The 144179-nt window shown below is 37.6% G+C and overlaps 5 protein-coding genes across 6 annotated transcripts in view; 3 read left to right on the top strand and 2 right to left on the bottom strand.

Moving 5' to 3' along the window:
- The first annotated feature begins 26840 nt into the window (after positions 1-26840).
- On the top strand, positions 26841-61390 carry lgr4 (leucine-rich repeat containing G protein-coupled receptor 4). The gene is made up of 18 exons (XM_062423437.1): positions 26841-27804; positions 37633-37704; positions 42444-42515; positions 43378-43449; positions 47140-47355; positions 49226-49297; positions 51027-51095; positions 53824-53895; positions 54151-54222; positions 54406-54474; positions 54558-54629; positions 55033-55098; positions 55235-55306; positions 55413-55484; positions 55615-55740; positions 56358-56455; positions 57144-57197; positions 57301-61390. The coding sequence occupies exons 1-18, from the start codon at positions 27620-27622 to the stop codon at positions 58707-58709; spliced, it is 2940 nt and encodes a 979-aa protein (XP_062279421.1). The 5' UTR covers positions 26841-27619; the 3' UTR covers positions 58710-61390.
- A 1800-nt stretch (positions 61391-63190) lies between these two features.
- Positions 63191-96482, bottom strand: mybpc3 (myosin binding protein C3). The gene is made up of 31 exons (XM_062430108.1): positions 96458-96482; positions 92044-92313; positions 90257-90391; positions 89447-89524; positions 88575-88723; positions 87949-88066; positions 87810-87861; positions 84370-84429; positions 83449-83472; positions 82311-82474; positions 82085-82217; positions 81896-81898; positions 81561-81685; positions 81361-81466; positions 80132-80298; positions 77848-78013; positions 77653-77759; positions 77518-77547; positions 77287-77426; positions 75347-75506; positions 75044-75148; positions 74729-74917; positions 69700-69834; positions 69032-69199; positions 68720-68808; positions 68020-68215; positions 67743-67882; positions 65640-65799; positions 65331-65467; positions 64357-64543; positions 63191-63704 (listed from the first exon to the last, which is right to left on the bottom strand). The coding sequence occupies exons 1-31, from the start codon at positions 96480-96482 to the stop codon at positions 63628-63630; spliced, it is 3795 nt and encodes a 1264-aa protein (XP_062286092.1). The 3' UTR covers positions 63191-63627.
- A 3087-nt stretch (positions 96483-99569) lies between these two features.
- Positions 99570-108403, bottom strand: spi1b (Spi-1 proto-oncogene b). Of its 2 annotated transcripts, none has more exons than XM_062423435.1 (5): positions 108040-108403; positions 107423-107513; positions 105544-105740; positions 103244-103400; positions 99570-101202 (listed from the first exon to the last, which is right to left on the bottom strand). In XM_062423435.1, exons 1-5 carry the CDS (start codon positions 108079-108081, stop codon positions 100889-100891), a joined length of 801 nt encoding a protein of 266 aa, XP_062279419.1. In that variant the 5' UTR covers positions 108082-108403; the 3' UTR covers positions 99570-100888. The 2 variants fall into 2 exon arrangements, with proteins under 2 accessions (XP_062279419.1, XP_062279420.1); XM_062423436.1 differs by having other exon boundaries at positions 103244-103394.
- A 15184-nt stretch (positions 108404-123587) lies between these two features.
- Positions 123588-137832, top strand: slc39a13 (solute carrier family 39 member 13). The gene is made up of 10 exons (XM_062423433.1): positions 123588-123768; positions 125255-125614; positions 129155-129262; positions 129646-129794; positions 132381-132500; positions 133773-133862; positions 135879-135929; positions 136093-136225; positions 136319-136418; positions 136561-137832. Exons 2-10 carry the CDS (start codon positions 125293-125295, stop codon positions 136634-136636), a joined length of 1149 nt encoding a protein of 382 aa, XP_062279417.1. The 5' UTR covers positions 123588-123768; positions 125255-125292; the 3' UTR covers positions 136637-137832.
- Positions 137833-140440: 2608 nt separating this feature from the next.
- Positions 140441-144179, top strand: part of tmem276b (transmembrane protein 276b) — a 7621-nt gene continuing 3882 nt past the window's right edge. Inside the window, exon 1 of the mRNA XM_062417864.1 lies at positions 140441-141063. Coding sequence (XP_062273848.1) covers positions 140667-141063 — 397 coding nt within the window. The 5' untranslated portion in view covers positions 140441-140666. The remainder of the gene's footprint in view (positions 141064-144179) is intronic.

Here is a 144179-nt window from a genome sequence, read left to right as displayed (position 1 = left end):
GCAAGGCCAGTGATGAGTCAGCCAGGCTGCAGTTTTGGGAGCTGGAGGTGAGAATAACACTGAGGGGAGGAGGAAGGCAGGGACAGAGAGAAATCACAAGCAGAGAGGAAGACAGGAAAAGAGGGATACCATTGTGAATAACACTTGATTTGGATTTTTTTCCTAGGTCTCATTTAAGAATTGTTGGAATGCAAAGGGGGCCGTTACCTCCGGAAACACCTCATTAACAGTCCTCGTTGAGATGTTTAACATCAGGATGACCACTAGCTTTTGAAATGAGTGGATTTGTTCCGTACATAGATCAAATTCCAGCCCCGTGGATGCCTTTCCTTACTCAGCAGTGTGTGTTGGACCATGTTCGCTGATTGTTATCAAAGCAACGCTGCTGTTACGATAACATGAATGTAAATGTTGTTGAAAATGTTTGATTCAGAGTGCATAACCATGTTAGACACACATATATACCTTCTTTCAACCTGATTGATGAGCCAGACTTGTAGCATTGGCCCAAACATTCCTTCCACTTCCCACCAAATACCATTATGACAGGAGTGCTTTCCATGCCTGAGTTTAGTCCGTCACCTGAGGTCTTTATTTTCAAACATTACAGTAAATGTATTGTCAATTATGGACCCATTTAATAGTTGACTGTATTTTCACTGCCAGAGGCATCCAGTGACATTGTTTGGGTATGACACACAGTTTATACAGTGTGGTATTTTCATTCATAACACTCAAAGCTATTCCTGTTCTTATTATTGAACAAAGAGACTAAATAATACATCCTTCAGCTGTTACTGTTCATCAAAACTTTTATTATTATTTCAATCTAAGCTGAAGGTTTTGCTGTGGAACAGAAGAAGGCCATATCGAACACTAATTTGTCAATCTGTAAACTCCCCGTTAAAATATCTACACTTTGTTATTTAGATAGACAGATACAGATAGAAAAAAGAAGGGCATTTTCCGCAGAGGACATTTTGACATGTCACAGTAGGAAAAGCACAGGTGTAAACAATAACACTGATAATGGCTGAACTCAGTTTCAGGGTCCTGGTGTTGTGCATGCTGACTCACTGTCACACTGTCATGGCTTACTGGGACACTTGAATGTTAGTTTAGCAGTTTACTAGTATTGCATAGCAACCACATCCAGCTGGGAACTACTTACTTGTAAATAACTCTTGTAATGTGATTGTTATTTAATAACTGTTTTTATACATTTTGTATAATTTCTATATTGTAATGTTTTGTAACCATTTATAAAAGCAATATCACAACTGGCTGTGGTATATTGTGATTAAATCACCAGCATGGTGGCTGTCAGAACACCCTTTATCATATTTAAATGTATTTTTATATTTTCCATATGTTGCTTTTATATCCTGTCCTGATGCATTTTGTGTTTTCTATAAAGCACTTTGAATTGCCTTGTTGTTGAAATGTGCTTTACAATAATATTTGCCTTGCCTTGCCTTTAGCTGTAATATAGCCTAATCACAATATACCATGGCCAGTCTTGAGATATTGCTTAATTATATTGCATGTTTAATCCATATTGTAACGGAAATTTCAAAACAACAGTCCAAGCGGTTTTACTGGGAGTTAGACATTGTAAATATTCCTTCAAATAGAAATGACTTCCTGTGGTTTTGTTGCTTGGCAACCTCAAGTTAATGAAAAAGACTTCAGGTTAGTGCTTGGATTTAAAAATGAGATATAATGTGCTAATTAGTGAGATTTAGAAGTGCTGGTGGGCAGATTTTGTCATAGCCAGGCTAGCTGTTGCAATTCTAACCTAACTGGCTCACTACACTCTAGCATAAAGTTTAGCCTACAGACATTAAAGTGATGCTGCTCTAATCTAACTCTAGTATATTGAATAAGCGTATTTTCCAACATGTCTAACTATTCCTTTAACTGTGTCATGTACGTTTCCCACTCAAACTGAAACTTTTTGGTCTGAAGCTGACATGTCTTTGTTTAAACTGCCGCCTGCCATAGAAAATCTGGTCTTTGCCAGACTTTTCACTGTGCATTTGCAGGACCTCTAAAGTTTTACTTTGTTATGGGGAAAAAAAGTCCATCAGAGTTATCTGCTGACCATGATGAGCCACACACATACAGAGTAATATGATAATATGATAACAAAGACATTTATTACATCAGAATTCATGTTCTTTCAACAATTTCAAAGGTGCAAATTACAAAACTAAGTCTGGCTGAAAAGGGCTGTGAAAATAACTCTATAATCATTATGAGGAAAATAACTCTTCTTCTGTTGTTCGCAGTGCAGGCAAGAGCCTGTTTCTCGCTCAACCTACACATATCAGGGTAAAAACTCAATGTTCTAGGAACTTCTTTTTCTTTTTACTTCTCAGTGGCCACCTTACCACCACCCCATAGGTTCAGATTCCTTGCACTTATTATGTGCATATTAAGGTGTGAACATAGTTTGAAAATATGTGAATTCTGATGAATTATGTATTCAAGATCTGGGTATGAAATGTCATCATGACACAGACTGCCTGTGAGCTGACTTTCAAAGAAGAAGAGGATGACACATGAGCTTAGGTGTTGAATGATGGACAAAAGTACCAAGAAATGAGGGTGAGAGAAAAGGCTGAGTATGTGAGAGGGAACTAAAGCATATCGGACCATTAGGAGAGGCACTGACGTCAGTCAATTATTCTGTAACTGTAACTGTAGCTTAAACAGACTAAGCTCTCAGAAATTACATTACTGCAAAACCCATCCACTTTAACAAGTTATTCTGTGACAGATTCAGACTTCAAGACAAAACAATTTAATATTCTCTCAAAACTCAAGATAAAGAGACATAAGCTAAATCGTCCTGTTTCAGACAGGCTGAACTGAGGAGCTGCATAAACAGCCAGTACAAGATAAATTGAACTGTAAATCATGCAAAGATATTCCAGTCGAGCCCCAGACATAAAAATATACCTGGAAAATGGTTGTCAATATCTTGAAACAAAGCATGATGAGCAGAATAGAATAGACCTTAATTGTAGACAAACACTTTACACCCATATACGATTTTGTTGGTCTTTTTGTGAAAATAAGAATGTAAGACTCCATCATAGAAAATTACCTGGGACCGACATTTCTTGCAGTGTATTATACTAACACAGCTGCAGGCCTTGCCAAAGGCTGAACGCATCAAAGGATGCAGTGCACAAAGATGTGTCCTTCAGAGGACACAAAAGAAAGGCTGGACAGGCTCATGATGTCAAACATTTCACATTCAAGTTCATTACTGGGATGTTGCCCTCAAACAGTCAGGATGAGTAGTGCTCAGCCAAGTTTCATGAACCAGGTAATTGAAATTCATTTATGATCTAATTTTAACTTTTTACATGCATTGTCTTCATATTGTGTGTTGGATATAAGGATGTGAATCGACTTCATGAGGGCTGGATAGTACAAATAATCCCTCTAGGATTCCCTTCAAGCTGGATGCAGGGAAGCATCCAAGAGGCATCCTGATTGAATGCCTGGATCACCTCATTTGGCTCTTTACAATGGGCAAAAGCAGCAGGTCCACCCCAGATAAGTAAACAATATCTCAATTTACCATCCAAACAAATTAATGTGTCATATACTATATATTTATAAAAGCAATATCACAACTGGCTGTGGTATATTGTGATTAAATCACCAGCATATCATATTTAAATGTATTTTTATATTTTCCATATGTTGCTTTTATATCCTGTCCTGATGCATTTTGTGTTTTCTATAAAGCACTTTGAATTGCCTTGTTGTTGAAATGTGCTTTACAATAATATTTGCCTTGCCTTGCCTTTAGCTGTAATATAGCCTAATCACAATATACCATGGCCAGTCTTGAGATATTGCTTAATTATATTGCATGTTTAATCCATATTGTAACGGAAATTTCAAAACAACAGTCCAAGCGGTTTTACTGGGAGTTAGACATTGTAAATATTCCTTCAAATAGAAATGACTTCCTGTGGTTTTGTTGCTTGGCAACCTCAAGTTAATGAAAAAGACTTCAGGTTAGTGCTTGGATTTAAAAATGAGATATAATGTGCTAATTAGTGAGATTTAGAAGTGCTGGTGGGCAGATTTTGTCAGAGCCAGGCTAGCTGTTGCAATTCTAACCTAACTGGCTCACTACACTCTAGCATAAAGTTTAGCCTACAGACATTAAAGTGATGCTGCTCTAATCTAACTCTAGTATATTGAATAAGCGTATTTTCCAACATGTCTAACTATTCCTTTAACTGTGTCATGTACGTTTCCCACTCAAACTGAAACTTTTTGGTCTGAAGCTGACATGTCTTTGTTTAAACTGCCGCCTGCCATAGAAAATCTGGTCTTTGCCAGACTTTTCACTGTGCACCTGTGTTGTGTTCCATAAAATAAAAATGTTACTTTCTGGGAAACTTTTTGGAAATTCTACCAGGCGCTGAATATTTGGCAGTGCAATATTTTATGTTATCAGTGTAGTTATCATTACTTGTCTAAGGGTTGGCTAATCTTGCCTTTTACCGTAATATCAATTCTAATGCAGAACATGAGTTTTACAATCTTGTTTTGTCGGTTTTTAAGTATAGATTTTTGTGTTTCCACAGAGCATCATTGAGGATCTTGTGTATCTGCAGTGAGCTCAAGAGATCCAAGTCTGAGAGCCGAGGAAAGTAGTTTTCAGCTTGTGCCACAGCCAGTACCTTTAGTATTAGTTCAAGACACCAGACTTTGACAGTGAAGTCTGCTTTTAGTTTCCCATGTTGCACCTATGGGGACTTACTGCTGATCTTTCACTGGCAATTCTTTGTTTATTCTTGGCAACTAACTCATTAACTAGCTAGAAGGCTAGCTTTATGAATCCACAAACCTATATCTATATTCCTACCTAAATCCTATAATTACATTCCAATATTGTTTTCACAGCTTCACTATTGCTTCCAATAAAAACATATGCTGGATCTTAAACACAATACCCTTAGTTCTTAAATATTAATTTTAGATATTTGGACTTGCATAATGCCCTTCACAACAAATCTAATGCATGTTCCATTAAGATAGTTTTCCTTTTTAAAATAGACTATTTAAAAAAAAAAAATTGTACAAAGTTGTACCCATGTCAAAGTTGTACCCATGTCATGGTGTGCACCTTAATTAATCCTTACATTAACCTCACAGCATATGATATGTTTCCTTACACAGAAATGAAATCACAGGTAGACTGATACAGGACTTTTTTATTTATATTTTCCTAATGTTTTGTGTGTAAGTGACTTCCAAGTTTTCCAGGACCTGAACTCTAAAGATCAAGAAGAAACATACCACATTAGCCAGCCAGATCTAGCTCACCAGCTGCGTATTGATGATGCCTGTTCATAGGGACACAGCAACTTGTTACATCTGTTGTCTAAGCGCTGACTTTAATGTTCGCACTTCTCATTGTTTGCTTCTTATAATGTCAGCCATGTGGGAATTTAAGCTTTTTTATATTTCCATAAACTCAATCTCTAGTTTAATGTGGATGAGTAATTTTAAATGGTTGGAGTTGCAGGATAACAGAAAATCTGCCCAGAAGCAAGAAAGAGCAGCCAATAATGTCTTTAGGTCTGTGTTTGTATATTTTTTCCCTTCCCTGTCAACTCTTTGTCAATGGCTCATGTGAGGATCATTCTTCTGTAAACCAATCTACTGTAAGCTTTCCTGTTTCACTTTTAAAACTAAGAAAACATGTTTTATTCTCACATTAATCCAAATGAAATGAGCTAATGTATTATTACTGACTAGCTTGTTTTGCAAGTTGCTTTCAGCAGTGTGTCGACAAACATCTTAAAGTGGCAATAACAATGGTTGAATGGATCACGACTACTTGAATATGAAAGAAATCATGTGTAGGGATGAACCCACAAATATTTATCACCTCACTCAGTTTTGCTTTTTTTCTATCATTCAGCTTATTGCTTCGACTTTCCGACATGTATGATTTCTGTTTTACTTCACTCTCACAGCTGCCATTGCTTCTCCAAATGAATGTTTCTCCACATCTGCTGGATGTGTCAACAGTCAAGTCCAGTCATTTTTTATTTATACAACCCAATACAACAAATCATAAATTTGCCTCAAAGGGCTTTACAATCTGTAGAGCATACAACACCCTTAGACCCTCAATACAAATAAATAAAACTCACACTTGCTTTTATTTGATTAGTGTTACAGTAACACGTGTAGAGAAACGTTTATATAGAGTGTGTTTATTAATGTGAGCACATAATGTGCATTGTTTTCTGGTTGATGTGTATAATTAAAGGTGGATTGAATCATGCACATTTCTAGGTCTATATTTACATTCTGGTCCACAACTGATATATCTTTGCATGATTTACAGCTAAAAGAAAATCCTTATTGAACCCATATTGACCTTTTATGCAGCCCCTCAGCTCAGCCTTTGTCTGAAACAGGCCATTTAAGCTCCTGTCAGTTTAAGGCCCTCCGAGGAGCTGACGGTTTTGATTGAACAGATTTCAGAAGTTGTGCCTCGGCAGCTCAGGAGGCCATATTGACAAACAAAGTACAGCAGTAGTAGGATTGAACTGATTTCTCTTGTACTTTACTCAAAATGTCAACTCTTCAAATACATCCATACTTGTTTGAGCTGAAATCCGATCCCAAATATGAGGGTGGAAAACAAAACACATGAAAAAACTAGCCACCACCTAGCCAGCAAAGGAAGAATTTTTTAGACTTGCCGGGAGCATTTCTACATACGTTCATCTCAAGTTTTAGACCTTTGACTATGTTTAACACAAACATCCAATATTGTAACACTATAAATAACAGAAAAACACAAAAAGTATAAAGTATGACCCCTTTAAGATAAATAACATAGAGTTTCTGTTGACATGAAAAAATAAGATCCTCTCCAAAACTGATGTTGAAATACAACAAAAAACTAGCTTCATGTAACACTGTGTAAAGCTGAACTCTGTGTGAGTTTCTGTATGTGTGTGCATCTGTTGTGGGTGGGTGGGATGTATTTATGTTGCAAGATGCAGATCATCAGTTGTGAGAGGCAACTTCAGGCAATCTTGTGGAGGAGCAGTCCTTCTTGTGGTTAATAGCTGCAGTTATGAAATATGACTGGTTGAAGCATGCAAAGCACTCTCTTATTGTAAATGTGCAGTTGATTAAGCTACTATGTCAAACAAGGAGCAGAAATGTTTTCAGACTGATGTATGCCACAGTGTTGCAAAAACAGATAAATGTTTGCCTCATCACTCCTCGTTATACAGGGCTCGTACACAGTTATTCCCTTTCAGCCTCTCTGCATTTCTTGGCTTCATGATTCCTTTATTAACAGCATCTCATCAAACACACAAACGCCCAGAGGTCTTTGGGAAAGCCTTGCTTAACTGCATTGGCAGAAATATGTGCACAAGAGAGATCCAGTGATGTGATTCAACCCTCTGATGTCTCTCATAGAGGACATAGGCTGAGAAATTATTAATTAGTTTCGCACAGGAGTGGTAGGCTGGAAATACTATCAGCTATACTTAGGGCTGTAAACTTTGGATCCTATAGACTTGTTATAGGGCTTGTTATAATTCTTACATTTAAATCGCATATTTATTTCCATTGTATCATTATAATGGCTAAATGTTCAGCTTGAACCACTCTCATTTAAGCTCAATAGACAGTATGATCCCTGCAGCCACTCTCATATCTTTAGTACAAAATGGATTTCCATGTGTTGAAAAAATAACATTAAACTTTGACATCGAGGTTTCAAAGTAGAATGAAGTGAACAGTCTCAAAACTCGTGACAGCATGAGCCAAATTTGGACGAACTGATCTGGTAATGGGGAGCAGCAGTGGCATATCAAAGCTCACCAATAGACATACAGACATTTTTATATGTATTAATAGGCATACATGTGAGTGTTTCATATCGTATCATTGTGCTTGGATGGTGGTGCAACCGTGAGCATCACAAAAGTGGCCATTAGTGAGATCTATCATGGTGATGTCTTGTTGCTAGAGGCAGAGAAACACACAGCTATCAGCTACTCAAGAAAATGCAATTTATAAATAAAATTCACTGGTTCATACCACAACTGCAATCCATCTACTAATTGTATTCTTCAATTAAAGGTTGCATACAGTACCATGTAGCTAATTGTGAAAGAATATTGATAATTCACCATTTCAGTAGTCCATTTCCCTTCTGCCTTGTCCTCTGTAGCCTGGCCTGCAGTTACAGTGCTGCTTGAAAGTTTGTGTACCCTTTAGGATTTGCTCTATTTCTGCACAAATATGACCTAAAATGTGATCAGATTTCCATCCAAATCCTAAAATTAGATAAAGAGCCATCAGTTAAACAAATGAGTACAACAATCTTGTTTGTTTAGTTATTGAGGAAAATTAATTGTACAGCAAATTCTACAGGAAAATGTCAAGATATCCATCCATGACCTCAACAGAAAGTGCGTAATGAAAAAAGATATCTACAACAAACACACAAGTTGTTCTACCAAAGGATGGTTACAGTAAAAGAAAGTTAATGTTTTGGAATGGCTGAGTCAAAGTCCTGACCTTAATTCTACAGAAATACTGTGGAAAGACCTGAAGAAGGCAGTTCATGCCAAAAAGCTCAACATCTGTTCTGAAAGGAGGAATAGGCTAAAATTCTTCCAAGCTGATGTGAAGGGCTGATAAACAGTTACCAAAAATGTTTTGTTGACGTTATTGCTGTGAAAGATGATCATGCCAGTTATTGAAAGCAAGGGTTCACATACTTTTGCCTCACACACATTGGATAAATGGAAGATGTAATCATTTTTCTCAATAAATAAATGAATACATTGAATGTTTTTGTTATATTTGTTAAATTGGGTTCCCTTTATCTAGTTTTAGGACGTGTAAAAATGAATCACGTTTCAGGTCATATTTATGCAGAAATAGAGAAAATGTTAAAGTGTTCACAAACTTTCAAGCAACAATGTATTTATTTTTGCCTGTACAAGGTGGAGATAAACAGGAGGACTGTAAGAGAAGAGGTCAGTTGATATGTGATTGGTCCTAACAAAAAAGTTGCTTAGGATCTTTAGTTTCCCCAAACTTGCCCACAAACTAATGTGATGTCTGACAGCAAAAGTGTGGCACACAATGTTTAACTTTTGACCACACCAGCTTAACCCTTCTAGGATATCCTCCTCACTGACTTCTTTAAGTGAATAGCTTACAATATTAGGAAGTTTCTGGTTCAGAGCCCACCCTGATTTCAGGTTGAAACCGGACCTCCCTAAATTTTTATTTGCAGGATACTCATGTCAAAGTTTGATCCATTTACAGCAACAAATATAGTTTGGCGGTGTGTGGCTCTGTTCATGTGATGCACTGGAACAAGTCAGAGTAAGCTGAAATCTCACAAACCCCCTTGGCAGAGCCTATGATACACAATATCTGATGAACATAAACAAAATATTCCAAATTCACAAACAACAGAATGCGAATACAGTATATATAAATGCGTTACATATTTATATGGACTGGCTAGGTTGTGAACATACATGATTGAAGGGTGTATGGAATATATGACTAAAATTACTTGAATGAATTGGGATTTAAATTAAAAAGAACTTAAAAGAAGACTCAGCTTTAGAATCTTCATTTCCTTTCTCTACCTACCAACATTTTTTCCCCATGAAATAGGTGCAGAATTCTTCTACCACTTTTCTCATTCACACTATGAAACTTCTCTGTCACTCTGGTGTAACCGTATTCACAGCTCAGAAGTGCACCTTTGCTTTGTGATGGCCCCCCAATGTTCAGAACTGGTGGCTTTTTCAGGCGGATTTAGTGGTGTGTAGGAGTCGGGGCAGACATCTTTCTGTCTTTCTTCATCTGGTGGTATAGAGAGGGACTTAAACTCCCACTCTCTTTTCAGTGGCATTGTAAAAATTGCCTCAGAGTCCTCCTCTGTTCTCTTTTGTTTACCAAAGTGTCTACAGAAATTCAGCAAATAGGCTTGGAAGATGTACCAAAGGCAGAGTGACCCACAGACACCTGTTGCTTCAGAATATAATGTATGTATGTGTATTTGTGTGTAGGGTGTATATGATTCCAGCCAGCATCAGCCAAATAAAGGCCTGGCCTGGCCTGGGGTTTAGGGACAAACATGAGTACCAGGTGCAACATTTGTTCATTGTATCCCATGTAGTGGAAGACAACTGATGGAGCTTCTTTCATATGTATCGGTTCAGCGTATATACTGCCAGGTCTCTCGGCCAAGTCGTCTGAATAATTTATAACTCTATAATCTCCTAATATAACACAGTGACCATCTTGACAGACAAAAACATAATCCCAGCAAAAAATAAAAGATGAATAAAATGTTGAAATATATGAATATTTGGACTTTTCAAAAAGTTGGACTTTCTGTAATTATTTGTAGACCTCCTGGGCACATCCCAAAGATCACACTGTGGGCTGTCATGCAGCCTCTCAGTTTGGCCTAGTCTGAAGCACGCTCCTGACTCCTGTCTTTTTAGACGCCAACACATTGAAGAGCGGTGAAGGGCGGCACGCCGGAAAAATATAATTTTTTTTTTTTTGGGGGGGGGGGTGCTTACCTTTCATTCCTGTCATTTTTTGTGCTGCAGTAATACATTGCTGGCGTAGCTGATGTTCTCTGAAGTGAGATAGGTTGCCAAAGATATGTCATCCTGCTAAACTTTATTTTTTCAGTGGACAATGAATCATAAATAATCTAAATCATTGATAAGAGAGTATTTGTGCCGTGGAGAGATACATCACCCTTGCTGGTGTATTTGAGGAGAAAAGCACCCCCCAGACCCGGGAGTGATCATGATGTCATGACGTGCCCGACATAAACAGCCTACTTCATCTCTTGTGTGCGAGGTGGGTATTGAACTTGAAGCAGAAAAATTATCCAAATACTGACCCACATGCAAATATAGCATCTCAGTTCAAAACACTAAACAAACTGGTAATCTCTGTCGATACAGTCTTGTTTTTTCTGCATCACTATCATTGTACAATGCGTTGTCGTATAGTACGTGGTGTGAGATTTGTGGGCATGTACAAACAATCTGACGTCAGTTTAAGGGCATATAGAGGTAACTTTGCAAATGGAGCATTCAGAACATGTTAAGGCCAGGGCTTTTGACTTGCTGGGAGCATTTTTACATACACTATATTGCCAAAAGTATTCCCTCACCCATCCAAATAATTGAAATCAAGTGTTCCAATCACTTCCATGGCCACAGGTGTATAAAATCAAGCACCAAGGCATGCAAAAAAAATAAATAAATAAATAATTGCCATTATTTAATGCAGTTTATTGCATTAATGGCTTTAGCGTAAAAGCTGTTTTGGAATCTATTAGTGCGTACTCGCTACAGGACATTGAGAGTACGCACTAATAGATTCCAAAACAGCTTTTACGCTAAAGCCATTAATGCACTAAACTGCATTAAATAATGGCAATTATTTATTTATTTATTTTTTGTTTCTGCACTTAAAGACAGCATCTCAATTTCGTTGTGCTTTGTACAATGACAATAAAGACTTTCTATTCTATTCTATTACAAACATTTGTGAAAGAATGGGTCGCTCTCAGGAGCTCAGTGAATTCCAGCATGGTACTGTGATAGGATGCCACCTGTGCAACAAGTCCAGTCGTGAAATTTCCTCGCTCCTAAATATTCCACAGTCAACTGTTAGTGGTTTTATAACAAAGTGGAAGCGATTGGGAACAACAGCAACTCAGCCATGAAGTGGTAGGCCACGTAAAATGACGTAGCGGGGTCAGCGGATGCTGAGGCGCATAGTGCGCAGAGGTCGCCAACTTTCTGCAGAGTCAATCTCTACAGACCTCCAAACTTCATGTGGCCTTCAGATTAGCTCAAGAACAGTGTGTAGAGAGCTTCAAGGAATGGGTTTTTATGGCCGAGCAGCTGCATCCGAGCCATACATCACCAAGTGCAATGCAAAGCGTCGGATGCAGTGGTGTAAAGCACGCCACCACTGGACTCTAGAGCAGTGGAGACGCGTTCTCCACTGCTCTAGAGTGTTTCGGGTGTTTAACATAAACACCCGAAATCATAACAGTATATAAATGACAGATCACGCTTCACCATCTGGCGATCTGATGGACGAATCTGGATTTGGCAGTTGCCAGGAGAACGGTACTTGTCTGACTGCATTGTGCCAAGTGTAAAATTTGGTGGATGGGGGATTATGGTGTGGGGTTGCTTTTCAGGAGCTGGGCATGGCCCCTTAGTTCCAGTGAAAGAAACTCTGAATGCTTCAGCATACAAAGAGATTTTGGACAATTGTGGGAACAGTTTGGGGATGGCCACTTCCTGTTCCAACATGACAAGGTCCATAAAGACATGGATGAGAGAGTTTGGTGTGCTGACCTCAACCCGATAGAACACCTTTGGGATGAATTAGAGACTGAGAGCCAGGCCTTCTCGTCCAACATCAGTGTGTGACCTCACAAATGTGCTTCTGGAAGAATGGTCAGCAATTCCCATAAACACACTCCTATACCTTGTGGAAAGCCTTCCCAGAAGAGTTTAAGCTGTTATAGCTGCAAAGGGTGGACCAATGTCATATTAAACCCTATGGATTAAGAATGGGATGTCACTTAAGTTCATATGCGAGTAAAGGCAGGTGAGCCAATACTTTTGGCAATATAGTGTATGTTAATCTCAAGTTTTAGAACTGTGACAATATTTAACATAAACAACCGAAATCATAACAGTATATAAATGACTATATAAATCACAAAAAAAAGTACATTATGTTAACTGACTAAAATCATTCCTCACCCTGCCCAAATGGTGACAGGGGAAAGTAACAGACTAATGCTTTCTTATCTCATTTACATCTAGTCCATACTTTGGTCACGTAGTTCTTATATGGCATCCAAAACAGCTTACAAAAATGGCTTTTAGCTTATTGTTCTTTTAAATCCATTCATCCATTTTCTAAGATGCGTTTCTGTTCAGCGTCACATGGAGCTGGAGCCTATTCCAGCATGTTTTGTTCAATTAAAAGACTTGCAGTCACTATATAGCTCTTTCAGAAACTTTAAACCAGGAAGTAATCATGGCTGAGCTGACAACAGTGCTATCAGTCACCACTGATATATACAATGACAATTATGATTCAGTCTAGTTAGTTCACTTTGTAGATTTCAGGGATTGAGATTTGTTTGTATTGGGTTCCACTATTGGGTAAGAGGTGGTGTTCACCCTGGACAAGTCACCAGTCTACCACAAGGCATCAACACACATAATTAAGAGTTTCCAATTCGCATCCTCGGTCTGCTGGTGGAAACTGGGGCACCCAGATGAAACTCGCACATCCAAGAGAGAGAAAGTGAAAACTCGACACAAAAAGGCCACAGTTCTTTCTGCTAGGCAATAAGGCTAACTGCTGAGCCACCATGCTACAGTACTTTAGCATAATGCATTTATCATAAAGGTTAAATTGCAACAAATTGCATTATGCAGGAAAGATGACACATTGTGCATACAGTACTTAGAACAATTTGCAAATTAAGTGAGATTCCAAGAATTGGAAGTGGCTACAGAAATGTTATTATACACTGACGGGCTAGTTATTAGCAGATGAATAATATCAAATTAGTCTAGTCAAACAATGTTTAATTATGATGATTATACTAAATTAAATTTGGCTGGACTGCCTCTTGCCTGTCAGACAAATATCAAGATAGATAGATAGACAGATGGACAGATACAGATAGATAGATAAATAGATAGATAGATAGATAGATAGATAGATAGATAGATAGATAGATAGATAGATAGATAGATAGATAGATAGATAGATAGACAGACAGACAGACAGACAGACAGACAGACAGACAGACAGACAGACAGACAGACAGACAGACAGACAGACAGACAGACAGACAGACAGAAATGGCATGTCTGTCACTACTTTAGCAAACATGAATCTGTTCCAGGCAGATACCGGACACGTAATGTATTTATGTAGCCAGGAAGTCTCTCTCTCTCTCTCTCTCTCTCTCTCTCTCTCTCTCTCTCTCTCTCTCTCTCTCTCTCTCTCTCTCTCTCTCTCTAACACTCACTCACACACACACACACACACACACACACACACACACACACACACACACACACACACACACACACACACACACACACACACACACACACACACACAAACAGATTGAGTCTCTATATTTTGTTTGCTAAAAGTGCTTTAACAGCAGCATATAAAAATAGGCTCAGAGGAGTCAGAATCTTTAAAAGGCTCCTTTACAAGGAAACGCTTACAGTGCGATGCTTTGTTCAAATGTTCATGTAGCTACTTTTATTCATCTTCACATCATTACGCCAGCTATTCAACTTGAGGACGCCTGATGCACAGTAGTGTGTTAGCAGCAACTGAATGGGTTGATTGCTTTATTAATAGTAACATGTTTTAGTGATTGTGTCCACGTTTTTGGAGGGTGTGGTGACTCATATCTTGTTGACATGGAGACCAAAATAGCAGCCAAATGGAAGAGGACATTCAGTCTACCCTTGAGACTTTGCATGATGGTGAAGAAAATGGAGAAAGAAAGATATAGAGGAGTGACAGAAGGAGAGAAGAGAGCTTAGAGAACTATGAAGGTTTGTGTTGTATAAGCCAATGGTGAGTCATACTCACCGTTTGAATCTTGAGAACTAATAGAAAATCGTTTGTTTTCTCTCACTAGGGAGTGGGTTAACTCTGCAAGGACAAAAAAGGAAATAGCATGAATTATAATGTTCTATCTGACATTTTTATCACAATTTAGTTATTTGACACATCATTTACATTTTATGTCAGTTTATGTTTTGTTTTCTGTATTATTGGCCCTAAAATTTGAGAAAATAAAATGTTCTTTCTCAAAAATCAATCTCAGACTTGTTGCTATATGTTTTCCATCTGCAAAGCACCGATCAGTGTTTGAAACACAGACTGGAGAACCAATCAGGTTCACCTCTTTATCATGTTACCTCACTGACCTCACTCTGTGGCTGTGGTTAAAGGAGCTGAAAAAATCATATTATCAAAACCATTATGAATAACTCAATACTATTTTTCTTGTTTGAACTTGTCTAAAAAACAGATTTTTACCTTTATCTACCATGCTACTCAGCTAGCTTGTTTATGTACACACTTAGCACAGTTGTTCGAAACAATTCTTTAGTCAAATCATTAGTGACTTAATGTACCCTAACTCCTTAAAAAATGACAGCAATGAAAGCCATATTGTTCATATATAGGACATATATGAGATATATCCATGCTACTATCTGCTAATATCAATGCCAACAGTACTTGCTGCTAACTTGGTTTGTGTCTGTTATAACTAATGAGGAAAATGAAACATTGGGAGCTCACTGACAGGGACCCCAGTTTGTCAAAAAAGAAGTTAAAGATAGTAACATAACAAGACAAGAAAGGCTCTGAGAAGATACATAATAGACAGAGACAGCAGCAAAGACAAAGAGGAAGAAGAATAAGGAGAGGAGTTAATTGTGCTGAATGTTGTTGTTGGTAAAACTTTATGAACTGTATTATTAGTTCAAATTTGTCAGTGGAAACCAAATGTAGTTGTGTCTAAATTTACAACATGCAGCTACATGGTGAAAAATATCTTATATCATAACTCCCTACTACTACTAGTTCTTGTAATTTATATTGTAATCACATTTTGTATTTCCTGCCTACTTATCTCAACAAAATCCTAATTTTCTGTGAAGCCATGGCAGATAGAAATTTATAATCACAAAGAGTGAGTTTGCAGACGTAGAGGGTTCAATATGAGATTCTCCTGATCTAGAACAACTCATACAAAAATGTGATTATATATCTAGAGTACATTAAAGCTGTCTGTTATTTTGACAAACAAAAGAACTGTTCTATACATCAGTTTTGCTAATGAGGATGTCAAAACATTGAACCTCAATAGCTCAAAACCTCTCTGAATGCAGACAAAATATCATAATGCTAAGGACACGATAGCGTGATTCAGGGAACAAGCAAAAGCTGTCTAATGCAATGCAGGTCAGGGTCATTGCAGAGTGACATGAGAATGTGGTTCACCAAGTGCAGTAAATGCTCTCGCAGTTAGGTCAGGTGAGGTTCTAAAATGTACTAACTGCACTGCTCAGAAGTGTCAAAACATAGCCTAGTGATGTGTTAACATTGCAGCTGATCTTTTTACCAGTAGGCCTATTAATTTATTATCATATTTTACCTTATTTTTACCTTATTTAAAAGTTATTCTATGTTAATCTATTTTTTGTGTGTGTATGTGAGTGTGTGTTTGAACAGAGTGAATGGAAACAGTTTTCTTTTATGAGAGACAACAAATCTCGTTGTATATGAACACGCAATGGCAATTAAGTCATTAATCAATCATCTTCATCATTCATCATGAACACATATTGTTTGTTATAGTTTACAGGTCAGAGGCAAAAACTTTTGACATTTCAGATTTTTCTGTGATTTCAGGATATGCTTAGTATATTACATATGAGTTTTGCATCCTCGTTTTGCTAAAAAAAGAACAAAAAAAAAAAGGAAAAAAAAGTTAATAATAATGTTAAAAATAATGCCAGTTCTAACATCATGGTTTGTGACTGGTTCCCAACCTGGGGGCTGAGAACTCCCTACTGGTCACAAAATGATTTTAAGGGGTTGTGAGATGATTACCAGAGAAGGAAATTTGAAATTCTGCTACGCATAACTGACTTTATGAACTTATCTTTTTTGTGTGTGTATAGTAAAAGTATTATATATTGAGGGCACTAAAAATTATTCAAAGTCATCCAGTATGAAAAAAATGATAAATACGATTGAATTGAGGATAAAAGTGTAACATTTGCCCTGAGTATGGTGAAAGAGTGAGAAGCCATGTCATCACCTACAATAAAAGAGTTTACTGTCAACACATTGCCATCAACTATTGGTAAACTTACAGCAGAGCAAGTATTATACAGGATACCAAGCAGAAAAGTTTGGGGACCACTGTGAATTCGATGGCATTGTAGTTTAAAGGTAGCCAGTGGAGCTTTTGACCACTAGTAGTGCTATAGAGCAGTAGTTTTATTAGTGGGTTCCCATTTTGTGTGTATTACATCAAGAAATGCAGTAATGCACCATCAAAAGTTGGGAAGAGGAGCGAAAGCAAGCTAGCAAACAAAAAGAATTCAAAATATATAAAAATATTAAATGAGGAAAGAAATACTTTTTGCATGTTTGTTAGGCCCCAAGAATACATACAATGCATTTTGGTGAGAAAATAATGAATGTACATTATATTGACCCTTATCTGAAGTCTTTAAAAGCTTTAGACAGTGAAGCCTAATGTGAAAGCTGTGATATTTCAAGGTCTTCCCTGAAGAACCAGGAGAACCTCAGCCTCAGCCTAAGAAAATATAACCTTTGATCACTTTATTAGACAGTTTTTGCTTCAATTAATTCCATCCATCGACAGTAAACAACAGACTTACATGGCATTTGCTTTGTCAATAATTCTGGGCCAAACATGTTACAAACTTGCAACCTTTTAACTGATTTTCATTCCCCACCCCCTACACACCGCACCATTCAAATTACACCACTGTTTCTTTTTATTGTCTACACCCAGTAGACTTTGTGGGCATACAAAAGGAAAGCAGCATGGTTTTCCGGTGCTCCATCAATTGCAAATGTAGTTTCACAATGAACAGGCAGGATAAGCCAAACCTTGCCATCAGCTGGACTTTCAGATTGAGAGGCTGAACATTAATCTGACAGCATGCTTTCAAAAGACAGCCTGGAGCTACAGGACACACACGGGCTAATATGTGTTTCTATGTTTCTCTAGCCTCTGTGGTTTTCAATTATTATGTTTTAGGACTGTTTGGGCAGAGTTTCACACTGGATGGCTTTGTGGCTAAAAGAGCCCACATTTAATTTACCATCAGCTGCGTGTTTGTCTTGTTAAATATATTCTCCTGATAACAGTTTGTAAATGACTTATTGCTGGAGAATGAGCCAGATATATTTTAAAGCAGAGATGCTTAGCAGTGAAGATAAAACCATCTGAAACAACAGCAAGTTGCCATAATAGTTTTTATGAAGACAACTTATTAATTAGTTGTCATAAGACCCTTATTATACTGTTAAGCATTTTCACACCTTTCAATATATATTTATTGTTTTGCATTGTATGATTTAATCCGATATTATGTATGCACACGTTATTAGTATAGCTTGAAGCAACTGTCATGATTTGCACTGATTCTTAAAAAAAATATTTTTGGTAAATTGGCGTTTCTTTTGGAAGATATTGGGAACTCATCTTCTGGAGCTACTGACAGTGAACTCCATAATGTATTTTACTGTCAGCTCTGAGCATTGACAGAAGTCAGTCTGAATAAGGCGCATCTTGTTCATCTGAGAGGATACGCTATATCAGACATTTGTCACCAAATCGTGACAAACAACAGTAAGCACTGTACTGATGCTAACATTCTCTGATACAAGAATATAGCTTGAGGGGACAGTATCACAATGAACAGTTATCAGACAAAAAGGATGACTGACAGGACCACATAGGCTGATCATGCAAGAATGCAGTTAGTGGACATGCCTTCTGAAAGATCTTACAGGGTAATTTGGGGATAAAACGACTTAACTTACCAAAAAAATTCCACAGTATTCTTTGGCGGAGAGAATTTCCACAAAAATGACAACGGAAACATCTGCACTAATTTATGAGAGTGTCTTCATTAACTTATAACAACCATTCTTTTATTAAAAAACCTGGAACAATTTGCCCTCTTTTGCTGGTACGGCATCATATCCATGAGTAACTTTTAATGAGAGAGGTAGCTTTAGGCCTGAAGACTGAGACGCTTCCTTAGAGCAATTTGTCCTTCATTGCTGCTGAAGAATTATATCCATGAGTAACCTTTAATATGAGAATGTTAGCTGTAGGCCTTAATAGTTAACATTTCTAGGTCACCATATCTGCAAGCCTCATCTATCTCAGTCAGTACAACACAATCCAGTTTCTATTTAGTTCCATGACCACAGTTTTATGGTAAATGTAGTAGCTATTGGTTGGGCAATATGAAATTGGTGTAAATGACACTCATGAGCAACAATTGCACATTGAGACTTGAATGGCAACAACTATGTATGCCCTCAAAGCCCCCTTTCATTGGCTCAAAAACAGCAACATCCCAAGGTTATTTGTATAATACTGTCTGAACAAAATGACAAGTGCTTCATTACCTTGAAACTCCAAAAAAGGCTTTATTTTCATTAGTTCACTTCACAGGCCTCTCTGTTTCTATGATCTTTTTGGCTGAGATGCTCCTTATTTGTGTCAGCTATGGTCATCAGACAAAGAAGCTTTATTATAGTCTGAGAATGACGATCATCGGACATCCAAACCGCTGTAGAAGAAGGTGATCATTGTGACCACTGACACTTATCTGAGGACAGAGAGATAGCGTCATCTGGCGTTACGGTCACACTATCCCCCACTCGCTAATAACTGTTCTAGCCTTATTGTCCCACAGGCTTGCCTTTCTTATTGAACATCAGAGCTAAAAAGAACATCCAAGCAGAGAGAGACAACAATTACATTTTTCACAGTATGCACTGGCGCTATATTGTATAATAACAGGACAAAGAATTCAAATTCAGTGGCAAGAGATGTAAAATAACCAAGGTTGTGTTCTGCATGAATAGGAATCAGAGCTGTATGAATGGACTGCCTGACTTGGGAATCTGTGTTAGTCATATCAAAGCAATTACATGGAATTAGTTGCGTATGCTGCATCATGTCTGCTCAGCTGCTAGTGAGGCTAAAAGTGTAAAATTTGCCCTGGGGTTGCTGAAAGAGCAAGAAGCCATGTTATCACCTACATTAAGAGGGTTTATTGAGTTTTTTATGTCCATCACTTATTTGACTTACAGTACAGATACGCTTCCATTTTAACAAACGCAAAAATCCACTTCTACTCCTAGAGACACAAGTCTCTCATTATCCAACCCCTGTTTTTTTACATTTCTTCAGAAAAATCTTACTAACCTTATGCTGACTCAATCATATGTGTTGAATGTGTCTTAATCTTTCTTTATTTGGCCACTGGAGGGGAGTGCAACAAGCTGTAAACCAAACAAACGAATGAACATGTTAGCAAAAGGTTGCCTATTTACACATCAAGCACACATGGAGCAACATTAGTGCCCACTTTGAGTCATGTTTCAGGAGATCTGATGAATGCAAGTCCAACATTAGCTTTCTTTTTTGTTCTGTTTTGGTCTCCACCAGCTCCTGAGGGAAATATCTGAGTCTTGAGCTGCTACATGCTCCACTAAATTCACCAGCTAGTCGCTTACATTGTCTGTCTGCTGTTTGGTGTTGAGAAGGTGGTATACAGTCAATTTTTAGAGCTATTTTTTAGTGCTGCATGCTGTGGAAAAGGTGCTGATGTTAGCAGTGTGAGTGAACCAAAACAGAAAAGTTGTAGACCATACAACCAAAACAATGTGCCCAAAGATGCTAAAAAGCTCCACAGAACTGAGGGGAACTGCAGTCCGGTGATATTTCTGTGTGGCAGCATGGTCTTTCACATTTCACCTCATCATCTAACTCACTATTAATATAAAAATGTTGATTAGAGCAGATTTATTGTTAAGATGTTGCAAGTTGGTCGAGGTGGATTCAAAATATCACTGGGTAGTTCAATCAAAATTCATCCTATGTTTTTTTATTTTTAAATTTTTTTCTAACCTTGTATGTAAAACCTAAAAAAAAGATAACAAACAACCAACACAGTTTCGTAACTGAATGCGATGCAGGCAAGCATCCGCGTCAAAATCAGTTTGATTGATTTGCTTTCTATTGGAATGTCCTTATTGGCCGCTTAACTATTGTCAGTCCCTGTTTCCATTTACTTCCTGTTGCTCACATTGAAAGTGCTGTAGGATACGGCTGATTCATTCATTCATTTAGTTGAAATGAGGAGTTATCTCGATGATACCTCTTCATTTCACTCATAAGGTGGGAACTGACTGCAAGAGATCGCTGGGAGTTGGAAGTTACTGGTTAAGTTGCTGTTGACTATATTGTACATCATAAGCAGTCAAATAAATAGTGAGTAATTACTTAGTGTTAAAGTAGAAGTATCTTACAATTGTTACTTTCCATCACTGGGATTACTTTATTCATTGACTGTGGCTATATGATCAACTGTTTTACTCTAATGTTTGCATTTATTTATGCTGTTCAAATTATTTTCCTCTTTTTCTTCTTCTTTTGTTTCTTTATAAAGACTCTGTGAAACCAGAGATGATATTTGATACAACACACTAACACACTAATGAACTTCTGGTGTCCATTCTTCTTCTATTACTGTAAGTGAAGTGCATGTGTTTTCACAGTTTTCATTTCACTGAACTCAGTATATGCACATTTTATATTATTACAGTATGGTGTAATCCTCCAAGGGTGGGGGGTGGGGAGGGGGGGGGGGGGGGGGGGTACATGACCATTGAGAGAAAGGAAAGTAGTTTGGAGCACTGAGAAATTCTAGCCACTGTGGGGTAGTGTTTCTCTTCATAAGAATTTGGCTACACCAACAACTGTGTTAAAAATGTAACTATTATTAAAATTAATCTGCACATCTGGCTGAGTATCTCTTCACTTTGGATGAAACAAAAAACACAGCACACTTTTCTGTAACTCTCCAGTGCAGACATACTGGGTTTAAAGACCAAAACTATAAATTAAGTTTGTTTGTCTTTCCTTACCGGTTTGTGACTTTTCTTTCATGTATGTCTCAGAATACTGTTTCATCATTACTTAAATAGTTTAAACAATGTGTAGTTAAGCTAAAAGTATTATTCTTGAGTTGTGAAATACATTCTCATATTCAGTAGTCTAAATACCTGACCCCTAATAGCCAGTGTCCCACCACAGATGATGCAATGCTGTTGAACAAACAAGGCATAGCAGTGTGTTTTTCTTTTTCAATGCTGGAAAGCAGGCTGAATGGAGGAATTAAAGAAAATACCCTATTTAAGCACTACAATTCTTGACCAAAATACACTTTGGAGATAATCTCATATTGTTTTCAAGTGTTTTTCACATCTACATAAGTTCTTATCTTTCACAAAAAATAAAACAGAATATAAGTAAATAAAAATGGTTTAGTGCTGGTATCTAATGAAGAAACATGTCACCTGTCCCTCAGAGCATGCTTACAACCACACCATTAGACATGAACATGATTTTACTCATAAAAAGTTATAAAGTGTTAAGAACCAAACTTAGCATAAAAAATGTTGTGTGTTTGCAGAAGTGCAACGAAAAAGGAGAGGTGCAAAGGCGCCCACTTTTTAACTTCAACAACAAATATTTACTTGGGTTCTGTTTTTATTACACTAGGTGGTACAGTACATACACACATACATGAAATAATACGTAGAAACATAAGCTACTACCATATTTTTTTGGTGAGATTTTGCACTTCAATATTAAGAACAGGTTTTAGTGCAGAGACCAGGCATAAAAACGTGATTATTGGTGATTAAAGGTCACCCACCTCTCTGCTCATTTCTGAACATATTTTACAGGAACAAAGGAAAAGTGGAAAGTTATGGTCAAATGAGACTGATATGAACTGTGGGCCCAGTACAGAGCTTCAAGATATATATTAGTTTGAGTAAGAAACTGTAAAAGTACGCTGTGCTAAAGGTGAAAGTGAGCTTTAGTTATAAGTGAAAAAAATATGCATTCCTACAAGTCCAGGGATGTCTTTATTGACAAATCGGATGTAGTTAGCAAACTAGTCTGCAACATGTGCAAAGCTCATACTGTCACTGTGAGGAGAGAACTTCTGAGCTGTGGGAACATTGAAACAATATAATTATTTAATCATTTTTGTTAATTGTTAATTGTTTTTGTTGTATGTGATGAAATAGTCATGTTTTATTCATATCAATGCATGAGTATGATTATTATTAATAATACTTTCATAAATATGAATCTGACTCTATACCATTTGGAAATACATTGAAAAGGTATATGCCAAACAGTACTACATTTATGAGGAATGAGTGGAGTTGATTCAACTGGAGATGATTGACGACACACTACAAATGCCCCACAGATAATGTATTGCTCGTAATCCAATCCATATGTGCAGCAGGTGCAGTGTGTGCCTTTGGCTACAAGAATACCAAACATAGTCACCCCACCCTGTGCACCTTGAGCCTTGTCTGGTTTACTGCCCTTTCCCACATGCACCATTGATCATCCCATAATGTGGAGGGTGGAGATGCTCTGAGCGTCAGGTGCTGTAAGACTGAATTTCAAAGTGGTGTGTTAAGGAGAGCGGTTTTATTCATGGTGGATATATTTATGCACAAAAGAAATGTGGAGACAGAAGCAAGTTCACTTGCTTAGTAAGAATGTATGAGAGGAGGAATTAGTGTGATGTTCACGCAAGAAAAATAAAGAATGTGAAGATCTACTGTAGGTGGTGGATAAATATAAGACACTGAGTCAGACATTATGGCATTAGGGTGATCATTTCAGTGTCCACTCTGTTGTTTATATGTACTGTAACCATTTTTTCTTAATCAATTATTCGATTCCTCACCTATAATAAAGCTACTTGATGATGTCTACCCTCTGATTTCAAAAAACATTTTAAAATGTCAACCCATATGCAAAGGTATCTTACACAAGTAACAGGGGGGGAAATTATTGAAAATTAAACTAAACTTAGTCTAAAATGAGACTAACATCTAACACTAACTCTTATAATACAATACTCTTGGCATAAAACTATCACTTAAAAAGTTGAACACAGTAAAATCACTACACAATTAATGCTGAATTAAATTATTGTATTGAAAGTACTATGGGTTTCTTCTTTCATATTATTTGCTCCCGTCTTGCCCTTGGTTTAGGCAATAAACCAACTTAATATTGTAAAGAAAATCCCCTGCACCACAAGGATCCTGCTGCAAAATGATGACTCCAATCAGAATTGAACAGCTTGAGAAAGGTCAGTACAGTTAGACGGATTAATAGCTGCAAAGAATATGATTTTTTCTTGGTGGTGGTGGTTGGCGCTCCACAATATAAATTTAGATGTAAGTGAATGCAGGTGCAGGGGTGTGTGTTGGCACAGCAGCAGTGCATGTGGAGTTGATGGTGGTTCAGTGGCTTTGATGGTAACTGTTGATTCATCCTGCTCTTCGTTATTATTTGTGTTTCTGAATGTTGCGATTTAAACAGACAAGTAGGTAATAGGTAACCCTAAAAACTACAATATGCAACCCCCTTGAGGCAGGAAGTTGGCTGTTTGTCTTTGCATTCTTCAGCTGTCCTTTACATTCTTAACCCTTCTGGGGTTTAAAAAAGCATGTGCACTTCACTAGTATAATTATGGCAAAACACCTGTGTAGACTTGTGTATATTAAGCTAAGATTCAAGATTCAAGAAGTCATATGCATGGTAAAAACACAGAGGTTCAGACAATGCAATGAAATTCTTACTTTGCTGCTCTCCTTACACACAACAATAACACATACACACAACAAACACATGACAAAAATTTGCATACAACAATAATATATTAAAGTTTAAAAAAGGTAAAAAGGCTAACCAGTATTTACTAGTGATTACCGCTCTAACACGTGTTATTACATTTATTTGTTTGGTATTTATATTGCTTAAAATTTCAGAAAATGCAAAACAACTGGTATCTGCACTACCGGTCAAAAGTTTTAGAACACCCCAATTTTCCCAGTTTTTTATGTTTTGGGTCATTATCTTGCTGTAGGATGAACCCCTGACCAACTACATGCATACCAGAGGGTAGTCCATGGTGCTACAGAAAGCTGTGGTAGCCGACCCTGGATCCAGAAAAACAGCCCCATATCATCATGCTTCCTCCTCCATATTTGACAGTTAATGTCACACACTGAAGAACCATCCTTTCGCCTACTCGACGGCGTACAAAAATCCTGCATGATGAACAGAATATTTTAAATTTTGATTCATCAGTCCATAACACCTTCTTCCATTCTTCAGTAGTCCATTGGTGGTGTTTCATGGCCCAGGCAAGCCTGTTCTTTTTATTCTGAAGTCTTAGCAATGGCTTTCTTGCTGCAACTCAACCTGTCAAACCTGCAACTTCTCTTCACAGTTGAAACACCTATCACGCAAGCTGTTGACTCTCAGAAACTTGTCTTCTGACTCTGTTGTGGCTTTGGGTCTGCCAGACCTCTTCCTTTCAGAGTTTCCCCCAGTTTCTGAGTGCTATTTGAAGGAAACTGTACTCACTGACACCTTGACTTTCTTCGCAATTTCTCTGTAGGAAAGACCTATACATTGTAAAAGTGTTTTTGTATAATTTTCAGTTTTTGGATAACCTTACCTTTTTTTTAACCTCTGGCAGTTCAACACACATTTCAAGCTATTAATTGGACTTGAACTGCTTGAATTTCAATAAAAAACTGGAAAAATTGGGGTGTTCTAAAACTTTTGACCAGTAGTGTAACTATATAATGAGAGGTGGGAAGTACTTTGGTTAAGAGCAGTTACTTGTACTTTACTGGCATATTTCTATTTTGTGCAACTTTTTAATTCCACCACATTTATTGTATAGTTTACTTGATACTTTTCAGATAAAGATTTTAAATCATAAAACACATGTCAACTTTATAAAATGTGATGTATTGCTGGGGGGGGGGGGGGGGGGGTCAAATCGGTTAAAGCACTCTGACATTTTAAAACATGAGAAATCTTAATCTTAATCTTTGCAGGGATACCTGCAAAGGTTTACTTTTTTAGTCTCACAGGTGCTTTATTCTATCATTTCAAACGTTCATGCCTTTGTCAATCAATGTGACTTCACATCATTGTTTTCTGTTTCTATTTTAGTGTTTTTTTAAAAATACCAATGTATTGTAAGTCAAAAGCACCCATCCACCCATACCGTTTGACTTGATTGAGGTATTTACTGAGTTCATGTTTGCCATGGGACCTAATTTAAAGTGTCACACACCATCAGGAGGGTGTTGGGGCACTCTGTCAGTCATTTTGAAGGTTTTATGGAAAGATTTTTGGGATTATGGTTGGGCAATATAACGATATTATATTGATATAGTGATATGAGACTAGATATTGTCTTAGATTTTGATTGAGGTGATCAAAAAGGTATTCCAGTACACACCAGGACATTATTGACACTATTTCAGCAAAAGATTACGTTAAATAAAAAAGAAGTATGTTTTGCTTAGAGCGAATCTGATGAAGCAATGCGCAAAACGCATAGTTTACTCCTTTTGTTTATTAATGTAATCCATAAATAAAATAGTGTCAGTCCTAGTATCCTGGTGGAGTACTTTTTTGATTACTGCAATTTGCCCTGCATCAGCTGACACCCTCTTCAGTTTCGTATTGATATCGAGGTATTTGGTCAAAAATATTGTGATATTTGATTTTGTCCATATCACCCGGCCCTAATTGGGATAAAAGCTGCAATTTGTATTAAAGAAAAGTAGCCTATTTTCGTTTGACACAATATGCAAATGATATGTTACTTTCCTAAAATAATAGTTATCATCTCTTTTTTCAGATGACATTAATTACGTAATGTTTAGAAAAGAAACATTTTGCTATGATGGTTGTTTCTTACAAAAAATTCTTGGGGCCCCCAGGGGCCTCAGTTGGTAGTCCTTGTATGTTAAATATGCTGGCAGGATGAGGGTTAAACAATCCTAACTGTGTGCAGCCTTGTGTGAGCAGCTTTACCTGACTTTTACAGAGTCCTATAGTAGCGGTGTGAGTGTGCGGCCGGTTGGCGCAGGTTTTCAGTGTTAGAGGCAGGCCGGGCTCAGTGCTGCAGGTTGTCCGGTAGGGTGCCTGCAGAGCTACAAGCATGCTGTTGATGTCAGGAGCAAAAGGAGGGGAACGTGAGGAATGGCTGAAAGCTGACGGTGATCTGTAGCAAACAAACCAGGACGTCAAACGATTATCCGGTAACGTTTAAGTGAACATATCCCCGCCGCCGGGATCAGCCTCTTTTAGCGACGCAGTAACAGACACCGCTCGGTTTTTTGGGGTTATTTAATGGGACAACGAAAACGCAAAAAACGCAAGGTAGGCTACCGCTGCTGTCGCCAGCATTGCTACTTTATTTTCATGGACTAATACGACACGGAGGGGTTTGGAGAAATGTTCACGGCAAGGTACACCGCTCGTCTTCGAGGGCAACGTCGGGGTTTTAACGCTAGCTAAACGTTTAATGTGCATTTCTTTTGGTTTATGTATGAAGTGTTTTATATAGTTTTTTTTGAAAAGCCTCGGTTAGGCTTCATCTCTTCATGCCTCTACCGACCAACCACATGAGAAGTCGACGTCCGGAATAGATTAAACCACAAACAAAGCCCCCCCTCTCCTCTCCGACCTCTTCCTCCCCTCCTCACTTTTTTTTCTTCTTTAAAATCGTTGTCACCTGAAACTTGAAGAGGAGGAAAAATGCGTGTGGATTTGTTTTGGGTATGTTTGTGGTGTTTCCTTCGCCCCGGTGCCGCCGGTCAAGGGCAGTCGACTCCGGCCGTCTGTTCGCCCTCATGCAGCTGCGATGAAGATGGGGGTGCAGACTGCTCCGGGAGAGGACTGACCACCGTCCCAACTGGGCTCAGTGCGTTCACTTATTACCTGTAAGTACTAAAAACGCAACCACTAAACTAAAACATGTCTGTACACTTCTTTAATGGCTCACCAGGAAAGGCCCCCACGTATGGGATGTTGTGTTTACAATTGATTGATGGACATTGAACATCACAGGGGTAAACTTTGCACAAATGTCTGGCCAGAGGAAATGCTCCAGTGAAGATGTAGGGATGAGTGCCCTGGTTTAGGTTTCTAGTCTGAGTCACTGCACATAGTTCCGTTTAAACATCACACAGTGAAAGCTTGACAAGTAGTCTCCAAACTTTCCGTTGCAGCCAAAAAGTTAACTGAAAAAGCATTATTTCAAGTCACTCTTGTTGTTTTTATATATGTTTTTGGACTGAAGTTCATTGTCAATCAAGGATTAAGTTTGTGAGATATCAGAAAGTGGTGAAAAAGGGCCCGCACAAGCTTCAAGGGTCAAGGTGATGGCTTCAGATTCAACAGTCCCAAAGATATTTCATTTAAAAAAACTGAGAAAAGCACCATAATACTCATATTTGAGATGCTGGAAGCCAGTGAAGTTTGATGTCATATACTTGATTAAAGACTTATTGCAGATTATGTGTCTGTTAACTAATTGTTTCAGCTCTAGGCATGTTTTTAAAAAAAAAGGATTTGTTTCCATTTCCATTGCAGCATGGGAGTTTATCCAAACAGCGCCTTGTTCCCAGTGTTTAATGTGTAATATAAAATAATTAGGAGTCAAGCTGGTGCCATTATCACATTCCCACCACAGGTCTGTCGCCACCACTACTTTAGATACTATTTTTTTATGAGAAGTACAGAAAATGGGCACCACAGGTTGGCTCTTCACACAGTGGTGCAGATACAGTTGATTGTTCCTGAAGAAACTTCTCGGTTTGTTTCACAACCTCTGGGTTAATCATAAACTAAAGTAACCACCTTGGAACCAGTATTGAAAACAGCAATTTTTTTGTGTGTGTGGCTTTTTGTAATTACTGTGCTGCCTCAGCAAACACATAGAAGAAATTATGAGTTGAAGTTTACACAGGCGCCTGTCTGTTTTAAAATGAGTTTTTTAGTGAAGTAAAATAACCTGTGTTTCACTGTCACCTAGCCTAAAATTGAAATCACTATTGTTAAGAAAGTGTTAGATAAAGTAAACAGAGGAAGTGTATTCATATACCAGTCTGTCAAGACATGTCACACAAGGCCTGCTGCTTGCAGCTGAAACTCACAGCATACTTTTTCCTCTGGGAAAAAAACCCTCCCAATTTATTACGGGCAGTCTGACATTTCAGTCTCTACGTGAAACAATGTTTTCCCAAAGTGATATCACAGTCCTGACTGCCACTCTGCTGCTGTACTTTGTGCCAAAATGGAGACCAATATGTTGTTTTCAAGATTGTGCTAACTTCTTGTCTCGCAGTGTGTGTGTGTGTGTGCGTGCTCATGGTTATCTAAATGCTCTGTGACAGGTTTTAAACACTGAACTGCCTAATATATTCAGTTCAACCTCTTAAAGTATGTGAAAGGTTGTTTGTCCCTGTCGCTGTCTTACTCTCATTTGTTCTCCTGGTCTCTTGAACTTTAGTTGTCCTCTCCCTCTCCCTCCGTCTTTTGTATGTGGAGCACTGGGGTTAGGGATCATGATGGATTAGTGAGACATATTGCAGCTGCAAGAGCTCCTTCTCTCAGGGCTAACACACCCACAATAGTGGGCTGATATGTAAAGAAAAAAAACTCCATATACAAGTATTTTGTTATTACAGTGTTTGAGCTGAACGCCAACAGAATTAGTTTGTAGCTGTCACGTCTGTAGTGTCAGCGTGATAGCGTGGAGAGACGCTGAGAAAAATCTCATCTGGTCTGTGCTAATGGGAGGGAAGGTGTGTACATTTAAAGATACAAACACATATAATGGAAGAAACAGGCAGATTAGAGGTAGTGTTTTGTAAGCCTTTAAATGTCTGGGAAATTCCTCATTACAGGATTAGTATTTAATTATTCTACATTTGTACGATTATTGTTTTGTTGATATACTTTAAAAACTAACTTGTAACAAAAAGACCACACATTTTTACAATAAATCATATGACAACACTGGAGTTGGCTCTTACCTACAGCCCACAGGGGCTTGAGTTTTGGCTTCTGTAATGGAAACAGCCTTGTCACAGAAAAGCAGATGAGAGAAAAGAGGAGGCCCCTCAGCCAGTAACAAAGCAAACACTCCTTTTGAAGGTATGTAGTTTACCTGCCACCGAATCTCTGCACAGGTTTCTTTTTCCCCCTGTGTTGGTATAGCGTCTGTGTGAACTCTTGTGCATTTTAAGGTACCAAAAGGGGGGTTACTACAACTTCTACCCTAGTTGTGCTGTGTCCTTTCATAGCGTGAACAAGGTTGAGACTTAGGGGAAAAAGGAGGGGTGGCGTCAGGGGTCTTGCACTCTGCTGGTGGAGCTCGCTGGCTTCACCATTGGTGCCCTCAATCCATTTTTAACTGAATGATACTTTTGTTCTTGGTCAGCAGAGGTGAAAGGAGCCAGTCAGTGGTTCCCGCTCCAAAACAGGATGACTTGTGGATGGGAGAATATTAACACTCTCTCCCCCTCTCTGACTCCCCAGTCCTCTCCTCCACTTGCACACCTATTTCCACCCCCCATGTTACACAGTTTCTAACAGCTAATGATTGTATGTTTTCTCAGGTCTTGTGCAGATTATCCAAAAACTAAACATCACCACTGAGTTAAGTTTGGTAGAAATTTAAGGTTTTATCCATGACAGTAGTTTACTTTGTGTTATGACTGAGTAAAACAGAGATTGATTGCTAAGAACGTAAGACTGAAGACCATTTGAGAGGGTACGAGGACAATGAAGAGGACATATTAAAGAGTAATGGTCGAATGTTTAGAAGTGAGTTTGGAAAATAATTAATTAGCAGAGCACATCAGGGACTTTTAACCACATTTTTAGATCATTTTAGGTAGTTGACATTTATGTAAGTGCACTATAAGGAGCCATGAAGCCCCCTTATTTGGCAGGCAAGCCAACAGTGCTAATTGCTGTGCTGAATCTGCTCTTGGTATTTGCAATTAATGTGGCGTAATAAAAGTAAGTTAGCTGGTGTCTTACGCAGTAAATGGTGGGCATATTTAGTATGCGTATGAACTGATTATATGAACTGTCTATAAATTTCATCCACTGTATTAGACAACCCTAATTAGATTTTGACAAAACTGTCCAGAGCAATGTCTGTCATTTGTTCCTGATTTTCAGTGTGACATTGATCGACAACAACATGCACTGCAGCATTTGTTTAATTGTACAGTTTATTGTGTTCAGTTACGTCTCTGTTTTTCGAAAGCAGTTTACCTTAGAGTCTCGCCACTTTAGTGGCTCAGTGAGCTGTTCTTACACTAATTGCTAATGCACAATGACAATGCTGACATGCTGATCTTAACCAGATAGGCTTTCCGTGTTCACTATCTTAGTTTAATGTGTCATGCTAACATTTTTAATTAGCGCTAAACACAAAGTACAACTGAAACTGATGGGAATGTCGGTTATGCAGTTATTTGATCGTAAACTAAAGTACAGACATTATTGAAATTTTAACTTGATGAAGTTGCTAGATGAAAAATGAATGTATAACCAAAGTTATCACAATTCATCCTGAGGGGGGAAGGTGCTGTTGATGTGTGTACCACATTTTGTGGCAGTCTATCCAGTAGTTGTTGAGTGAGCCTCATGGTGGCGCTAGAGGAAAAATGAGTGGATCACCAAAATCAGAAGGATTCATCCCCTGGGGAAAATGAATGTCAGGGAAAAACTGAATGGAAACCCATGTAATAGTTGTTGAGATATTTCAATCTGGACCAAAGTGGTGGACTGACTGACAGACTGACATTGCCATGCTGGTAACATCTAAAAATGTGTAAATTATTAAATCAGCAGGGAGACGTGGGGAGCTCTTCCACACCTGGAAGTCTGGTTTCACTTGTTGTGGAAAGGGATAAAGCCAGAAGAAAAAGCTGAAGGAAGTGAACATATGATTTGCATTCCAACATATGTAAATCCTAATATAGAGATGCAAAATCCTTGCTAGTACTATAAAAAAGGTTGGAAATGGAATCAAATGTATACCACTATTACATTTAGACTCTGTATCTGGTGCTTTAATGCAGCTGTAAATTAAAATAATTGACTTTATTTAAATCCTTTCTCTATTAAACTTTTGAATTGAGTGTGGTATCACACTGTGTTTGGAGGCCTTTTTTATACAGTTTAGAACAATTCATAATTATACGCAATGTTTCAATATGTTTCCTTATTAGTGAGATCTGAAATTAAAGTTATTCAATCGTACTTAATGAAAGGTTTACAGCTGCTTACTGTAACACTGACTGTGCAGTAAAAACAGCAGCTGCAGTCAACGTTGTCTGTGCTCGATCAACCCCAGTACTGAATGATGTGCACTCTGAAGTGTTTTGACAGAGCTCACAGCCCAAAACATAGTGATGTACTTCATCTGTAAGTTCAAAAAGAAGCTAAAACGACATTTAAGGTTGTAGTTGGGCACATAATGCAGCTAGTATTAAAACAGTAGTATTAAGTAAAATCAAAACATCTGTTTCATCACACAACTCGAAATCAGATGAAATGTAGAGGAGGTAAGTGTAGAGTCTATTAAAATACTTTTGGCTTTGAAGCTTCTGGTTTAAATAGCAGGTAACTGAGGGTGATCAATGAAAAAGGGGCCTGTAAAAGAAAATATATCATGGTCATCATAAGAAAAACACAGCTGCATGTAAATTTCGAAAGCTCCAGAAACTGATATAACATTTATTTGCATGAATGGTAGACAGAGCTGCCACTAAAGATTGTTTTATTACTGATTAATCTGTTTATTATTTTAGCTGTCAATGGATTAATTAATTGTTTTGTCTACACAATGGTGGAAAATGTACATCCACTATTTTCCAAAGCCCAAGATGACATCCACGTCTTGTTTAATCAGGACCAACACACCACAATCCAAATATATTTAGTTTACCGTCATAGAAAAGTGAATACATCAGAAATTATTCATATGTGAGAAGCTAGGTTCAGAGAATTTCTTCTTCAAAAATGACTCAATGGATTAATCAGTCATCAACAGTTTACTCAAGTGTGATGACTAATCGACAATCAACTCATTGTTGCAGCTCCAAATTTTGACAGACTTTTCATAAGTGTAAGAAACAAAAAAAAGAACATCTTCCATTGTTTGGTGACAGTTATTCATTCATTTTCACAAGAGTACGGCATCATGAGAGTTTAGACAAAAGGGAAATTAAAATAACAAAATGCTAATTAGAGTTTTAATTCCCCATGACTCCAGAAGCTGCTCCTCACATCTCACCAGACCAACATTGTATGAATCAGTTGACTGACTGAGAGATTAATTCACCGCTCAGCTTTACTGTCCTTAAAGCCGTTGCAAACAAGCTGTGGAAACGCAATCTTGAATGAGAGCATCTTTCATACTAAATGCAGTCTAATGTCTCTATGAGTGGGGCTTCTGTGCATTTTCTTAAGCTCCCTCATATCTTCATTAGTGCTCCAGCAGCACTGTTACTTTATACATAATGTAACTTGTAAAGTTTTTTGTTTTTTTTCTGTGACTAGCAGTCTGTGCTGCTTTTTTCTGATTGGCTGGCACGGGATCATTAACGTCAAGCACTGATCTGGTCAATGGTTAAACCACCATCAGTGAGCGAGATAATCAAACTGCAAGTAACCATAGCAACAGTACCTCTTCTTTGTGCTGCGTTACCAGTTAACTGACTGTTTTACATTAAATAATCATAAACAGTATTGATAATATTCTAAATATGATTGCAGCAGACAGGTATCAGCAGAAGGATAGGTACGTGACGTCACATGGAAGAGCGTCTGTCACCTAGGTTACAGCTTCAGACCGCAGCAAAAACTCTGCTGCATTTAAGGCAGACTTTTGCGTTTTTACCCTTTAGACGTGAACGCAACGGTGGAGCGTTTTTTAGGATTTCAACTCTGGAGGCTGGTTTCACTTTTTTGCATTTTTAGGCCTCAAAAACATAGTCACCGTCTAAATGAAAGGCACATCCGATAAAATATTTTGTTGTTTTCACCCGCGAGCGTTGTCGTGTAAACAGGGCCTCAGATGACAAGAATGTAGAGCTTGTTTCACTTTTACTTTCAAGACGGGATGTTTTGACTCAAAGAATACAAACTTACTGGAGATCAAATTTAGTAGAATATGGGAATTAAAACAAAAGGATGGATTGTAAGTCATTTTGAGATTATTTAAGCATTACAGGTGCTCTCAATTGCAGTTTTTAAAATGTTTTTAAACACAGACACAGTATCACTGTATAGTATTACTCATGGACCTCATTTATGTTTTGTTTTGTAGCACTGAATCACACATTAATGGATATAATGGGCTTTTATGACCCTGGTTTAACGTCAAAATGAAAACTAATCTAAAACATTCACTTTAATAAGCTGTTGCAGTGAGGTGTAGGAGGGTGTTATATGGATGAATAATGATTTATTATTACTACAATGTATTATGTTGTGCATTATGACTGAAATGTTGGATTTTAGTTTTATCAGGCGACGTGATCTTTTTATTTAAGACATGCAGCTTTTCTTCAGAAGTCTGTTTTGGCCACGATGCCACAGTGGCTTGATTTGTGAAGTGTTACACTGATGGTCCTTCTGTTGAAACCCTCCATAGGAACTAATGAACTCTCTAGTTATGTCAACGCAGCTCCTGGCATCTAGGCTACTAGCACAATCAAAGTCCTTTCCTGGTTGTTTGTTTTGGTCAGGTGACCAACTCATGGAAGAGAGTGGGTAATTTATGTTTTATTTTCCGTAAATGTGAAAGCCTTTTGCTCTTTAGCAAGTTTTGTCAGGTGTTTAAGTTGACTGTAACAGTAATACCCGTATTTAGTATCAACTAAGCCCCTTGTGAGATATAGTTTATGCAGTAATTTAGTGACTTGTAGATCTGTATTTAGTAAACATGCTATATCTAGGCTAAATTTGAACCTGCCACTAGCTGCAGATCTGTGCTTCATTTCTGTGTTTAAATCGTTGTTATATGCACTTAAATCATGTTCAATAACCTAAACCGACCACATTTCAGGACCATCAAGCTGTACATTCATATTGAGGACATTCCAGACAAAAAAAGTAAATTATTGTCTGGAAATCAGTTACAAAAAAAACCTTTTTATTAGATTATTATATCAAGTTGTACAATTTTTCAGAAGAATTCAGATACATTAAACTTGGTAGATTCACTACAAGAAAATGCATAGTTGGTCTTTGATTTACATTTATAAGGCACAACATATGACCTATCCCATTTCATTCATTCTGATCACATTCACGAAACCTTGATAGCCTGTTTAAAACACATAATGTCATCAGATGATGACCACACACTGTTTAAGACAGGAAACATGATTGACTCCTAGCGTTTGTGTCCATTAGTACATTTTAGCAACTGAAAATGGTCTATTTTACCATTGTAAAATTAAGAGTGTTATTTAGAGACTTTCTTCCCATGAAAAACTACTATTGACCAGCAAATATTCTACAGTGAAGGGAACAATTTAAAATTTAAAACTCTTGCAGGTTAAAAAATATTTTGAGTCATTATTTTTTGTGTATTGATCGAGGCAGCATTTCAATTCAACATAGTGTGCAGCCTTTTTATGTTTGTGTGTGTTATTTCATGTTGGCTGACTAAAAGACTGTATTTTTAAGGGGATTATATTTTGACTTTTAGAATATGTTCATGCTTCACCTTTGCAGCCATATTTTCCTTTCCTCAAAGCACGTCTGCTGCTTTTCTAAAATTTTCTGCTTCCTTTCCACTAAAATGAAGTCAAATGTCACATGGGATAGACATTTACTGATACATGCTTGTAGAAGCGTTTAGGCTTGTCACCATTTATCACAGCTGCATTTTTAGTGTCCTCTTCAATCTATCTTAGCAGGGACAGGCAAGGGCCTTGATGAGTAAAGCAGCCAGAAACAGAGGGAGGGAGGAAGTGTGATAGAGTCATACAGGACTCCCGTACTCCTCTGCCCTGCATGTGGTTCAGACAAGTCAACAGTCTGCGGAACATTTAGTCAAACGTTTTAAAATGTGGTTAGGGATGTATCCATCTGACCACCAGCGGCGGCAGATCTGCAGCAGTGGTTGCAGAACACCACCAGAGGTTTTTGGCGTAGGAAAAAATGATAAGGAGTGGGTGGATGTTGATGGAAGTGTTGTTGTAGCTGCACAGTCTATATAGTAATTGGATAACCAGGTAAGTGGAGATGGACCATAGGTCTCAGGGATGATGAGGGTTCTGTCGGGGCCCGCCTTTTAAGGCTTCTGTGAGCGTGTGTGCGTGTGTGTGTGCGTGTGTGTATGTGTGTGTATGTGTGTAGCTGGGACTGCAGAGGAAGGGCAATATGATCCTTGTAGGATTCAGGGGCCCACACACAAGGTCCTAGAGAGATCTGGCAGTGAAATTTAAGATGGCCAGTTGGAGAGTGAAAGGGGAGAGAGGGGTGCTGGGGGTGCTTCATTTGTGAATCCCGGATGTTTTTCAGTGTTGATATGTGCCATCTCTTTGAGTTTGTTATCTGGGGGGTTTTCTTTGAAGCAGGTTCATGGAGTCTGAATCAAGATTAATGTGTACTACAAAGACTTGAGCCTTTTGTCCCTCTTTCACAGTGACATTCCCTTACTTTTGTAATAGTCTGTTAAAATAATGCTGTGCTCTAAAGTTACTATACTTTTATATATTTTCTGTATGAACCACATACATATTGGTGTGTTTCAAAAAATGATCTTTATGATAAACACATATTTTCATATTAGCTTTGGTGGGGAAGCAAATCAAGTCCTGTGTGCATATTTTTCATGCTGCTACATGCCTATCTTTACTTGAAGTTGGTTTGAAAAATGAAGATCCCTGGGGCTAAAGAGAAGGGCTTTTTCAAGACTTTTTTTTTCTTTGTGAGGTTACACTCATGCAGGCACAGTCAAAGAAGGAAAACTGCCATAAGGGATAAGTGACACAACCACCCTTTTGTTTGTATTTTTAGTTTTACGATCAGAATCAAAAACCTCATGTTCAGCTTATTTGGCAAACAAGGTCTTATACACAGGTGATGTCATTTTGAGAAACGAGTAAAAAACTCTGAAATAAAAATTTTAAAAGTAGGACAACTTCAATTTATGTAACACATTGTAAAATCAGGGTTACAAAGTGCTTCACAGTCACAAAAAAACCCCATAAATAAATATTTTAGAACCATGTATTTAACCAAAACAAATTAATCAGCAACCATTTTGATGATCACTTAATGATTTAAGTCAAACATTTTCTGGTTCCAGCTTCTCAGATGTCAGAATATATAGTAAAATGGATATTTTGGGGTTTTGGACTGTTGGTTGGAAAAAAGCAATATGTCTGTTGACATGACTGTGTTCCCCAGGATATTTTGATGGGTATTTTTGACTTTTTTCTGATGCTTTTTAACCCAAATGATTAATTTATTAATCATTAATCATCCAAAAGATCAGCATCATTAATGGGTTATTAAAATACTCATCGGTTGCAGCTCTAAACAAGCAAAATAGTTAAAGGATGAGACAAATTGATGATTTCAATGTCTTTGCACCTCATGAATGCACAGATTCTGAAATTGTCTTCACTAAGAATTATTCAAAAAGTGTCAGTAAACTGACATTTTACAGTTTTTGGTTTTTACTGGTTGTTGTACTTACTGTTTTTTTTCTTAAATTTCCACAGAGACCTGAGCATGAACAACATCACTGAGCTTCCAGCATATGTATTCAAGAACTTCCCTTATCTGGAAGAACTGTGAGTACATGCCCCTTTTTTTCTCCTGTTAATGATGTATTCACTCAGTACAGTGTTGACATGAGGGCTGGGCTTTATGACATGCACCTGGATATTTGAGTTTGTACTGCAGCCCACAGTATGGGTGCATCACCATGTCCTTCTCAGCTGTTACTGATAAGCACAGTATTACACAGTGTTAGGAATCACTCACCATTCATGAAATGAACAAGAGCCATTATAAAAGGTACAGTAAAGCTCAATTAAAAAGGTGATGTGAGACAGCAGGTATTGAAGCTACAATCATGTGACATCCTGTGTGGATTTTTGCTTTTAAGGGATTATCAGGGTGGCAACAGCACATCTCCGCTCTGGGGCTTTGTTGAGTGGCGTACATCTAATCTTAGCGAGTGTTTGTTATTTCTCTACTCTTTAAATACTCCTCTGTCTGGCTCAGTGCTGCTGGGAGTCCGAGATAAAATCTGTCTACCTGATATCAGGTAACATGCAGCCCTGAGAATGCAAAATGACCAGAGAGTGAACACACTCCAGCGGTTCCAGCTCCACTTGGCCTTTGCAGGCATGTTTTTTCAGCACTCATGCATCTTTCAGCCGGCCGAGTCTTCACCCTCTTCTTTTCCATACACCACTCCAATCTGCTTTGTCGTAAGGCAATTTACTTTTCATCGTATTGTACGGAGGAATGCAAGGCAGGAAGGAGTAGGGCAAAACAATGGTTTCCATGACAACAAGGCAAAAAACCCCCCCCAAAAAACCCCCAGTCTCACTGCCACTTATTTCATGTCAGATCATCATAATGGTCGGACTGTCGTTTGGGTGTTTTGAGAAAAATAATTTTGATTGACATATGCCCTTAGTTCATATGTGTGTTTGTTTAACCTTTTTTTCTGGGAACAAATCTGCAGGTTTGTCTAAATGAACTTTGGTGGATAACGTTTTCGCTCTAGGGCTGCAGCAGTGTCAGTGAACCGGAGCTCGGGCCCTGAGGGCAGAGAGTGAGAGAAAGAGTTGACAGAAAACGAGATCAGGGAGAGAAAAGAGGGCAGGTCATCCTCATACAGGACAGGAACTGAGACAAGGAAGGAATATACCGTCCTTCGTAGTCACGCAACGCTCCTCCGATCTTTTTCTTTCTAGCCAAAGGCACAACAAAACTCAGCAGACGTGATGACAGGTATTCTCTGTCTCCTCTGCAGTTTGTTTATATTCTAGAAAATAGCCTGTGACCAAAAAGCTCTTTACATATGCCACATTTAACTGTAGAAATGATACCTGGACTTGGTCTTCTGTAGCTCATGTAGTCCATATAATTTGGCTAAAATGTATAGATGTCCCCTAAAAGCCTCATATGCAGACTATTGTTAGATTATACAATTTACAGATGCCCCCTTAACACCTCACATGCATGCTTTTGGTAGACGTTAGCTAGGCGGCTGCGCACACAGAAGCCTCTAGTCCTCACTCAGTTACTGCAGCATGCAACTCAGACAGATTTTATCTACCTGGGCGGGTCTTAATCTACGTGGACGGGCCGCCCAAGTAGAGCCTTTGTATGGGAAACACTGTTGGTTGGTTAAGCATCATCTGCGTAAATGTCATGGGTTATTGTAGTTATTTTGATTTTAATGATAAGGGATCAGTTCTTTGTGTCTGTATGTATCAAGTATACAGACTACAATGTGAACAAGATTAAGAAGACCATTCATTTGAAATCCAGTCTAAAGCTCATATATCCTTTTTGTATTTCCCTCCTCCAGCATTGTCATTGCTAACATGAACATAGGAAATGAAGTCACAGGATTATCATTACAGCTACTTAACAGTGGTTCAAAAAGGTTCATGTGGGTGCATGTTGGGGTGCTGGTTTGGGTTGTATCACAGTAATTTCCCAAACAGAACATTAACATTGAATTCTAATAGCAATTAATTATAGCATTTGAGACTCAAATACTTAATACTTCTCTGCTGTCAGAGGGCACTGCAGGGCTCTTTGTGAACTTGCTATTGACTACGGTAGACTTGTGGGAGTGGTGTTGCACAAGGAGAGGATTTAGCCTTTCCTCAGTGAGATTTAGCACATTCTTCTGGCCTCATCAAAGCCTGGGGGGACATGTGCTGAATTAGCTGAAAGATGCAAGAGGAGGAGAAGCTCTTCATGTTGTGAAACCTGAATGATTTGTCAAACCATGTTTGCATGAGGCGCTTCAGCCCAGTATCACACCAAAGCTTGTAATACACCCACCGATCCAATAGAGGATACTGTGCCAGTGTGACGTTTTGCCTCATGTAGGCATGAAAACTACACGCACATATATGTGTATATATGCAAAGCCAACAACTCCATTTAGCAGCTGTAGTGTTATTATGACCCGGTGAAGTGACAGCTCAGATGACGTCTATATAAGGTGACAAATTTCCATATTAGGAGGAGGCGGATTGCGGGGATGGCTACATAGATAGATTTAGATTTTTATGTTTGATATTTTTAATTTGTTGGCTGGTGTACATAGGCATGTGACAACTTTACTTGTGGCAGTAGTGTATCCCTGACTATAACTGCAGATTATGGTCAGAAAGCTGCCACAAAACATCCACTGGATAAATTGTGAGTCAGTAGAGTCACAAATGGGTTCTACTGATTGGATCTGGTGGTTGTGAGTGGTGGAATTCAGCTTTGGAAGTTATTCACTGGGTCTGTCTTGAGTCCAAGTCAAGCTGAATTGACAGTGTTATTATAAAGCTGGTGAGCATTCACATCCGAGTATGACAGCTTTGGTCAACCGCAACAAATGAATCAGTGAGAAAGGTTTGTGACACAAATCTAATTTAATATGGTTTCACAGCAGCTTGTCTGCTGTAGGTCTTATAATGCCTCTTAATTATTAGCTATATTGGTTTTAACAACACCTCAATAGATGCTTTTTTAAAAAAAGCCTCATTGTTGCAAAATGTGCAACACAAGCCAACGCACAACTCCTGTAGGTAACACTGTGTTTACTGAAAACAATTGTGTGGCTGAATAACGAGACATAACTGTAAGATACACCACAGATAAATGGGTAGAAACTCGCTAGACAAGCAACATTAAGGCTACAAACAACCCCTGATGCAACTCTCTTAAAGTAACTGAGTGTCTCTATAACACAGGAGCCTTTCATCTAAGTTAAGTGAAATATGTTTGCTGCTCAGTTAAATAACTCCAAGAAAAATTAATGTGGGTTAATTCTCTTTTTAGTTTAAATAGTTCAATCATTGCTAATATAATGATGTGAATTGCCTCTAATTTCTGTGCCATAAGTGGATAACATCAGTCTGTGGCACATGCATTTTACGGTAATTAGCATATGAAGTGGAAGGTTTTAAATCAGGTAGATAGATCGATGCAAAGATTCACTGGGGTTCATGTGATCTGTATCAGTGAATAAAAGGATACCTTTATCAGGGTCCTTTATGATTTCTGATTCTGAACTTGACAAGAAACCTTATAGAAAAAAAAATTAACAAAGAATAAACTTTGAACTTCAGCTTTAAAGGTAAAATGGATGGAAAGTGCTCAGATTTTTAAAATATAAGATCTATAATTCCACAGCAACTGGACAAACTGCAAAAAAGATCACGTGCTATGATCAAAAGCTCCAGAACAACTACTAAATGGACACTTTGGATAGATTGTTTTCTCAGCTTCTGTTCCCAAAATTGAGAATAAACTCTAAACCTCAGTTTATGAACACTGTCTGCTTTTATGTTTTAGAAGCTGGTTCCATTATCTTAAAAAATTAAGATGAAGGGTTTACTTGCTCGAAGACATGATGGACTTTTTTTGTTTTAAAAGTTTCATGAGATGTTTAGTCAGTGAATACAGTACACTGGTACAGTACAGGTAAACAAACAGCATATTTTAGCTCTGTCTCACTAGAGATGCAGCTATTTTTGCTTGTCAGCTCATGCTTTGGCAACAAAATGACTTAGAGTGGACTAGCTCTCTAATTCGGTGTATTTTAAAACGTACCCACTAACAAAATATCAGTTTTAGGTTGAAGGGCAAGTGAACTTCTGACAGAGTCAGCCTTGATTCTCAGGCTCACACCCAGCAGCTCTTGTTGCAGGGAATTCAGCCTGGCCTGACTCACGTTGCAGAGTGATAAATCTGCTGCTAATCTCTCAGGCCAGATAGTATACTTGGGCTGCGTGTCCCAGTCAGCCTGTCCCATGCTTATTTACACCCCTATTTCCTATACACTTCCTGTTCCCAACAGGAAAGGGAGGTGTCCCCTCACCCTCAAGTATTTCATGTGCAGGCTGAAGTGACTTTCAGAAGTTACAATGCAAGACTGTTAAAGAGAGAAACATGGTTATATTCATATATTGCCCTTATTAGCTTCAGATGAGTGACTTCATTTTCACTCCCTCTAAAGGGAGCACAGAATAGTGATGGCTGGGAGGCTCAGAAAGGGATTTAAGTAGGGGATATCAAGAACCAGTTCTAATCTCTCTTGTGGGTGATGGACGAAGTGACAACAGGCCATGACACAGACACATGTCTTTGACACCCCAGGCCCCATGTTCAGCTTGATAGCTGGAACTTAATCTGAGGTGCTGAATGTGAAGAAGGTCTCAACACTATGCATAGCTTTTTTCCAGAAATAAAATATAGCCAGTGGTTGTTTATGCTGAAAACATGGTCGTCTGTAGCCTTTTCTTATTTCCTAAATGTAAGTTTGACTCTTTCTGTCACACAGACGACTTGCGGGGAATGACCTGTCCTTCATCCACCCTGAAGCCCTGTCTGGACTGCATCAGCTCAAAGTCTTGTAAGCATATACCCCCCCACCACCACCACCACCACCACTGTCAACACACACAAACACACACAGACACAAACACACACACAGTGACTGTGCTAAGTTTTCCACACACATGGAGAGAGAGTAAATATTTAAGTTTGTGGTAACATTGTGGTGCTGTCAGTTATTGCCACCCTAAACATAGTTATTTGATTTACATCCACTTGAAATAAGCTAAATGGACTTAACCATCCCCACCCCAACTGCCTGTGAATAAGGTCCAACAGAGCATTGCATACAAGCTCTGTGTAAAAATTAGTTCTGCACAATTTACACCAGGCAGCACACCCTAACACGCCTGCACAAACTCAGATGCACTGAGTGACACACAAAGCGCCGCCCTGTTGATTCTGATCTGAGCCAAAAGTTCAAAGTCCTGTTGATCTACAGGTGAGGTCTTGGATACAACATGGTTGAAAGGAAGAGGCATTATATATTCTTATCAAATCAAGTGCTTTATTCACACTGTGACTTGTAACTACACAAATGAAAACAAGCTGAGGTATTTTGACTACATGCAGATCAAACAAACCACACACAGATTGGGATACACTAATTAGTATAATTAAAATGTTTGATACCTTCACAAGTCTTCACCGAGTGTTTATTGTTTGATAAGAAGAACTGGGAAATCTTGTCATGAGGCCAGTGTTTTTTCCAAAGAGAAAACTGTAACCAAGTATGGATCCACATAAATAACAAACAGAAAGCTCACTAACATGTTTGCATTGAATTTATCTGTGGATATGTGTTGTTTTTAAAGATTTATGATGCAAGGAAAAGGTGTTATGAGTTGAGTTAAATACTTGATTTTGCATTTTAACCTCAGGATGCTTCAGAATAATCAACTGAAGACGGTGCCCAGTGCAGCCCTGAAGACCCTTCATGCTCTCCAGTCGCTGTAAGTCATCTAACATGCACACACACGTGCAGGGTATTTACTTTCCGGCCTGTATTTACTGTATTAGGGAAACACTCACTGCTGTTGCTGCAAAGATTATGACAGAAAATCATAACGCATCAAACTAGTCAGATATTTGTTTGGTACTCCTAAGTACGGCCTAACAGGCAACTAAAATAAATGTCTTCTAGGTTGCTGATGGTATGTGTAAATGATGAAAAGGGGGTGATGCTGCTGCTGAAAAATGTAGTCATTAATGTTTATATGTAAGCAACCACTGTACTGTGACAGTCTCAAGCCCTAATGTCACACTTGCGAACCAGTATCAAAGTACATATAGATAAATATAATTTATAGGATGAACAAGAAACCAAAGGGGTAGTGATATGGCATGGACCATAATTATTAATTTATTGGATGTGTATCATGATGTGTATTGTAATCACGATATGACATTTGGTCATATCACATAGCCCTGGTTGGATATGTTGAACCTGGTCAAAGGTCCAAGACTTGAGGTTAACATATGTGTTTTTTTTTATTAACAACCATCTGTTCCATAGCCTTGGTTGCTAAGGTTGTTGCTAAGGTTTTTCCATGTGTTTTTTGTGTTGTCCACTCATATTTTGGATCAGACTCCGGCTCAAACATGTATGGATGTATTTGAGAAATTGACATTTCGAGTAAAGAATGAGAAAAAGTGATATTTTTTTTTTTACAATAGTTTTGTTTTTATAGTTTGTTGATGTTGCCTGCAGAGCCAAGGGGCAACTTCTAATACCTGGCCAGTCAGAAACGGGCTTTAAAGAGACAGGAGCTAAAATGGCCTGTTTCAGACAGAGGCTGATTTGAGGGGCTGCATGTAGAGGCAGTGTAAGATAAATGATGAGTTTTTTAAACTGTAAATCATACTCAGTAGAGCCCCAGATTAAAAAATGTAGACCTGGAAATACGCATGATATGTCCCCTTTAAGTATTTGCTAAACAAATGTATGCAAACGTGGTCCATACGCAACAGTAGAGTTTAGACCCTCAGTAGCTGGCCACTGATTTCTTAGTTTGAATGATGTAGTGTATACTTGTTAGTCAAACAGACCTGCAATTGACAAAATGCACTTAAAGTACTGATGTGTAAGCATAGACTTTAAGATTAGTACTTTTTTTAAATGTAAGATTATTGTATTAAGGGGTGATGAAATGCCTTTCTGTCTGTTACACAGAAATAAAGATATGCACTTGTGCCACATGTTATTTGAGACAGGTCACACTAGAAATACCAAAATGTGCAGTTTGAAAGTGTCAAAATATATAGCTCATAATCTTACACCACAGTAAATCGTGCAGTCTGGGTCAAATTTGAGCATCAAATACCTTCAGCAGGACAAACTGAATTCAGGCAGTTAGCTGTTCTTCTACAAGGAACAGTAGATTCAATTTCACTTTGTTTAATATATGAACTTATCTGCTGTAGCACCTCAAATGTTACATTACTCTCAGATGGCAACATGTTGAGGGTAAAGAGCAGTTACTCCTTCTCAAAGTAGAGAATATTTGTTCAGATCTCCATTATTTACTTGAGACATTGTTGATGTCATCCAGGGGCGGCGCTACTCATATTGCATACTTCACACATGCTGCAGTGCCCAGCAAAAGCCCTGTGCAAATGTAGGTCAGTCTTATTCAGCAGATATTCACCTAACTTTACTCCCTAATGTTAAATTGTTGGGATTGTTTACTCCTACATAATTACTAGGCTTCTCACAATTTCCTGCTCTACTCTTGCTTGGTCTTAGTATTGTTTTTCTGTAACTATTGGATGTCAGTTTCATTGAGACCATAGCAATGTTCATGACTTAATTTGTGCCACCCCTCCCATCTCTGTCCCTTTTGAGTTTGACAGCGACTAATGGAGGAATAGATCCAGCTGGAGAAATGTGCTGAAAAATCCAGCTTTCAGCTATTATCACCCCTCCATATCCCCTCCCCTTGTCCCTTGCTTCCCCCTTTCTCCTATTTTCTGCCTCTGCTCTTTCTTTTTTAACAGATGTCTCTTCTCTGTGAGGGTTTTAAGGTCTGTAGCTGAAGTAATATGCTTCGGCAGAGCCAGGACTTGGTTTGTATAAAGCCTTAGAGAGCTAAATGTCAATCAAGACTGTTTTTCTTCCAGCCCAGACACTTGAGGAATTTTGAGGGAGGGCGAGACACTCAGTGAGGGAGGATAGTAGAAAACAGTGTGGTGATGGTGAAAAGAACACTTGTGCATTCATAATACTGCTAATATCAATTTTCTTTAAGAATATTTCCTTTTCCCCATTGACTATATTCAATGGGGCGCACTCATGCTTGATGACACTGGATTCTCTGAATATTCACGGCCTAAAACTTGCTGTATTATATCATGTTAACTAATTACCAGTTAGAAACTATTTTCCTCCGGTGTCATGTTTGTCTACTGTATATCAAATTTACCATGGCAATCAGATTAAAAACATTCCTGCCATTGTCCTAGTGGTAATTAGAAGTTTGTTGTGAATCATTCGTTTGAAAAACGAAGAGTTGCCCTAAGTGGAGGGTTTCATGTATCTCACTATTTCTCAGAAGTGAGGGGGGAAAAAATACAATGAGTTAGACCATCGCAGTGGTTGCAATAATGCAGGCATTGTACTAGACAGTGGTTGCAAACAGGGAGTAAAGCCACATAGTAAAGCTCTTAATTTTTACCATGAGTCTTTTTTTCCAAACCTTGGCCTACAGTCACACGATGAACGAGCAAGAAATGAGCAAAGAATCTGATAAGTCCAGGAGGACCGTGTAGTTGAGCTTCTGCCTCTTTGTACTGCAAGGAAATATTTGAGGCTGTGCAAACGCCACTTGCGTGTGGCTTTATTTGGAGTTGTACTAAATGGGTAGAGTCAAGAGGAGTACATCATAGATTAGGTGACGGTCATTGCAGTGACTTAAGTTGAAAACCTTTCAGTGTGGTTAAACTGTTGGGGATGAAATAAAATAAATAGAGCAGGATAAACTTAATCTTCTAGACTTTCCAGATTCAGGCTAATGTCTGCTTTCCTCTCCATAAATACACCTAACATCACCATCAATTTCTCACACTTTATATTTACATAAAACATTTTCCAAATATGGACTTTTGTATTTCAGATACAATTCAAGGAGGAAAATATTCCAAATCATTTTATTTTCATTTTCCAAAATATCTGACAAACAAGCAATTTTTCAGTCAGATACAGGGGTCCAAATTTATGAAATTATTATTCTTATTTGGTTAAAATGTTTTTCTTCCTAGAGAAAGAGATTTAATTTTGGTTTTATAATTCCATTCATAATCCCAGTGTCACTTGGTTTTTATTTCATGTTTATGTATGTATGTAATTTAGGTAGAAGTAACCAGTAAAGCACATCGAAGCTTCTTTTTGTTGCTTGTGCGTACTTTTTTAGTCTTTGCATATAAATACACTCAAACTCAAACCATTACACTAACCTAAAAAGTAACAAAAACAAAAGAAGTATAGAATAATAAAAGATCTCTAAACAGCAACAGTTTATTACGAATACTTTTCTTCAGTGTACATTTGACAGATGTGTTTTGTCAGTGTAAAAAGTCTTTGTCCATTTAAACATCATATTAATTTGATCAATATGAGTTTTTTTCCTTGTTCCTCTGTTCTGTAGTCGTCTGGATGCAAACCATATTACCACGGTCCCAGAGGACAGTTTTGAAGGCCTTCAGCAACTGCGCCACCTGTGGTTGGATGATAACAACCTGACGGAGGTCCCCGTTGGTTCTCTGAGACACCAGGCGAACCTACAGGCTCTGACATTGGCACTCAACCGCATCTCGTACATACCGGACAACGCCTTTGCAAACCTCACCAGTCTAGTTGTGCTGTAAGTAATATTAAGATACTGTTCTCATTTTTGGTTCAGACTGAGGTTAAATATTTTATATCTATTGGACTACTGTCTGACTGGTCAGGCAACTTGAAAGGAACATAATTAATTTAAAGAATTTGTATAACAATAGGTGTCTGAGTCATCAAATATGCTATTTGTAAGAACTGGCCACCTTACCCCACACATCAAACCAACTGGGGGCAGTATATCGACAGTGTTGGGGTGTCCCTTATGTTCTGTGACTCTAGTGCAGATTCAGTTGTGTATTTTAAGTGCTCTGTTAGCTGGGAATAAAGGTCACTGGGACTTTGACTAAGTATGATAGAGTTATTAATTCAGTGCTAACGTTAAGCTAACGTTTGCTTGAATAAATCTAACCCAGATTAAGTGCAGCACTTCCTCTTCAGAGTGGATGCAACAGTGACTTATTATCTCTTCCTATGGTACAAAGTGGTATTACAAAGACAGGACAGTTGGGCTAGCTGGTTAGCCTGCTAACTTCAGTAGATATGTCTGCAACACAATACACGGATGTCTTTGACATGATGTCAAAACTGTTACTACTTCACATTCTGTTCATAATTTTAGCTAAATTTTGAATGTTTTAAACTAAAATTCTTACATATTAGCAGCATTAATGGGAGCCTCCACTGTAGAGCCAGAAAATATCTGCTTGTACTCTTAATTGATCAGCACACTTAAATAACTGAGCAGGAACAACCTGCTGATGTACTTTTTTAATACTTTAATTAACCAGGCACACTGACTGAGAACATTGTCTTGTGTGCTAAAATGACCTGAGGGCCTCGTTGAAGGAACGAAAGTCATTGGGTGTCAAGCCAACAGTTGCAAAAATTCTGTAACACACACACACACACACACATCGCACAGCTATTTAAATACAGTCATAGTGTAATGTGTTGACATTTTTTTATTAAATTGTTTGGCAGTTTTTTTCTGCTTTTAAAATTTTTTTTTTTAAAGGGTTTCATGAACTATCTTGAAAATTGAAATAAAAAAAAAATGTCGTTTTTATATGACATTATATGTATGTGTAGACCTTGTCAGTAAAATATGACTATGCTGCGAATGCTCCTATCTACATTAAAAAGCCATTCCTGGCATTTAGTTGTTCATTTGTCATCTGCATTATTGTGTCACCACAAATCAATGCAAAGTACCTCTGCTTGTGTTGTGCTCTAGCTCTGAATGTATCCTCTGAGTGACTGCGAACTCAATTCAAAACACAAATATAGTATTTATTACACAGATTACAGCTAATAAGTCAACAAAACTGGTTGCTCCTCATGCCCTGCTGTGTTTTTGCAGTGAAATGTGCCACTGGGGTTTGAATTTGAATGTTAATGACACTTTGAAAAAGTTGCACGACTCCGGGATGTAATGTAAAATCAAGATTATGTTGTTGTTTTATGCAATGGATATGCTAAAGCGTTCCATGAGAGAAACGTGTATAAATATGTAGTGCATTACAAATCAGAGGGATTGCTCCAAACTGACATTTTTTCACTGCTGCTGTTATACATTCACACACAAGCACACACACGCAGGCACAGTGAGTGGTATTGCTGCTTAGTATAAACACGTCAGGATAAACAGGAAGAAAAGACCTTGAATGTGTTAGGCAAGAAAAGCCTTCTGCATGTACACATACAGTGCAGACACCTGATTGACAAATCACACCACGTCATTGAAAAGCTGCAAAGCCAGAGTCCAGAGTGGTTTGATTACACAATAAATGGAAAATCAATGTTAAATTTTAAAATATGCTTTTATACGTATTTCTTCATGGTATTAAAATCTGACATATTACAAACAAATTAAAACTTTGTTTTCTTTTCTCCAGGCATCTTCACAACAACAGAATTAAGGAGATAGGAGACAACTGTTTTGCTGGTCTAGTGAACCTGGAGACACTGTAAGTTCACAGTCCTACAGTAGCCTGTGTGTGTGTGTGCGCACGTGTTTGTGTATGCTAACAGCTCCCCCACCCACCTCTGCTCCGGTCCTCCAGACATCATTGTGTCCACTTCCTCCTATAATTGCTCTAGGATAAATAGAGCAAAGTACATGATGCTTATCAAATCTGCCCTCCCACTGCTCACTTCCTCCTGCCACACAGCCATGAAAAATCTTTTAGTGACAGTATTACCTAATGGCAAAACAGCTACTGTACAACAGACACTTTAATAGCAGACAAACTTAATTTTTCATCCCTGTTCCGGAACTGAGACATTTAAAGTAAAGTTATCTGGTATCCAATGTGATCCAGTATTTGAATTATACTACTTAGTAAAGCAGCACAAACAATACTGCGCCTAAAGTGACCCTACATTGAAATCAGTAAAGGCACTCCCAGTTTACAACAGGCGAGATATGTGTGGCAACTAAGCAATTCTGCAGTAGTAAAATATTACCTTCAGCCTCGTGGCTTTAATGCTATGGTTTCCTGTGGTGATTTGTAGCCTACAGTGTCCTTTGTGTTTTATATAATATCTATGGTGAGGAGTGGGAGTGGATTTGTCAGTGAAATATATATATTTATTTATTTTACCCAAAACAGTCACTGACACACACTGTCAATACTGTGTTATTAGTGAAACTGCTGTCAACTCTTTATTTGATTGTGCTTCCTTGTGCAGTACAGGGACAAATAGTTGTGTAATCTGTAATTAAGTTGTAAACACAAATATCAACATTTTTAATAATTAATTATTGTTTTGTTCAACATTAAGAAAAAATGTTGAACATTTGCAAGTGTCAGCTTCCCAAATGTGAGGATTTGCTGCTTTTCTCTGTTTTATATCATTTTTCATTTAGTGATGTTGGGTTTTGGACTGTTGGTCAGACACTACTGTATGTTGTCAGAACTATTTTATAACATCGCAAAGACTTAACAGTTGCTCAATTAATACAAAAAAAGTTAGTTTCAGCTCCATGGTTCACTTGATTATAATGTTCTGTGTATGGAAGAGGATCCAGTGTTTTGGGATGTGATAAGGTTAGACAAAGGATGTGTACATTAATTAGGGCTGTAACTAATGATTATTTTGATTAATCGATTAATCTCGACATTATTTTATTGATTAATCAATTTGTTGTTAGTTCCATAAATTGTCAGAAAAGAGTGAAAAATGTTTCTCACAGCCGGAAGTGACCTCCTCAAATGACCTACTGTCCACAACCCAAAAACCTTTGTTTGCTTAAACAAAGAACTAAAGAAACCAGAAAATATGAACTTTGGAGAAACTGCAATCAGAGAATGTGGATATGTTCTTCTTCTCAAAAATAACTCAAAACAATTAATTGATTATCAAAATAATCGACAATGAATTTATTAGTTGGCAACTAATCAGTTAATCAACTAATCATTGCATCACTAAAATGTATCTTAACTGTTTATAATGGCCAATAGTTAATTTGTTATTGCTGCTGACATAATTAAAAATTAGATAATGCTAACAAGTCTTATATTTTATTAGCATTACTTATTATCAGGTTAGTTTTTAATATTTAGTTTTGAAGACAGCTATTAGCAATTCTTAATAGTAGATTTTTTTTTTTGTATGTAACATTAAATGTGGTTTAGAGGTAATAGATTTTTTACATCAAAATACCAGACTAACTTCCTGTGTCTCTCATCCCAGAGATCTTAACTTCAACAGCCTCGTGGTTTTCCCCAGAGCAATAGAGGCCCTGCCCAAACTCAAAGAGCTGTGAGTATATAGTCCTGGTTCTGCTTCCTGAGGGAAATATATTGTGTTGATACTGAAGTCAGATAGCAGTCTGCTCATCAGTATGTGAAGCTGGACTGTCAATGAAAAATAATGAAATGAGACAAAATTGCTATGAACTAAAAAAACTGTAGTATGTCGAGTAACGTTTATAATCTGTAGTCAGTGTTTGTGAGTTTTAATGAACTGTTGAAATACGGGCATGTATGAGTCTGTGTAACTGTCATCTGGTTTAAAAGAACACAAATCATTTTATCATATTATGAAACTGTTATTTATCCAAGATCTCATCTAGTAGATGTAATTATCAAGTGGAAATAAATGAGCTAATATCATGTTTCAAGGCTAAAAACCCTAGTCATAGTTCAATGATGTTTCTCTTAAGTGCATGGCTGATAGTATTCCGGCGCCGTGCCGGATCTCCGGCCTTCCCAGCGTGAGCATATATGAGATCAATGCAGATCCAATGAGAATTACAAAGGTATAATAATAATAATAATATATGATGTGATACTCTACTTTATTATCACAACAAACACACAGAGCAGGCATGGGCAGCCCACGGGTACATTTCCAAATATCAATAAATTGTTAAAATGATGTTGAAAGCAAGCAGACCATTACTGCATCTAAATGACTGAGTTAAGTTGTGACAACTCTCCACCACTGTGTGTGTGTGTGTCTGCTGCTCCACCCCACAGAGACAGAGGAGCAGCTAACGTTAGCCTGATAATGATGCTGTTAGCTGTCATCACGCTGCTCTCCTCTGAGAGTCTGTTTTGCTGTAGGAATACTATTACTTTATTCCTCCTCACTGTTCTGAATAAAGGGTCCGGACACTGAATGGAGGACAGAGTTGCTCGTCAGTAAGCGGCTGTAGGACGCTGTTGTGTTAGCTGTTAGCTTCCCCACACACCTCCACTCAACCCTGCAGCTCAGCCTTAAACACCTGTGTGCTGTTTAAAGTACATGGCAGCAACGTTATGCTGGTTTTGGTTGGTTCAATGTAAGAAAGCAAAGTTTTAATGAGAGATGTTCTTTATGTCTATGATGATAATCTCTGTTTCACCTGGTGGAGCTGAGTCCTCAGTGTGTGCTGCTCACACAGACAGTGAACCAGGTGAAAACTGGAGATGACAACTACACTCATAATGTTACTGTAAGTGTAATAAAATCTACCAGAGTAAAAAAAAAAGTAATTTAATTTAATCCACCCACAAAACGGGTGGGTACTCGATTTTTGTTTTAAAATACAAAATGTTAAATTGAAATAAATTTGTTCTTTTTCCTGGTCAAATAGTGATGAGCAGAAATTTAAAAATGGTTAGATTTTCTTTTCATATTTAGAAAGATAGAAAGATAAAATCACTGGCAAACCAACGAAAAATGACCCGTTTTCTCATATTCTGAGACTGGATGTTGTCATTGAGGCAAGAGAGCAATAAATATATAAAAAATAAAAATCCTCTCTGTGTCACTGCAACGGTCTGATGGGCCGTTTGAGTTTTTATAATGTTAATAACTATTTTCTGAAGCCCATAAATTGCTAAAATAAAATACAAACCATTTCTAAACATGTATACCTAGAACAGAGCAGCAATGGTTAGTGGATGAAATATAATCTTGTTTTCTCAGCTGTTTCCACCTTGTTTTACCTTAAATCCTAGGAAGCGACCGTAAAAGGGTTTCTATGACAAGGTAGATGGTGAACAGTTTATGACTTAGTCAGGAAAAAAAATTCAGTCAGAAGATTTTTTTTTGCTTTAATCCCTGTCTGTAGTCAGAGTATGCTAAGTTCAATTTGACAATATGGCAGATAAGTGGCGAGATAGTTAAAAGGGTTATTTTCAAATAATGTTATATATGTGATGTGTTAAAATGGTGCCAGATACATAGCACCCCCCACCCCTCCCCACCTCCCGGGGCACAGAAAAAAGTTCAGGCTTTTTTTCCACTTTCAGCCCTGTAAGTGTCACTCATTAATTAATTAATTAAATTACTTCGATAAAGGGACATACCTACATTTCTGTTACTGGAAGGGTTAATATCCTAACATTACCCTAACCCTAACACAGAAAATTGATCAGGAATCTATAAGAGAATCGTTCAGGGTTAGACTGATAAGCAAAATCAATAATTGCATTGATATTAATACAATCTTATCAATTCCCATCCTTAGCAAAAGCTAGATATCCCAGAATGCATTTCCTAGCAACTGGCAACAACCGTATAGATTGTAGGACTTTTAATATGTCTCTTTATTAAGCTTTAATATTTTTTGTGTAATGTTTAAACAAAAAAAGTTAAATGTGTTTAATAATCTTAATGTTTTGTTATTTTTAATGTCTTGTTATGTATATCTTGAGTTACAACTACTGTATGAAAAGTGCTATACTGATCAGAACAGACCAGTCTATTACATTTTATTTTATTAAGCTACAAAACAGTTTTTTTATTATAGCTACACACGATTCACTGCATTTCTCTGTCAATTAGGTCATTTTTTGTGTGAAAAAGAGTGTTAGAGAGTATATTCACTGTTAAAAATGTAAAGCCCTACAGTGTTTTATACAACGTCCAGCCATATTCTATATTTTGAATCAGTCTTGTTGGATTTTGCATGTTTCGATTTGACTTTTATTGTATGTCAGGTTTTGTATACAACAAAATGTCTTAACATGTACAATGTCTTTTATCCTTCTTCCTGCAGTGGTTTTCACAGCAATGATATTGCTTCCATACCTGAAGGGGCCTTTCACAACAACCCCCTGTTGAGAACCATGTAAGGTCACATTCCCCCTCTGATCCACTGACACTACTTAGAAACAGACGTTGCACATTAATAGCTCAGATCTGTACAAATGCCAGCATGCACAATGCACAGTATGATTTCTGGTAAGCACACATACAACTGGCAGCTGATATGTGATACGAGTGTGAGGCCTCAGTAGACGATTGTCCAGAAGATGGTGCCATACTTGCATAGTAAATGAATTTTGGTTTGAACTCTCTCCCTCTTGTCTCGCTGCCCACCCAGACATCTGTATGACAACCCTCTGTCCTTCGTGGGTGCTTCAGCTTTCCAGAATCTGTCTGACCTCCACTCGCTGTAAGTCCCGCTGTCAGACACAACTCCTGAAAGATCAGTTAACAAGTTCTGACCCAGTTTCTTAAGAAGAGTTAAATAACAAGTCAAACAGTCAATGATTATTGAAACATGTAAAAGTAACCATTGCAGTGTGTTTCAATCATTCTTGTGTCTTGTGTCAATTATGTTTTGTTTGTGTTCTAGAATGTTGCGGGGGGCCAGTATGATGCAGGACTTCCCGATCCTCACGTTGACTAACAACCTTGAGAGCCTGTGAGTGAACCTGAATGCAGCATCTCTGACTGATCATGCTGTTATGTGTCTTTGTGGTGACTGATAGTGTTTTTACTTTCCAGGACCTTATCAGGAACCAAGATATCGTCCCTCCCCGCTGATCTGTGTGAGGATCTCAAGTTGCTTCGTACCCTGTAAGAGACTTTCCTGTCCTGCTCCCTGCAGTAGCACCTGAAACATAAATCTCTCATATATTTATTCTTGATTAAGCTAAGATAATTGTCAATTTACCAGACAGTAATTCTTATTTCTATATAGCATGATGGGTAAAGTACTGTTATACTGTATTATTTTTAATCACTTCAGTGTACACACATTTTTTACACAAACTATAATTTACAATTTGTAACAACAACAAAATACACATTAAATGAAAAGTATGCTGCGTTAATGCTGAAACATTACATTGCAGAAACAATTTGGATTTCCATGTTAGCTAAAAATGCAGCATTTCTGAAAAGTGTCCTCCTTGTGAAATGGGAAATTGTGGATCTACGTTTGTCTTCATTCTTTCATTTAAAATCATTACTCCATCAGAGACCTGTCCTACAATGAGATCAAGGAGCTCCCATCTCTTCAGGGCTGCATTCGATTGCAGGAGATGTGAGTGTTTGAAGTCATTTCAGATATCATTTCATACCCGGATGCTGCAGTTTAAAAGACAGATTTATTATAAAGACTGAAAGATAATCCCATGTTATTTAATAAAAAGCAATAAATTCTTCTTTGCGTTCAACAGAAGCTTTCAGCACAACCACATTCAACAAATTGACAGGGACACTTTTCAAGGTCTCATTGCTCTGCGTTTACTGTAAGTCCTTTCAGCCATACACACACACACACAGAAACAAACACATGGGATGCTGTAAAAGAAATATTTCATGTCTGTATGTGAGCTGTTGTTCTGGTTTTTACAGAGACCTGAGCAGAAATGAAATCAAAGTCATCCACAGAGATGCTTTCCTTACCCTCACTGCACTCACCAACCTGTGAGTACGACCATACCATATTTTTAATCATACTGAGTACAAAACAAGTGCAATTAAACTCCAACATCTGTTTTGACTGCCTGTATCGTACAGAATATTAAACTGCACATGTAAAATTGTTTTTCTGCAGAGATCTGAGCATGAACTCTCTGACGGTGCTTCCAACAACTGGACTGAGTTCCCTCAGTCAACTGAAACTCTCAGGGAACCCGCAGATGAAAAATGTGCTGACTGCGAGAAACTTACCCAAACTCAGGTGAGAAAAAAACATTTTGTTTCCTGTCCTGTTATTCAGTAAGTATTGAGGAAAGGATGTAGAATTATTAAACACATTTTTTTTTAGGTTTTTTGGCTTTACAAAGGTTAAGGGCATAAAATCTCTTTGCAATTACTAAATATATCGTTTTTGATCATGTGTTATCATTTGATCCTAAATTCACTTGATCTTTTAGTACATAACTATGTGCATTATTTATAGTTAAGTACTTCATTCACATAATCTAAAATATTTGATGCCAGAAAATGTGCCACAAACAGGGCAGACATGATGTAGAAAATTCTTTCCCCCTCTTCTCTTGTCTCTTTTTGTTACTCTCATGTGACAGACTCACAAACAGAGACAAACTCCACCTCCTCTCTTGCATTTAATGAGAAATCCAGGCAGATGGCTTTCAGCTCAATCTGTTTTCTCTACAATTGTAGACACGCAGTGGAAACATCCAAATATTATTAAATAACATCAGAGGGGACAAATATTTGCTGCAAACACATTATTTATGCTTTTCCTAATTTGGTGTTGAGATCTGGAGCATCTGCAGTATTAACACCGGAGCTCTCTCAGCCTTTCCTAAACGATTGTTTGTTTGTTTGTAGGTCCATCTCTGTCCCGTACGCCTACCAGTGTTGTGCATTTGTTGGATGTGACTCACTGACGAGTTCTTCCGATGATAATGACGTAAAGAAATCAACAGGTGGGAGTGCTGCAGTCACAGCCTTTTCCTCTAACAGTTGGCGTGTTAGCTTAACTATTTTGTTGGGTTTTTTTTTATGAAGATTATTTCATGTAAGCCTTGAGGTGCAATATCATACTACACTTGACAATATTGTTTATCATAGACATATCATATGTAGACATTTAACAGCTTTTCTTATATTTTATTTTCAACTGTTCACACAACATTAAATGTATTGCGTTATCTTTCAGATTAGTCCAAATGTATTGTGATCAGAATATTGTCCAAATATGTGTTTCCTATGTTCCTAATGATCCAAAACTACATCGTAAATAAATGAAATAAATTTACGTTAAATGTACAAATGTGTAAAGTTGAAGGAAACATGTTTGTACACATTTGTGTGTAAGTTGATGCACAACTTGAAACACAACAGTTTACAGTTTTCTCAAACAAACCATTTTTTCCCAGATTAAGATCATTTGAGCAATAAATATCTGTATTACCCATTCTCCATCACAGTCCACACTGGAGGAAAATAAATATTTGTACTAAACAATCCAGATTTGGGTTCTGGAAGATTTTGTTCTCATTTTTATGGACAGTTAGATAAAAGTGATACAAGATTGTTGGATTTTTGTCAAGGCTACAATTTTGGATTATGATTTGCTTTTTAACATTAATATTGTGTCATTTTTCATTTTAGACAGGGAGGATGTGGAAAGAATCTCAATGATTATGCATTGCTCTCCTTCACCAGGTAAGCATTTATTTGTTCTTTACTTCTGTGTCTGTATATTAACTCAGAGCTTTTATATAAGTGAAATACTGTTTTTTAACAACCACGCTGTTTCCTTGTTCAGGAGCCTTTAAGCCGTGTGAGCACCTCCTGGGCAACTGGATGATTCGTCTGACAGTTTGGTTCATCTGTTTGGTGTCCCTGGTCTTTAACTGCCTGGTGCTGGTAGCCACCTTCTCCCCCACACACCGAGCCGCAGGCCATTCCCACTCTCTGACCCCATCTATCTCTCCAGCAAGGCTACTGATGGGACTGCTGGCCCTGGCCAACCTGCTCACAGGCCTGTACGTTGGCGTGCTGACCGTGCTTGACGTTGCCACCTGGGGCTCCTTCGCTGAGTTCGGTGTGTGGTGGGAGATGGGGCCTGGCTGTCAGATCACAGGAGCTCTGGCCGTCTTCTCGTCGGAGTGGGCAGTCTTATTACTTTCTCTGGCAGCCGTGGAGCGCAGCGTGGCCGTGCGGGAGATTCTGGGGAAGGTACTAATGTCACCAAGGAGGAGTGGTGGCAGCCGTCGTGGATGCTGGAGAGGAGATCGACGCTTCAGCCTCGCTGCCGGACTCCTGGGGCTTCTGGCTGCTGCTGGAGCCTGTCTGCCTCTCCTCACCGCCAGTAACCAGTCTGCCTCTCCTCTCTGCCTGCCCTTCGCTGGTGGCGAGAGTCCAGCTCTGAGTGTCACAGTCGTTTTAGTGCTGCTTAATGCGCTGGCTTACCTGTTCACAGCAGCTGTGTACACTCAGCTGTACTGCCACCTTGGCAGGGTGGAGCTGGCAGACCCGGAGCAGACAGGTGCCCTGCGCCACGTAGCCTGGCTGATCTTCACCAATTGCATCTTCTTCTGCCCTGTGGCAGCTTTCTCCTTCGCCCCTCTCCTGACTGGCTCCACAGCCGGTGGCCCAGAGATCGCCAAATCTGTCACTCTCATTTTCTTCCCACTGCCTGCATGCCTTAACCCGGTGCTCTATGTGTTCTTCAGCCCGGCCTTCAGGGAGGACTGGCTGAGGCTACGCGGTTGTGGAGGTTTGACCAGGGAGGTGAAGGCTGGTACCGAAAGTCACAGAGATGATGGTGGCGGAGGGTCCGAGCTCACGGACGGAGGCTCCTCCACTCATCTAGGCTTTGACTGTGGGGTGTACTCACAGCTTTGTGGAGAGACAGTAGTGTGTGAACAGTGTGAGGCAGCACTGCATGCTAGTACCTGCTCCTCCCCCTCATCCTCCACAGTCTGTAGACACTTGGTAAAGTCTCACAGTTGTCCCACCCTCTTGGCGGGAGCTGCAGTGTGCCAGCGCACTGAGGGGTTTTGGGCAGACAGCGGCACACCCTCTGCTCAGTCTGAGTATGCAGACGAGGGGGACTCGTTTGTGTCGGACAGTTCAGACCAGGTTCAGGCCTGCAGCAGAGCCTGTTTCTGCCAGAGCAGAGGCCTTCCTCTTGTACACTACTCATACAACATACCTCGAGTCAAGGACTAAGGATGCTTCAGAGCTCCAGTACGTCTGTGTGCACAGATCTCTCTGTTATGTGAATTTAGATGCTACATTTTTATATCAAACAACAAAATGTGCCAACTACCCTGCTAAAAGACTATTCAGCCAGCACTTATGTTTGTAATTACTGTGTAAACAGAGATGCAACCCATCATTTAAAGGGAACTTGGTATGCTTGTTGATCTTGGAGACTATTTCTAAGTGTACGTTTTGCCCAGCGGTGGACAAACGGAGCTGAACTGAGCGCATCATGTTACACGCCGGTCGACAAAAGGAAGCTGCAAAAGGAAAACGTTGCCGCCAGTGCCTGCCTCTTGCTTTCGATTGGATATCATGATGATGCAAGCCTCAATGTACGTGTCAAGGATTTTGTGATATCTCTGTTTTACCTGTACTTATAAGCTTTTTAACTTTAGTTTTTAATTGTTATACATCTTGTCAATTTTTAAAGCTTCTTCACAGCAACTGTTGATTTTATACCTTGATTTTCTTTTTTTCTTTTTTTTACATAAATGTAGCAAATGTAATAATCACCCTAGACTTTTCTGTGTGAATGTAACTTTCAGGTGTTCTTTACCTAACAGAGAGGATTAATGTAACGTCAGCAATAACTTCAGCCCTACCTGCCTGTGATTAGTGTGATAATGGTATACATATATGCCAGTCTATAATAAACACGTCTTTGCTTTAAATTACCAAGACTAAGAATGTGATAAAAGTAGCAGATATCACTGTTTTAGCAACGACTACGCTTGGTGGTTTTGAGCGGCGTTGCTATTTAATGTTTGAGCAGCAGGATTGTTTGGGTGGAGATGGTTTCAGGTGGCCTTTGAATGATGAGTATACAGTATAACCCAAGTATTCACCAAGAGACCTCCATCCACCGGTACACACATGTAACTTTAGGTTATTATTTCAAATCTGAAATTCAAAGTATTTAAAGCCTGGGCTTTATTTTCTTCGTTTTTGCCGTCATGCTGTTTGATTTGAATCATGTTTGATTTCTTAACTGATGAGCTACATTATCAGTTTGTAATGAGGCAAAGAGACACACCAAACCCAACAAACACACAAAAATCTCCTTTCCCGCATTGTAAGTGCAAATAGTTTTTATCTGATGTTCAGATTTCCTTCATTTTCACTTCATATCAAGCTCCTGCTAGCACTTGAAAGGAAAATATAGCAAACTTTATTTGACCTTCACAAATAGCAAGAAACAGGATATCGAAAACTCTGAATCATCTTTCTTCACATGGCTGAACCTGTGAGAAGAGTTATAGCTGACATCCACTCCTGCTTGTTTTCAACGTTATCATTAAACATAATTTGGCTTTTGAGCAACAAGTTAAACACATGAATACTGTCCAAGTCAAACACGTGAATGTAATCCCACTCTTCCACTTCTTCCAACATGATGTGAACACAGCACACGACTGGCAACCAGCTGAGTCAACAAGAAAGTGAATAAGCTGTGCCAAAAAATATCAAATGGGACTGTTTTAATTGAAATTTGGGTGATTATTTTTCAACCACAGATATTTAAGGACAAGTATCTACAGTGTGTGGGGATATTCTGTGTGTGTGTGGTACTCTGGGCTCTAAAATTTGGATTCCAAATCAATGGGCATGATGATACAAAAATAAGTAAAATAAGTCTGATTTAGGGTTGACATAAAAATAATTACCTTTAAACTAATTCACTGCTTCCACTGCAAATCAGTTACAGTATCGCCTCTGTCTGTATAATCTGGTTTTATTGTATCGGTCACCTAAAGAGCGTTATTATATTGTGATGCATATTAACGTAATCTCTTTCCACCTCGAGAGCTGACCTGAATGAAAAGGTGTGTGATGATGAGGGATCGACTGATGTTTAGTGTGCTGGAGCATGACTGTACACATTAAGGTGGATACACCCTCGGAGCGTGTATCCACAAGTGCACGTCATGTGAGTGCTCAGGAATTTAGGTAATGTAGGGAAACGCTTTTCTCCCACCAACAAGACATTCTGTTGTCCTTTTTTAACGCACCATTTAATTCTAATCTGTGGGTTTATTTTCTGTTCTCGTGTAGGCATCGTCTCGACTGGGTGTGTAATCTTGTTGCACCAACCAAAATGTCCGTTGATTGTTTTGACATGTCTGATGTCCCATCTGGTGAAAATGTACAAATCTTTCAGTAGTTTGGTTGCTGTTTTTTTATGCTTTTTCTTTTTGTATGTAAATTATTTTAACAGAAAACAAGTAATCAAGAATGGGATGCTAACTAAAGGAAGCTACCTCCTCAATTGTAGTGGCTACCAACAGTGCTTTGTTAAAGAAAAGTCTGTTTTCCATTTGTCGTTACCTTTGTTTGCTTTCTTGGCTTTATGTCGACACGTGGTTGTACATCATCGTTTTAGTTAAGTGCAAATTGTGGGAGGAATCTATGTACTGTATACTGTGATTTTTTTTTTTTAACCAAACTATGATTTTTTTTTTTTCTATCTTTTATAGAAACAAACGTGCAGGATAATACAGATTATAAAAGTATCTCACTTAATTTCAGTTCAAAATCTAAATCTTATTTGTAGTTTTTTTTTTTTCATGTGAGATCTCCCCAAGTTGTTTTATTCTGTTCAAGTAGAAACAATAATTATAAATTATGAATGAATAAAATTGGAAGAATACGACCATTTTATTAACCTTCTTGTTTTTAAAATGTAAAACACTGCACCCTTTAATGCTTTTGTCATATATCTGAAATTGTTGTACTCTGCTGTCATGTCACACCTTTCATGCTACTCCTATTTCACTGCAGCTTTACCAGGTTAAGTTGCTGCATAGGGGTATAAAGAAAATACTCTTCATTGCAATGTGTCTTAACCGAAAAATGAAGCTTTTCAGTATAATCCTGTTTTTGAACATTGGATGAAAAAAAGCCCTTTCTGACAGGCTGCACAATTTCCTTATGGGGAAAAAAAGGTCTTGATGCAGAATTTAGTATGGCAATAAACTGGGTGAACACAGCAGGGACTTATCCTAATTCTCACCAAAAGTGTGATACAAAATTACCACAAAACAGTGCATTTAGTGCAACAAGCTTTTTGAGATCTGCTACAGAGAAATGGTTGAAAGTCTTTTGTCAGTAAAGATAATTAAAACATTGCAAAAAGTAATTTTTTTTGCCACACTAGTGTTATAAACGCTGGGTTATGATTTGTCAATCAGGCAGTCTAACATTTTGGTCCAAATTGAAATATCTCAAGAACTGTTTGAAAAATTAGAATGAAATTTGGTGAATTCATTTCACCCTCAGTAGGAAGTGTTTTAACTTCATATTGAATTTTGATGTAGAGCCATAATAGGGTTCAAATCTAACTTTGTCCAGTACTTTGGTTTATAAAACAAAATACCTGCAAAACCAGTGATATTCCCATCAACCTTAGCTGTACTTTCTGCTTTGTTCTAACATGATAAATCAGATGGTGAACATATAGGTAGTAAACATTATACTTGGTAACAACCAGCATCTCTGAGCATGTTAATATTTACCTCAAAGCATGTTTTTGCCAAAGTGCAGCCTCCAAGAGCTGCTAGCATGACTACAGACTATTTTTCTTGTTAAATAATTTTCACTAAGTTTCCCATTCAAACATGTTCAGGAGTGACATGTTAGATGTACAAGCAGAACTTTAAAAACCTGTAAATATTTATAAGACTGTCCTTGATAATGTTTTCAGCTTCAGTGATAAACGCTGCCATTTGGTCATGCTGTCTACCACTGCTGGCTCCCTTCACTTGTGTAGTGAGCTGCAACTTGGTGTTGACTGAAAAATAACCTCTGTGATTGTATAAAGAAACAGACATGAAATTTGATAAGTCCTAATTAACTCTGAGCCTTGTCATATTTATGAATTTTGGTGAAACCACGTGTCAAAACACCTGGCAGAAATGGAGACGCTGTGAGACATTTGTCATGTTAATAGAGACCCGGTGACACGTACAAGGCTGGTTGGATCTTTCGCAGCTGTACGGTGAGAGGGCACAGGAAATATTTACATCTAAGTCATCAAAGGGATAACTGAGACGATGCGTCACTCCCTCACTGCTAGATGTAAACCAGCATGTGTTCCACTTCTCTGACACATGTCCCCTGTGTTAAAAGGACATTCCAGCTATTTCAGCCCTTCACACACATCCGTGTGTGGCGTGGACATTACGCACATGCCTTACACCTTTGGCTTTAGCAAGGCTTTGCTACAATAAAACTAAGCCCCCGACAACTTTTGTCCATTCCATTAGACTTCAGAGTATCATAGGCATGCGTTTTACATTTTCTGTATACCATGGTTTGTACAGTAATCATGTTTCAGGAGCTGCACCATTGCACTATTTCTGTTGTATAATACCACCGCTATATTTGAAGGAAACCACTCAGTGTTTTGGGGTTTTTGAAGCAAATATATTGACCTTTGTATGCACACAAACAAAACCAAACATTATAATCAAATCTTTCCCTCTGTTAATTGACAAACAGGACTACCAATCATGAACACATTTCATAAATAGTGTTACTTTCTTTGACTATTATCAATATTTGATTGACACTTTTTTTTTTTCCGAGACACGTTTATGTATAGTCTTTGAAATGGATGAGGACAGAGTGACAAACTATGACTTCATGAGTTGATAAATAACACATACTACTGTTTCTCTATTAATGAACAGCAAGTATGACCCTCGGTAAGTTCAGAAAACCAGCTCTACACATTGTAACATAAAGCCAGGATGACCAGATGCAAGATGATTACAGAAGAAGGAACTTATGCAAATACAACAATTCTTGTGATGCAGGGGAAGAGTTTCTCGTGGCACAAAACAGTCAACATGCAGGAGTCACTGATGATGAATTCATATTCTCTTCATTCTGCTGCCTGCTGCTGCTGCTGCTGCTGCTGCTGCTGCTGCTGCTTCTTCTTGTCTTCTTTAACAATTTGAGCTGCAAGCAAGAAACATGACCAAAGAAACAGCTGTTAATAAATGAATCTCACATAATTGAAATGAAATACAATCTAAATATTAGTCAACAGTGTCTCACTACTTGCCCCAATTGTACAATAATGTAATTAATTTAAACAAACCATGTTTAAAACATTAATACATTTATATTAAAGCTATCCAAAGATTATATTTTTGTGTGCTTCATGTTAGATTGAAGTAGTTGACGGAGTAAAGAAGTCATTAATATCTAGATCAGGTACATTTTTTAAAGCATGAATGATTGATCAAATCCTTCTAAAGCATTAATCACAGTGGCGGGTGGGGTCGGGTCTTGCCTCAGGATCATAAGTAACATTAAAGCGTGGCAGGACAAAACATTGTAAGCAATGGGTGGGAGAAGAAGTACAGCTGCACCCATTTACAATAAAATGCATGTGTGAGTACCAACAGTAATGAATCCATTTTTAATCCATAAGATTTATTGAAAACCTTTAAAATATATTCGGAAATACTTTTTAACAGCACTAATGTTGATATTTTGACAATACTGTATGATACTGTAATATACAATAATACCATGAAAATGCCAGATAAAGCATGTACAACTTAAGCAGGTCATGAAAAAGGGGACACACGTTTCTGATACTTACGGCGAACCTCCAGCTTACACTCCACAATGTCCTCTCCACTGGCATTGATCGCTTTGCACATATACACTCCCCCATCGAACGCACAGGGCTTACGGATCTCCAACGTCAGAACACCCTGCTTACTGAGCATCCGGTACTTGGCTTCATTTGAGATGTCCATCTTGTTTTTGTACCAGGTCACTTTGGGCTAGATAGGATAAAGATAGGATAAAGTATTACATCAGGTGATGTTTTCTAAAATCTTCAATAATCTTACTAATGCACAATGTGGTGATGGTCTATTAGGAATGTGCGTGTGTGTGTGTGTGTGTGTGTGTGTGTGTGTGTGTGTGTGTGTGTGTGTGTGTGTGTGTGTGTGTGTGTGTGTGTGTGTGTGTACCAGGTATTCCTCATGTCATCAAAACATAAGTCATTCAATTAGGGTTATGTGAGGGTTATGGTAAACTTTAAGGTCATTATTGTATGTCAGTGTAAAATGTAAAATTTCTGTTAGTGTGTGAGTATTTTTTTTAATTTAGGGTTTTATTCTTTGTTGTATTTTGTTCAATTATTCTGTATTTTGAAAAATACAAATATTTATGAACAAAAGGTTTGGCTTTCAAATGTGTGGTAAGAAAACCCCTTTTTTTGTGGATGTTGAGTTGAGATTGTCTTGTCCACTTGCTATTTGCAAGCTCAAGAGTAAACTTTTCTTTTTTGTTTTACTTTTAAGCCAACACAAATGAGAATACCTTAAAGTGCTGTGAATGAAATCATAACACCTACTGAACTGATGAAGACTACGTAACATAGTTAAACGCTCCAGAGAAAGCCAGTAAGTGGACCTCGTGTCAGAAATGTTTTGCCTAAATTTAAATATTTCATCATAAAAACCAGTTATGATAGCAGCTATTTTCATAACTGCACTCTGTTGGCGCTTCACGATCAATATTTTTGTTGGGTGCGATCGTTCTTCATGAAATGACTCCACTGACCTTTGGTATGCCGCTGACTGAGCAGCTGAGGGTTGCGTTGTATCCTGCTATGACAGAACGGTTCACCAAAGGATGCGTGAACTTGGGAGCCTGCGAGAAGTCGGGCTCCTTGTAGGATGGCGGCTTGTATGCGATACCTGAGGTGAGAGATAATACTTAGTTGGCACTTGTGGGTATCATTTGTGGGTATGTTTTCTTCGGTTTGTAATACTAATACAATGTATTAACGACGACTACTCAGGTTTCACATGATATTCATATCTAAAGAACATTCAGCACTTCTTTGTCCTGGACAAAGTTCAAGCCCACCTGTTTTCTGGATATAGGCGCTGTCTTTTGTGTTGGTGGGCTCTGGACTGAGACCCACCAGGTTGATGGCAAAGACACGGAAGAAGTACTCATTACCCATAATGAGGTCAGACACGCCGCAGTTGGTTCTCCGGTAGTGTTCATAGACTGTGAACCACTCCTTGATAAGAAAAAAAATCACACAAAAATGTTGCTTTCCCATTAAATATACAGTAAAGCACACACAACTAAGATTGAGTCCCTGTTGAGGATGTCTACATCCTCTGGATACAATTACACTTGACAGCACTTCCTGTATCTAGTTGGAAGGCTGTGTTCACTTCCATGAAATGTGCACCTGATGATGTAACAACAGGCTCAGTAGTAGCAAGACGGACCCATTGCACCCAAATCTCTATTCACATCACTCTCTTTACCAACAGAAACTGTAAAAAGTACAATAATAAATGACATGGCATGCACTGCAGTGACTTTAAATCAAGTATTTGAGAAATACAAATGTGTAGCTTGTTAACTAATTAATCTAAAAAAAAATATTGTGGTCAGGTTTGCATTACACCAGATATTCTTATTCTATTCTGTGTGTTTAGGCAGTCAATGACTTAGGGCTTAAAACTATTACAGCCCGCATAAACTGACACAGTCTAAATTGAATCTGTTGTTTGTTCAGTCAGACAAATCATATTTAGCAAATCAAATGTGGCAAATCTAATTTTACAGTTATGATTCAACGATATCACTGCACCATTGTACAAAATGATTTGAAAGTAGTCGTGTAATTACTAACATAATTTAGATATGTATATCTAATAATAGTATTCATATTCAATACACAATTATCTCTCTATCTGATATTTAACAAATACCTTTCATATTGTCTTTGGCAACATTGCTATAAAGAGATGCAAGTGAAATTAATTTGATTTAATAATGACTTCAGTGAAACATGAACCATCAGCACTGGGCAGGAGAACAATGGGCCTGCTTCACTGCACAGACAGTCCAGACCAGGTCAAGGCTATGAGGATAAGATTAGGACATTCCTGGCTGCCTCAGTTGTTGGCAGCACGAGGTGGTAAACGGTGGCAGTTGGAGTTCTTGCCAGAAGGCCCATAATGCATTGGTCCTGGCCCACAAAGGAGACCGAGCGTTGGCTCACTACAGTATATGTTTATTTATTTTTATACATATATGTGTCACAAGGGAAGCTAAAATATCCTTCTGTGTCCATGCAGCACTCAGCTTCCTGCATGTACGGACACACTCATTCATAGAGAGGGGAGGTCTGCAGCTCAGTTGAAGGTTGTTGGAGGTAAAACTAAAAGCCTGACAGGGCTCAGTTTCAATGAGCATGACAACTATCAGCGTTATGACAAATTTCACATTTCACATCTCACGTGTTATGTTTTAGGCATTTGGTTTTGTTTGGCCAGTGTAAGAGCTGTTGGTCCACCTCCAGTTAAACTGTAGTTCAGTCTATTTGTGGTGTGAAAGCAAAGCAGTCCAACCACAGGGTTTTATGATAGTAGATATGATTAACATAAATCAAAAAGCTAAACTATCATAAATTCATCTATTGATCATGGGAAGTGTCAAGAAAGCTGTCTCCTAAGCACTCTGAATAAGCAGTCTACATACTGGTACAAGATGCTTCATTTTCATCCTGTTGAAAAAAGAATGCTCATAATCAATTATTTCTTTGTAAGCACTGTGTGGCCTCCAGAGAGACAGTACACACATGAATTGAGGCATAGTTCAGTGCAGCATGACTCGCAGGCAGTCTGTTTGATTTGCCCTCAAATTAATGAGTTACAGTCTAAATGACTTCATGTTTACACCTCTTGGTTTGTTTGTAATAAACATAAACTGAGTTAAACTAAAAGGCAACAATGTATTTTAGATTTTTCCCCCCTTGATCTGGACTAAATAAACCAAACTACAAGTGTGAAAGTAACCATAGAGACCCTGATGAAAATAAATCCTTTGAGGGTCTCCTTTGGCTAATTGCTGTAAAATGATTTAATTTGGATAATAATCACCCTCCATTAACAGCAGAGGCTTAATTTGAATGTATTAAAAAAGCAGATGTAAGCTATGTGTTACCATGGTCTTCTTGTCGGCTTTCTGAACAGTGTAACCAGTTATTTCACTGTTTCCATTGTCCTTAGGTGGCTTCCACTCTAGAGCCACATTGAAGCCCCAGACATCCATGATCTTCACAGCCTCAGGGGGCCCTGGGACGTCTACAGAAGAGAAAAATTGCTATTGAAAATGCTGTATGTTTGTTTCTAGCATGAATGCTCTTACAGTCTTATACAATGATTGCATTTATTCCTGTTAACATCCACAGCCAGCTCTGTATATCTCCAGTCCTGCTTACCAACAACCTGCAGTGTGATGCTCGCATTGTCTTCCACGTTCTCAATCTCCACCTTGAGCTCGTACTTCCCTGAATGTGTTCTGTCTGCCTTGCGAATGAATAGGATTGAATCTATCTCGCTGTTCCTCACACTAACGCGTGTGGGGTTAAGAGGCTCCCCGTCTTTACTCCATGTAACCTTAGGCCGGGGTTTACCCTGCATCACAAGAAAATAAAAAGGAAATGATTTTAATTGTTAAATTTGTATTAAGTAGTAGGACTAATACTTATTTCACACTTTAATTTCATTGGAGGATCAGTTTAGCTCAAATATGTTGATAATTCGGACACTTGCAAACATTAGCATGTTAGCATGCAATGTGGCTATTCCACTGGTACAGCATTGATTCTATACTTTACATTTCTAACCCAACTAGTGGTGAAATCTATGAAGTGCAAACCCGCCTCCCAGTTTTGCCACTGTTGCCAAGTGCTTGCTCGTGTGGGAATGTTGGGTCTCTTTAAATTAAATTAAGGAGTATGGTCTAGACCTACTCTATGTGTAAAGTGCCTTGAGATGACTTTTGTTGCGATTTGGCACTATATAAATAAAAATTCATTGTTTAACAACCAAATAACAAAATTATACATACAATCACAGTATTTGTAGACATAAGAAAGACATTTGTGATGATTTGTGGATTCCTGGTTGATACTGCACCTGGAAAGGAATCACAAGATTGATGGTGTCTCCAACTTTCTTGATCAAAGTCTGGCGGAGATTTCTGGGAAGCCAAATTTTAGGGCGTTCTGTGCAAGAGAACACATAAAGAAAGAAACATGAAGAGCACTGAAAAATGAAAGATGGATTAGTTTAAAGGAGGAGAAAATATTTGGTTATATGAGAAAACATTGTTATGTATCACTACTTATGTTTATATCACTCCACTACAGATGAATCAACTGATGATTTCAGTCATGATCTTGATAAAAGGGGAGTGAACAAAAGAAGAAAAAATCCATAACTACTCACGCATTATCTCTCTGATGGTGACGGGCTGAGCCAGAGTGGCAGGAGCACTTGGCCCCGCCGTGTTGTAGGCCCGCACACGAAACTGCAGCTTGTCTCCGGTGGTGAGGTCTCTGATGAGCAATGATGTCCTGTCTGTCAGACCCTGAATGGCTGGAATCCACTCATCCGCTGTGGCCAGAAAACACACAACAAAACTGAAATAACATGATCCTCTTGATTGCATATGTTTCAACTGAATTAAAACAAAAGTTCATCTTTATCAGTTTGTATATAGTGGATGGTAAAAAACTGGAGAGCAGTTCAAAACAGCAAACATAATCAGATTTAATCAGGTTAATGTGTTCATATACAATCACCAAATTTGTTTGGATGAAGACTCAGGCATTCATCTTAACTCATTTTTGGGACTTTTTGCTCATATCTGATAACCTTTAAGTTTGAAATTGAATTATTAAATGTGTTATTTACTTTCAAAGATCAGATTTTATGTCTGTGCCCATTTTTCTTCTTGTAAATGGTAAATCAAAAGAAAAATTAACTTTGTAAATTGAATTCAAGCATTTTTTGACGGTGGTTAATTAAGTGATTGCTATATATAAATGTCCGTATTATATGCTATTAAAAGACTTCCCTATCAAAAGCATGCAGGGGTTGGCTCCAGCACTTACTGCCCTCCTTGCAGTACTCAACCCCATAACCCTCGAGTTCAGATGAGCCGATCCTCTCAGGCGACCGCCACTTCAGCGAGATAGTAGTGTCACTGATGTCGTCCACGCAGAGTCCGATGGGCTCACTTGTAGGAGCTGAGAGAGAGGCAAAGGGCAGATTAATGGACTCTGATAGTCAGTTATAGCATTACAGCAGTGAATTTAGAATGAGAGCGTTAGAAAGTCATCAGGAGTTTACGAATGATCAAAAAGCAATCAACTCAACATGCAATACGAAAACTATCACAACGTTTAATAATATCATATAATTCTCATGAATTTTACATTGTACAATAATCACATCAATTTATGTGCAATATTTCATAATACTCCACTGCATACTATATCTATTTTCATTGTTTTCTCAATACTTATTTATTTATTTATTTATTTATTTATTTATTTATTTATTTATTTATTTATTTATTTATTTATTTATTTATTTATTTATTAGTTATTTATTTATTTAATTTGTGTTTTGTGTGACTTGTGTTGTGTGGTTGTGTGAGACTATGTTGTGTTGTGTTTAAACGCACCAACCAGGATTGGCACTCCTAATTTCGTTGTATCAATTCAATGACAATAAAGGCTTTTTATTCTATGTTTTTCTATTCTATGTGACTAACTCTGTAAGAAACAACAGATGCAGCAGCAGCATCTGTTCATAAACAACCATCGACTGAGGAAGGAGACTTCATTTTATGAAGAACAATCTATCAATTGACAGTTGGCTTGATGGTTTTTATACACAGAAGTTTCTTGCAGATTTACTTCTATGTCATTTGTTTTTAGTTTTAATGACATCATCTCTATGTAAAGAATGGCTGATATGTCTCACAGGACACATATATTACTGGACACAGTGATGACCTTAAGTATTGTAGTCAGTGATTTATATAAAAGCATTGGGATGAAATCCTGAGAATGACCGATCAATGACAAATTGCAGGCCAAGGTGTATTTCAGCATTTCTCTGCCATAAATGTCCAGTGATATTTTTAATTTCAGAGGCATGGCCACATGTAGTCTGAGGTATGCATCAGACCACATGTGGTTTCATTCAAAACATCTTTAGCAGCATGTGAGCAAGCTCCAAATGTAACAGGTGTCGCGATCATAAAACTCTTTAATAAAATATGATTACTCAATGCAGACACATGATCAGCCTCAGCTATTAACATCCTGGGGTCCTTACAGTGTCTCTTTGCTCCAGTGACAATATTACTGTTGTGCTGCTTGTTGTTTTGAGAGTAATTTAACTTTTTGGAGTTAGATTTGAACTGTGACTTTCTTACAGACAAGCTGACACAATGAGTCTATTTATAAATGAGTCAATTAACAGGAAATTAATCAGCAACTAAAATGACAAATTTGTCATTTTTAAGTGAAAATACCAAATATTTGCTGTCTTCAGCTTTTTTTTCAAGTTCGAGGATTTGAAGCTTGATTATACACTGAATATCTTTGGATTATGATCTATTGATCAGACATGATAACAGGCATTTCTCACTATTTTCTGACATTTTATAGACAATACCATTAATCCAGAAAATAGGGTTACAACCCTGAGAGATTCTACCAATACTGCCATGGGAGTCGCAGGTTAATTCATTTGTCTGATCTTTGAGTCAATTAAAGGAGAATAAGGGGTACACGACTATATGGGCCTGATTTTTCGCAATCTTTTTTGTGCAAAAATTGCAAGTCCGGTTGTAAAGTAGAGAAGATTTTTATCTAATGATTGGTATATAATGTATTATATTATGTAATCTTATTTGTTGGATGTTGCATCAGCTGCAGTAGGGTAGCTACACATTTATCATCAAGAAATGTTCACCATCCAGGGCCTGTGCAGCTTGCCTGTGTTGGAAACCACATTTCATTTACTTAAAGTGATAGAAAACGATTACATATGTCGGTGATGAACAATCTGCTCCTTGGTGATATTCCCAGTCCAATTTACAACAAAAACAACATTCAGTTCAGTGTTGGAAATTTTGTGATTACTGTGTAATCACTTATCAAAACAGCCGACTAGCCTGTAAGCCTTAGTGTGCTACTGTATCTTTTGAAAGATGAGCTGTCTGGCTGACCTGAAGGGCCTGTTGTAATTTCTGTCTCGAAGGGATGCAATTACACGATATGAGACCACATGAAAGACTTTGGTTCATCAGCTACTTCCCACACATTGCTTTCACCACAGAAGTATGCCAAAGGCAAATAACTAATGTCACAACACATTTCGCTGCAGAGACTAAAAAGCCCTGATCTCAGGAAAAAAAAAACACAATAAAACCAAGTGACAAACAGTACTATTATCACAGTGATTAGCGCTGGGATTTAGGACCTGTACTCTAATTTGCAGAATTTATGTCTGTTGTAAAACTGTAGGGGTCATGGAGACTACATACTACTACTACTAGTTGTGCATGTAAACAATCCTCCAAGAATATATCACCATCATACACTATGTTATAATATATCACTATGTTGTTGCCACAACTTGTTGACAACAGGCTGAAAGGTGTTGAATTTTAGCTCTGGCCTTGTCACCTGTAAGACCAGGATTTGATGTTACAGGATGAATGTTAAGGATACTGTGCAAGCATGTGTTTAGAAAGTTACAGAAGCAGGGAATGTTTAAGGAACATATCCGGATAATCTGGATAAAAAGATGCAAGAATCTCGTTAAAATTTGCCTTAAAAGCAACATAGAATTGTTTCATGATGGACCACTTGCAACATCAACCCTATATATACCAAACACTTCAAAACATATATCCCTTTGAAAATAAATGACTGTCTGAAGGGCTGAAGGGCTGAAGGACTGAAGGGCTAAAATGCAGCCAATTTTCCAATAAATGTCATGCACAAATAAACAAAATTAAGTCTAAATTTCTATTTTAAAACCTACATGTTAATCCAACATCTCAAAATTAATAAAGCCTACTGTGAACAATTTTCGTCTCTGGCTCTGGCTCTGGTTCAGGAGCAGGAGCAGGAGCAGGAGCAGGCTCCACCGGGGACTCCTCTGCTGGGGGAGCAGCGGCCTCCTCTCCAGAGGGAACACTTTCTCCTGCTGGTGTCTCATTCTCAACTGGAGCTCCATCTTCCCCACTGTGGGCTGCTTCCGCTGGTTCACAACTGGCCTCTGGTTCCAGTTGTACCTCAGGCGGTGGGGATGACACTTCCTCAGGCTTGTTGGCTTCCACCTCTGCCGGTGCCTCCACTGGAGCATCAGCTGGTGTCTCCTCTGCCCCTGGCTTCTTCTCAGCCGTTTTGGGGAGCTTAGGCTTTGTCATTCTGTTTCAGTGTGTAGCAGTCTTGTTGGTGGTACTTGTCCGCCTGTTCTGCCAAATGCCACGCTCTAACCTATCCTCTCATTCCCTTTCAGAGGCCCACTCCCCCATTCTCTTCCCTATTGTCTTTGCTGCAGTGACAAAGGTTCTTCTGCAGCAGCCTCCACAGTAGCGAAGAACCCCTTTCTGTTAAGCAGCTGATCCCAGCGGAGCCAAGTGTTTCCAGGACATTATTTATAGAGAGAAATGCCATGGATAGTTTCCCAATCAGCTGCCTTACTAGCGACTGGCCATCTGGAGACAATGATGTTACACCTGAGCATGTGTCTTATGGGAAACTGTCACAGATAATACATCTTACTACCTTCTGGATCACCTTACACATCTATGATTTGTTGAGCGATTCATATAACTGAAGTGAAGCTTCTACTTTATGGACAGTTTTAACATGGCAATAAAAAGTCAGAATGTCAAGGTGTTGTTGGCATACGTGAAAATATTGCTCTTCTCTCTTTTCACTAGGCTGTATGGTTCCCAACATTGTTAGTATTTTTTTGTGATAAATCTCTTCAAGTTTTCTGTTAATCTGTACATTTTTCAGTAAATATTTTAACAACAAAAAATGGAGTGAGGGAAAAGAGTAGATAGCAGTTTGAGTCGACAGACTTTATTTGTTCCCTATTTATCCCTTTTAAAGTTTTCCAGTGCCAAACAACATCATATGCCTTTTATATAGATCAAGGGCATAACAGTATACCTTGGTTGACATACAATAAATAGGCGCAGCAGGAGTCTACAGAAGAACACACCAAAGAAAAAAGAGGATTTTTCTAGAACAACACAGTAGAGCCGCAGAAAGACATTAACCGGAGTCCAAAAGAAAAAGGAATGTAAACTCATTGAAAAGGACTTCAGCTCTGACTGCTGAACCACCACTGCAGGTTAATATTACTGTAGACTGCATGACAATTAACAGTTCTTGTCCGCAATTACAGTCAAATGATCTGAAACAGTCAGCTTTTTGATGTGACAGCATCAGTTTTAAAAGCAACAGGAGACAACAAGCAGAGCTCAGAAGAGGTCAAAGCATTGCCGAAGTGATCATTAGGCAAAAGACTAGAACCTGTTTAGATCTTATACATCAAGGTAGAATTTCTACAGTGTTAGATTTAATTCAATATTCAATTACCAGTCAATATTGTTCTCATGTGATATGGGTAATATCAGAACTGCAGAATTCCCACGGATGCAATGTTAACACTAGAGACGAAAGGTTCACCGGAGTGTTATTTCCCCTTCTGATTATAATCACAGTAACATTTGTAACTGTACTATGTGATGATCTAACAGACAAACACACAGCACTGATGTCACTCAGGAATGATATGTGGATGATGTAAGTTCAACATATATTTCAGTTACTCCTTGTGTTACAACAAACATAACCCTGTCCTGTCATGACCACAAGTCAGCCGGGCCCCTGTGACCCAAGCGAAACCTTAGATGGACCAAAACAGGAACGATACAACCTCAGAGTCATAGAAAGTCAAACACATCACACTATACCATCACTCATAAAAAAAAAACATTAATCAACATTGTTGTGACACTTATGTGTCCTAAAATAGATAATTTTATGTTAGTTTACAGTCAGTTATATCTGTGGGACTTTTGGGGAAAGAAAGACTCACCGACTGGCACAAAAGGTTGTGAGGCAGGACTGTGGCGCGACATGCCAATGCCATTAACAGCATAGACTCGCATCTCATACTCCACTCCTTCAATCATCCGCTTGGCGTCATAGGTTGTGCCAGGGAAAGGGTCAAAGTTCAGTCTCATCCACCTGAAGCTCCTTTTCTTCTTTCTCTCCAACACATAGCCTGATAATCAAAAAAAGAAGCATTAAACAAGTCTATTGTAGTTTTTTGTATCCTTTTCTAGACTTGGAGGGAACTTAAAAATAACCGAATAAATTCAACAAATGAAGCACTTTAATATGTTTTTACCAATGATTGGCTGTCCACCATCGAACAGAGGGGGGTCCCATTGGACAACACAAGAGTCCTCTCCCACACTGAGGATTTTGGGAGCCTGGGGAGGATCAGGAACATCTGGGGAAAATAATGTTCATGTGATCAGGAAAAAAAACAACATATATTTACACTGAACTAGTTGGCCAGAGAGATTTACAGCATGTAAGTATAATCCATTTCACATCAAATATGCATGGCTTTATGCATATCTCAAGTGAAAATGCTCCTAGTAATTGGCAGCATTAAAAGCTAATTTTTATACACGCTCTGTCTTACCAACAACTTTCACATTAATGTCCGCAGTGTCTTCCCCAGCAGGGTTGCGAACCACAACGGAGTAGATTCCCTCATCCTGCCTCTCGGCCCCCTCGATAGTGAAGACACAGTGGCCTTTGGTTGTTTCCACATGGACCCTCCCGTCTCCCTCTGTGAGGATCTGCTCGATAAGAATCATACAGCATTAATGGGGTTTGCCTGAATGGATTATGTATTGGTGAGTCTCTTCACAGTTTAAACTGATTGATGATGCACATGAAGGTAATTTCGCTGCATACTGTAGTAGATGTGATTGCATATTAACATTATACCATGTTGGTATTCAGAGAAAGACAAACATTCTTGTTTTCAACGCACACTTTCTTAAAGTATTTGGGCAAATCATGCCTTCCGAAGCCACATGATTTGAAAACACAATTCCAGATGTCACCATGCAGATGCAGGACCAGTACTGGACAAAGTCTTAACTTACTCCAAGTTTCATGAGTTGCTATAAATACAGTTGTATTCATATGCTGATTTCTTCTAGTTTAAAAATTCTTTGTATTGTTATTTATACTAATGTTACTGGTGCTTGATAATCAGACAATCTGATTGCTACCTTTTAGAAGAGAACACCCCAGCATTTAACTCAAAAACAAAATTTAGGTGTACCTTTTACACAGTAGAAAAGAGGTAATTTCAAAGCACCTTTTAGTTGTTCTCTGTAAAAAGGACGCTGGGTTGTGCCATTATTGCACAATCTAAAAATAATTTAGTACAACCTCTGAATCTCTATGATGTTTCTTTTCTTGATTATATAATTAATTTTTGAAGATTTCTGCAAATGTACTTACTGTCCAGTTTCCTTTGACATATGTCTGACTGAAGATTGAGAACATGCTCTTACCTCATAAACATGGATGGATACTGAATAATGCCACATGCAGCTTTTAACTTGCACTTGCTTTTTGGCTTTATGAAACTGCATCATGTCAAATCAAGACACATGTGTACAGTGATATCTGCTGGAGATGCTGTTTTTCATGTATCTGTCTGCATCTGTTCATCGCGGTTGCTTCTGCAGTCTGTTTCTCCAGAGGTGTAAAGACTCAAACAAACACACAACCTGTTTAATTGAGTTGTTTCAAGATCAATTCAGTTCATGGGTGTTTCGATGACTGCATGCATAACCTTTTCAAAATTGCAAGTTTATATGGAGTGCAATGTATGTGCACCATGAATATATCTGGGCCTATGGTGTAAAATACAAGAGTCACAATGTGTCAAAATGCACACACCAGCAGGTTGAAAAACAATGTACTGACAGACCATGCCTGAAGAAAAACCATTCTGGAGTTGGAGCCCGGTTGCTACAAACAGTTGCAGTAAAAAAAATATTTAAAAAGCGATTCCTAAAGGACATGCACGCTTACTTTCCCATCCGTCAGGGTCCAAGAGGATGCCGGCTCTCCTTTATCTTCTCCGTCAGGTTTTACAGAACTACCCTACATTTGAGCAGAGCAAAGCAGTAAAAGCCATAGCCAAAGCCACGTGTGTCCTCTCCTTCTCCTCTAAAGATCAAGCAAGCTACCAGGCATCAATGAATGAAGCTGTTAGTTGCATGGCACCTGTTGAACTAAAGTATCAAAGTTTAATAGTAAGGAGGATTGCAGACTTTTGTAAAAATAACTAACCCACCTATGCCACCTAATAGTTATTTTTATGTTCAAAGGAAACAAGGAAATGATCTTGCTTTTATTATTGTTTTTTTTAAACGCCAATATTTCTGACTGGTGTATTAGTAGGACTATCAAGTATATTTTTAATTGTGAATGAAACAACACTTTCTGTGAGAGTCTCAGATCTCACACCTTACCTACTGTGCTCTGGACAGATGGCACGTCATGGAAAAGGTGTTTCCTGACTGATAACATTACAGTCTATTTGTCTTGTTTTACCTTCTGTCCTTTGGTCCAGACCACTGTGGGAGCAGGGTCTCCAGTGATAGGGACATCTAGACGCAACTTGTTGCCAGCCACCACCACGATGGTTGAATCGGCAGTGCGCCCCATACAGTCCAGGTGGATCTTGGGAGGATCTTAGGAAATGAGACAAATGGTTATAATGAATAGACCCCTGAATTTCAACTGGTATTGTCCATGTAGTACAAAAGATAAAGTTTGTACTACCTTGACGCGGCACAAAATCAATCTTCACCTCTGGTAAAACAAGAAGAAAAAAGGGCAGTGAGGAATTCATTCATGAAAAATGTGACTTTTATAGCCGTGAATGTTAATTGTGAAGCATAAAAGTATCAATATTACCCAAGAAATTGAGTTTTGCAGAAAGATTGTAAGCGTAGCCATCTGGCACAAAAGTGTAGTCTCCCTCATCCTCAGGTTTCACCTCATCAATGGTCAGTTTGTGGATCCTAAACAGGTCCAGAATTTTCAAAGGGTTTTGTGCTATGTGCAACACATTTGATGAAACAGAAGATGCATGCTTAAAGGTATCCTCACCTGCCAATATGTGTGATATTAACTCTCGCATCAGCCTTGACTTCTACTCCGTTCTTGTACCAGGTACCCTTCACGGTATCATCCGAGACCTCACACTTGAACACCGCCTGATCTTTCGCCTTCACTGTGAGATCAGCAATGCTCTGGTAGATCTCCAGGTCTTTCTCTACACAGTCAGAGAAACAACAGCTTAGAGTGCAGGTAATGTAAACTTCTAGGCCTTCAGACGTTAAAAGATATGGTGCTATGTGAGATGACGGAGTAAGATGCAATAAGATGATCATGATCATGTGTGAGGATGATATGATAAAAATTTAGATGCAACTATTGTATGTGAGGGTAATATGGTAATAATATGTTTGAGTGTGAGGTGTTCATTATCTTTGTGAGGCCTTTGTGCATTGTATCTTAGCAACAAGGGGAGTAGTTAATTGGATTTAAGATAGAAAATAAAGTGGGAGGATATGAGGACCAGATGCAAGAGCCTAAAGCGCTTACCGTATATCACAAGAAATAATGTACACGGGAGTTATTAAAGTTATCCCAAAGAAATTGTTATCTGTGCGAGATAACTCACACCACGCTCCTCGTAAAGGTTACAGTAGTTTTACGTCAGCTTGCTGCCAGGGAGGGCAAATAAGGCAGAATGGCATTATAATGGAAGTTGTGCTGTGGACTGAGGTGTTGATCACTGCTGGTATTTCTTGGCACTGTGTTTGATTAATGGGACAGATAAACTTAACTGGACCCAGACCAGGAACAAAGATCAGGTTTAAATCTACACACAACAACCCCTGGGAAACACACACACACACACACACACACACACACACACACACACACACACACACACACACACACACACACACACACACACACACACACACACACACACACACATATCCAATCACACACATGAATATATATGCAAATATGAAAGGAAGTATATATATTCAAATGTAGCCAGGATTAAATGATAACCTCTACATGAAAATGCTCAAATTATAATAAAAAAATGAATGGTTGTTGAATGTTGACTGAAGTTTTTTCATTCATAATGAGTTTTTGTGCTATGTATGCTAATGATACTAAGATGAAATTGTTATATGGTGGTCACAAAGAGGGTGAAACTAGCTTATGATTTCTTTGTGGTTTATATATTGCCTACGTCCATGTAGAGAGGAATTTGAACTGCCCCCATCCACCGTTTTTTGATTACCTGTGGATTGAAATTAAGACTTCTAAGTATCTTAATTCACCTTAAACCTTCACCCACAGTATGTCATTTATTAATATACTGAAAACATCATATTAATTAAAAATATATTTTAAGCATACTAATATCTACTCATTAAACTTACAAGAGGGGCCCAGTGCAGATCTTTCATCAGCATCACCAGGCTGTTGTGACATGGTACTAGAGGAAAATCTATCATCTAGTAATAAAACATACTTTTAGACCACAAGTTACTTTTTTTTTTTACTGTCATGGTACATTTTCCTCCTAAAATATGTCTTTTCAGAAACATAGAAGCTGCAACTGCTACTGAGTCATGTGACAACATATCGCATGGTTATTTTTTTAAAGGGGACATATGCTCTTTTAGATTTTCTGTTATTTATATACTGTTATGATGTCAGGTATCTATGTTAAACATAGTCATTTTTCCCAAACGTAAGACATTTGTAGAAATGTGTCCTACAGGCTTTTGCAGGCCAGTACTGCTGTGAATACTTAATTTGTGACATTTTATTCTACGACAAGCTGATGAGCTAATATCAGCTTGTCTGTCAGAAGCTACAATGGCCTCTTTCAGACAGAGGCTGAACTGAGCTACTGTGTAAAGGGTCAGTATACAATCAGAGCTCCACATTAAAATTTTAGACCTAGAAATGCACATAATACGTCTCCTTTATTACACTGTAAGGTTTTCAGCTTACACACGATAGCAGAACAGCTGTTAAATGACAAAAACAGCGACAAAGCAACAATAAAGAAAACAAAGATGAGGGAAACAGAGGAGCTGGGTCCCTTGTGCAGACTTGTGCCCTTCAGGTGAAATATGGTCAATGTCTTCTAACTTTAGCTGGAATGTGTGCTTGAGTTGGCATAGAGTGATGTGGGCAGTGGCAACAGCCACTATGTGCCGAGGATAGACAGCATGCCAAGAGCGGCAAGGCCACACAGTTACGGTATTGATGGGGTACGAGAATGTGCACTTGGAGCATTCATCACTGACAAAGTGGTTCAAATTGTACTTGCAGCAAAACGCATGACACTCACCCTGCACCATTAGCTCAGCCATAGACTCGCCGCCGTTTGTTTTAACCTTGTAGTGGCCGCAGTCTTCTTTTGTAGCCTCATTAATAATCAAGATGTGTTTACAGCCATCTTTCTTGAAGCGATATTTGAAAGACTCGTCTCTTGTCAGCTCCACGCCATCTTTCTCCCTGCACAGATATTAATACAGCAACACAACAAAATGATTGCGATTAATAGAAGTATGATAAATCAACTCGTGGTCAGTTTTTGTTAGTTTGACTCTTCATAACTCAGAAAAGTACTTAAAACATGATATCTTAAAGGGTATCAGGGCTCAAAGCTTTTCATGAGTTATGACCTCTCTCCCATATACAACCACTCATTAGTACATGATGGGTAAATCAAATTTAGAGGTGTGATGATGATGATGACAGCTGAGCCTGCTTTTTAGCTGAATGAAGACTATAAGAAGCAGTTAAAAGCTAGTAAGAGGACCTCCGAGCTAAGACACCCACATACTGTAGAAGATTAACATGTTAAAGAAGTTGTACATTAAATACATTTTTCACAATAACCGTATGATTGGAGTAATAATACATAATATATTTTTTGTTTGATTGGGAAGGGGGGGGGGGGTTATTAATTTTTTTTTGTTTTGGACTATGACAGTTATTTGGTACTTCTTACATTACGTCACTGTTACATTTCTACGCATAACTGTCACCACGAGTGACTCTGTACCTCACATATTCCTGTTTGGCCTCTATTCCAGGAAATTTATTTTGGACTGAAATGATAGCCTGTACACATTTACAGCAACTTTCTTCTTCAGATAAAGGTCACATGGGGCATACTAAAATGCTCATGTGACCTTTTCATCCAGGTGATAATTTACAGCTCACAGCGATACTTCAGTCTGTCACAGAGACAGTGTTCAAAGGTCTGGCATCTGTCTGTGGACATGACAAACTCAAATGCCATCTGCTGGGTGTCTGAGCAATGAGCACTGTGTGAGTCATGGTTTTTTTAACTTTAAATTGAAAGAAATGCTAAATTTCACCTGATGAACACAGATTTAGTTACAATTAACCCAACACCTGTTTATCCATTCACTCATGGCCCCTTGATTGTATTTCTTTGCACTCACTTCACATGTGAGCTACCCCACTTTGTAAACTGATTTTTCTGGAAATTTGATTTGTTTCTTAATAGAGGATGTTGATTTGTGAGTTCAAAGAATATTATCTAACCATTTAACAGTGGCTCCTTCCTCTGAGACTTCACACTCCAACTCCACCCGCTCGCCCTTCATCACCATCTGATCTTCCAGATTCTTCACAATCTGGACAGGAGGCTCTGCAGAAAACAGATAATAATGAGAGATTGAACCGCATTTAATAGTTCTCCTGCATGATAGTTGTATGTTGGATTTCCTCTGAACCTTACACACCTTTAACAAAGAGCTCAGTGGTGGATTTCTCATCACCCACCACACAGCAATATGCTGCATCATCAGCCAAGGAGCAGTGGTTGATCGTGAGGTAGCGCATGTTTCCAACACTCTCAAAGATGTACCTTGACAAAGAAGACCCACATTGTAAACACTTCATTTTTCATGGAGGAATTTTTTTTTTTCAATGCAGTATTTATTACAGGAAGGTACATTTACATTTTGGACATGTTTTTTTTTTTTTTTTTTTTTCTAAAGGACTTGAAAACAGCTGTTTTGTAAGCTTTTAAACTATATCATCCAAAAAACCAGAGCAGTTGCTCTTGGACACTTACTTGCTAGTGATGTAATGAAATGACAAGGTAGGGAGGTAATCCACATATTATGAGGCAATAAAGAGACAAAAATAGAAAAAAAGTTAATTAAAATCATCATCAAGACTTGATAGTCTTTGCTAAATTCTATACAGGTAAATATATTTCATGGAGTGGAGGTTAATAGTTTGAAAGTTTATATATTCAAACCTTCCGGTTGGATGAATTTCTTGTCCGTTTTTCAGCCATTTCACATCAACATCTTCATTAGCAACCTGAACCTCTAACTTTATCTTATGTCCCTTTTCCACTTGGTAAGCAGGATCCATCTTTTTGAGGAAAGCTAGATTCAGAACAGTAAAATAATTAGTCAGTATTAGGCCTATGGTTTACATTGTTACATAAAGGTCAAGTCATTTACAAACTCTACACCAACCTATGCTTTTCTTCTCTTCTTTCTTCATCTTCTTCAGTCTCTTGAGCATGCCTCTCAGGTCGGTGATGCCGTACTGAAAAGCAATCTTCTCATATTCTGAAGCAGGAGCACCTTTGAGAATATCCCACACATCCACATTACAGTCTGTGTTGGTCTGCACAGCTCTGATAGACATAAACCAAACAGAGAAAGATGTCAAAGCCAGTCACTTAGCACAGAGTTTTTAATTTACATTTAAATTGCAAATATAGACATTAAGAAATAAACTATAATAGAAGTACAGCAAAACTAACTAATTTTAATAATACTTCATAGAAACCATAAATAAAATGATTACTTTTCATCATAATTTATTTTATTCACTATTAGTTTATAAATGAGGAGGAATAAAGTATTTAGGTAACATCATATATTGCTAATTGCCCATTTCATATATCATGTAAGTCATTTTCTCTCCATCTGTTCCCCCTAAATGTGGACAGAAAAAGCTAGTCATGCTTCTGCCTGCACTGTCTCCATCGCTGTCCTTTCCCTCCTTAGTTTCTGTTATCATTTATAGGTTTTAAGTGCTGTTCCACACCTGTCCACGGGGTGCCCTCAGCATCTTTTCTGCCTTTGCCCATAACAGGACTGCTGATCACTAATCTCCTGCTGTCTGTTTCAGCTCTAAGCCTGACTGAACAGACAGAGTCAAGTGCTTTTTAACAACACCTGCCTCATTTCCAGTTATTTCATTTTGGGTTTTACATGCTTTAAACAATGTGCAAATATGTGTTAACTGGTGTGCAAAATTACCATCATGTTCCACACTAACAATAAAATCACTGACTTACAGCATTTCACAAATAATCAGGATATAGTATACTGTGAAATATTATTGACTGATTTGTGAACAATTATTCAATAATTCACACTATAATTTGGCTAAAGTTTAGTAAACAATATATATCTTTGTTCAATAACTTTATTGGTTGATCATTGAATAACAATGATTTAATCTTCAATAATTCTTGGTTCAACATTTTAGTGACATAAGAGAGTACAGTAGTGTGTTTATTGATTTCACTTGAAATAAATAAATAACTACACAACAAACAGTTTTCCTGCAACACTCGCATGCATGTCAGCAGTTTCTTACCGATTGGATTTAATGAAACTGCTGCTCATTCAGAGGTAGAACCCAAGAGACAAATATGGCAAAACAAACCAGACAAGTTAAAACACAGCATTTCAAAAGTAATTCAATCAGCATATTAGAAATATGAATTTACAACAAATCAAATACAGTAATGGGAGTTAAACAGCGATGAAGAAAAGCTGTTTTTAGGTCAGACCTAAAATAATGCTGGTAATCACAAATCATGTGCTCACATGCTTTGTTAGGGTGTGGTGTTCAATATTCTTGATAACAATAATGATATGGTAACAGGATGTGATACATTTAAGTGTTGTTTGATGTGTTAGGGTGGTGACGTTTGTTTTAGAGTAAAAAATTGTGAAGTGTCAGAGAAAGAGAATGTGCAAAACATCTCTACAGACAGTCTGTTAGGGAAAAGTAGTAATAACGTGAGGGGAGATCATTTAAATGTGGCTGTCATGTCCTACATTTTGAGATACTGTTGTATAAATGAGAAGGCCTTCAAGACAGGAAAATTCAAAATTTGGATCACTGACCAGATTTTTTAAGACAACCTCATATGCTGGGACCTTCAAATTTCATTGTCTGCATTTGTAAACATGAATATATTTGAGTATGTTTGAACATCTTATTTTACATTTTCACTTAGATGAAATGGTTGGTTGAGATCGGGGTATAAATCCCAAGACACTTTACTCATGTGGTCACTCTCGTTGTGCAGGGAGTTAATGTTCAGGCTTAGTTGCAATAAGGTTAGTGTTTAGGTCATCAATCCAATTTTCAATTTGCAGATGCTGAAGTTGCTTACTCTCTGCAGAGGCAAGGTGGTCCAGAAAGAGAATGAAAGAGAAAGACAAATAAGAGAAAGTGAAAATCTACAATTTATTCTTGAATGATTATCACTATTCTGTAACTGCTTACCTCTTCTTTAATAACGTGCTGAAGTCCAGCTCTCCTGAGTCTTCTTTTCCGTCTATGCTACTGCAGAAATATCAGCCACCAGCAACAAAACATCAGCATCAACAGAACAGTTTCACTGCTACAGGCATGGTGTTGATCATTTACAGGCATGATTTGTTTTGGGTAAAACAAATTCATATTCCTGAGCTTTTACAAAACAATAGTGTTAAACATGAACTTCTTATTTTCTCTAGCTACAATATGCAAGAGAAAATACTAATGGTACAAAGCAGAGCTAACCAATGCAGCTAAGGTTGGAAATTAGAAAATTAGAAAGAATAAATCTGCAAGTCTGAAAGGAAATGGATTTATGGATTTATGGTTAAGAAAGATTTGACAGACAGATGTCTTGTTGGAAAGAAAGGTGTTGCCATGTTTAAAGGAATTTGGTTAAAGGAATTCTTTCTTTCAGTTAGACAATATTGGTACCACTCTCATGTTTGTGTTTTAACTGGGGAGCAAGAATCTAGTGTCACTTAGCTTAGCATAAAGAAAAATATATCAACCAGAACATTACTTACTTATTAGGGTTTCATTGTCTCTATGAGTTTTGCAGGCAAAGGCAACAAAGCTGCACAAATGGACTTAACTGTCATTAGAAAATAGTTGTGCTATGTAATTCCCTCTAGATCCATAATTTGTCGTCTTTACTTTTCTGTTTGTGTACGGATTAAACAAACAAGGCACACCACGTTAATCACTGAGCTTTCTGAACTTCACTGGGCTAACTGTGTCTAGTCATGCAAAGCTAGGCTAATTACTTCCTACTTTAGCTTTAACTCCATAATTTATTAAAAGGACATAACTGGTGTTTTTTCTTAATGTCAGTAAGTCTCATGTGCAGAGCCAAACCAATGATGAACTCACCCTACTTACAAGTATTGTGTGTATCCAAAGTCTAATATATTATATTCCTCTGTACCGTAGAGCCCTGTTGTTCTCCAAAAACACGTCACTAAGTTATGCTGTTGTACTAGGTGACATTTTCCTTCACTACAAAGAATTTGATTACAGTAGTTTGTTTAGAAAGAATGTTTTCAGTCTTCAGAGAGTAGTTCTGTGTAAGATCAAAACTACAGCACAGGTGCTTGTTTTGCTACATATTACAACCTCTTGACTTTTTTTACTGAAGTTCCTTAAGAAACTTACACAGGTAGCACAAAGTCAAGAGGTTGTGATATGTAGCAACTAAATTAAAGCTAGCAAAGCTCAATCAATTTTCCCATTCATGCGCAGTGGCATCCTACACAGAACTACCCTATGGAGATCGTAAACGTGATTGCTGTTATGAGTCTTTGGAGCCCTTTCAAAAAAGCTAACATGCCATTCACTGCAACAGTGTGGCTCATTTACATATTTCTGATTTCAACAACAGAGGTTGACAGCACAGGAATATGCTATATACGTAAGGCTTTGGATACACACACAATCAATTCATTGTTGGTTTGGCTCTGTACATGCGATTTGTTGCCAATAAGAGAAATATATAAAACAGTCTTATCCTTAATGCACAAACATGAGACTGGTTTCAACTTCTCATGTAACTCTTGAAAAGAAAGCAAACAAGCATATTCCCCCACATGTTGAATTATTCCTTTAAGCCATGAGCAGCAGCAGCAGTCATCCAGACAAGAACTAAACAAAACATTCAAGGTTAAAGAAAACAGAGGTCACTATATGGAGTCTGCTCCAATCTAATCAGTGGGATGAAAGATAAAGACAAGGGCGTAGATTTAACTGTGTGCTTGTCCCCTGACTCTGATCTGACAGCAGGATTAGAAGGTGAGTCTCTGGTTTATGTGGTGAAGTTACAACACACTGTACTGTAGCTGCACTTCCTCTATGTGGCAACCCTGTGGAAGAGCTTGGCTACTGAAAAGCCTGTGTCTTAGCACATCCTGCACTTTCAGTGTGATCAAACCACCGTCAAAGCTCACTCTGCCGGGTAGCTGTTTGTGCAGCTGGCTCTGCTGTTTTGATTGAGACCCAAGAGGAGATCAGAGAGAGCAAATGAGTGCAACCAGCACATGTTACGTATTAGATACATGACTTAAATCCTCAAATATTGAGATGTACCTGAGTCAAAGGTTAATACAATGACAGCTAATATACAGTAATTAACCAGTGCATCAAGGTATTTGAATGCAAGTATGTTTAGCTCTCGCATGTTCATCCTTCTGTGGTCGTTTTGTCAAAATTCAGCAGATTGGAGGCTGCAACATCAAGAACGCTGGTTCTGCTTGACTTGAATGCAGAGAGATAACAACAGGCCACAGGAGAGAAGACAAGTCTCTGACCCAAGTCCTTATTTCTCGGGTTCTTTAACAATCAGAGTCCCCAGATTTTGAATATGAGCCTCCATTGTTGCAACAAACGCTTTAACTACCTTGTTGATGGTCCACTTCTCTTCTTACCAGCTTCATTCCTAATAGGTTAGCATTTCCACAGTTATTACTTACATGACATGGTGATACTCCACTGCAGTTCATGAGGAAATGTGTATTTTCTGTTTTTAATCTCCTAAATGAAGTCCTGATTATCAAGTGTAATTATTAAAATTAAGAAGTGTGACTTAAGTCCAATAACCAAGTAATGTGACAACATTGCCCCTCACTGAATTTGGTATCAACCAATCACATTCTGGGGTTATCGGTGTGAACCATTTTTATTACTCCCGCTTATTTCACCAATTAATGCTTCTTCATCAATTCAAAATTTGATATATTGTTGTCCTTTGGGATTAATCCATATTTTTAATTTAATGGTGCACTCAATGGTGCGTAAAATTTGATTTAAATTCACCTAAGCAATCCCTTTCACTCCTTATTTCATGGCAGCAAATTTAGGTTTATATGTTTTACTTACTATCACTTTGAGTGATTCTAGTGCTGCAAACCCTACTTACATGGTTTTGCTGTAACTTTGATGGCCTGTACCCCAAGCTTACAAATTTCAACAAAAAATTTGAAAAAATGCATGTATATAAACATTTTCAATACATGATATCCATAATGATATCATATTAAAACTTATATGACACATTTAAAGTAGAAATAATGATTTCAGTCATTATCATTATAATTTTGTTTCTAAAGATTCCTGAATCTACTATAATAATATCTAGATCTATCTATCAATCTTCCAGTATCCATATGCCCTGTAGAGAGGGAACAGTGATGACTTATACATATAACTGTCTGATTCTAGTGACGAAATGTCCAGCAGTCAAACCCTCAATAAGTAGTTACTATGACATCTCTTTAACCTGTGAGTGTTAAATAAATATCAACAGGAAAAAAAGAAAACTTATTGATCAGCATGTATTCATTTTAGAGTAAATTGTGATCAAAAGTAAGTCAAGTTTTGTGTTTTCTTCAGAATAATGAAGTGATTAAACTTACGTCCGCCTAAAAGCTGCTCTTATGTCCAGGCCTGTGTCAGCAGCACGAGCCTCTGGGATGCAGAACAGGAGCCAAAATCATTTTGATGCAAAATAACATATTTCTGAGTGAATTGATGTGATTAGAAAGGCATACTCACCATGTACAGCCAAGTCAAAATTACAGCTGTCAAACTTGTCCCGAGATGACACCTCACATCTGTAACCTCCAGCAAAGTTAGCCTTGGCTGTGATGATCTGCATCTCAAATGTGTAGATCTGCAACCACATTAGTGAGGTGAGAGATGTGAACGAGGGGTTACATGACACTTAGATTTTGATCATATATAGATTCAGTAAGACAATCAGACAGTTATAACATTCAGGCAGTTTGGGATGATCACATACTGATTTTCTTTCTTTCTTTTTTAAATACTTCATTTTTAAAGGTGCCTATCTTTGTTGTGTTCTGAAAACGAAATTTGTGACATACAAATGTTCCTGTCTCCCCATAATGTCACCCCTAAGGTAGCATGCTTGTGGTTTGCTGCTGAGGCAACAAGTTGCAAAACTGAGGCTGAGAAGAGCAGGTCTTGCAAAACACCTCTGTTGCCTCAAAGCCAAATGTTACACACTTTAGGTTTAAGCTCCTTCTAGTAAAAATTATATATTTTGTGCTCTTTACAAGCATAAATAAAGTCAGGCAGGTTATAATGCCTTTTATAATGTCAAGATAAGATTTAAAAAATCTCCTGTTTCTGTTTCAGTGTCTGCAGCACTAGCTTACCTTCGAGTTGCGGTCATACAACTCTTTCAGCTGCAGGTGTTTTCCAGATTTGCTGGCGAGGTCCATCCACTTCCCTTTGAACCATTTGATGGTTGGTTTTTTCAGCAATGATTCAGCATTTACTTTAGCCACAAACGTGATATTTTGACCTGCAAAGAGAAATTGTCATATTTCAGATTGTGCTTTAAAAATCACCCTCCAGGTCTTGGTATGTGCTGCAGTTGTGCCTTACAAACACTGATTATTATTTCTGTATTGACATGCGAGAAATTATCATTATATTTGTTGTAAATGTTGTGCTTTCACTGCCATGGTATAGTATCTCTTAAACCTGTCTTGGAGTATTTCATTTCCACTGCATGGAGACCTATTTCCACTTTATAAGTTTTCCAGGATGATAACTAACTATTTGATTTGACAAATGTACATCTGGTTAACTTCCCCACATCTGAGCAGAACCTTTTTAAGCGAACCATCTGTGACTGCCAATAAACATATATTTCATCTCTCACATTTAGGATATTTGTTAATATAAGAAAACAACAGCTCATTACAAACAGTAGTTTGCAAATAAAAAAATGGTTTGAAAGTTATTTCCATATGTTTCCATATATTCCTATTACAGCTGAATGTACAGAATGTAAAGTGGTAATATGGTGTGACAAATGTGACACATGGGTATTTATTTTAATAGACTTCCTGAATTAATGTAGTATCTACATTTTGATGCATTTCAATACTTGATTATTTTGTGATTGTTCACTAACAAAGATTTTGTATTCTTTATTTCATATCATTCAAGATAGGGTGGTATAGTTTTTTGGGGGGAGGGGGTTCTTCCTGTTTGATGCAGGTTATTCAGTTCTGTTCACCTTCAATGACCTCTGCACTTTTGGGTTTCTCCAGGAAGAGGCCAGTGAGATCCTGTCGGGTGTCTGGAGGTTGTCCGTCTGCAAGCAGGTTCACAACACAATGCTTTAACATTAAGTTGAAAGACAGAAATCAAACATCTAATTCAAAAGCAAGTTAGAAAACCAGAGAAGGAAATTAAAACTGCCATCATTCAGTTGACTGATGAAATTGCATGAATCCTTAAATACTGACCTCATTGGTTCAGAAATGCTGAACTACTATGTGTGGTTAACATGTACTGTATAATGTACAATGTTATATTTCATGTTACTGAAATACTTATTATTTTTGTTTATGGTTATGAAAAAAGGACGTGTTGAAATGAATGTGTCATACCAAACTGTATTGCTTAGTATTTTTCTAAACTTTTATTCAAGTGTTATGCACAAGATGCCTACACAAAGAGGCAAGAGAAAACAAAAAGGAAAGAAACCAAGAATATTGTAAGTATCCATATGTGCCAAAACATTCTGTAGTATATCAGATATAGACTTAAAGAAATTGTTTATTTACACTAGTTCACTGGCTGCTGACATGAAAGTAGTATCAGTCTTTTCATATAACTAACAGCAGGAAAGCTAAGTCCAATGCTGCTTCTTATATAAATATTTACTGTGATGTAGATTCATGTGTCATCTCAAATAGACTGGAGTGTCCAGAAAACATTGTCAGGAAGGCTTAACTCAAAAACCACGTCAGTCAGACAGTATAACGTATGACTAATCTATAAATGAGAGATGAGTGAAGGCTGTTGGTACTGTCTGACTCACCCTCAGATGGAGGAGCATCAATTGCTGGGGCAGCGGGCTTATCCTCTGTGGGTGCTGCTTCGGGTGAAGCAGGGGTCTGCTCTGGTTCTACATGGGGCTCCCCGGATCCATCAGCAGGGGCCTCAGCTGGAGCTTCTGTGTTACCATCATCAGAGAAATAAGGCACAAATGAGAGGCACAATACAATTACAATGGCAATGAATGTGCCCTATGTTTACAGATAATCAGCTCACAGGTGGTAAAACGAAAGCAATCAGTCTGTCAAACCTGACACGATATTGTCAACTTGATTCTACAAAATGTTTTTAAAAGCTGATTTAAAAAACGTTTTATGTTCTTGTGTAGCAAAACAGAAAACAGTCACGTTTACTTTTGAATCATTTAATCTCCAATGCTGTTTTGTGATAGTGAAAATAATCTTTGATGAACATTTATCACCCAAATATTTCTTATGTCTTATCATCCTTGAAAGGCTGGTTGATTTTCCATGTGTTATCAGCTGCCTCTCATGCCTATCCTGAGCACTAGTCAAGTGGTGGTTACTCATGAGGAATAAATGTGCTGGTGTGAGGGTCAAGGTCACTCTGATATGAGCCACAGACAGCTGTGGGTAGTCGCTTGTGGCACGTTGCGCCTATTAGTCTGCTGCCTTTCTTTGAAATTTGTTTCCACCTTATCAAATGTGACCTCAGTGGGACACACTGAAAGACAAACGGCACATGTATTACTCCATGACAGTCAGTGGAGCTTACAGTGCAGTGCTCTATAGAAAGTGCTGGTTATTTTGATGAAGCCAGTGATTGTACAGATTTTATGCCTTAAAAGAATAGTTCGACATTTTGGGAAAGCTTACTGCTCATTCAGTTCCTTGCCTGGGAGTTAGATAGGAAGATTGATGGTTGGAATGCGCAGGACTATTTCTTGGCTGGAAGCAGTGACTTCCCTGGAGTCTCTGCTGGTTACATGCCAACCTCATGGTGACGAAAAGATGTTTTCACACATTTAACATGTTAAAGGACACTTTTTCTTCACACTTCATGATTTAACATGTTAAAGGACACATTCTCTAAGTCAATCTTAAAACAACAGTCAGGTGGCCATTAAGAGATCTCTTCATATTATACTTTCATTGTATGTAATTGGGACAAAATCCAAAGCTTCAGTCATCCAAATTATTCAACACTGTCCCTCAAAAGAAAAAGGGGGAATTTGTCACTAGAAAGACCAAAGCTGTGGACTGTTACTATTATTTTCAAATAAACTTCTAAATAAATTTTTCCTCAAAATAAGGACTGTGGAGTTTGTCCCCCTTTACTTACATTATAAGTGAAACTGGATGAGATCTTCTATTGGTCAGCATTAGCAAGAGGAATGATTACAGCGAGCAAATCCTGTTTCAATGATATTATGGGCGCCTGACTGTTGTTTTAAGACAGACTTGAAAAACTGTGAACTTATCCTTTAATCTGTGATCTTTAAAGGTGCTGGTAGGCAGATTTTTGTTACTTTTTGAATAAGTGTGCAGTATTTCCCCAAATGATGAACTAAGTCTTTAAGAGCATACATTTCCACACACAGCGGTCTCAGAGACTGGTTTGGAGCAGCTGTCAGAGATGTGAGTTCATGTGCAGAAACATCAAGTGCATGCAGTGCATCAAGTATTTACTGCCTCAGTGCTTTTCTGCATCAAGTGCACCATTTTGCTTTGTGCTTCGTGCTGACTACACAGCCCATAGGTGAGCAAGCAGAGACCTCAAACACACAGCTGCACCATCAAAGTCTCCCACCTGGCTTTGATACGACCTTCAGCTCAAACTTGACCTTTGACCCCCCAGCAATCACTGCATAGACATTGGCATCTTCCTTGGCAATAGCTGTTATAGTGAGGGAGTGCTTGTTTCCATTGGCTGTGATCTCGTATTTTTTGCCACTTGCAATGTCCTTTGCGTTGCACTGCCATTTTACTTTAGAATCAGGCTTCTCGGTCTCTGCTTCAAAGACCACTGAGGATTCCTCTTCTGCTTCCTGAGTCTTTGGTTTCTTGGAAAATGCTGAAACTGAAGAGGGAGGATGAATTCAAAATAAAAAGTAAGACCGTCTGCTGTGAGAGTTAATTGATGGGAATCAATTTGACCCATAACTAAGAAGTACAACCCTAACCCAAACCCTACTGTATATGTACATTTTTGTTTTATTCAAACTTCACCGTGTGCATTTCATCCGTTCAGAAACAAAACACATACCCGAGGAAATAACAGGAGGTGGGTGGGGGATGGGATGGGGTTGGGGAAGATGAGTCATTCATATTTTAGCAAAAGAAGAAAAAAGGCTCATGAGCTGAGCAGAGCTGCTCGTGTCGTACAGTCTCAGCACACTGGGTGGGGCTAACTGAAAACCTATGAATTTGCTTCTTTTCACCCCATTTCCACAAAGAATATCTCAAAACACAAATATCTGACTGTAGAATAAGTCATCTCTGTGTCGACATGTTATTATCTTACACACTTTATGTACATAGAGATGTACGGATTTCTCGGGAGCACAGTATAAGCTCTTACTTCATCTGAGGAATCATCAAACAAAAAACTCTTGCACTAAAACTTAAACATTATGTCAGAGAGAGATATATCCTTACAAACAGCAGGTAATTGGTCTGAAAAACTATTGAGTATTTAACATAGACAACAACTTATCAAAGTCATGACTAATCAAAGGTGTTCCTAAAAAAGCCAACGGAAAACTAATGCCTTTGCCTTCGTAATGACGCCTCTTGGGGCTCTTCGACGTTCTGAATGTGTGACTAGTTCAAAATATGAATTCATATACAAAACCTGTAGAGCAACAGTCTGAAGCAATTTAAATCAGGTCCAACTTACCTTAGAAGACATTCATCCTCTCTGCAGCAACCAGTACATCATATCCATCTAATCAGGTTGTGTATTAAAGTCTGATGACATTCTTTAATCAGCATGTAAACTGTAATATTTCAAGGTTTTGATTGAAATGGGATAAAGGCATATCTGCAACATCTGTAAATGAACTTTAGCAGACAATATATATAGTAACAGGACTAAGAGATGATCCTGAATAGGAAACTGCTGTCAGTCAGAAAAACTATAAATAGTAATTTTACACATGTTGTGTAAAACACCAGCTGTTGTCTGTACCTGCTGTGCCAGGTCTTTTTTGAACTGTTTATAAGTTAAATAAAATGTGCTCAGTCATACTTGAACACTTTAAAAGGGGCCAAACAGCACAGAGCACAACTGAAAGCATATGTGTATTTTAAAGTTACATGTTTCCAATAATAAAATGCATATAGGTTTAACTGAGATACATGTTTCCAGGTGTAAAACAAGTCTGATTCCTGAACATTGAGCTTTAGCATGACAAAACCACATGAAACGAAACAAAAACAAAAAAACCCTGTGTTGCAAGATGACCCTATGAGTTTAAATATAGGATACATATGTACTGAACCAATAAACAAGGCTGGCAGGCTTCAGTTGCAACAGGGGCGCAGGTATCACAGCCGAGGGATTAACTCAACTCTATTTTTGTGTCTCTGGAGGCTCAGAAAGAATGATGTGCCCTCAGTCTGTCTGCAGCCAGCGCTCTCTTTTTGTTACAACATCGATTGTAATGTTGTCAGTCATTCATAATCCTTTACCTTTCAAATCTTTGTCTGCTTCTCAAAATCAAAATAACCGTAGGTCACTTTGAAACTCATGAACAGTTTCCATTAACTGACATTAAAGAAGCGAACATGTGCTAAAGTGAAGACAGTTTGTTTATTCTAAAAATTAACTATTTTGTTCAATTTCAACAGATGTCCTGCTTTCTGTGCTTTTACCAACTTTGTTTAGGGCCAAGACCACAGTTATGTTTAATGTTGCCACATAAAATAAATATGTTAAAAGTTTTGGCTATTTTGGAAAGAGTAACATAACTGACTCCTGAAATAATTAAATAATATTCTCTTCCTGAAAGTCACTAGATGTTTGTCTGAAATCTGCTGCAAGTCTGTTTAATGTTGTTTCATGTTGAACCCAAATCAATAATTAGGTAATGCTAATAATACTAATACTACTACTACTACTACTACTACTACTACTACTACTACTACTAATAATAATAATAATAATAATAATAATAATAATAATAATAATAATAATAATAATAATGTTATTCTGGAGTGGCTAATGTCACTGGGTTTTATGCCGTTAGTACCTGAATACTATTTTGGCCTTTCCAAAATTGAATGCTTTCTTTATTTTTGAGACATTGTTCTTTTTACAAAACAAGTATTATTTATTTATTATTTACTTTTACATCATTTACTTTAACAAATTATTATTTTGTATTCATCTATTTTCATTTATCTAATTGTTTTTTATAATTATTACTTTTTTTACTTTAATGTTGACAAACCATGTGTTATTGCAACACTTCCTATTCAACTAAAGTTAAAAAAATTTAAAAAAGCCTGAAAAACATCCTGTTGATTGCAGGGTCTTAATGATAATGCTACAAGCTCAAGCTGATTATAACTAGTATTTTCAAGAGCAGATCCTTGTCACTGGAAATCTTAAAGCACTCAAGCTACATATCTGGGCTGCACTGTGTCATCTGATCTAAGGGGCTTCTCAATCTAACAACAATCCAACCCCACTGAGCAGAGGGGGAAAAACAAGTGGAAAGTCATTTGTCAAGCTGGAATCCTGTTGGTGCATTTTTGGATCAGTGGTGCATTTTGTGAATGCAGTGATGCTGGAAATAGTGTCCATTTCACTTCAGACAATGTTTCCAACTGGATCATGTGACGTGTTTCTGAGCTGAGACATGGCCAAAAGGGGCTTAGAGTGATTATCCCACTGCTGGGAACTAAGGACAGATAATTAAATGTAGTATGTTGTGATTTTGACTACTGGGTACTGAGTACTGTGACATTTCATTACTAAGCAAATTTCACCCCCGCAAATTGGGACATACTTTTGAAGAATCTGTCTAATTTTCTACTGCATTGATATGACGCAATTTGAGATGCGGACACAAGACACCAACTACCCAAAATCTATTCCTTCAGGAGCAACTGTAGTATGTTTTATTTTTATTTTATTGTAACACTATAGCCCTACAGTATACATCTGTTCCTGTATTTCGGGTTGATGTATAGAAAAAATAAAGTTTAATTAATCTTGCCTTACTCTTAATCTTGTTATTAAAATAATAATTTGACACACAAAATGTAATTCCCTCAAGTTCATTTTATTACAACACCATTGGCTACTTATTTTATTTAATGCACTTTATACCGTGGCTACTATTTGTAATGGTATATGTAGAATTTGGTTAGTTGGTATATTGAAGTTGTTCTTAATGTATAAAGTACTATACTGTTACTGTTTAAAGTTTTTTAAAGTTATTTCTCTATGCCTCTGTTCTTGTAGTTGCTGCTGTGATACTTTAAGTTCCCAGTGTGGGGAAATAAATCTTATTTCATCTTCCCTTATATTGTTGAAAACAGATGTTTATGCATTTATATACTTTGGGTTGCTTGTAAAAAAAAAAGAAAAAGAAAAAAAAATATATATATACAAAAATTATATATATATATATATATATATATATATATATATATATATATATATATATATATATATATATATATATATATATATATGTATATATACATTTATATATACATATATATATATACATAGTGAGAAAGCAACATAAATTGTGACAAAAAGAACACCGTGGTCAGATAATTACAAAGTAATTACGACATTATTCTGCAAATTCAAAACCATATATCAATGTGTATCATGAGAACAATGTTCAGGTCAGTAGTGAGTGGTTCAGTTGTGGTTTGTAGTTGCTTAAGAGGGGTGTGGCCCAACACACACACATTAACCCTAACCCTAACTTTTCACACGTATTGTGATATCACATTGTTAGTTTCTTAGAAAAGTTGTCTGCGTAAGGTTTCTAATTATACAGATCCAACAGAAGATACAAAGGAGGAACATTTACTAATGGGTATACAGCTGCAGCATGCTGATAACAAACCAATGAGAACAGTTAAAAACCCTCTTTTTTTATAAAAGGTCAAAAGTCTTGTTTTTTTGGAGAATGTAAGTTGTTGAAAGTGTTCAGACTAAACTCCAAAAGTGGCTGAATGTGATCGAGCCCACTTACCTGCTTTTTTTGTTGGCTCGGGCATCTTCCTTAATGGTGTCCTCTCCTCCACAGAGTGACTCACTGTTTCTGAACAGTCAGCTGTCTATCTAGCCCTTTGCCTTTTAATAGTGGTGCTGTTTCCAAACAGCCCACCTCTGCTGCCACCTTTTTTTCTAAGCCCAATACAATGTCCAAAAAACACAACAGCCACCCCCATGTACTCCCCATCAAAGCTTATCCCATTCCAGCAAAGAGCCAGCCCCCACCCCGCCCCCGGTCAACTCTGGGCTATATTTCAACCATCCTTTCCTCCAACACCTCGGTTGAATGATAGGCCTTGAGAGGGAGGGGAAGAGATGTAAGGCAGTGGTTAAATATAGAACTTTGAATCCAAAAAAGTCTTTTTGCTCTCTCCACATCTGTGCTGCACCATGTCACCCTGTGAATTTAAGAATAAATACAAGGTGGTTGAGAATAACTGGCAGGGATCAGGTTTTTTTTTCTTTAAACTTTTTTTAACCTGATGGACAAGGACTTTAATAAATCCTTTCATTAATGCAGAGCTGTTGAATTTCTTTGACACTGGTTACCATTTCACCCAACAAGAAACAAAACAAGGACATGCCTCAGTGGTCTGCACATGTTGTAGAAAACAGGTGTGGTTAGAGAATTATTTTCATTATTTTCCAGATACATTAACCAATGATATCTGAGCCCCTTCATACATATCAGAATGGGTTATAACTTGATGAGTAAATTGCTGAAGGAGGATATCATGCTTTTTGTGATTCTCTGTTATTTTTATACTCTTTGATGGCGGTTGTCTATGTTAAACATGGTCAAAGTTCCAAAACTGTAGGTGGTCTTATGTAGAAATACTCCCTGCAGAGTCAAAGATGGCAACCTGTTTATCCCTTTGAACATTGCTCAGTGGCGCATGAAGACAAAAAAAAAAAAAAACTTTCTGTTCTTAAGATACTACCAGGATGTTGCTCAAAATCTGAAAAGTAAAATGAAAGATTGCAACACTCTAAATGTATTATTATTATTATTATTATTATTATTATTATTATTATTATTATTATTATTATTATTATTATTATTATTATTATTATTATTATTATTATTATCATAGTTGCTTCTTTTCCAATCTTTGTGCACAGGAAGAAAAAATGTTTAGGCATGTGTGCATTGTAATTACAGTTTGGCCACTATGCCAAATTGGCGCTGTTACTGTTGGTCTGCTTAGTTTGAAATGCTACCTCTACTTCCTCCTTATAATGACATCAGATTGTTTACACATGCCAACGAGCAGCCATCTGTTTCTATAGCCTTATTTGCTAAGGTTCTTCCACGGGTTGTTGGCATTGTCCATTCACATATTTCAAATCGGATTCGGGCTCAGACATGCACAGATGCATTTGAGTAAGGTTCCAGTTTTGAGTAAAGAACAACAAAAAAAGAAGAACAATTTGACTGCTTTTGGTTACCCAGCACAGCCAGAAGTCAGTCAAAATGCAGCTTCCGAGAACTAACCAATCAGAACAGGATAGGGAGCTAAAATCGCCTGTTTCAGACAGAGGCTGAACTGAGGGGCTGTATAAGATAAATAAGGAGTTCTTTTGAACTGTAAATCCTGTAAAGATTTACCAGTAGAGCCCCAGACTTTAATCATAGACCTGGAAATGTGCATGATATGTCCCCTTTAAAGGCCCAGAAAACCTGTTTTCTCAATCAACTTCTTGCTGATAAATGTCAAGGTCCCACATGGACATATTATTTTTTATTTCACATATTTCACATTCTGTATTTGCTATTTGTCTGTGCTTTTCTCACCATTCTCGAGTGAGCAAACCTCGGTTAGAAAAGTCTGAGGTTATGACCAGTGCTGTATTTTAAATGTTCCCTTTCAAAATTCCTGAACCTTCTGAACAGTGGGTTAATGTCACAGATATTCAAATTTAAGCATAACTCAGCAACCACATGGTACATCTGTTTTCTCAGATTTATCCAGAAACCAATTTCATAAGTTAGGCAGAAATGTGGGTATTCAAATAAAATGTAAAAAAAAAAATATATAAAAATCTAAATTCAAATGTAAAAAAGGTTCACAGCCCACCATGTCCAGTCTTCCTGAAAATGTCAAATCTTTATGCCAAAACAAGCACCTGAGACTGCACTGCATCTCCTTTCTACATCTTCCCCTGAGCCTCATCTTAATACCTCATTAGTGTACCTGTCATCAGCTGCCTTCCTTCCTACTAATTCTCAAGAGCAATTATGAGAGGCAAGCAGCAGGCAGGAGAAGCTGTGACATCCTTTTTGCAACAGGAAGCACCTTTAAGTTGGTTAATCATGGAAGACTTGCTGTGATGCATTTCCTGAACCTCACCTCTGTAAATGTGTCTTTCATTTCTGATATCTGATCCTGCCTCATAAAGAATGTCAGTAAGAAATGTTGGTTTAGTTCACATGAAGATCACGTAACATGATTGAAAGCGCCAGAATAGCAATTAAATGGGCCTTCTGGGAAAATGGTGTCTCATATTCTATTCATATTCAAGGCCATTTCGTTTGACCTCCTCACTTGTCAGTTATGAGTATCAGTTTCAACTTGACCATTGAGGGGAGCTGTTGGCTCTTAGGACACCAGGTGCTGTAGTATATTTATATTTACACACCACACTTTACATTTTTAGAAACTTATTACTCCTTTGTATTACAGTATTTTTTTTAAACTGTGATATTTATTTCTAAAATCATGTTATTTCTATTTTCTTTGAGGATTTGGGTGATTTAAGTGTAGATTTTATACGCAACTGCATCTTAATCGTCATCAATAAAGTTAAAACTTCAGATTTTGCTTACAGTGCACCCACTATAAGTTGAAAGCTGCCATCTGCAGTGTGTCAGAATACACAGACCAATACATGTAAGAACTGGGTGACAGGCCACTTCACCCCCCCACTCTGTATTAACCTCATAGTTCCTCATAGTTCGACAGTTATCTTATCATTTGTAATAAAAGGGTGACAGAACTAATCTGCAAACCTAACACCTTACAACGTCAGGCAATGTGTTCTTCTTCTTTGTGTTATGTGAGATTTTATCACAAAAGTTAAAGTGCACACTCATTGACAAACATTTTATTATTTTTCACAAGCAACAATAGCATACACACTTTAATGTACTGTACAAACCCTCACATGACCTGATCATAGTCGAGGAAGGATCATAGTGGCTGCTCAGTGTAAGTCTTCCTCATTAATGACGTCTTATTATCAGCTTATTTTTATTTCCAATTTATTTTATTTTTTTGTACTTAAATGACTTTTTATATTGTCTTGTTTTGCTTTCACAATCTTACTTGATGGCTTTTGTTTTATGTAAAGCACCTTGAATTTCCTTGTAGAAACGTACAATACAATTAAATCTGTCTTGTCTTTGTGTCTGTTGTTTTAAATATTAAATTGCAGCATATGGTAAATATATATACATTCAGTAGAATACACTAAAATCAAGAGAGAACTTAAGCATGTCACATACAGCAATGATGAGGTCCACTGGAAAGTTTAAAAAAATCATGAACTCTCCCACCATTGTTTTTTTCATGAAACAAAATTTGGACATTTGCTTTCTTGGCAAGAGTTCGACAATAGATTCATACAAAATGTCAAACTACTCCTTAAACAGTGAGAAAAATTGATCTTCACACACAAAAAAAGAAAATGCATATGAGAATTGTGAATGCATAATCTTATGATTGCAAAGGCATCACAGATATTTGTAAATGTGCACGGAAATTTGTGAATGTGCAGTGTAAAAATTTGAAAACTGTATACTGGAAGCTGCTTACTCTCCCCACTTTAATACAGATGTTAGTGTATTTCTTCTGCTGCTAATTGCTCATGGTGGCTTTTAAAATGTATTAAACATGTTAAAAAAAAAGTCTGAACAGTGTCACATGACCTACAATTCCATCTTTGGCCAATACACCAAAGTCACTGCACTAAATAAGAAATCAACACATTTTCAAATCTGGGTAGCCATTCACAATTGTCTGTCTGCATCAGCAAATGACAGGTTACACATTCTCATATCAAGTCCTGACTTTATTTCCATGCAGCTATTTTGCAGTATTTTCAGTTACATTCAGACGCATAAGCCAAAGTGAGCTTTATACGGTAATTCTACTCTACATTACCTAACTATGTGGTCTCTGGTATATCTCATTACAAAGAGTAACTGGGGATACATCTGTGGAAATTATGTACATAATCCTGTTTTGGATATTATGCTCAAAAGACGAATCCCTCTGTACAGCAGTAATGAATATATAATGCTATTTATCTGTTTGACAAGGTCAATTAAGCATCTGCAGTAACAGAAAGTTCAACTCAAATGCTAGCACTTTATGACTCAGTCTTGACATTTTACTATCCCTCCTGCCTACATATATGATTTTCTCTCTAGATGACTTTTCCCCAGCACCTCATCACTGAACTGGTACGTCAACTTCTTCTTTATCTTTTTCACCTCTCCAGTTTTGCCATAGTTACGCAGAGCCCGAGCCATCTTCTGATAGGTCATTTTTTTGCGGTTGCCCTTCTGGATCCCCCAGTGGTGTGCAAGAGCCTCCTTATGTTTGGAAGAAAACTGGAATGTCCCTTTGTCTCTGTCCACCCACCAGATACTGTCCTTCATATCGCCGTTCCTTAAAAGATCCAACAGGAACTGGTACAAGCGGATCTTCTTTTTGTTGCCTTTTGGAAACATCAGACAGTTGAATCATTACTACTCTTGAACTGATATGCACTGTTCTGTTCACTAGGTATGAATTTAGTGATATTATTTAGTGATATTTCATTTTTGTTTCAACTGCTCTAGACCGACCATATTTATAGATAGGCATATTGGTTTAAAAATATTTTTAACTGAGGGAGAATATATGTTTCTGGGTTCCTGTTTATAATATTTAATGTGAAATATCTTTACAAGACTGTTCCAAAGAAACTAACTTACGTTACTTTACAGTGAAGTTATCAAAACTGTCATTGACAGTTACATATGTAACCACGGTTCTCTGAATTTAGAGACTTTTCAACCAACATAACTGCAATATGTTTTTGGCTTGTTAGGGACAACATAACTTTTTACTATAAACATTTGCCTATTTACACAGGTACACCAGGTACAAAGCAACAGTAGCATTTGTTTGGAGTCATGTTTGTATCCACTTGAAGGTAAGCCCAACTTCACGCTCCTTTTAGCTTTGTGTTGGTCTCCACCGACTTTTTTGGGAAATATGTGGCTCTTTAGCTGCTGTGGTCATCAGCTACATGTAGTCACTCACTTTTTAATTAAGTGGTTTAAAGCTTCTTTGCTGAAAACAGCCATCATCCGTGACTCACCGAAACAGTAAAGTTGTGGGTTGGAAATGAAAACAATAAGCTGAAACTGTAGAACTGAGGGGAACTGCAGAGTCAGGTGTTGTCTATGTGTAAGTGATAATAAAAAGAACCATGCATGAGTTTCCTGGAGCTGGACAAATAGTCTCTCCATTGCTGCAACCACAACTACCTAATTATGTATCTGCTATCAGTTAAATCTCTCAACCCTAAATATTGCAAATATACAGGGACTCCATACATGCATTGTTGTGGCTACGTTGCTACAGTATAAGTACCTGTGAGGTAGTTTACATTCAATTACTGGCACTGCCGTGCAACATGGACCCGAATTTTCAATATGCAAGCTACGATTTGCAACATGAGATCATGTCCTCCCACTTTGATTTTGACATGGTTTACTAATCAAAATAAAAGCCTGACTTTCGGCACATGCATGAACATGTGAAAGCCCTGCAGGACTCTCAAATTTGGCTGCACTTTGTGCTAGACAATAATTTGTTAAACTTGAGTCTGTCACGACTTGCAATCTGCGTGTAGGCAATGCTCGCAATTGTGAAACAAGCCCAAAGATTAGCTAGCCTAGTCAGAGCCTAAAACTGTCCAAAAGAGGATGTGTAGAGGCTGTGTAGTTAGTCCATGAGTTCCAACTAATTACAAAGACAAAAGGACATCACACTGAGCTAAGGTCCACTGAAACAAGGACCCTGTGTTACTGGAATCTGTTCACCAAACAAGGTGCAGGCTAACACATTTATGCAGAAGAACCTGATTAAAGTTGACAGGGCTGCTGGATTACTTCCACAATCCAATGTGAAAATCCAATCTTGGAGGAAGGCCACCTAAGAAATTCCAGTTCATAATAGACAAACAACAGCCCACATCCAGTGAAGATCCATTGCCTGCAGCATAAAAACAGTTCATTCTAATGCTGCATGTTCAGATGTCAGCATCACACTGCCAAAGCTGACATGACCCGATGCCAAAACGTCCACCATCCTTATGCGAGGAGGACAACACTGGCCCAGTTATCAAGAAAGGGTCCTGTAGAGCAGCTTTCCTTCTTACATGGTAAGAGGAGACCAACTCAGTACAATAATGTAAGACAATTCAATAGTATAGCAAATGCACACATATCCTCTCCTGTAATGGGGAATCGAGATATCAGAAAATTCAAACAAGTATGGCGATTGTTATATAATTACATATTGCCAGTAGGTGCATGGCCAGCACACATAGAAATGCCAAGTCAAAGGACATTGTGACTTAGCCCTTCTAGATAGATCATTATCTGGATGACTGAGACTCTGTACATGGTCAGTACAGTTGGTTAAAAGCTCATTGCTGCTCACCCTCTGCACATACAGTATGTTGACTTGTGAATCTGGTTTCTTACCCATCTCTCCAGGTGTGACATAAGGTACTCGATCTCTCAGAGACTCCTCATCAGACACCTCAAGTGGGGGACTTCGTCCTCCATGCTCTTCATCATCAGAGCTGCGCTGGGACACATGTGGCGGATACACACCCCGTGGGAAGAAAGTTACCTTCAACAGAGGTGCCAAAATTGATACACATTAAAAAACAAGATTGATGCATCATTATGTGGAATCCAGCATGTTGACCTAATCACGACTGTGTTTGGAAACTTTAAGATCTGACTAGAACTGAAAATAAGCCTCTGCGATTTGGCAGTAAAACATGCACCTGTTAAGATGGATGTTTGTCTGATAGTAGTAGTAGAAAGTTTTAAAAAAAAAGAGACAAAAAGGTATCCTCCAACAAACTCTATACATGCATTTTAAATGTAATTCCCCCAAAATTGCCTTCAAACAGCCACTATTTTCGGATGTTTTTGTGCCTTGCTCTATTTAATACAAATCAAATGTATTATTATTTATTTTTATTATTTATTTATTTTAAATGATATATCTTACTGCATTTATACCTTATAGATAGATTGTGTTACACTGTACTGTACATGAGCACAGCAACATTTCTCTCTGCATGAGCTGTGATGTGTGGACGCTGCTATAGCTGTATGCCTGGGTGGGCAACACTTGTCAACGTATTCTTAACAGAAAAAAACAGTCAACGGTTGAAACCTGGATGTCAAATCCTGTGTGTGAAGAATGATTTTCACATCACATGACCAATTGATGCATTAACACTTCCTTTTCTTTTCCCCACACATGCACATTTCCCGATATTGTGAAAATAAAAAAAAGTACACATTTTTTGACTTCTTTGAAGCTTAATTGAAATGTTTTTTGTGTTTTAATGAGTAAATGTTGATATTAGTGTTTGTGTCTGTGCCCCATTCTTTAAGAGGGCCTGAAAAAGCAAAATACTGTAAACTTGGATATAAAGTCTTGCAGTTAAATCAACATCCCATTCTACTGTGAATGCCAGTTATTAGAAATAGATGTACAAATTACAAACTAAGGTCCATCTGTGAGCAGTGGTTGATAAAGGGACAATCTGAGAACTATCGATAACATTATATAAAGCATTATATACATTTTGGTTGAAAATGTCAGTACTCTTGCAAACAACAGTTGGTTTGTTTAGGTGTGTTTAAAACTATGTGAGCATGAAAGTTCCTCAAAGTAATATAAAGTCATTTAAAATATTTTTATACCACATAGAATATGCATTATATTTGATGTTTGACACCTTCACATTTACTGTATCTTCATTTGTTCCAGCGCTTCACTGAACATCCTTTACACACTGAGCGAAATATTCAAATCCATGACAGCTCTTTTTTTGGCCTCAAATGGAGAAAGTTATCAACCATTTCAAACACAGAATTAACTGTAGTTTAGCTTGATGTTTTGGTGTGTTTGCAAATCCTATAATCGTGACAATAATTTGGAATAAGTTAATATTATAAGTTTTAAGACAGTACAAAGTGACAGGGCTAGTTTGGTTAGACATACTGTACTTTAATATAGTCCAAAACCTCCTGTTCTGGTTCATTGGTTTACAAATGCAGGGTTGAAGCATGCTGTTGTGACACTGTGTGAACTAAGTTGAGCCTTAATATCTTAGTCCAAGAAAAAATAAATAAAACTAAGTTTAAAGCTGTTCTTCGAACTTGAAGATTCACTTCCTGATTTTGTCAAATGACCCTAAAACGCCTCCAAATTCCAAAATGTGCTCATTGATTTGAAACTGAGAACAATGTTGAGTTTTGAGACATCACCAATTAGTTAGAAGGACATTTTAGGATTTAGAGGTGTTATTGGGCACCAAAACAAAATCAGTGAGGGAATCTTTGAGACAGCAGATCATGAAGTTTCTGTGTGACATTTTCTAGCTGTTTCCTGGTTATTATATTTTTACCACCTGAGCGTCAAAAACACAGAGAGCCTTGTGTGTAATTAGGAGTCTAAATATGAATATAATAACCTCAGGAACTCCTTACTTATTTCATTTTTATGTGTCATCATCCCAGTCATCATAACCATTCTTCAACAGTCTTTGCATTGTAGGTCTTCACCAGTAATCGGATACTTACAACTCATCAATAACTCTGACTTAGTAACAAACATCAGTAAATAAATTACACAGATCGCCTATTCATTTATATTTATTTGAATGCACACTTTGGCCACATAGTTGTTTGTTGTATATTCAAAGCGGCTTGTATGCAGGCACATGCATGTGTTGGTGGGTGACAGAGGCACTTACTGGCTGCTGTAACATATGAGAGTGGGCCCCAAGATTTGGATCCAGTAGACTTTCTGCTTCGTATCGTATGGCCTCGTGTCGTATCAGGCCAGGAGGGTGCAGAGCCTGCACACTCTGCAGCTCTGTGAAGTTTGCCTCTTGAAGGTTTTCAAACTCTACAGGGTGCACATGAGGGTGAGGGTGGTAGTCCCAGTGATCTAAATAGAAGAGGTGATAAACAACTACATGACCACAAACTTTGTTGTAAGTTATCACCACTTTGCTACCTCAACACTGGCTATGTGAAGGGAACACATAGCTTCATACAAAGAAGACAATTAACGTTAAAGGATTTAACTCATGTTTAAAAGCTTAGAAATGTTTCATGAAAAAGCCTGACTTCTATGTCATCTTTGTCAAATATCTAAAATTGCTAAGTGCGACAAGCTGCTTACTAATAGTGCTTGACTTCAGCATGAAGCCCTTTCCTGTTTGTTGCCACACAAGCAGAATTGCTGCATCCGTTGACCTTGAGTCTGCACTCTTTTTTTTTTAAAAAGTTGTCCATGGCCGTTTTTCAGAATTTGTTTAACTCTATTCCTACCAACAAATTTAACACACCAAGACGACTAACTAGGGTCCCTGGGGACTCCAAGAATAAACTACTGTAAGATAGTCTACACCCATCATGGCAACATTTTTAAAAAGCTGATTATTATTATTATTTCAAGGGGGTTACAGTTCATTTGGATAGTGTGTAAAATGAAAATATACACTTTTCTTTAATACAAATTGTACTGTAGTTTTTATCCCAACAATCTTTCCACAAAGACACAATTACTGACAGAATGCCCCATCTGATAGTATGTGATACTTTATATTAGGTCCCCTGGACCCCAGCACATTGGTATTTTTTAAAAAAAGCACTAATTTGAACAGAAACATTCATTTGAAGTAATTAAGAACACATTGATTGACAAAGTCATGAAAATTGGAAAGACTGAAAAAAAATTGGACAAAATAATACTTCTAGGTCTGCAGGCAGTCAGAAGGATTGAGGTTAAGAATCAAACTACAAAAGTAAACAAGTCCACTTTACAAGTTCATGTCTTACATATTTCCAGTGTGCCATGAAAAGACAAAAGAGCAAAAAAGGCATATTTCACATGCAAACAAATGAGGAAAAACAGTGTGTAAGTAAATTAAACTGGTTAAAAACCCTATAACATTGTAAGAACCTTTTTTATATGTGCATCACAATGATAATCACTGTTGAGTGCTACAGTATCTTAAATCTATGTATTTTAACATTACATATGTATCATAAAGACAACTAAAGATGAGGAGCAGTTTTTTGCTGTAAGATCAGGAAAATCTTTGTTTCCCTATTTAGATTATTTTAGTGGAATATTCAAAACAGTTGATTACAAGAGAAAGTATAGCACCTCTCTTGTATGAACAAAACCCCATGGGGCGAAAGTTGTTCTATGTCTGTAGTTGTAGCGGCCGAAAGAAATGGCATCTGTTTCCTGTGTTCCATACACCCTGATGTGGTGCGCTCCAGCTGCACACACTGCAGGCTTTTTATGTACAATATACCGAAAAGTCATTGTCACCGCATTAGAACATGTTGTGTTATTTGTAGATAAACTGACAGATGACGGCTGTATTTGATTTCAGTGAGAAAAGAGATTGTGAAAACATGTTTAATTTGAGTGGTTTCAGTTGATCACGTCTCATTTCATCAACATTTGTCCCACAATGTTTCATTTGACTTTTGAAATTAATTTCAGTTAATTTAATTTAAAAAAACTCTCACCATTATTTATAAGAATGATAAGTGATGATTTAATTTCAAACACTGGGTCCATGAAAAAAATAAGATTGAAGTAAAACTCACCTGCCTGAATGTCTGTATCTAAAACATATGGGTAAGAATATTCTGCAATCTGATGCCTGTAGATCTCAGGATCGTACATTTCCTCTGTGTGCTGCAACAGCAAATACAAATATTTTTTAGAGACATTTGCGAGAAAAATAAGAATGAAAAATATTTTACTTGATGGAATATATGCTAGAGACAACACACAGTGCATTATATACCCTAACATATACAATCTATTGATCCTTACCATCCTTCTCTCATAAAATGTTCACATTCTTTCTAAACATGTTAATTTTGTAAATTGGCTTAGGCATTAGCAATAGTTTTTATATCATACTGACTGCATTTTTTTTTCTCTTGCCACCACTATTCTGAAACTCACAAGAACTTTAGAGTTTCATTTTCATGTTGCTCACAGTATAAAAGACTCTTAGAATTTGTATCCTGTATTCAAATGGAAGTACAGATCACATTAAGTCATCTAAATGATATATGTTGTTGATCCTCTTGAATATTAAACATCTTTCTGGTTAATTCTGCATTTAAAGAAGCTGCTCAATAAACTAATCTGACACTGGAATACAAGAGTGTCCCTTAATAGTTTAGATAATAAAAAAATAAATTATACTTACAGGTGGGATGAGGTAGCTCTCCATTCTGTATGGATGCAACATGGAGACCTCTTCTCCAACGTACCGACTCTCAGATACTTTGCAGGCAAAACGCTCTCACAACCTTTCAAAACTTTTGCGGCACCATTGCACAATGTTTCAAAATTTCCTCTCACCCAACGAAAACCAAAAAATCTCTCTCTCTCTCTCTCTTATTGTATAGCATACACTTATGAGCTGAACAACTCCCGTAGGCCTTCGGCTGTATCAAATAAAATGTAATAAACAAGGCCCCACGGTTTTTTCTGTAAAATGAAAAAGGAACTTTTGACTTCTGTAAATGTGTGTGTGTGGGTGGGAGCATTAGAGTGTGTCTGCTAAAAGGTTCCTGGTCATTGATGATTTGTCAGGAGAGACCATGAAACTTCGTATTTATCAGGGTCTATACACTGTCCCCTCCCTTAAGCAGCCAATCATCAGAAAGTTTTAAACTCTCTGTAGGTTTCTCCTAAAATGCAGGTGATAAACTCTGTGTGTATATGAACTGGTTGCTATTTTGTTATTCCAGCTCTGGTATATTTTATTGATTTCATTTGCTTTTAAACAATTTTTTGTTTACTTATGACAATGTTTGGTCTCAAAATCAAAAGTTTACCAATGAGTACAGATTAAATACTATCCTTATGATAAAAATACTCATTTATATTCTCCACTTTGTAATCATTGATCAAAAAAATGGTTTTATTGGCCATTTATGCTTAAGCATACAAATGCTCCAGTTTCCACCAACTCTAAATATATTTACACATAATGCCCCAAAAAGACCAAGCTTTTTAAAAAGAAGTTAATTATGCTAAAAAAACATATTTTTGTGAAAGATATGCTAGAATATACAGTTCACACACACCAAAAGCAGGATTCACAGCAACAAAGGGTTTTTTCATTTTTTTTAGCAGCCACTACACACTACTGTGTGTGAAGTGTGACACTGTAAACGAGAATACACTCGAGGTTCATACTGAAACATGTCTGAAACTGATGGACTGAAAGTGTAGCAAGTGTTTGGTGATGTAAACACCAAACACTGTAAACAGAAGTTTGTTGAGGGAAAATGTAGACACACACAGACACGCACACACAGACACGCATGCATGCACACGCACGCATACACACACACACACACACACACACACACACACACGCACACTCACTCACACACACACACACACGCACACACACACACACACACACACACACACACACACAGATATGCATACACACACTGATATGCATACACAGCTGGAAGATAAGATGAAGGTACAGTATCTGTGTTGTAACCACACAGAGGTGAATGGAGATTGTGATTATCACATAGAACACAAATGTTTAGCAATTCTTCGGGGGAATTGAGTCCTGCTGCAAAATAATGATGATTAAAAGAATTTAAACAAAAATGCTGTAAGTTAATTTGTTTAGGTGGGTAATGCATTGTCTACTGTATGTTCATAAGGAATTGGGGCATTTCTTTGTGTCAAAATATAAGTTTCGTATTTAGCTACATCATTTTTTGCTGTTTTTGAAAATAGCACAAGATCTGTAGCAGATAATAGCCTAGATAACAGTTTAACAGTACAGTAACAGCATACAGTAGCACAAATCTGAGTGTGTATTGTTAGCGCTGCCTATTTAAGCAGTAGACTGCAGCACTATGATAAGGCAGTGGTGCTGAAAATATTACCTTTGTGTAAGATCAAAATACTGAGGTTATGTTTATCTTTTAACCAAAGCCAGTGTGTTTATTCCTCAGGGGGTTGAGATCTCAGTAACACATTAAAAACAATGCAAATCCTCTTTAAAACGGTAATGTCATACTTAATGCAGAAAACAGTTATTTTATTGATAATATTTACGTTAATTATACTTTTTGTGTGTAGTTTTCATGTCTGTTGTGATATAAATGGCTTTTGATCGATATGTCAACCCGTTTTCTTTAACTGATGGACCATAGTTACCCAAGCATATTTGGTGAGCTGTTAAAACCACACAGACTACCCCAACTGGCCCCCATCTTAATAACAGCTGCCAGAGCAAAACTGATGTCACGTACAGTAGTATTTTCCAAGAGTATTAATACACAGAGCAAGCTGCAACAAGCCAGGCACTATTTCCACCACAACTATTTTCAGTGAAGCCAAAACATATTTCTTTTTTGTCTTTTTCCTGGTGACATTTTTGTTTGTGTCGAGCAACAAGTTAACTGAAAAGACGGCCGTTGGGACATGCTGAGCTCCAACTCTATTAACAGAGCAAAATTCAAAAGTTGAGTGTTGTCATTGAAGTAAAATCACTTTACTTTAAGGACTGTTAAGTTTACAGCAAAGCCACCCAATGATTCTAATGGTTATGTCACCTCTCATAGTCTGGTGTTACTTTGGATGAAAACTGAACTGTGGAAGAGCCAAATCAATAATGCACATTGTTGATCACTTTCTATAACTCACTTTATATAAAACATTAATACAATTATATAATGGTCAGTTTTGACAGGGAACACCACAGATACTATTTTGTACCACTCTTTAAAAATGTTTGAGGGTTTAAAGTAAATTAACTAAGTACATCTTTACACTAAGAGGTCTGTGATAAATAGCGCAATATGTTTCCTCCTGTTTTCTCCACAGTCAAAATAATCCATAAATAACATTCACAGGCCTATAAAACTACGGATTCCAAAGAGAAGTGCAAAACTTGTTATAATTGATAAAAATTAAGTTATTAAAAAGATATGATACAACATCATGTGGTAATTACGTTTTATGCTAAATTTATAAAGATTTATAATGGGTCAGTCAGTTTTGACAAAACTTGGTAAAATGAAACAAACACAACAAAAACCTTCAGTTAACACTCATAGAGGCAAACCATGCTGGCATTTTTTATTCTTTGGCAGTTTATGACCCGACACACCTGTCTTTAAGATTTTCGGAAGTGCAAGAAAAATATTTTATTACCTGAGAATGAATTTGATTTCTTAAAATAAGTGTCGACCCAATGTCATCAGTGGACTCATAGATCAAAGAGATGGTCAAAATAAGAAAACTTAATCATTGTTGCACCCTCTGAAATGCAATTATATACTGTTAATTTCTGTTTTAATAGTTACTATATAAACTTTTATCTCTATCTTCTTACTAGACATTGATATTGATTCAACAATTGCTCTGCTGTGAAATTTCACCCACTATTTGAATCTAAAGGATCTTTTTTTTAGATTGTTCATGTAATTTGGTTCTTTTCTTTGTTAGGCGCCTTTTAAAAACTTTGAGGCTCCATGAAGTCTGGTTTTAAATTGTACTAGTGTCAGTCTGTTTGTCTTCCTTGTGGCCTGAGAGATGAAGTACACACTGCAACAGTGATAGGTTATTAAATGAGGAACTAGAAACCTGTCTTTCAGATTCAGTTCCTTGAAGGCTGCCTTTAAATGAATCTAGTTACGTGCCTTATGAGCAGGATGATCCAGGCCTCCATAAGAGCCGGTTGACTTGTTAGCATGTATTTCTATTAACTTGCGTGTGATATGGACATCTTGAGGTTTAATCTACTGTTCTTTAACCTTGTTAAGTACTAATGCTCTCCTACAATATACAGCATGCTGAAATGTCCTCAATCCACTCTCCAGCCTGCTTCACTCCCTGCCAGCTTCAGGTGCTGAATTAATAACTACATTCTGATCTCTTTTGTAGGAGACAGCGAGCATTAAGAACATTTTGAATTTTACTGGATCTTACCAAAAGAGGATAAAGAGATAATGTTGAAATGTATTTTATGTCACTGTACAGTGTGCAACATATCTGTGTATACAAATGACATAATTCACAAGATTGAGTAACACAAATCATAAACTTCAGTAAACAGAGTCAGACAGATTTGCTTTTTGGCTTTATTACATCAACTTCCACATAACTTAGTACAATGCTACATCAACTACAAGTGCCTTTTAAGAAAACAAATCAAATGATTGAATAGTTTTAAAAAATCAGATTCAATAAGCTCAGTGTGTTTAAGCTCTTACATCTTGTTTTTCAGACTCAGCAGGCAGATTGTAACATCATTACAAAATAAAGACATAAACATTACCCCGATCACATGTCATGCATCTCTTTTACCGAAACTTTTCCATTTGTCATGTGCATATGATTTCGCAATGACTATGATGTAAGTAAAATAGCATTGCTAATAATGTAAGCATGAGTGGCAGAGTGTGAGGGATCCAGAATTATTACCCGTACATTTTCATATACACTGGTGGACACAGTTACATGAAATCCAAACTGAAAGAAAAGCCCTGAAACACATGTGACACTTGAAATGTTCAGTTTTTAGAGATGTGCTCAATCAATTCAAACTCCACAAAACATTTTGAGTAAGTTGTTGTATTAGCTTACAGAGGATGTTTTTTCTACAGTCAATCAAATAGAAATGTGTAGTACTTTTCTTTAATACACTTGATTCAACTTAATACTTTTACTGACAGGGAAATATTGTACATTTCAATCTGTGTCATTAATCAGTCTCATACTAAGTACTTCACAAATTAAAGATGTAATTACAAAACATGCAATGAGCCTTTAAAATATGTTACCAAATAGTATACATATATGTATGCATATATTACTTACAAATTTGCTCCACCTCAACCAATTAAAACAATACCACTAACATTAGTGCATCAGTAATGATGATAATTCAATAATATAACATATAAAACTGTAACACTCACAGTATTATACTAACTATACTACAATTGGTATGTTTATTTTTTTTAGTTAAACTACATTTTACTAATAATACTTGCTGATTTTTACTTAAAGTAATCCTATGAAACTTTTTCTGAACTGCAGCAACTGAAGCAACAATTGTTATTTATAGGATAATAATACTAAATGCTGAGCTGTAGCGTAACAGTAACACCTAAAGAGAAGAATAATTAAGTCAGCAAACAGACACAGTGATGTTAGTTGCACAACAATTTCTTTTAAAGTTTGCTAACATTGGCCACCATAAACTAGTCACACCACCAGACAGAGTGAGGTTGGAGCAGAAAAAACCCTGAATGTGTTGAATTGAGCAAGGGTGTGTTTTACTGTTTGAATGAAACATTATGAACATAGTTCCTGCTAGGAATACAGTTAAAACATGATACAGCCCAACCACACATGATTCATCCATCTATAGAGTTGCAGTATTAATATTAATGGGAGAAATAGGACGTTGATCAAGACCTACGTCATCTTTATGTATCTACGGTGGGAATCCTGTTCCCAGTGTTAGACAGAATTGTTTTCCTTGCCTAGCTGTTTTAACTGCGTTCATGAGATCACAACATCACGAGATGATGCAAGAATTCATCTTGTCTTCAAGTTACGTACTTGTGTTTAAACCACCAGTGGTTCGGGCCACTCAGGGTCACAAATCCAGCTGCCTCCCAAGTTAAGATGTTTCAACCAATCACCTTCCAAGTTTGTTTTTTTTGCGAACAGTTTCCAAGGACAACTTCTCAGATGGTTCTGTATTACAAACCATCTGATGCATCAGGTTACTGTTGTTTTTCCATTATTTATTCCAAGCTGATGGACTGCTGGTGGTAGCTATTCATTCATTGGACATGAGAAGGATATTGATACTTTCATTTAATTCTCTGTAAGAAAGCAAATAAGGGCATTTCCCAAAATGCTGAACTATTCTTGATGTAAAAGTCAAGTCAGGTCAAATTTATTTGAGTTAATATCACAAATCATACACATCTTCTATTCTTAGTTCCTCAATTAATGAATATGGGGGGGGGGGAATCCCTTTAATGGGTAAAGAATGGAAGAAATACATCTAAATATGTCTTACACTACCGCAAACCAATACAAAAACAAACAACTGTTGTCTCAAATACTGTCAGAGAGCTTTTGTGTTGGATTGGACTTGAAAAGGTGTTCACGTTATTGCGTCCGCGTGCATGAAACTGAATGGGCTGCTCTCACCCCGTATAAACAGCATATCTAACAAGGTATATTAAACATCCTACAGTACCCAGCCTTGATATATATTCTCAAGTGTAAGTGACACACTGTGAAATTACATACTTGTGACCTTGATGTAGCCTTGACCAAGTGCTGCATTCTGGTTTGGTCCCAACACAGGGTGTAACTGAGCACTTCACAGTTTTTTGTGTGAATGCAGTCACAAGATAAAGATCTCCGATGATTACAGCCCATATGAGCATGCAGACCGTTATACTGGCACCTCTTAATTCACAGTCACACAGTTAGGGCCCCTCGAGTCTTCAGGCCTGCTGTGTGGAGGTGTCAATGTTCTTATCACTATATTTGTACGCACTCATGTTCAAAAGACTACTAATAGTTTTAAGGAAGCAGTCTCTTGGTTAGTGAATGATCCTGTTACAGCTTTTGGCTTAACACTTCAAAATGCAGGGATTTTGTAATTAAATGATCCAGTTATTTACTGTCTCTAGACTTTTAGCCTGAGTCACTGAAGTCATACTGATTTCTCAACACTAGATACATTTCTTTTGTTACAATACATATATTTTTGCTGACATTTTCTTTCTCCCAGACATGTGGCGTCCCCCCTCGATTAATTTTCAGAAGATACTCAGCACAGGGTCACAAGATCGTGCCCACACAGCCTTGCAGAGGGGAATGACACGCATGACCACTGACTGTGGAAAACAGGATACAGGGTACGTCGCAACAGGAAGTGTTGCACTCCTCCTCTGCAGAACATCAGTTTGACCAGAATGACTGCAGGTTTTTGATGTCCACACTCTGTAACTCCTGTGGCAGTATTCAAATTTCGTAATCGTCTTCGCTCACCATTTCTTCTGACATAGTTGAGTAACTCAGTTGAAAAAAACAACAAAAAAACGTTTTTGCAAAAAAAAGAAGAGAAAGAAAAGAAGAGAAAAGAAAAGAAAAGAAAAGAAAAGAAAAGAAAAGAAAAGAAAAGAAAAGAAAAGAAAAGAAAAGAAAAGAAAAGAAAGAAAAATCCTACAGGCAGTCAATTGTGTTCACCATTAAACATTCAAGCATGTAAGACAGCATTTCTTGTACTTACTAAGTTTATATTTTGTAAGCTTTTAAGTAAAATGTAAAACATTAATTACATTTACTACCCCATAAACAACTGAAACAAACTCAACTACATACACTTCTGATTAATTTGTGCTTTTCAACTCCAGTTAACAAAAAAAATGTGTGTTACATTAAAAAAATCCAAGCATTTATATCAAAACCTGAAAAAGATATAACATTTTATGAATGTATTTTAATTAAACTGCATTTATACTGAAGATCAAGACAAGCAATACAGTCCAGCTTAATTCAATTTAGTTTTATCAAGAGAAATAAAACTTCTTGAAGAGTCTAATTCGATATTATCTTCACATGTATGTTATATGCAAAGTAGCATATTAGTAATAAACTACACTGATTTAATCTTGTGTGACTTCATGGTAAAAAATTAAAACGGAAGCAAACAGACAAAAAATGTCAGTAATTATTAAGAAAATAGTGCTGGTTAAAAACTTTTAAGAGATTTATCAACTCATAAAGACAACACTGTGCACCTTCAATACACAAAGTATTACTAAAATGTCCTCTCATATCAATATGCTTGTATAAGGAAAGTCAGGAAACGCCCACAGTCTCACTCAAAGCACAAATCTGCTCCGGTCTTACCGTCGCTCCTCTGTACAGCAGCCAGTGATGAGGTGAAAAGGTGTCCACAAGTTGTTGAACTACTGAAAGCAAATTGCCAAAGGTGGTAGAAAAATGCAGGCTTTCTATATATCTCTGAATTAGCAGGGGAACTAAAAACTTCCTTAATTCTACCAATTTAGGTTGGTACCATAAGGCTTCTTCTCCTTCTTCTTCTTCTTCTTCTTCTTCTTCTCCTTCTTCTTCTCCTTCTTCCTTATTAAAACAAGAAGGTGACAAACTCTTCCTACAAAACAAGTTCTGTGAATCAAATTTGAAACCTCTGATGGTGACAACTTCAATTACTCCAGTGACATCTAGACAACTTAATTTGAATGGTCATAAAGCTGACAGCCTCCATTAGACTTGAGCTTAGTTATTGTCAAATTTGCAACACTGACCCAATAAAACAGACCCCTCTGCATCAACACTGCATGTCCATTATAAAGCTTTTTTTTAAAGCACCCTTCTTGCTTTTCCTTTAGTTTTTAAATTTCCAGTAATATTTACAATTCATATTTACAGTAATATTTACAGTTCAAAATAATACATTTTTTCTGTATCAGCAAAAACAAATAGATTCTTCCCATTTATCTCACTAATTTAATAAAGAAGTACTGAGAGCTAACTATATTTCTGCAACCACATTTTAAAAACCCCGTATTCTGTTTACAGTTTACAATCCATATTGTTTCTGTATGTGGTAGTGAGATGTTTAATTATCTTTTGTTTGGCTTTGATGTTTATGTATGTCTTCCTAAAAAATTGTTGTGTCAAATTCCTTGTATGTGTAAACATACTTGTCCTATGAAGCTGATTCTGATTCTGAAAAAGCAGAGTGTTAGAGTATAAAGCAATAGTTAAGCATTTAGTTAGGACACTGTTTTTGCAATAAAAGTCCTGCATTTCAGTGAAACTATTTTCAATAATTTTGTGACCATGACTGTCAGTGTGGTGGCAGCACTCCTGTATCATATACAGCTAAAATAAATTGAATAAAGCATTCAAATCAGCTAATTCATTTTGTTTCCACTGAATGAATGAGATGATCTTATCTAATTAACAGAGCCACTGCTACCATTGTGCTTTTGTAATAGGTGAAGAGCTTATGCAAAAAGAAAAAAAAGAAAAAAAAGAAAAAAAAGAAAAAACCCTTATCCAGGAGGTTATGAAATATGCTTTTTAAGTTGAATTTTAAGTTAACTTTACAGTACCTTAATAGTTTAGCATATAATTTCCTCTTATAATAAATTACAAGAATATAAAAAACTACCTTTTTACATGTATATGAAAAATGTTATTTGTTAAAGTGGTCATTGAATTAGAAAATGAATTAGAGAACTGAAGTGAAAAAGGTGGACATACATTTAATTAAAAAGAGATTATGTGATTAACTGTATATATGCATCTTGGCCTGCAAACAAAATGCAGAAATTGATGCAAATTTAACTTTAAAAAAAACAAACAACAACACAATGACATATATCAAATGACTTATTGTACCATATATTGACGCTGCTGCAGTGTCCATTACAGTGTGAGCCACAAATTGCTTGCAGGATGTAGAAATTGTCACTTTGACACGCAATGCAATTTTGCACTGCCTGCTCTGAGCCTTTAACTGGTGTAACATCATCACTGAGCCTGACAAGCAATCCAGCAAGCATCAACAAGATTGTATTAGCCTAAAAAATGGTGCCTAGTCTGTGAGTTGAATCCAAAATGCATTCTGTTTCACATACGATTCTCTTAAAATCTGCAAAAACAAGAGATCATTGCATTGAATATTTCAGTTCTGTGGGTGGACAGTCCACACAGAAGGTCTATGTTTCCTGGCTGATAGTCACCAGAGGTTTCAGTGGCCATCATCTGTTTCACAATGACATGGAACGGTCGCTTGACATACGTGCAAGGGGACATCCAGCCCTCTCACTTCTTATTCCTGATTCCTCATTTCATGGACTCCACAAGATCAACCATCAGACTTGGCTATGAGTATTATTAGACAAGGGTGAATCACAAGGCGCGCATGGACTCGCACACACAGACACACAGACAAACAGACACACACACACACACACGCTCGCACACACACACACACACACACACACACACACACACACACACACACACACACACACACACACACACACACACACATTTACACAATGGAAAGATTATTTTTTTCTTAAATGTCTTAAAAGTGCAACTACTGTATTCAGTAGAAGACCTAATCTGTTGTCTCAGTTTGTTCAATGACATTTTATTTGAACCTTTTTAAAAATATGTATATCTTCATTCCTAAACTACACACATACAAACACGCACATTACCCAAAAACAACCATATAAGGCCTTGGGCCCCTATCCCACCAAACAACAAGTTCCTCTTTCTTTTTGTATTGCTCAAGTTAGAGTCAGAAAGATGACTCAGTGCGGATATTAATCATGTTTTTTTGCTATCTTCATATCTCACTCTGCTAAGTCCGCCTATTAAAGAGCCACAGTTAGCCAGTCTATTTTTAATAATCAGAGAACTTTAGGACCAATGTAAAAAAAAACAACATCCCCAAAGTCCATGCTGTTAGTTTGACTGTGACAGAGTGTTTCTTACAGTTTTAAACTGTTAATCATACTTTTGTACTTTTTAGTCATTTTCATATTCATCATTATTATGGTATTATATTTTCATTCAAAATTCTGCAGCTCAGCTATTAACCAGATTTAAGAGAAGAGAGTCCAGTTTTAGCTGCTCTGCACTGGCTTCCTGTGACATTCAGAATTCACTTTAAGGTCCTTCTCCTTACATACAAAGGCCTTGATGGGCCAGGACCAAGTTACGTTGCTAACTCCCTTGTATATTTGCCTTAAAGAACACGGATTGATCTGATCTGTTGCTGGTTTATTGGAGGTTTCTTTCAGCAACAGCCAAAAGAAAACTGGGGATGTAGCCTTTGTTAATTATTCCCTGAAACTATAGAGCACACTACCAATAGATAGAATAGGAAGCCAGCTCGCTAAATTTTTTTTTTAAAAAGCTAAAACTTTCAGTCTGCTTCACACTATGCATTACTGTACTTCTTTTAAATGTTGAATTTTACTTGATTTTACACATTCTATTTATTCTGTTTTAACTATTTTAGTTTACTTTTTACTATTTACTACTATACTACTGTTTTACTGTTTTACTATTGAAAATGTACTCTATTTTATGTGTATGTGGGTTTTTATGCTTGTTTTTTATTATATTCTTTTATTATCATTATTATAAAATGAGGTTTTTTTTCATCTGATGTTACATGAGATGGAAAATAAAGGTTTGAGCAAAAAGACTGTGTTGTGTGTTTTTAAGACACAGCACCACTTTCTGAGGTAAGCTGAAAGAGGCTTATTTTGGTTAACCAAGACCGGTGGTGAGGCTGTGTCCATTGGGAAAAGAGAGATTCTGTTTAGTTATGGCTTCAGAGACCTAGGTGCCGATTTACAGATTGTGTACACAGCGAAATACTTTCTGAGTTTTCACTTATTTAGTCTCAAGTTACCACCACTGAAGTACGCATTTTATGTATTGAATTTTCACTTCAAGTGGATATTATTTTCCATCTTGTTACATTATTATGTTTTACATGCTTTTATGTTAATTTTATGTCCTTTTCATTTGAAGCACTTGTATGAAAGGTGCAATACAAATAAAGTTATAATAATAATAAATATTGTTGTTGTTGTTGTTGTTGTTGTTATTATTATTATTATTATTATGGTATTTAAATCTGAAAATGTAAACCATTTTAATTATTCTGTAACCTTTTAAACACTGTTTAAACATACAGCACTTTTATTTATTTATTTTTAAAGGGGACAAACAGGTGGACAAGTCTGCCAACTTCAGCTCAGGACAAACTGATGTTATTGCAAAACTTTCTTTATCAGTTACAGCTTCAGCAAACACATGTCAAGTTAATAATGAGCCAGAGGGTATGTCTAATCCAATTGCTGGGATGATATAATGATTTTCTTCTGGGCTGGTGTCAGGGCAAATGTCATAATTAATGTAGAACTCCTGTCACATACACCACCTGGTGGTCAGGCCATCTGTTATAAAAATTTAAAAAAACAACCTTTTTGCACAGTTGGACATTGGGAGCTCAGCTAGATGTGAGGTGAAAGGAATGTTGACCATCCAGGAACCCGACCATGACAGCAGCCCTTACAAAGCTGCTTGTTCCTGCAGTCAGCTCCTGTTGCATCAGTTTTTTGTTTGCTACCTTCCTAACAACTCCAGATATTACCTGGAAATAGTTGTGTTTCTCCATTTCAACTTATCTAAGATGTCTTTTTATACCAGAGACAAAATTGCAGAGATGATGGTGTGTCTCACCTTGATATTTTCTTGCTCACATGACCCCTTACTGTCCTGTGTCAAAAACAACTGGGTTAATGGTATCACGTAAGGCAGGACTAATCACTTTTTTTAATGTAAACTTTATTGTTTTGCTGTACTTTTTTCCTTTAGCTTTGATTTTAATGTAAGACATGCAAGGAACATAACATTAATCTACAATATTTCGGGTCCAGTCATTTTTTAGCTGAGGTTCTGGAGCAAACAGTGCAAAATCCTTTTTATTTGCTCTCTGCTCTGTTTCCAATCCAACATGAACCAATCAAAACATACCAGCTTACCTCTGCATATTTAGCCTTGTGTGTTAGGCACTATCACCCAACCAACACACTTTGTTTAACAGCAGCTGTATACAGTAACAGTCAAAAGTTTGGACACACTTTCTCATTGATGTGAATGGGACAGTGTGTCCAAACTATTGACTGTATGTCCCTCATCTCAACCATTCTGAATGAAGTTTGTGCAACTTAACACATGTTAATATCCAAAAATTTTGTTCCTTACATTTTTTCCATCACACTTTTTTTCCAACTTCCATTAAAAGCCTTCAATTGTTTTATCTATTTTCTCAGCACAGCCTGTAGTTTTATATTTTTAAGTGATTCTGTTCTAAGACAGATAGGATAGCAGTGTACTCCAACTGGGCCATTGAGAACTAATTGATGACAGACCTTTCTATTAAAGGTAACATATGTCCTATGAATCTGTAGGTTATATCCATTAGTACAAACAAATCAACTGTTTGCCAACAAAGTCACCTTATCAGCTTAAAAGTTGATATTATGCCAACTTTGTGGCCAAAAAATGAATTATTGAAGATTTGTAATAGAGTATAGATATAATAGATATAAGGTTTAGCTCTCTAGTTTTGGTCATTCATTGTGACCACTTTTAATGATCTGTTGAATAGATGGCTTTGTGGTCCAATGTAGTGAAATTCAAACTGCTGAAAAGGAAACCTGGTAAATCTGATACAATACAGAAATGTAAGGAAAAAAGTAGACCTGCCTATATTATTGTTCATGTACCTGTTATAAATGACAGAAAATAGGGGGAAATGTAGAGAAAAGTGCTTCTATGTTACAATATGACATAAGATAATGTCATATTCATGATCAAAACAAGCATAGAAATATGGAATATGAATTGCAAAGCAAGTTTTTGTCTTAGATCTGCCTAGAGTTTCATGGTAACTAGGATAGCTTCATAATTTTTCAAGTCTGTCTCAAAACAACAGTCAGGTGCCCAAATGAACAATGACAGACTTTTTTGCTCACTATTATCATCCCTCCTGTTCAAACTGGCTATCAAAAGATCCCCTTCAAATGCTCTTTCAATGTAAATGATGGATGCGGAAATCCAAAGTGTGTCCACACAGTTATTTTGTGCAAAAATACATTTAAAAGTTTATCTGAAGCTTATATGATGCCTCTGCAGTTTGTGTTAGTCATATAAAATGGATATCTTTCATATTTGCAGTCTTTTAGCATCAAATGCCTTCTTGGCGTTTTCTCGGACATTGTTTCCCTGTTGATCTGCGGTGGAACAAAAAGAGGGACTAAAAATAACATAATGTTCAAAGATATCTACTTCTACATATTACAGATGAAGACACTTCAAAGTTCCCCTGTTTCCTTGATGGCTCCTTGGCTGGTCCCTGAAAGTAGCTTTCAGATAAACTTTAAATTAAAATACTTTTTTTTTTTGCACAGATGGAAGCTTGTGGAATTTGTCCCCCAACACTTACATTGCAAGTGTATTATGAAGGGATAAAGTAGCCCAGTAATTAATAAAATAGATAATACATGTTAGAAATAAAACTGTGTGGTAACAATTTTGTTTTAAAAGCCTTTCTAGATAGATACGTTTTGAGAAATTATTTAAAAGATGTCACTAATTCTACAAGCCTCAAAGTTGCAGGCAGCTGAGGGGCCTTGACTGCAAAAGTCCAGTCACCTTCAGTCTTGAGTTGTGAGTTAGGAGCAGGCAGATCAGAGGCTGCACTCTGGGATGTAGGGAAGTAATAACTCAGTAATATAGCTGGGCATGCTTTTCAAATGTGAGGTCATTGTCAAATATTACACCCAGGCTTTTGGCTGCAGATTTGACATTTGTAGACAGAAAGCCAGGATGTTTATTTAACATTTGCGTGGATGATAGAGGACCTAAAGTGATTATTTCTGATGTTTTTTTATTTAGCTGGAGAAAGTTGGACATCCAGCACTTTATTTCTGACAGACAAGATAACAAATGATTAAAACGTCACTGGTCCTTTAGGGGACATACATTAGCATATCATCTGCATAAAAAATGTACTGAATATGTACCAGAAGCAGCATATTCACACAGAACAGGAGGGGGACAAGGAAAGAGCCTTGGAGAACAAGGCCAGAGGGGCCACAGAGGGAGAGGCACCACTGATTATTACCAAGAAAGTTCTGTTTTCTAAGTAGGATTTGAACCAGTCTAGGCCAGTATCCCTGATGCCAACCCACTTTTCAAGGTTGACAAGTCTGAACAGGAGGAATGATTATGACAAGAACAACTATTCAACAACAGTCTTTATTTGGGTACCTGACTGTTGTTTTTGGACAAAAAAAAATGGTTATCGTATCATTTCAGGCAAGGATTTTCAAAGTCTGAGACTGTGGGCCTCGTCTCAGACAAAGCTTGGAAAAGGACGCCCCCCACCTCCTGCCCTCTATCAGCAATTGAGTGAAAATTGCTTGATGCCTATGGGATTATGATTAAGTTATTTGATCCCATAGATACTCAACAATGGAGCCAAAATAGCCTCATATTACTATTTAACCTACTTGACTATACCAAATACATAAAAAAGGTCTGTCTGGCGGTATTTATTAGTTTCTGACCATGTGAATGTGAAAAATCTGAAAGATTCCTTAAAACTAATGTATCTGAACTATCTCTTTCACCAAAACACACACATTTAGGCTATTCAATGTGATGTCCTTTTGATAACTAATAATAATAATAATAATAATGTAATATTTTTTCACTCCTATTCACTGAGCCCCCCCTGAAACTGCCCCCTCATGCTATAGTCCTTATTATCCAAAATACCTGTATTACCACCTCTTTTGGTAGACAAATATAGTGAAACTTTTCTTTGAGTTTGTGTGTTAAATTGATCAAAAAGTGCACTTGTGTATTTCAATATTTTCCAGCTAATGTTTTGTGCGTAGGTATGACACTATTTTGTTGATATAAAACTTTTCTTTTCTTTTTTTCCCCAAAAAAATGGAGGTCGTGTATTGATGTGGAAACTATTTCTCACTCCTCAGGGCAAAAAAAAACAAAAAAACCCTCTGAAGTAACTGAACTCTTTGTTGGGGCGGGATCCATGTCCCGACTCTCCTCAGCTGTTTACAGTTTTTCCTCGTGCAGGATCCTGATACGTGGCTGTTTTTTGGGAAAGCCGTGTCTGACCCACAGTAACTTGTGTGCAGCAGCTATAGCGGGTCTCTGCCTTCAGCTGCTGGAGCCTGCAGACCCTCAGCCTGCCTTCATCTATCCGGCCTGGATGGCAGGGACACACTGGTGCAAACACTGCAGAAACCACCAGGTATTTTAACACAAACGTCAGGTTCACGGTGTAGTTTCGTGTTAGCATTTTGTCGCACAGTTAGCACCAACTTACTGTGACTGCCGCTAGTGTTGGGTTGGTGTAGTTTGGCTTTAAGAGTTAGTGGTTTGTTGGAGCTAATCTCTTTAGCAAGCTGTGAGCGTCTACTCTTTCTGCCCTGCTAACATTAGCGTGCTAACTTTTCTGTACAGACATTGGAGACCTTCAGTGTGTCGGTGTTAATAATAGGCTTTCCAGTCTTACATTAATCTGCCGCGTTGTTTCTCAGCTTTAGCATCGCTGAGCTTTGATTTTATGTTTATTTGACATCGCAGCGCAACTGTTGTGAGTTAGCTGGGACCTGATCAGCTCTGCCCTGCTAACTCCCAGTCAGGAAAATGATGAACAGCAGCTCTAATAACTTGTTAAATGATGTTGCAACCCTTCTGGAGAAGACGAGTTACCAGCTGCAGTCCTGTTAATGCTACTCTCACTTTTTACTGACCCTGGTGAGGACTGCCAAGTATCCACAGACTAGAGACTGCCAGATAGAAACAAACACTGCAGTCTGGTGTTTCTGGAGTTTTCTTTTCCTGGCACAACTTAACTTCAGCAGCTGGGCTAGTCAAAGTACAATACACATCTGGTTAGGCTTCATCAACATTGGTTATTTAAAGGTAACTGAAGGATGACTTCTCTGTCTAGAAAGTGGCCTGCTCTGTGATTTATATAATATACAATTCACTGCCAGGTTCAAATATTGGTCAATATAAGTATCACAGATATTTCAGTATTATCATGTATGATTGCTCATAAGTAACAAGGAATTGTAGTACAGTAATGTCAAAAATATAAGACCTTTTGTCATGATGGAGACAGTGTTACTAAATTACCTCATGCATATACAAAAAAGTTTCAGCTGTCAAGATGGGCTGAAACTTAAAATTGTTTTCATTCATTTCCTGGATTTATTGATTCGTCTATGAAATGTTAAAAATCAGAGGGGAAAGTGCATGCACAATTTTTAGAGGTGATTTGTTTTCTCTGACTAACTAGTCCAAAACTGTAATACCTCAAAAAATATAGGGCGTTTTTATGATTTATTCGATTATCCAAATAGTTGCCAAATAATGGCTGAACTTTTATTGGCTAAAATCGGCCTCTCACAGGTATGTCTGTATCATATCAGTATTGGAATATATGTTGTCCGATTATATATTTTGGTTTTTTTAAGGTTAAGAAGTTTTAAAGGAGTAAAAAAAAAAAATTAGACTGAAAGAAACTTACAAGATGTCATCTTGAGCTTAAGTAAAGTGTGACATGCATTTTTTTCACAGTTTTCTGACATTTAACAAACCAATTAATGGATCAGATTAATTGATGATGAGAATAATTTTAGTAGCTGCCCTTATTGAATGTATGTTTAAATGTTTCAAACATACAAAGGTGCTGCAGATGCTTGTCTGACATTGTGCTCCTCTTACAGCGTTACTGGTTACAAGTGCGTTTTGGACCGTGGGACGGATGAAAGGTGGAAGCTGTAAGAAGCCCAGCTGGGCTGCTAAGTTTGTTACAGTAACCCTGCTGATGCTGACCACCAGGGTGGCATCAAGCAGCCAGAAGATGACACAAACAGCTATGGGTCATGCTACAGCCACAGCTGCTGGACCAGGCCCCGTCCTGACTGATTACCTCCCGGGCCTCCAGGCAGTAGCAGACTTCTTAGCCAGCGAACAGGCTAATGTTTGGCTCTTATCTCTGGTGGGCTCAGTTGTTGTAGGCCTCAGTGGGATTTTCCCCCTGCTTGTCATTCCCATTGAAGCAGGAGCAGCCCTCAAAACTGAAGGTAAGAAATGGTAACAAATTACTATTGCATGTATTGTGAATCACAATAAAAGTCTATCACAATGTTTTATTCAGAACAAAAATATACTGCAAGACAACCATCAATATTGCGCCATGATATCTGAGCAACTTTTCAAAAAGGAGGAATCAGTCATATTCTGTGTCCACATACAGAGCTTTCATAGCTGATATGAAACCAAAGTGTACACCCATAGTAACACTAAGACTGTTTTTAATGTCAACATTAAAAACTGTTTTTAATGTCAACATTAAAAAATAAGCTTTGTATCTTGAATGTGAAGATATCCACATCCACACAAATGCCAAAGATCAGAAATAAACAAAAGTCTGAAGGGTGAAAAGAAGACGACTTTAGAATTTAATGTCTGCAGTAAAATAAGAAAATCTCTGTGCTTTATTAGCCCAACAGAGTTTATTATGTTCTTGGTTCATGCTAACTATACATTGCAGGAACTGCAGTCAGGGTCTTCAGACATCCACAACTCACAGACGATCTTGGTGTTGTGTGCACAACATTGAGGATCCCATAAAAAAGAGCATTTTAACTTCTTGGAAAACTGCTGCTTCCTTTAGTGGTGACCTCATGTTTGCCACATGCACTCCATTTCATGTATGCCTACATCAAATACACAGAGAAACACATGCAGTGCAGTACACATGTAATGTTCTGCTCTTTGACAGGCTTGATAGATCGATATTTCCCCTTTTGGGAAGAATGAGTTCAACGGGACACAAAGCAGAGGTTTGGTGTTGGAGGAATACATTCAAATATCAACAAAACTCCTGTGCAGTCTAATCTAATAGCCTAACAATGAAATCTACCTTAATTAAGGTTATTATATCCTGTAGTTAAAAAAATATGAACTTATCAGATTGTCGAACAACTTCAGTTGGTCCAACAATATATGTAACTTTCTGAGACCAACATTCACAGTTGCTTCTTATCATGATTGGCCAGGCATGCAGAAGTGAGAAAGTAGGCAAGGTGTGAACTTCTTTTTCTCTGGCTCTGTTTTTTTAATTCTTGTTTTTCTCACATTTTGTGTTTACAACCTAATGAAACACAATGAACTCCCAGAAGAGCGTGTCTCACTCCTCTTTATGACGGCAGGCCTGAATGTGGCTGTGTAGAACAAATATAAATACTTCTTCTGGATAACACATTGTACAAACGTATTCTCTTCTAGTGTAACGTGGCCATAGTAGTCTACAGTCACGCTAACAGCTCTGTGAGGCTGATGTTTAGCTACAACGTCCACCATCTCGGTTTGGCATGTTAGCATGCTAATATTTGCTCATTAAAAGTAAACATAAATTACTATATATTATTGCATTACATTATGTTATTATTATTATATATTACATTATATTATTAGGGCCCGAGCGGCGACTGCAAGTCGCCTGGCGAAAGCCCTATTGAAATTGTAATGTTTATTATTATTATTATTATTATTATTATTATTATTATTATTATTATTATTCCGACATTTCGTGCCCCAATTTCGCCCCTTTCCCAAATGCGAAAATTCTTATATTTTTGCACGGACGTCCGGCCTCATCCGAAATTCGATATTTTTGGGATGGCGGAAATGGCGAAATAGCGCCCCCTACAAAGTCCAAAAATGCCCATAGGGAATTTTGCTAACTTGGTCCTATGCTCACAAAATTCGGTACACATATGTATTATACCCACATATGCAAAAAATCCTCTTGACCTCATGACCTCAACCCAACAGGAAGTCGGCCATTTTGGTTTTAATTTTTCCCGCCTAAAATTAACTCCTCCAACAGCATTCGCCCGATCAAGTTCAAATTAGGTACGCAACATCTCCAGACCTAGCTGAGCTTAAGTTGTGCTCTGCGCATCCGTAGGTCAAAGGGCGTGTCTGCCAGGGCTCAACTAACTTTGGCGTGCTCGCCATGTACATACAAGTGGCTCTCACGCCCACATACTTCATCCAATCAGCTTCAAACTTGCTGGACATGATGATGGCTCCGCCCTGAACGTCCCGATATATTAACTTCCCACGTAACTCATAGCGCCCCCCAGTGGTAACAGGAAGTTAACTAAGATTCATTAAAATTACATACTTTGCCCCATCAACTTCATTCAGAACCAGTTGGTGAAGCTACATTATGAAGACTGTGAAACTACGAGTAATGGCGTCCGTGTGGCGACTCAGCGACCATCAATTCCTCGCCATGAAAATACGTTTGGCTTTTTGATGGCTTTATTGAACTCGTATCATCATGAAAATTGGTACACAGGTCCAGGGTGCCGACTTCAACGTCTCCATTCGCTCATAGGCGATCTCACTCGTGTCGCCCCCTAGTGGAAACAGGAAGTGCCATATTTTACATCATCATTGTGCGATTTCCACAAAACTTCACATGTGTAATCACTGTCCCACCCTGAACGCAACTACTTGTGTTTTGTTACACTCTACTGCCCCCTGGTGGATGAACCATCAACCTCTCATAACTCCTTCATGCTTTGTCCAATTCACTCCAAACTTCACATGACTGATGAGTGGCCGCCCTGAACACACCAGACCACACCAGACCATATGTGTAACTACCTGTGACTGCCCCCTACTGGATGAACGAAACATTGCATTTTTGGCCTCCAGGTTTTTTCTCACTTTCTGCTTCACGCCACAGCCCCGCCATGCCTCATGCCCCGCTGTGGCATGGGTGAGCGAGGGCCCCCCAATCGCCGCTTGCGGCTTTAATTATTATTATTATAATATTATCTATTCCAAATTTCATGTCAAGCCAAACAGTGATGGTTGTGTTTTAGGTTGGAACAAAGTGGTGAACTGACATGTGACAGACAGACAGACATTTCCATCGATAGCCACAATAATGTGGCTACAATAGACACTGTAGCAGACAATAATGTTCAGTAATTATTATTACAGAGTATTTGTACCGGGGATTATCTTGTTTTAACGGGTCTATGTAATAGCAGATGTAATTTTTAAGTATGGGTGATCAATACAGTATCAATTATCTTACATTAAAATTAAAATAAATCTGGTAATGTCTGATCAAACTACTGTGCTTCAGTAACCAAGCCTGGGTTGGGTCAGCCTGGGGCGTCTTCAGTGGCCCCACCCACAGGAACGTGGCATTTCTGATGTATTTTTAAGCCGTGGGTTTTCAAGTGTAGTCCTGACAGGAGGTTAGTCATTACCAAGGGAACTCCTACAGAATAAAAACTTTTAGTGCAGCACATCAGTAATCATGTGTATTAATAGACTGAGTCAGAGACACATTTGTGTGTCTCTCTGTGTATTTGTGTGTGTCCTGTTTTATTGGTTAAGAAATTATAAATTAATCAGGTGAAGAGGTGTCATTTTAAAAAGTGAAAGGTTCTCTTGTGCTGTAAATGCTTGTTTGAGGTTGTGATCTCAAGCCGAAATGAAAGAAGATCACATGAAATTACTCCACAGTTCCCCATTAATCATACCATACAGTAATTGCTACTTTTCTTCACTCTTTCTTTGTGTTTCCTCAGCTGGATGCCAGAAACTGAAGCAGCTTTTGAGCTTTGCCATCGGTGGTCTCCTTGGCGACGTATTCCTTCACCTCCTTCCTGAGGCGTGGGCGCTCTCTGGCTCTTTAGGTGGTTTTCCTTTCCACCAATGTCATCATCACCTTTTGAATTTGTATTAGTAGTATTTATTCTGTATTTGACCCATTTTTCACTCTCAAACATGCATGACAGGAAGATAGTTCTACTACAAAGTGTCAAACTCATAACACTCAGGGGCAAAGTTGCTCACATATATTATTTTTTAATAAATATTTTAATTAATTAATTAATTGATTGAAATGTCAATAGTTTTTGCAAAAGAATGAAGTTCATTGTTTGGCTGTTTTTTGGTGGTTATTATAAACAGTATTTTTTTTGTTTACTTCTCACATACTTATGACTGGTGTAATGCTGTAGCTTGACTGTCACTTTCTGTATTTGCTCATCCAGTCTTCTCTTTGCTCCCACTCTAGCTGGTAAACACAACCACTACATGACCCAGGGCTTGTGGGTAATCATTGGGCTGCTGGCTTTCCTACTCCTGGAGAAGCTGTTTCCAGACCAAGACAGCCACGAGGATCGGCTTTCAGATTCAGACATGAATTCTAACTCCGCTGTACATGTAAGTATTTCAGACATTGTATAAACTGAATGTTTTTGGAGGGATATGCTCACTGTAGTCTGAAGTGCTCACAAACATGTCAACACAAGCCTTCACATAGTTCTGCCTTCATGGTTTGTGCTTGGTCTACATATTTCTGCCAGTGGTATCAGTGTTGTCATGACATCACATGACTGTACAACGAGCCTCTGTTATCTGTTATCTCAACGCACAAAGAAGACTTTAAAGGAGTAGTTTGTCATTTATTTAAATGCATGTTTTAGCTTTCTTGTTGAGAATTATATGAGAATATACATACTACTCTCATGTCTTGCTTACTCCAGGAAGTTATTGCACCCTGCCAAGAAATAGTCTGACAAAAACGTCTGTAAAAGCACAAAATGTTGGCTTTACTCTCAAGTTTTTACGGACTAAATAAACAAGCTACAGTATAACACATTAATTAGTGAGCTGTGGAGGTGATTGACCTTTGGACACAGCCAGGCTAGCTGTTTCCCACTGTTCCAAGTTTATGCTAAGCTAAGCTAACAGACTGCTGGCTCTCTACATATTTATCATATACGCATGAGAATGGTCAATCTGAATCAATCTTATCATCCAACACTTGGCGACAAAGCAAAAAAGTGTATTCCTAAAACTATTCATTTATTTATTGAATTATCATCTCAGTATAAATGACTGTGAAATGGATATTAATTAATGAGAAAACTAAACCTTATGAGATATTGTGTCTCTATTGTACTGGGTTGAAACAGCTGTTCATATTTATTATTAAATTAGTCTGTTAACTAGTATGGAAATGTGACGCATACCTCAAACAGCATTAAAGTTTGTCGTTTAGAAATAATATTATAAATAATAGAACATGAATTATGACTCTGCAAGATGGATGAAGACAACCTTTTAACACATCACTCCTTTGTAGGCATGAATGACTGGTTCGAGTATGTTTGGAAAGACTGTTTCATCCTCCCTCCCGTCTTTATAGTGCCAGTGAGGGAGGAGTTTGGAATCCACAGCTCAGCTCCTCCACTGGTGTCTATTTATAGTGGCGGGCTGAAGCAGCTGCTTCAGCCATTTCAGTGTCCACTGGAGAACACTCAGCGTATAGACAGAGGCAACAATAGAGTCTGACTGAGTGTGCATGTGAGAGAGAGGAGGATAGTCCTTTTAAAATACTGTGTTTAGACTCATTTTATAACAATATTCAAATACTGTTGCCAGCTGAATGTCTTTGTGTTTTGCAATGACAACTTCGCTCCAATGTGTTTTACAGCAGGAGCAGATAAATAGCCCTGAAAATTCATCACACTTTATTACTTCCTCATACTTAAATCATAGACGTGGAGCAAACATTTCCGCACCGCATCCAGGGGACAGCAGGCGGTTTCCGTCTAGCTCAATTTGACTATCAGGCTAAATGGCAACGTAAGTGGTTTCTGAATGAAGGAACAGGGAAGTTGGCTGTTCTCGGAAAAAGAAGGCTAGCCTGAAATGAATAGATCTCTTCTTGTATATTTAACATATTTAAAATATGAAGATGTGGAGCACTACACTGGAATTTATGGGTTGTATGGTATGTCTGGAAAAAAGGCAGAAGTACACATGACTGCTTATCACTGCATATGGAAGGAGTGATAATACATTTTTACAGTATCCCTCTTAACATTTGTTCTGCTGCCATTGGATGAACACAAGCCTTTAGCAGGCTGCCATTAACTTACTGTTTTTAGTTATACTGATGTTGATGATGACAAAATAGTTACAGATATTGTCCGTGGCCAGAGAGGGTAATATTAATGTCTCCTTGAGAAACAAGATAATGATATATTACTTAGAGATGCACTGATTGATTGGCCACCAATTGAAAAACAACCGGTTTTCGGTCAGACTTACTCAAACATGCAAATAATATGAATTGCAGCAGAGACTTGCTGTCGACTAGTAACATTACAGCACGTCTGCTGCAGTTTTTAACTGTTTTATTTACTGGCAACATGTCTCACACCGTTATCATGACCCTCAACAGACAGGGCCCAGACCGTCTAAACAGAGGTTGCACTTGGATCATCCCAAAATAGCCTATATATATATATATATATATATATATATATATATATATATATATATATATATATATATATATATATATATATATATATATATATATAACATGGAGCTTACATGCCAGGATGTGGTCAGGAAAACTGACATTAATATTTCCCTGAAAATCAGCTGAAGTATGGCTCTGCTGTCAATGCTGCTGCTGTTTTTGTTATATTATATATTCTCTAACATACTGATATGAAGCCTGCTCTGTGTATCTGCAGGGGAAAATATAAAATGGTAAATTTGAATCAAAACAGCTTATAAATAATTAATCTAGATATGATGACTAACTGCTACAAATCACTATTAAAATGACATGAGAGTTGATATTTGCTATATAAGTAAAGTCAATCAATCAATCAATCTTAATTTATATAGCACTATATCACAATCCTTTTTCATTACACTAAAAAAAGTGAGAAAACAAGGAGACAACATGTTCATTGTTATGTTTTTTTCTTCCTTTCGTCTCTACAGAAACAGTCTAATTCCGTTTTCAGTGGAAAGGCAGTCGTGTCACTCAGAAATGGGCACCATGCTGATTCATGGAAATCCTCCAAGCAAGAGAGTCTGCCACAAAGATCAGAGAAAATCAAGGTATACTGACAACCAAAACATTCCCCAGTTAACAAAGAAGACAGCAAGTTAAAAAACAGACACTGCTGGGGGTAAACTCTTGATATGGGCTGATTATGTAAGAGAGGGATGTTTTTACTTTCGGATTTTCCAAACTGAGTCATTAGTTAGTTATAAATAGACAAAATAGCGTGATCAGCCATTCCTCGTGTCAGTGAGACCTTATAAACATACAATAAATAATCAAAACATAGCCAAGCAGGAATCTGACAGGGGATTAAATGATATGTAACTTAATAAAAAACATAAAGGAAGTGTTTAATTAAAAAAAATAAAAAATCCTAAACTATGTTGTCTGACCACATTTGAAGTCAAAAGTGTTTTTAGCTGCTCTGAAATTCGCCGTCACAGAGACAAAAGACACAGTATCGTTGAAATGTGTGGATAGCAGCACAGACTTTGACGGTCTTTCCTTGAAAGCTTTGGATATTTTCTTTCTGTGCTGATGTTGATGTAAAGCACTTTGTAACCTGTGTTAAAAAGGTGCTAAATAAATCAAGTTTTATTACTTACTGGAAGGTAGTCATAGAGTTGTACACACATAAAGTGACATAAAAGGGTGTGTAAAGGTTAATATCAGACTGGTGTTTTTAAGGAAGTTGCATAAATTGACAAAATCCCCAATTTCAGTGTCAGAAAGTAGTTGTTGCAGGAGGAGGTTCAGCCATCTGACAAGCACTTCTGTTTGAACACACTGACACTTAAAGTCCATTTAAGTAGAACATTTGTTTTTTCTTTGTAACAATACATACAATGAAAAATAAATGATCAAAAATGTCAATCAGGAAAGTGGTAAGGTAATAAATCACATCATGTCTTAGGGATCACAACATATTTGATGACTTTAAAGTATGAACAATGGTTGATAAAAAAAATAAATAAATAAAAATAGAAAAAGATTACGGAGATAAATAACATCTAATTAACAGAATATTCGAGATTTAAAAAGTCTGCCAAGTTGTCCTTCATGTCAGTAAGACTTTAACATTAACATACCGAGATAATTACAGTAACACTTTAGCTGAACTGCATCAACTGCAAACATCCAAATACATCCATGCATCCATTTTCTGTAGCTGCTGATCCCCTTCAGTGTTGCTTACAAAGGATTGTATCTTCAAGGAGAAAACTATGACTGATGGATAAATAAACTTCGGTTGACCTTTGTTTTCTTACTTCTGACTAACCAAAGGTAATATGAGTAACAATGACATTATGTTTCATGTGTCACAGACAAGTGGGTACTTAAACCTGCTGGCCAACTGTATTGACAACTTCACCCACGGACTGGCAGTAGCAGGGAGTTTCCTGGTTAGCAAGAAGGTAAGGAGCTGTAAGAAACTCAGGACCTCAAATAATTTCCCTTACAGTGCCCATATGTGTCATTACTGCATACATTACGTGACGCTAAATCCTAGCTTAATACATTTCACAGTGAAAAAAATATCTAATCTAATAACGAAACTACAAACTAGAAGAAAGAAAAAAAAAACGTGTTTTCAGACTGCGATAATAATAATGCTGTGTTGGATCGTGAGTTTCAGTTTTCAACAGTGTGCAAATTTCGTGCTGAAAACGTGTACATTTCTAACCACACTGGTTCCACAAATGACTCATGTATGGAAATATGAATACATTTACACGTAGCCCTCTTCATCCATATTTATACCTTAATTCCATGTTTTTTATAAAATGTAATAACAGGTGAAACAGCTTTTTTGAACTGTGATCATTTATTTTTAAGTATAGTGCATGAACTCACACCAGACTGCCCATCGTAATTGAGATATGTGAAGTACTGTGGTTTAAGTAAAAGTTATTGTCATCATTGATGGTATACCCCTCAATTATTACTCACTCTGACCAGCAACAAAGAAAACAGATCATTTATAATCCTGGAGAAATTTAGTTGTATCTTGAAATATCTACAGATTTGCAGATATTCTATTCTCCAGATGTTAGTTCATGGAAACATTAACTCTTTCCCCAACGGAAATTATTAACAAGAAGGATATATCAGACTGAATACGAGTATGACTGAATGTATCAGTGTGAATATTAGGCAACACCTGAAATACTTCTGCTTCGCACTTGAAGGTTGAAAATTAAACCACAAAATGACTAAAGAGGACTGCTATGATTCTTAATGAAGGTTTAAAAGGACTTAAATGTATCTGGGCATTTTGCACACCGTTGTTGTGAGTACAGCGTTTGGCAGCATATACACACCCACTGGCAGAGCAGTAGACCTGTTGTGTCAGTGTTCCCACTGTCTTAAAGGCAGACCACTCAGTGAGCTTTTATACAGGACACAACAAACTTATTCTATTTCACTTTCTTGTCATGTTGTATTATTTTATGGGCTTGTTAAAAAAAGTTGCACTTTTAAACTGCAGTAAGAGGGATTTATATCGCTTCAGTAGATTACTGTATATTGTAGCTGTGGGAAGGAGAGAGTCCAGCTGGAGAGACATAAGGCTAACAGCATGAACTATGGATCAATGTGCCAGAGAGGAAGTTAACTAGATGTCTCAAACGTACACATACAAGACATATGACCAGTGTTTTCTGTTTACTCCAATGTGTATGAATCACAATGTGAATTTGCAACAACCAAATGCTGTATGAAGATTCTGTATTATTACGCATATATTCATTACATATGAATACACATCACAGTTTTTAATACTAAATGGATCATTAATATACTTTATTCTTTCATCTATTTGCAAAGAAAACTAAAATATCAATACATTTTAAGGGAGTTTGTCATTGCTAGTTTCAAATTAGCTTAATGTATTTTAGAAACAAAAGAAAAAAAGTCATTTAAATTCACCTTATGATATGGATTTTTTTCCCACCCCGATTTACTGATTTGATTATAAAGATATTTTGATTACATTGAGCTGTTTCCTTTTGCTTCTGGATCAAATTTGATTATGTATTCATCTCCTCCTACATTATATGCTTGTATTTGATTCCCTCATTTTAAATATACTACAAATCTTCATTGGCTAAAAAGCATTTGAATTTAAAACTGTAAAGAAAAACAAATACAATACTATTGTTAAACAAACAATGAAATAATAATTTAATTTAGTTTGCTTTGGTTTTTTTTGCTGTTCTTTTGTTTAATTCTTACCATGCCCTTCATGGGTGACAATGTCAACTTTCAAGAAGTCTTAAATCTGTTTCTATCCAATCTTCCTCCTTTGCACTCGCACTGAAAGCCAAACATATTAAGCTCAGCACTATCTGTAGTGCTCCCAAGCCCCTAATAAGGACGAGTGCTCTCCTTTACCAAGTAAGACAAATGTATTAATGAGACTTTGCTTGCAGGTTGGGTTCCTCACCACCTTTGCTATCCTGCTCCATGAAATCCCCCATGAGGTGAGATTAGCTATTCTTTATAGATTGTACAGAATAATGTTTAAATTCATGTTTTACTGTAAGATTTTTATGTTTGTCTTCACTTAAAGTTGGAGGGAATCATCAGATTGCTGCAGTTCATATTTAGACCTTTCTATAATGTGAGAACCGTCTTCCCCTGCAGGTGGGAGACTTTGCTATTCTCCTGCGGGCCGGGTTCGACCGTTGGAGTGCTGCTCGCATGCAGCTGTCCACGGCCCTGGTCGGGGTCTTAGGGGCCTGCTTTGCTCTGTGCGCTCAGTCACCTAAAGGCACAGGTAAGTTTGGACCAGTTCTCTGAAGGATCTATGAACAAATAAGTGATACTTTTTAGAGCTGATAGAGTCATAAGTCTTTTCTTCTGTTTGTAGAAAATGCAACTGCCTGGGTTCTGCCTTTCACCTCTGGAGGCTTTCTCTACATAGCCTTGGTGAATGTTGTGCCTGATCTGTTGGAGGAGACCAGTTTAAGGTATGTTTTTTTTAAAGAATCAAACATATCGTTTGTCTGAAATGTGTGATGAGTTCAGTGGTGTGAAAAAGGAGCAGATAACATACTTGTTGAACTTCTTTGAATCATTTTGAATATGATTTATTTTTTTTATTTTTTACAGGCACTCCTTACTGCAGATCCTGCTCATCTTCTGTGGTGTGGCTGTCATGGCGCTCTTGACTGTTATTATTGACTGAACAAAGAGGAAACCCCCTCTCGCCTTACCAAACTTACAAAAAACACTAGAACCCAGCACAGGAGAGAAATCCTGTTTTCCACCAGCCCCCTTATATGTGGTACCTCTCATTCATAAGAACTGATGAAAGGATGCCACCTCCTTAAATCATCATCATTAAAACAAATATCTGACAAAAGAATGGGACTTTATGGATGGATGACTGAAAGGAAGACCTTCTCGATCTGCTGACAGGACATTTGTGTGGACACTTTAAAATGTGCCAGACCTACAGTAAATATCAAAGGATTTAAGAGGGTTTGTATGTATCTGTTGCCAAAATTGTCTTATATTGTTCAGACAATCACGTTGTTTTGCACATACATGTACATAGACCTGATGCACCTGCTCAACAGAACAGATATGATTGGACCTCTACATGACCACCTCCTTAAAAATGTATTCAGCCCTGAATTGTATGTATTGTTACTGTTGTTCATCTTCTGTTTTCTATTGTAGCTGCTGCATATTTATTGAAAATGAGACGAGCAACATACAGTTTTGTCAGACGTGCTTCACCAACACCCCATCAGTTTGTCTCGTTAAGAATTAAGTGCCAAGAATTCAGGTTAGTCTGTTTCGCTTTGTGTCTGCTCTACACCAAAGTACTCTTCTTCTGTTTGTGCCTCCCACGTACAGCACAGTTGCAGTAATAATTGCACCTTTCGAGCATGAGTTGGTGATCATTACAAAAAGCTGTTTTGAGTTGGAAAAAATATGACAATGTTAAGATATTTGAAGAAAAAGGGTTACTGTTTGTTACTATTTGATTTTGACTTATACTTGCGATCAACAATTTTGTGAGACTTGGAATGGATATCGTATAGTGCCAAATTAATTCATTTTCACAATTAATCAGTTATTTGGTTTTTCAGTATGTGAGAAAATAGTGGAAAAAGAACAGTTTTTAAAAGCCTAAGACACAATCTACAGTGTCTCATTTTGTCCCAACTAACAGTCCACAACCCAAAGATATACAGTTTACTGTCATTGACACAAGATATTTTTGCAATAAAAAAAAAATATATATATATATTGATTGATTATCTAAACAACTGGTGATTCATTTTCTGTTCATAATAACAGCTGTAATAACTCACAGGATTATTCATATCATTATGTTGTTTCCTCCACTGAAGAAATAAACAGTACATTTCTTATGTGTTGTTCATTTTCAACTTTCTGACGCTCTGAAAAAATTACACAACACACTTAAAACCACACATACTAGCAGAATATTAGTGTCACAGCCCGTACCATGATCTCAGTGGGATTAGGATATTCTGATATTGATCGGTAGACCTCTAAAGTGCAGATGCAGCCCGGTGTGTTGAATTGACAAAAAACTGCGAGTATATTTTTGCTGCAAATATCCTATGACTAAAATGTCATATGGGAGTGGAGGGAGGGAGGATGGGGAGTGGGGGTGGGGTGGGGGGTATTGATCGTGTGCTCACACTTGTCCAATTTCAACACAGTCTGTTTGGCAAGCTTCTGTTGCCATAACGACTCCGCCACGGGTTGCCTTCCTTAGTCATCAGCCGGTGAGCAGCCTATTGTCTGTGGGAGCCTTCCTCAGTCACAGCACAGAAGGACAACAAACAACCTCAATGTACGCTGTAGTGCAAGAACATGAGGCACAAATTATATCATAATCAACTATTGATGGGTTGGGTTGAAATATTTGATTATCATTACTTCAAATAACAACCTTGACTGAGGATGAGAATGCTCCCAACAGTGTTATAGTAAATATCATTGTACATCTTTGGTAAATAGACAGTTGGAAGTTTGAACAGTGGCAATTTTAAGTATCACCACTGGATTACTGCTCACAAAATCCTGAAACATCATAGCAATGATTCCCTTTACCAGAACTGTAAAGGTTTCTTAAGTTTCATACTATGTTATACACACCTGATAAGCTGCGATCCAGTATGGTTTGAGAAAAATATTCATCTTTTGCAGTGGCTTGGTCTCATTTAAACACACAGATCTATTCAACAAGAGGAGTTAAAGGCTCACATTCATGTAAGAATTCATCATCATTTAAAGCAACTGGCCTTTTCCATAGAAAACATATTAATATCTCACAGTAGAAAAGCACAGGTGTAAAAAATTATGGCCGAAATCCTTTAAGCTGCTTCAGTCTCATGGACCTGCCACTGTGCTGCATGTTGTATGTTAACTGTCATACAGTCATGACCTACTGAGACATTTGAATAGAGCAGAGCTAAATGTTATTAGTAGCTTTTCATGATGTCTGCTGTGAAAAAAAGTCCTGTTCAAATGTTCTTTCTTGGCACGATCATGATTAAGTAGAGTGTTGCCAAAGCAGGTTGTATGAAAGTTACAGTATAAAAGTAAGCATTCAGAATACAAGAAAAAAAAGCACACATTTACTTGCCTTGGTCCAGACCTTTGAATCTGCCCAGTACCAAGTCAAGTTGACTGATTATGTCTGATGTCAGGCAATACAAATACATTACTATAGTCCCAAGGTTATCAAAGTGGGAAGGGGGCTCCAAACAGTTTCAGAGGAGGCTCAGTGAATGGAAGTGAAAAAATATGACATTAGTTATTACATTAGTTATGAAAAGGAGATCGTGTAGAATAGCCTTAGTTCAGAGATACAGTAGTTTTTGGGATTTAACTGTATTAGTCAAAAAACAATACAAACCTTAGGAAAATACTTTATGTATTTGGTGTAGTCTGAAGTAGGTCAAACAGCAATATCAGGTATCTTGGCTCCATTGTTGTGGAGTGTCTGTGGGCTCAAATAACATAATAATGATCCCATAGGCATCCAGGAAGTGAGTGAAGTGAGTGAAGCAAGTAAACTAAGAGAGGGTGAGGGGCTGCTTTTTTCCAAGCTTGGTCAGGGGGGAGGTCCACAGTCTCAGATTTTGAATACCACTGCTATAGCTTACTACATTATGTATATATTATGTCGAATACCACATAATCAAATCTTCCCTTTGGTATACCGTATACTATTGTTTACAACTTTATATTGAATGAAAAGCAAGTAATTAATTGCAAACATAATACTAAAAGATGGGGGAAAATGTTAATTCATCCATTTAACCTTTATTTATACAGGGTGATCCACCATTACTGAGGCATGGGACAGTAAAAGCAAAAAATTTTAAAAAAGTATTGTAAATGAAAATGTATAAAACTGCAAATAAAAGATAATGTTTACCAAGCTCTGTTCTGAATGTTTATATAATGTATAGATTATATAGGTTAACAACTTAATTTAATGGTTGTAGTGAAAACCATAAAAGTAATACACTTATAGTAAATATGTTTATATGGTGACCTATGGTATCCAAACAAGGTTTTAAATATGTAATGATGGATACATATAGGAAACAAATTCTCAACAGCTTAAACTGGTATCTTGTTAATTGTCTTAGTATTATAAAATGACTAGTAGCCTGGTATTCTTGAGGAACTTATCATTTATGTTTTGTGTTTTGCTGTTGTTTAAGAACTACTTTACAAGGTAGAAAAAAAGGAATGATTCTTGTTTTTTTCCAGATGAATTAATCCTTCTATCGCACCTGTGTTTTAACTTGTTTACCAAAGCAAAACTGTGACCATTCAAGCATCCCAAATTACCACTCCCCCATAACAGAGCCCATTCCTGTCTACTCCCCATCCCGCAACAACAACCTGGAGGAGAGAGAGCGCAACTACACCCCTGCCCCTGCCTCCTCCTCACAGCGTTGGTCGCCATCCATCCCCTCTCCTCCTGTAGCTACCATAACAGATGGTGGGAACAACATTGCATCCACCGGGTACCACAACAATAGACCGCAGCATCCAGTCCAGACAACACTGGCCTTGCACCACCATGCTCCCCGTGCAGGACGGCGTGAGGCTGTGAGTGCCGTCGTGATTTATTTCACGCGGTACCACCAACACCACGGCCACGGAGGAACCTTCTTGCGACTGTTTGGGCTCTCTCCATCAAGCGGGGGAAGATGGCCGCTATGAAAATATTAACCAGCACAGGGCTCTTCTTGGCTTTCTGTGCGCTGGGGCTGCTCGCCATGGCGATCTGCACCGACTACTGGTACGAGACCGACGCGAGGAGACACCGGGAGAGGTGTAAAAACTATGCCAACAAGCGAAACGACCCGGGTTACATCTACATTTCAAACCACAACCTCCCCCTCCAGATGCCTCCAAAGAGCGTGGAGAGGAAAGGTAATGGCCCAGATGCTGGAGCTCTCATCAGGGAGAAGCGGCACTTTCTGGCCGCGGTGTCCACCATGGAGTCCCATTGCAGCCGCCAGTTTAACTCCACCATCTCCGGGCTTTGGAGGAAGTGTCACCGGGAAGGATTCGACCTGGAAACCGAGGACCTTATTTACAAAGGTGAGGCAGTCTGCCGTGTCTTGTGAGCACCAGGCCGTGATGCTCAGCGATGAGCTCACACCTAGCCTGACTCAAACACCGGATCACCCCGAGGCCCACAATCCCCTCTTATACTCAAATATGTCTCCTTTTATAAATATAAAGCTATACAACTAGATGAGGGTGACTTTTTTAGAGGCATATGGCTCTTTCGTTTATTTGAGAATTTCGCTGTCCATGGTACTGAGTGAGCCTCCTCTTTCTCCTCCTGAGATAATGGCCGGTCTCAGTTACTCCTTCTGTTTTCTGAATCCCGTTTAGATCCTGCAGAAAACTAAACCAAGCCCTCCTTAAATGTTAACTGTACAGCATGTCATAAAATGGGGATTGGATATAGATAAGCAGGAGACAAATCGTTGGTAAATCTGGTTTAAATTTTGGAGGCACAACAGAGAAACATAGGTTTATTCAGCCCTCTTCACTTAAGAGCATGAGAAGCCATAGTTCAGGCCCCACTAATTCAGGGTGCACCAGGTTCAGAGCAAGGTCCAGAAACTATGAAGATGCATAAAAATGAATGAATGAATAAAGAGCTGTTGTAATTAAAGCTGTCACAGTAGAAGTAGATGAACCTAGATTTATTATTACACCTTAAAGCAGCCTATATGAAACATTTTGTACAGTTTTCTTTTCCAAACATCGACTCTGTAAACATATAAATGACACCATGTTGTCCCAGCATCTTCCAAGCCTACACGACTCAAACAACCTAGAAACAATGATTAATGCTTTTATGGTTAGGTTAACAGTTGAATTGTCTTGGCAAATCTGCAGCCTACTATTTAAAAGATATATAGAGCTCTGGGTGCATTTCTCAGCTTACAGTTCTCCATGTCAAAAATCATTATGTAGTACCAGAGTACAGATAATATGCACACACACAGTGTACAGGTACATGCGAAAACAGCTCTTTATTTAAAGTAATGTACCACTCAGTCTCCAGGAGTGCATTTATAGCATGAACACATCAATACCTCTGCAAAATATATACTATGTTTATGAAGCTCGTTATTTCACTGTTCACACAGTCCTGTTCTCTGGTATGATATACATTTAAAAACTAGCTTTTCAAATTCTTTTGTGTGCTGTTGTATCAGATATACATTGTAAATCATATGTTTGTGATATTGTGTCCATAACTGTTGATGTGGTGTTTAACTGCCCAACAATGAATCTGGTTACTAGAATACAATAAATAAAAATGTATTAATGTATTAAAGTCTGCCCTAAAAAAACCGTCAGGTGCCCAAAGGAACACTGTCACATTTTTCATGCTATTGTCATTAATCCTGTTCATACTGACCATTAGAAGATCCCTTCATAATGCACTTTCAATGTAAGTGATGGGGAACAAAATCCACAAGCTTCCTCCTGTGCAAAAAATGTATTTAAAAGTTTATTTGAAGCTGATGTGAAGCTTCAGTCCTCCAAATTAGTCAAAGCAATTCAATATCTTTCAAAGTTACTGTCTGTTTGGTGCCAAATTCCCTCTTTTTGTTACAATGATTTGAACACTGTCCATGGAGACACAAAAAGGGATTTGTTTTTTTACTAGAAAGACTGTAAAGTGGAAAATATCTACTTTATTTGACTAACTCAGACAGCTGAAGCCTCGTGATATCTTCAGATAAATGATTGAATACAGTTTTGCACAGAAGGAGCACTGTAGATTTGGTCCCTTGTCACTTCAATTGTAAGCACATTTCGATGGGATCTACTAATGGTAAGTATGAACAGGAGGAAGGATTACAGCAATCAAAAATGTGTTTCAATGTTCATTTAAGACAGTCTTTAATAGCTGTGAACCTATCCATTTTAATAATAATGAATAGAGCCACTACTAGCACCACAGCACCTTATTCATCATGCTGTGCTCCAAACAACCACAATGTAGGTGAAGATTTGAATTTTACTCAATTCAAGTTATGATGTAATCCATTCATTATTAGCTTTAGTAGTAATGGAAATGCACATGCAATGTAAGCAACACTTGATTTTAAACAATTTACTCACTTACTGTTACACTTTACACTTACTTTTAGTTGTAAAAATACAGTATATGAATGTTTAGTGCCAATATTGACACTGAAAACTATGCAGAGATCAACCATAATGGACATTGATCCGCCTTTATAAAAAACAAATTGCTGTTTTCACAAAGTGAAAAAAACATAAAAGCATTTGTCTGATCTTTTCTCTCCCTTTCATTGCCACATTCACTATACGTTGACATTTGCACAAGTAAAATGACATGAACTTGTACACATGTCAAAGTGATATGATGTTGAAATCACACATAACTGCACCTAAATGAACATGAAAATAGCTCTGAAAAGGTTTTAGAGTATATGCTTATGCTATGCTTATGCTTATGAATGCTTATTCTTCAGTCCATGAAGAGAGATCAGACGTCAAAGGCAAGTCAGAAATGTGTGGCATTTCTTATTTAAACTTGTGTCAGTGCATCTACATTCAAACCATAAATGTACAGCTTTCAGTTGATGCAATTGACACAACTTTGTTCAGAATCAGACAGTACGAAGATAAAAGCTGTAAAATGTTTAATAATTGAAGACTTCTCATCGTGAAACATGATTGTTGTAAATTATTTTCTCAAGTCTTCTAATTTGTGAAGTTTGATGGTACACAAGTTGTTTGATGTCTGTCTTGTTGTGACAGCAATTATAAGAAAAATAATATTTTTCTGTGTTAAACTATATCTGCTGATGTGAATTCTTACACACTGACACTTAAATTAACACATTTACAGCACATTACAGCTATAAACAGCAAATTGTCACTGTCAGTGACAATGTTTTTAAGTGTTTAAAACTGTATTTTGGGCCGGTGTGAAATACTACTTACTGTAATGTAACACTATGCAGGTTTGAACTTAAACACTGTCTGTCACTCACGTCATTACTTGTAGTTATTCTTCAACATGAGATGGAAAGTTTTGCCTGGTGGGAATCAGCATTCAAAACAGATGTGATCCAGGTGATAGTCCAAATAAGAACACTGATTTTTGAACTGTAAGGTGGGCTATGCTTTGTTTAAAATCAGTTTTGGGTACATTT

Source organism: Scomber scombrus, chromosome 1 (assembly GCF_963691925.1).
Source record: "Scomber scombrus chromosome 1, fScoSco1.1, whole genome shotgun sequence".
In the NCBI taxonomy this organism is placed as follows: Eukaryota; Metazoa; Chordata; class Actinopteri; order Scombriformes; family Scombridae; genus Scomber; species Scomber scombrus.
Note: the sequence above shows the minus strand (reverse complement) of the source record. Positions and strands in the feature narration are given on the sequence as shown.

Bases quoted from the DNA above. Each gene is read 5' to 3' on its own strand.
- slc39a13 (XM_062423433.1), top strand. From the start codon at position 125,293: ATGAAAGGTGGAAGCTGTAAGAAGCCCAGCTGGGCTGCTAAGTTTGTT. The intron at 132,501-133,772 runs GTATACTGACAA...CATGTGTCACAG, and splicing joins AAAGATCAGAGAAAATCAAG to ACAAGTGGGTACTTAAACCT. The intron at 136,226-136,318 runs GTAAGTTTGGAC...TTCTGTTTGTAG, and splicing joins TCAGTCACCTAAAGGCACAG to AAAATGCAACTGCCTGGGTT.
- spi1b (XM_062423435.1), bottom strand. From the start codon at position 108,081: ATGTTGCATCCATACAGAATGGAGAGCTACCTCATCCCACCT. The intron at 107,514-108,039 runs GTAAGTATAATT...TTGCTGTTGCAG, and splicing joins AGAGCTACCTCATCCCACCT to CACACAGAGGAAATGTACGA. The intron at 101,203-103,243 runs GTAAGAAACCAG...TGTTTCCAAAAG, and splicing joins TGTCACACCTGGAGAGATGG to GCAACAAAAAGAAGATCCGC.
- mybpc3 (XM_062430108.1), bottom strand. From the start codon at position 96,482: ATGCCCGAGCCAACAAAAAAAGCAG. The intron at 90,392-92,043 runs GTGGGAGACTTT...ATGGTAACACAG, and splicing joins GAAGGTCGTATCAAAGCCAG to AAGCTCCAGCTGAGGCCCCT. The intron at 75,149-75,346 runs GTAAGACAGAGC...TATTTTCCCCAG, and splicing joins CATTAATGTGAAAGTTGTTG to ATGTTCCTGATCCTCCCCAG.
- lgr4 (XM_062423437.1), top strand. From the start codon at position 27,620: ATGCGTGTGGATTTGTTTTGGGTATGTTTGTGGTGTTTCCTTCGCCCC. The intron at 49,298-51,026 runs GTAAGTTCACAG...CTCTCATCCCAG, and splicing joins CTAGTGAACCTGGAGACACT to AGATCTTAACTTCAACAGCC. The intron at 54,223-54,405 runs GTAAGTCCCGCT...TTTGTGTTCTAG, and splicing joins CTGTCTGACCTCCACTCGCT to AATGTTGCGGGGGGCCAGTA.